At 42.4% G+C, this 144,179-nt stretch overlaps 1 protein-coding gene across 3 annotated transcripts; it reads left to right on the forward strand.

Annotated features, from left to right (window-relative positions):
- Nucleotides 1-10,731: 10,731 nt before the first annotated feature.
- Nucleotides 10,732-55,931, forward strand: CTTNBP2NL (CTTNBP2 N-terminal like). 3 transcript variants are annotated; one of them, XM_063143221.1, is made up of 5 exons: nucleotides 10,732-10,792; nucleotides 20,176-20,283; nucleotides 40,237-40,467; nucleotides 52,560-52,667; nucleotides 53,326-55,931. In XM_063143221.1, the coding sequence occupies exons 2-5, from the start codon at nucleotides 20,185-20,187 to the stop codon at nucleotides 54,790-54,792; spliced, it is 1,905 nt and encodes a 634-aa protein (XP_062999291.1). In that variant the 5' UTR covers nucleotides 10,732-10,792; nucleotides 20,176-20,184; the 3' UTR covers nucleotides 54,793-55,931. The 3 variants fall into 3 exon arrangements, with proteins under 3 accessions (XP_062999291.1, XP_062999301.1, XP_062999311.1); XM_063143231.1 differs by lacking the exon at nucleotides 10,732-10,792 and adding an exon at nucleotides 11,158-11,178; XM_063143241.1 differs by lacking the exon at nucleotides 10,732-10,792 and adding an exon at nucleotides 20,606-20,665 and having other exon boundaries at nucleotides 20,229-20,283.
- Nucleotides 55,932-144,179: the final 88,248 nt, after the last annotated feature.

The following is a 144,179-nucleotide window of genomic DNA, read 5'->3' on the forward strand; positions in this document are numbered from 1 at the left end:
GTAAAAGCCACTCTAGACAAGGATAGCTTAGCCACAGTGGTACAGGCGCTAGTAACCCTGAAACTGGATTACTGCAATGCACTCTATATGGGGCTGCCCTTACGGCTGGTCCAGAAGATGAATCTAGTGCAGAATGCAGCAGCTCAGCTGTTGTCAGGATCTGCCCAGTTTCTGCATGCAAGTCCTATGCTGAGGGAACTGCACTGACTGCCTATTCACTACCGGGCCAGGTTTAAGGTTTTGGTGCTAGTGTACAAAGCCATAAACAACTTGGGACCAGAATATCTGAGACAGAGCTTTCTCTATCAATCTGCTTGGTCACTGAGGTCAGCAGATGGCATGCTCCTGGTGGTTCCATATGGAGCTATGCCCCCATCTGGAACCCACTCAAGGAAGAGCCTTCAGTGTGGTGGCCCCCTTTTTAAGGAACTCCCTGCCTCTGGAAGTCAGTCAGGCACCAACATTTTGTTGTTTTCAGTACCTCATGAAAACATCTTTATTTGAAGAATCCTTCCTTGAGCAGCCACAGTTTTTATTGGTACTACATTTTAAAAACAAACATATTAATATAATGCATTGTTCTTTTTATCTTTTATTGTTCACTGCTCTGGAATCTGTCGAGATGTGGAGCAGTATTTAAATGTTGTAAATAAATGCATATTTCAGATGATACCTGAACAAATACCTGCTCAAAGCTACCACTTCTAATTTCATCTATATAGCCATTTTTTTAAGTCTAATTGTCCCTTGAGAGGCATAATTGTTTGCAAGGGAGGATGACAATGTGATGAAAGAACTGGTTTGGCACTCAGAGAATATGCCCAGCCCAACTAGATGTTCCTTGCATTATTAGGAAAGTCACTTACACTATGAGCTTAACTATGCTTACTTTGTAGCAAGTCACACCTATTTGTTTAGTGGCCCATTCTCCTGAGTTACAGTGCTTTGTCTGTAATGCACTAGTCTGACATAAAAACAGCAGTGTTACAGCAGCACTTTACCCGTAGCCATTGTGCCACCTTGTGAGAGCAGGGTCCACTCAACTCCTCTCCAACACACGCAAACACACACATGTGGCATCAGACAGGCCTTATAGTCATGGTGAGGCTAGCTCAAGTCATATTAGGCCATAAAGTGGCCACTTGGAATACCAGAATTCAAGGGGTGTCCACCTGAGTTTTATTTCATTTTTTTATTATTATTATTATTATTATTATTACATTTATATATCCCACCTTTTTTCCTTCTGAAAGGCAGCTGGTCAGCCTAGGATGGTGGCGGAAGATGAAGGGCAGACAGCATTCCCCAAAGACATCCACCGTGAGCATTTTTAATTCTGGTAAGCAGAAGCTGGTGTACAGACAGAGAGATCAAGAAGAGCAGAAGTTTTTAGCGGAAGCTCTTCCCTAATCTTGGCCTTAGCAAACTTGGGGCAAGGAGAGTGTTTCTTTTCTCTTTCTTTCGATGGAGAAGTGTCCTAGAAATATTTTCGCACAGAAATGCTTGCATCATTTATTATTATTATTATTATTATTATTATTATTATTATTATTATTATTATTATTATTGTAACTGGCTTTTACCAATGACATTAGACTGTTTATTATGCTGGCTCTCAACTGCATTGGGTCCTCCTCGCTTCTGATATTGGTTTGGATTGTGGCAGCAGCTGCTGTTGCTGGTGGTCTCTGCCACGACACAGGCTCTGAACAACAGGCCTGGCCGTGGACACTCCCTGCTCAAGCTAAGCCCTACCACTTGAGGAGCCTAAGGTGAGGGACAACCACCGCCTTTCTCCAAACTATGTGGAGAAAGGGGTTAAACTGGAAAGATTTCAGTAATAAATTAAAGCGCTGTGAATTATACGTACTGTGGTGAATTATTGTCAGAGTGGGTGTTAAATGTAAATAACTGCAGATGATAACTGCCTAACAGACACGTGGAATTTTTGTGGTAGTTAAAACAAACTGATTAAAATTTTATTTTAAAAGTTCACAAGCTGTGTTTCATAATAAAACAGTTCAAAAAAACCCTTTTTAAAACCTCTCATCCAATCCTTTCACTCTTCTCATACACACTTTCCTTTCTCTCACACATTCACTCTTGAACGTTATCAGTATTGATTAATATACACCAACTGACTACCAGCACACCGCCCTCAAAAGACACCACTCTCTACACTGAACCTCAAATTCTCCAGAACCCAAGGACTCTACACACCAAGAGCTAACATACAGAGAGCTCACAATCTCCTCAGACATTCTAACTCCACCCACTCAGGTCAACATTCTAAGCACCACAGACTTACCACAGACCTACAGACTTACCAATGCAGACAATGCTAAGATCATCTTCTTGGCCCGCCGCTCTGACCAGGTCACTCCACTTCTGAAATCTCTTCATTGGCTTCCAATTCACTCCAGAATCCAATATAAACTTCTCCTGTTGACCTTCAAAGCTTTTCACGGTCTAGCTCCTGCCTATCTCTCCTCTCTCATCTTACACTATTACCCCGCCCGTGCTCTCCGCTCCTCTGATGCCATGCTTCTCGCCTGCCCAAGGACCTCCACTTCCCTTACTCGGCTTCGTCCTTTTTCTTCTGCTGCCCCTTACGCCTGGAATGCTCTTCCAGAACACTTGAGAACTACAAACTCAATCACAGCTTTTAAAACTCAGCTAAAAACTTTTCTTTTCCCTATAGCTTTTAAATATTGAGTTTGTTCTGACTCTATACTGTTAGCTTCACCCCACCCGGTGCCTATTTACACTTCCCTGTGCCTGTTTGCATTCTCTTTCCCTCCTCATTGTTTACTACAACTTTATTAGATTGTAAGCCTATGCGGCAGGGTCTTGCTTTTTACTGTGTTATCTGTACAGCACCATGTACATTGATGGTGCTATATAAATAAATAATAATAATAATAATAATAACTGACTTGTGGGGTGTAACGCCAGTCTCCAGAAGTTAAAATTGTTTTGGAGAAGTCTATATCTGTGTGTGTATTTCCATTGTGCTATATAAATAATAATTTAAGTGTGACCTCTTCCCATCCACTGCCAACAAGAGCAGCAGTAAAGCAATAGTACAGGAAGACAGGGGTGAGCAAGAGAAAAGGCATTTTTCATTTTCTCTTGAACCTCAGTCTCAAAGCTCCATTATTTTTTACATTTTAAACTGCAATAGCTGAAGGCAAATCACAAGTTCTTTTTATTGAAAAAAGGGGGGAAGTTTGCCCAGTTCTCTTCTCTCCCTCTCCCCTCCCACTTTTCTTTTATGGGGAAGAACAATACATTGATGGCACCACTGTTTCATAGATGGACAAAGCTGTTCAGCTGTTCCTCTGCTTCAAATTCTTACTACCCCCCCTCCCAGTTCTCCTACTTTCCTTCCATACCCTCGCTCTACATTCCCAGCTGCCCCAAAACCTTGCCCTCCTTAAGCCCCCTACTATCATCATATTTAGAATGAGTGAAATGTGGATATTTCCCCCCCACACACACTCACCCCCCACCCTGTGTATAGCTAACTTTGAGCACAGGAGCAATTGCAGCTGACTCTATTCATTTACTCATGCACTAACATTTCAAGAAAATAGGCTATACGTTCCTATGCTGATCTCACAGCTGAAGTTGATGGCTGCTATTGAAGGGAAGTGGCATTTTAAATTAAACATCGATAATAGATAACTGCTATTTTAATAACGTTGAAATCCCAGTATTGATTATGATTTATAGGGCAGTGTTTTTGGTAGAGAGAGGGTGCAACCAAATAACTTTGTTTGGGGAAGCAAAATGTCTTGAACTGACCTATAAAAACAGATGAGAAAAGAATGACACTGTTTGTACTCTCAGATTTAGTGTGGGAAAACAGCTATATACATATACAAACACAGAAGCCCAAGTTCTTACCCTTACATACTTGTGGCATTACCCCACAGTTCTGTTCCCTTAAGTACATCTGCATTTGTATGTCTAGTGAGTGCAGAATGTTGGACTGTGTGGGTGTGGCTGATGATGCTGTGAAAGGTGGGGAGGAGTATAAATACGAGAGTCTAGTGCGGGGGTGAACTGGTTAGTTGGTTGGGAGTATCAGCTAGGATTGTCAGTGGTGTGGAGAGTGAAAGGAGATAAGATTTTAAGATACTTAAGATTACTGTTATTAAAACTAGTAGATTAAGCAGGTTAACTTGAACTTGAAGTAACTAAGATCTGTTAAACAAAAATAAACATTTTGTTTTGTTACCTCAAACCACGTGTCTGCTTGGCTTTATCACCTGCTCTACAGTTACAATCGTAAACACCTTATATATAACCTTCAGCTTATTACATACACAGTAAAAGCTTTTCAGATTCTAGCCTTTACCCTCTCATATGAGGGAAAGGTTGTGTTTTACCCTACCCTCAGGTTGTTCAAGTGGTGGCGCTTGGCTTGAGGAGGGTTTGTATGCGACAAGGCCTGTTGTGTGAGGCCTGTGTGTGACAAGACTCCTACACTTTTCCTCTCTCTCTCTCTCACGCACACCCTTACTTCATACCCCAGCTTGTTGTAACTGTAATTCACTTTTAAAGAAAATGCAGAAAGCTTTAACAGACACATATTTAAAACAAAGAGTGCTATGTCCATCTTAGTTTTGCCTTGACCTTTTGGGAGCATGACTGTCTCATATATGGACTTTGTGTGATTTACAATCCACAGTGGGCTGGATCCAGACTAAATTAGTTGCACATACTTCCCACTGAAATCAATGGGACATAAGTTAATCATGACTAACCTGTCCCACTGATTTCAGTGACACCTAAATTAAACTAACTTACAATGTAATCCTATACACATCTACTCAGACATAAGCCCCACTGAGTTCAATGGAAGTTACTCTCAGGTAAGTGTACATAGGAATGCAGCTTTGGTCTGGATCTAACCCAGTATATGCTGAGGAATGGCAGTAGTTTCATGGTAGACTACATGCTTTGCATACAGAGCTCCAACTTCAAGCACAGCAGAAAAGACTTCTTTCTGAAACCCTGGAGAACCACTGCGAGTCAGTGTAAACGATACTGAAGCAGCAATGGTTTGCTTTGGTATAAAGACATGATAGCACTCTTCAAATACTTGAAAGGTTGTCACACAGAGGAAGGCCAGGATCTCTTCTCAATCTTCCCAGAGTGCAGGACACAGAATAATGGGTTCAAGTTACAGGACATCAGGAAAAACTTCCTGAATGTTAGAGCAGTACAACAATGGAACCAGTTACCTAGGGAGGTTGTGAGCTCTCCCACACTAGAGGCATTCAAGCGGCAGCTGGATAACCATCTGTCAGGTATGCTTTAGGGTGGATTCCTGCATCGAGAGGGGGAGGGGGGTTGGACTCGATGGCCTTATAGGTCCCTTCCAACTCTACTATTCTATGATTCTATACGATTCTATGATTCTAAATCAGCTTCCTATATACAGCACAAAGATTATACACGCTGAGTTCTTTATTTTTGTTACTACAAAAACAATTTAGGGAATGTGTGATTTCTTCTTTACACATGTCTTATCAAAGACCAAAATCTCTCAAGATTTCCTTTTAGCTCAAAAACAAAATCACATGAGATCACTCCGTTTTCCTTCCGAGAGTTAATTAAACTGGAAGAAAGGAAGATTTGAACTGTGGTAAATATTGTTGGTTTTTCTCCAGGAAGAAAGCTGACTGATCTTACTAAGTTTGTTTTGCATTTGATAGTTATTTGATTATGAGCTTTTGGAATCCAAACAAAGGTTTGAGGTGAGGCCAGGAGGGGGTGGGGTGGGGGGAGAATTTAACTCTGTAGAGGAGACTATTTTATTCTGCTGTCCAATTAGAGAAATGGCATTTGCACACTCTATAGGGGGCAAAACAGCAAAAATGCTGCCAGGAGTAGTGTTAATTTCTAATGTCTATTGTTACTGTTATTAATTTTCATTGCTCTTCAGATGTTTCATTACTTCTAAGCAAAAAGGCACATTATAGCAGTTGGATGCTCCAATAATAAATGTTGGAACAATGTTTCAGTACTAAATAACTAATTAAATATGTGTGAAATGTTTTGAATATTAGACAGGCTGGGAAACAGAAATATTACTTTTAATTTTAACCAGTACCTTTTTTATAAATCAAGGATTTCCATACACTATTGAAGTTGCAATTAAACTTACAGCCACCCCTGTGGCTAAGGTTATGCACAACATGAAAACCAGGTCTCCTTGTTTGACAGAAAGGGTGAAAGGGGCATAGAAAGAATTACTTGCTAGCATCTGTAAGATCATATATTTATCATTATTAATGCATCCAGAAAATATTTCTATCAGAATGTACCATCAAAGTTCTACAGATCTTCACAGATAAAAGTGTCTAATTTCAGTACCTCCACTTTGTGGTCTGCAACTCATATGATGAGAACAGAAATTAGGGTTTACTCCAATTGCAAGAGCTTGCTGGGAAATTATTTCACTTCTGATTACCAGTTGTACTGTATATTGCTGGTAGATGTTGTAACTTTTATGTGTATTTGAAAATCACCCTGGAGACACTCCCTCATGCAGCCCAAACCAATGCATTGTTGTTTAGAAGTAGACCTACCCTATTTCTTCGATTCTAAGACCCACTTCTTGCCATATAAACATCTCTAAAAATGGGGTGCGTCTTAGAATCGCAGGTGTGTCTTAGGTTTTTTTTTTCTGTTGGTGGTAATGAAATTATTGTGCGTCTTACAATCGAAGAAATACGGTATTTCCAGGTACATATGATTATGGCATACATGTATAGTATTATGGATCAAAGCACCTTTAATATCTGCCTATTCACATGCTGCAGCTGCCCTACTTACCTTCAGACTATTTTTCAGACAAACAGAAAAAAGAACTCTTGGACAGCATGGATGCCCATTTGAAATCTCAATTCTGCTTTCAAAGAATGTTCAAACATCTCAACAGAATCCTTTGCATGTGCTTCAATTCACTGTTCACAGGGTTGTTACATCATCCCCAATAGTGGTGCAATTTATACAAGAGCATTTTATGCATCTTTTCTTTCAGAGGTCAGTGGTCCTTTACAACACATGAAAACATCAAGACATACACCATGGGAGTTGTAGTCCAACACATCATTAGGACACCAGGTTGGGGAAGAGTGGGTTAAACCAGCACTTGCTTTTCATCTCCAGTCACATGGATTCCAGACTAGAGGGTTGCTGGTCAGGCAGTTCTTTCAGATGTTGAATCACAAAGCAGCACTTTTGTTGAAAGATATCCCCCCCCCCCCCGCCCCTGTGGCTTGGTTCTTCTGTGTAGATTTGTCTACACAAATACACATTCATTGGCATGTCCTATGGCACTAGCAGGATGATGCACCAACACTATAAAATGCTGAATTAAAGGAAATGCAGGGCATACTATTGATGACATTGTTAGGGCTGGGACTGAGAAACAGTGGTTTACAAACTTAGCAACATAAGGAACTGCCACTTAATGAGTCAGTCCACTGGGCGATCCAGTAACATGCAGCCCTCCAGTATGATGGACTGCAACTCCCAAAAGCCTTAGATAGCATAGCCAATGGTAAGGGATAATGGGAGTTTTAGTCCAATAATATCTGGAGGGCCACGTTCCCCAGCCCCAATCTAGCCCAATTAGGTCTTTGGCCTAATGTCATGCAGCCATCAGCCTAATTTCAAAAGCCCTCTGCATGTGATAAATTCCGACCTCTGTTGGCAAGAGCAATCTATTGCTCTCCTGGCAGCCCACTTCATAGGAAGGAAGAGGGAGAAAGAAAAAAAGGGTGACCCAAAGGACCCCACTTATTGCCAACATACAGCCCCCAAAAGATTACCCCACAAGGCTCTTGACAGAAAAAAGGTTGCCAGACCTCTGATCTACAGCACTCTCTACTGTTTCAGACAGAAGTCCTTCCCAGCCCTACCTGGAGGCCATGAAACCTCAGACCTTTTGCAATCAAAGCATTTGCACTATCATTGAGCTGTGGTTCTAATCACTATGCTTCCATTTACACTATGCAAGTGTAGCCAGAATTGAAATAATTTGGGCTTACTGTGCACTAAAGCTCCTGCATCATGTATTGCAAATCCTTTCCTATCAGAATAATTCATGACACTGGCAACTTATCAGAAAAGAACAGCACGCATAGGAGGCTTCACAAATTTCTGGAGAAACCAACAGGCAGCAGCTGTTAAAAGGAAAGCTAGACAGCTTGCTGTATGTACCAGTTTAACTGTGACTTATTTGGAGACAAAGAACTGGCTTGAATCAGATGTCAGAGGCTGACTTGCACAAAAACACTGCTAATGCAAGAGGTCTACTGACTGGAAGAGTTATAACTTGTGAACTCATTGCCTCTTTCCATCAAATGGAAAATTAAAACTTGCAGTTTTTCATTTTACAGAAGCAATCTTATGCGACTTTGCTGCTCCCATTTCATGATGCACAAATAGACAACTTCCATGAGTAGTATTTTTGTCCAAGTCAGCCTCTAGCACCTCACTGGAGTTGACTCTAAATTGCCTAAGTATTTATCCAGTACTGAGCACAGCAGGTTTTACTCCAAAATAGTTTGCCTGTAGAGAACTGCTGTGACCAATCTACAGACATATGTTTTACTTGGCTTGGAGCATCAGCTGGCACATGATTGTCCCTTGTATGTTTATTCAAAAGTAAGTCCTGTTGAGCCTAATGGGATCGCTCCCTAGTACAAGAGATAGAATTGCATCTTGGGAATTCCAAACAGGCATTGTTTGCATCCCTTTCCCATATATTTGTGGGAGTATTTAAGGCCCTCCCAAGTCCATCACAAGTGGGAGTAGAAGAATGCCTAGGTTTATTTACTTTTTTTGGAGGGGGAGACATTTTTATACCACCCTTCAGAAAAAAAATGGGTTCCTGAATGGTTTCCAAACTAAACACACGCACAAATAAAAACAGTGCAATAAAACAGAATGTAACAATATCACAAAAAACCAGCAGAACAAAATGCAACACTTAAAACAAGTTTGAACTCAGAACTTTAAAGCTTAGGAACATAAAAAGCTTTGCCTAGGAGCATTAAAAACTTTGCCTCTGTGGGCCTGGAGACTACCTGGGGCTTGGGAGATGAATCCCTGTTATCTCCAATTACTAATGGGGAGGGAAGGTTGGGGAAGGTGCAGGCCTTAGCAAAGCAGCCCCCAGCTGAGGCTGGAGTGCTCCTTCAGCTGCTACCTTGGGAGAGCCCACTTTAGTTCCTCCTATAGCTGGACACAGCATGGGCAAAGCAGCAGCTGGCGGACTCTAACACCATGTGGCCAATAGAGGGCCAGGTCATTTGCACCCACCCATCCACCCCCAGCTCTGGGCTACAACCTTTCCATCATTGCTCAATAAAGAACTGAACATTCAACCCTGTACTTAGTACTGTTTCCTTTAGTTGCTGTTTGAGCCTAGTAAGGACTGTTTCCTTCAGAGTACCCTTCCCCAGATGGGCTACAACTCCTACTGGCTCTGGCCATTGGCTATGCTGATCAGAATTACAATCTAATCATTGAAAGGGGCACAGAGTGGGGAATGCTGCCCCAGCCCAGACATAGGACCAGGAGGTATGGATGCTGCTTGTGTGCCCAGGGGACCAACTTCCCATTCACCCTCATTAATCAAAAGGAACACATCGAATGGGGCTAGCACATGCATAATGGACATCTGGCACTTTGAAAGCCAATAGGAAGCCCACCTCCTATGTCTCCCCCTCCTATGCTTTTATCCTTGCTCTTAAATTGAACTGACATTGAACAATCACTAAAACTAGCCACCAAATGGGGAAATGGTGAGGCTGCCTTTAGGAGATGAAATACATTCTTTTAAGTCCCAGTCTCAAGTTCTGCTCCTCACGATGTGCATCACAAAGTGCAAAACAACTCTATAAGCCAGGAGTCAGAGGCCAAAGCAAGACAGAAGCACATACCCTGAGGGAGATGCGGAAGGAATTAAGAGTGGTTCTTTGGACAGAGCAGCAACTGTCTGTAGAGGGGAGGCAACAAAGATAACAGAGACGAGAAGAGAGGTTGCATTTGAGCGGCATACTTTGCATTCGTTTTATTACAATGGAGCAAGATTTTTTTAAAAAAAAAACCACCCAAAAAACTTATACATTGAACTCACGTCTTAGCAAATACGTGAGTCTTTCCCTGTATGCACTAGACTAGAGTTGCACCACACGCAGCTCCCCCATCCCGCACAAGCTCAGAAAGACTTCAATAATACAAATAAAATTTTAATCGCTTGGAAGACTAGCAAATATGTTGCAGAATGAGCTTTCGTAAATAACAAGCCACTTCATTAAAAAAAAAAAAGGGTAAGCGACACAAGCTTCCAAAACCGCTTATCCCGACGAGCGTCAGAAACCCGCATGTCGCGCTACTACGAAGCCTTTCCCCGGAAGTGACGTCCCAATCACAACTCCGCTCTGTCTACCTCAACCGCCGCGAACAAAAGGGATTTTCAATCCTTGCTCGAGACACACGCACACACCCTCCGCACCAGCTGCCGACCTCGGCCTCCGATTGGCTCACAGGACGCCCAGGGCCCCCGGCTCTCTCGCTCGACCCGCCCCTCGCGCGCCGATTGGCCCAGCGTCTTGGCTGGCGAGGGCGGCGGTTGGCGGCCGGGCGCGTCAATCTCGGGCTGCTTGAGGAGGCTGGATGGAGAGACATTGGTGGTGGCTACGACGAAGGCGGTGGCGGCGAGGACGACGGAGACGGGCGTTGAGCTGAGGAGAGCTTCGGCGAGGTCGGTGGCGAGCGAGAGCTGGCGCGGCGCCAGGGGCTTCGCTCGGCAGTGTGTGAGGGGGAGCCCCGGAGCGCGCACGCGTGCGGGCGGCGTTGGGAGCCGGCGAGGGGGAGTGGTGGGAGCCACCAGGAGGCCTGCCGGGTGGCGGCGTGGGAGGGGTCGGCGCTGGCAGGGCGGGAGGAAGGGAGGGAGGGAGGGAGAGCCGCGGGGCATGGAGGGGAGGGGACGTCCGAGATGCTTCTAAACTGGAGAGCCGGCCCGGGTTATTGTAGCTGCCGCTGCCATCACGACGCTGAGGGCTCGAAGTCCGTGAGAGAGGATGGAGTGTTAAGGAGTTGATGCGGAGGGACCTCGGTACCCTGACTCGGGTTTTAGAGCATCATCAGGTGCAAAACGAGGGGAAGGATTGAGCAGTGCGAAAAGAGTAGGGGGGATGGGTCCTTGCGCCCCTTCACACGTTACGATCGCTGCACAGCTTCGAATGTCACTTGTGCATGAGACGCACAAGTGTCTGCACGCATACCTGGGCCATGCAGAGAAAGTCACAAGTCCAGCGATACAGTGTGTGTGAAATGGCCCTGCGCGTCTGGGACTTGGAAGAAGAGGTGGTGGTAATAGTTTCTTAGGCGTTGCTGCCTAATTTCAATTCATGTTTTAATTTCCAAAACAATTAACTGTGGCTGATCAAGATTTCCTAGACTTGTTCTGTCCTGAGATTCCTCCCACCTAAAACCGGGGGAGTAAGGATGGCTATGGTATCTTGGTGATGCAGTGTGAAGCTCTTTGCAGGGCACAATGTGCGTTGAGGTTTGGTGTTCTTTTAGAGTTGAGCAAGTTCTGAAATCATGGAGGAAACTATGTATGTTTGGTTGCTATAGATGGTAGTGAGATGGTGGTATTATAGCAATGAAAAGTGGTCTAGAAAGGAAAAGTTTTGTGGGGGTTGATTAGTTTTGCCCCCAGAAAAGTGGTTTTGATGGGAGCAGTTGGAAGTTTGTGGTCATGAGGTCACAGGATTGATATATGAAGTTTGTATTATTTTGTGAAATGGCTGGATTTGGAGGAATTTAGAGCTGCTTGAGAGCAATGTAATGGGAATGAGAAATGGATAGGGAATAGGCTTTATTTTTTAAACAGCTACCAGAGTAGTTTTTGTTAAAGTCTTTTTTCTGGGAAACAGAATCTGAGGCTTGGGGGGGAAATGGTAACACACACATCCCAATTTATTTAAATTGTGATTGCTTGCCACAGGACTGACTATGAAGCCATTTGTACTATAAGACCAGTTGTTTAGTATATGCCAAACACTCTTCATGATTCATTAAGGGATGCTGTTGATTTATGTTTTTGATATATTCTCAGTGTTAAACAGTTTGTAGCGTGTCAGCAGCAATGAGAAGTGTATTGTGTGACATCCAAAAAATAAAGCACCACTGAAAAACACCAAAAGCAGTTTTTAGGACTCATCTAATTAGACATGTACCACACTGGTGATAAGATAAGCATATGTGTGATGTGGCCATATCCAAGAAAGTTGGTTGGCCATTTGTGATCAGAGTGCTGGACTAGATGGACGCATCTGATCCAGCATGGCTCTTCTTATGTTCTTATTAAGCAAGATCCTTAAATATATTAAATATCTTTCTAGCAAAGATGAAAGTAGTCTTCTAGTGTCTAATGTAAGCAGTTCTGCCAAGCCAGATATTTTAAAAAATCAAAGTACTATAGTTAGTAATTAAAATATGTCTGTTAGTCCTTTTACTGTTATCAGTTTTTTGCCACTGTAATTTAGTGTACCACTTCCTCCAATATCTCAACTTTTCAGTAAGTTGGAGCCTTTGCATATAGCTGCTATGCAGAATGTCTGTGTTTGTTGAAGGCGTGCTTAGTGGCCATAGTAGCACTGACAACACAAGTCAGCAGTTGCTATATGTTTACTCTGTGGTTATTGGAGGCATCTGGTGGTAGAAGTCTTATAAACAAAGAATGGAACTCTAAAAGCAAACACATCAACTTATTGAAATTAATGTTGTATGTTCTTTTAACTTTCTGTGAAACAAGATGTTACTCTAACATTGATTCACCAGATGTAGTACAGCGTTTCCTAAGCTGGTAACTGCTACTTGCATCAGACTACTACTCCCACCACCCCCAGCCAGCATGGTCATTGGGTATGCTTTCTGGATATGGTCAGAGTTGCAGTCCAACACATCTGGAGGGCACTATCTTGGGAAAATCTGTGTTATTTCTTTTTTTATTTTAACCTGAAATAAGTCCATTGACAGAAAGCCAGGTTCAACATTATGATCTAGATATTTAGGAAATTATATTTTAAAATTTGTAATCCATATACTGTATAGTTAATATAGTCTTGTAAATCTCTCAAACCCACCACTATCACCACCACTTTATTAATGCAGTCATACATTTTGTAAATGTGGATGTTTGTGGTTTTCGTTTTCCTTAGCTCTTGTGCTTCTAATGTTTAGTACAGTACAGGCAATAAATACCTGAAATGTTTCATTAACTGAAGTTTGTTCACAGTTTTCGTGATACAAGTGCATGTGACTTTAAAGTCGGAAATAGAGAAGAAGATCCTAAATATTTAAGGAGTCAAAAATGTTCTGGATTATGCAAGGAATTATTTTATATACCATAATGCAAGAGACTATTGCAGGGTCCACCATCAACAGAGCAATGTTTTTAATGTTATTTTAGGGTGCTGCTAGACAATCACGTACACTCTTCATTCTCAAATGCATTCTTCCAGTTTTCATTGTTGTTGCTGTCTCCAGCTGGATTACCTCAGACTGGCTGAGATGGGGATTTCCAAAAGGAGCAATGTCTGCCTTTTCTGGAAACATTGTTATGTCAGACTGATTTTTTTTTGGGGGGGGGGGTTATAGTTATTTGGACTAAGAAATCCAAGGTGTTAAAGAGGAGTGGGGATGAAATGATTATTCATGCTCTGGTAAATGGGGAGCTGCTACTGATACATACAGAAAGAGATGCATATTAAAAAAAAGTTCTTATTGCAAAGGAAGTTGCTTTCATTTCTAGATTTAACCATTTCCATGGTCTTTTGTGAATGAATTGAAGTCCTGTAATGTAGGAAATAGAGTGAAAAGTGCAGTTTGAACCCACTAGCCAAGGTTCAGTTCTAGGCAGGAAATCAGTTACCAACATAGATGTCACCTGTACCATCACTGTGGATGGGAGGAAACTTTACACGACTGCCTTCTGAAAGATGGGGATGAATCATGCTCCTCCTGAAGTTTAAGTGTAGTTCTTTTAATCCAGGTGTGAATTTCATCCCATGCCACCTAAAGATTGCATTGCATTTTTAATCGCTAGAGAATGCATGGGGGCAACTGGACAAATTCTCTACTACTGGTAAAAGCCCTGTTTAATTTGCTTTCAAATTCAACATAATATGTGTTCACAGTTGTACCTGAAATCCTTTGAAAAGCTGGCTTGAATCTCAGAATAAAAGATTCTCACATCTGGATTAGAATCCCCTGAACATGATATGATATGAACTAAAAAAGTTTTTTTAAAAAAAAGTTATCAAAAGCTTTCTATTGTGAGAGGTGAAATAGAGCTTAGCTCTGTTCTACCTCCAGTATCAGAAGCAGTAAGCCTATATACACCAGTTGCTGGGGAACATGGGTAGGAGGGTGCTGTTGCACCACATCCTGCTTGTGGGTTTCTGCTCAACAGTTGGTTGGCCTCTGTGTGAACAGAGTGCTGGACTAGATGGACCCTTGGTCTGATATAGCATGGCTCCTCTTGGATGACTGAAGAAGGTAAACCACTGGTGGGTTTTTTGTATTTTGCTGTAGGTTACGTGTAGAGCTTTGTATAAAAATGGGCATCCTGTCATATGGTCTAGTAAACTAGGGTGCTACCATTTTTTAGACAGATGCTCTGTAACTCTGATAACAGCAGGATAGTGAGAAACATAACGAAAGTTGCTTCTACCCATCACATAATGCTTGAAAATATTGTATTTACTCAAGATGGTTTTTAAATCTTAAAATTCCAAAATTCTTTGGTTATTCTGATTTCTGTTCTGCTTCCTTTGCTGAATTTAAATTTGACATCTGACATTACGAACCAGTTTTGGCAGATCCAAGCAATTCTTCGTTACAGCATCAATCACTTACTTCTGGTCTTTTTTTAGGTGCTTTCAAGTCACACAGTCTGGCCTGTGTGCATGATATTCATGAACCAGTATTTGGTTTCTTTGAGAACAGCCACCAACTCACAGGCCCCATAGATGTGAATGTTGCAACCCCTGTCTGTAATGGACAGAGTGCTGGCTTAGATTTACTACTTGGCATCACTGCTAGCTAATTCTCAGAACAGTGCTGGAAATTCACAGTAGAGCAAAGAGGCAAAGTGCCAGAGAATTGGTGACAATAAAAGAGCAGGCATACATTTAATTATGTCTAGAATACTTATCAAGTATCTCTCCTAGCTTTGGAGTTCTGCTTCTTAATAAAAGTTATGAAAACAGTTCCGGAAGGACACTGAAGATTATTGTTGTCTTGGAAGACGAAAGCGTCAAACAGTAGTAAAGCTGTCAGAATTTTTAGAAATACAAATATAAATTCATCTTTTGTAGTCTTAAGAGAAGCCTGCAAAAGTAGAGGAATCTGTGATTTTATCCTCTCTTAGAATGTGCTGCATGTCGTTGTTTAAGTACATACATGGGATTGAAGCAAAAAGAAAAATTCGCACCCAAATACTTGGTTTTCTATTATTGTCACTGCATGGGATCTCTATTTTGAAAAGCGTGAGACTTTTATTTCAGTGGTTATCAGTCAGAAATAAGAATAATTTGTGAAACAGAGTCATCATCAAAGGAATCTTATTTTTGTTTGGCATAAGGATATGTACTTGTCTTTCAGAACTTTCCTGGTTCATTTGTCTCTGTATAATTAGTATGGGACAGCAATTATGGGATAGTAAATGTGGAGAAAGTGCCTTTTTCACTTGGTTTTTTCTCAAGTTAAGCAGAGGAAAAAAATATTTAGACTTGCAGCTTTAGGTTTCTGTATAGAAAGAGTTGAAATATGAAGCTTTGTAGTCAACCATTAAAAACAATGGATTGTGATAATAGGGCAATTGTATATATGTATATTTTAAAAAACTGTCCCGTTGAGTTCATTGGTCTTACTGTCAGATAAGTGGGGATAGGATTGCAGCCTAAAGCTGACAATTTAATCTCAAAAGTGTGAATAAATTGAAATAATAGTACATCTGTAAATTTCTGTAGATCTAGGTATGATTGCTTCCATACCACAAGGAAGCAATACATTCAACATTATGTGAGCACAGCAACATAATCTCATCTAGCTTTTCAGAGAGTTTTAGTAGTGCTGAAAATTCCAGGGTTACTTAGATACAATGAATTTAAATGAAGCTTGTGCACAGAGGAGCCTTGTTTCAGTAACAGGTATGTGTTGTCATAGAATATAGAAGGACAGGAAATATCTCCAATAATTGCAGGAAAATGCTGGCCTCTTAGTATATTCCAAGAAAATAACACCAGGCATCTAAGGCAAAATCTTCAAATTAGGTTAAACCTATCTTCTGAGAAACTGTTGTTAGATATTGCTATATTGAGTTCAATTTTCAGGAGTGCAATTAAGTTTTTGTCTGATTGATCTCTTTATGGAATAGTATCCTTCAAAAATGCTGTTCTTACGAGATTATTATGTTGTCATGGTGTAATCCATTTCGTCCAGGTTTAATACAGAGCATCTGTGAGCACAGCATTGCTGACATAGCTGTTCTCGAGAACGGTTTACAAACTTTTTATAATAAAATGTGTTTCAGTTAATGTTTCTGATTTTACAAAATATGGCATCAACCTTTGTTAAATGTAATGTTCAGAATGTTGGAAAATGTAAGTTCTAGTGTTCAACATTTAAATATTGAATTTATACTGATAGTGAAAACTTTAAACCTAGAGCCAAACTACAATGTGTTATTGGAAACCGATTATAGGCTTTTCCCCTCAAGATTTTCTTCTCTTTAAAAGCAACTTGGGGCTGGGATGGGGGGCGCCAAATAGGATCAGGGTTGCAATACGCTGGGATGTGAATTTTAATCCTTTACCTCACACCACAAATTGCCCTCGTTTCTTTTAAGATGAGAAAATTACATGGGGAGATTCAGTCACAAATGCCCTATCAACAATCATGTGCTTTTACAATTATTAAAAACTTATTTACCTGGTCTTTTCCCAACCTTTAACTTAATATTGTTGTGCTTTTGTAATGATGTACTGTTTTATAATTGTTGAAAACTGTTTTGAGATTTTTTAGAACTGGTACATAAATATTTTCAGATAAATAAATGATATAGCTGACTTACTGCTTAGGAACACGTAAAAGCAACCAACCCAGCAGTATAGAGCCAGGCTTGAGGTTTGGTCCTGATCCTGCAAATCCACAAGGTGTTATAGGCATCTCCCCCTTTGGGGGGCACTTGAATTTTTTATCCTCTGGAGTAAGTGCAAAAGGATGTGATGGTGGATTGGGTACCTCCTGGCTAGGAGCTTGGGCAGGAGGACTGGGACAGGGGTTTTTTTTGTTGAAATGTGTGTTGGTTTATTTATTTATTTATTTCATTTCTATACTGCCCAATAGCTAAGCTCTCTGGGAAGTTTGTGAAAATGTAAACTGCTCACAAAAGTTAAAACGAACATTTTTTTTTAAAAAAAAAAAAGGTTGAAACATGAATTGTGTTGTCTGGATCCAGCTGGGATTAACCACAACAAGACTGGAGGTGAACCCATGATTTGTAGTTGGAGTGTGAACTGTGGTTGTTCGTGGTTAACAAACCATGGTTTGTTATAATAGCTGGGTTCAGACAACATGATAATCCATATTTCAACAACATACCATGGTTCAATGACAATCGACACTCAACCCATACTCAAACCATGAGTGTGGGTTATTGTGTTGCCTGAACTCAGCCAATGTCAGTCCTTCCCAGATTTAAAATGTCTGATGGACTTTAGACTTGCATATAAAAATTAGTGGACTATCTGGACATCAGGTTACAGCTTATGAACAACACAGGGTGGACTTCTGTTGCTAACTACTTTCCATTAAGATTTCAACACTTTTCTGTAGAGGTACTATTTATTTTAAAGGTCTAATCCTTTTTGAAAAACTTTCTACAACTCATCAAACACTAATTGTAGAAACTGAGACAAAGTATACTTTTTAGTCTACTGCAGTTAAGTTGTTACAAATTGCTTGTTTTTAATTAAATTAAGGTCTAGCCTCTAACTCCATCTTACTTTGCTTTATATAGCATTGACTTTAAAGCTTGTTGAAGTTGTCAGGAAGTTATAGTAACAGTGTAAAAGTGTGCATCAAGAAAGGGTTTCAGAACGGAGTGTGGGGAATGTATCTTATGTGGTTTTTAATTCAGGAGCAGCATACTTCCTCCAATGTTGTGGCGGCACCAATATAGCTCTGTCTGGTCTTGTTGGAACTTATGAAAGCAGACATTTATGCGTTTTCCAAACTGTTTAAACTTTCTCTAGATGTTCAACTTATTTAACTGCAGCACTGAGCATACTTGGTATCATGACAGTTGTAATGAGTCGTTACAGTGGATTTCAAATAGCCACAATACTGTAAAGAGTCATAGTCGTGCTTTCATTTCGAGGAGAATATGTGATGAGGCCAGTAATGTATTTTCTTTCCCATCCCTGCTTTTCAAATCTTTGATGTTCTGCTGTAGAATGTAATATTTTATCTTGAATTCCAGCATGGGAATAATCCAATTAATGCAGTGGGAAATCAGCAGAACTCTACTTTAAATTTCTCATAACTTATTGGCTCAGTTCAAATAATGCAGTGTGAAAACTCCACTCAATGGTTGAGTTTTTAGGAGGTACCCCCAACACAACATACTCTAACTCCACCATTGTGTGACTGTGGGCTACCGTGGAGTTGAGTAAAATTCATTGTGATGTTCGATTGACAGTTCCTCTACCCTCTCTCCTCCCCTGCTCTCTCCTCCCCTGGTCCTCTTGATGGTATCCCATCAGCCATTGCTAGAGAAAAACAATCCCGGTGGCTCTCCTAGAATGGCACTTGCTCCTTTCGCCACTATTGCTAGGGAACTCTGTAGCCAGTAGGAAAAGTCAACTCAATGCAACGGAAAACTCCACGGAGCCCTACGCACAATACAACGGTTGTTCAGGAACTCTCCTCTGCACAGCGTGGATATTCTGTGTGGATTGTTTTCCAAAAAACCTCCACCGTTACATGGAGTTTTCCCACCAGACAACACATTTCTCAACAGTGGTGTAAAAACTCCACCATGGAGTTCTAAAACCACCGTTGAGAAACGTGTTGTGTGAACTGAGCCATTGAGTATATTCAAACATCTTTGCAAGTAAAACAGCAGCTGGGAAAGTATTACACCTTAAACAAATGTGAATATGTTCTTATTTGTTTGGATATACTTGGAATAATGCAAACAGCATGCAAAGTGGTGGTGGTAGCCATTGAACACTTTGAAAGTAATAGAGACTCTCCTGGGTTAATGCATCCTAGTGAAGACTATTTCTCTAGTACCTAAAACAATCAGCTTACAAAAATGAAGGTGTGTGCTCACTGGAGGCTGGTGCTCACTGTAATCTTTCATATTTTAGACTAAGATGGGTTGGATTCAAAATGAGTGATACTGACTTCAGGCAATGTTGTTGTGGTGATTTACCTTTTAGTGACTTTGAATTTCTGGGATTTCAGACTTATTATGTAGGATGACTTCTAGTTATTGCAGCATGATTGCAAGATTATGTAGGATGACTTCTAGTTATTGCAGCATGATTTTTGTGAACCACCCAGAGAGCTTCAGCTATTGGGTGGTATAAAAATGTAATAAATAAATAATAAATAAATGCCTTGAAACTTTGTCAGAGAAATTTTTTAAGCATTGTATGTAACAAGAGCAGTTTTGCCATGCTTACAGTAGGTGAGCCATTTGTTCTGTGTAGTTATTGCCTTTCAAACATGCATTGAAATTGTTTGAATTATAATAAGAGTTCAAAATTCCTCTCAATGGGACATTTAGCTATATTGACTGGATGCCTAGTCCACTGTAGTATAGCTTTTAAAAACACACACTCTTTTTTTAGTTAAATTGGCTGCTGCCCTGTGACTATTTTACTGCTGTGTTAGGATTTGTGTTGTACCCAGTAACAGTGTTTGTTTGTACTTTTGCTAATAGAGCTTCTACTTTGAAAATGTAGAAACTTCAAACTTGCAGATCATATGTATTTATTGCATTATAAATGTAGGTTTGATGGTTGTTCAAAATCTAGTTAAACTTTCTCTTACTCTTCCCAGGTATTCAAGATGAATCTTGAAAAACTCAGCAAACCTGAATTACTGACACTATTTAGCATTCTTGAAGGGGAGCTAGAAGCCAGAGATCTTGTCATAGAAGCCTTAAAGGTAAGCTATAAATACCCAGAGAGCTGAAATGCAACATTGCTGCTACAGATGCTGTCCTCATGTTCTACCCAAAGATATATAGTTAAGAAGCAATGATTGACTTATTGTTTAACAATTCAGGTTTTTTTTTAGTAATATTAGCATTTGTGATCTATGAAATAGTCTGTGCCTTGCCATTTGATGTTCAAAGTTGATGACAGGTCCAAACAGTTCCACGATTAAAAAACCTTGATTATTACAAATGTAACAATATTGTCTTTAAATTAGAGCTGCTCTTCCTTCATCATAACAGAATGATGAGACTAGAACTTCTTGTTCTTAGTGTCATGTATCAGCATGTTTCTGTAAAAGAGGTGAACAGTAGCTATAGTAGTCTCAACAGGTAAGAAAAGCAACACAGATTCTTCCTCTAGATTCATAAGTAGCCGCATTGGCTTCTAACAATTCTTTCCTAATACCACCTCTGCAATGCAATTTATTGCAATTGTGTAATGTTGAAATCTGTTGCTAGGAGATGTAGTATTCGGTTTTCACTAGATCCTATCTTCATATTTTTGGTGTTTGCATGTCACTAATTTATTTTCATGCATTTTCTTTCGGTATCAATGCAATCGAGGCTTTTTTACTACATTTGTATGTTTGCTTAATCACCTAAAGAGTAAACTGGAATCTATTTAAATTAGAAATCTTTATTTTTAAAAAATCATGAAGTTGAGTGCAAGGATGAATAACAAAATATAATTTATCTCACCCACAGCAAGAGTAACAATGTCACTTGTGGCATTTTGTACAAATGCTTTTATTTTAAGTACAGGAAAATCAAGCAAATAAAATTTCCCATTATATCACTAGAGCACTAGCAACCTATCACAGTGTAGACAAGTCATGCCAGGCATGATTTACATATATATAAAATGAACTGAGTTAAACGCTAGTGCAGAGAAGTCCTAAGAATAATAATCCAGGTATCTGCAATTATTGTGTCAAGAACAAGTCATTTATCAGTATTAGATATATTACTTGCTGATGTTCTTGCATACTGCATTGCTTTTCTCTTGTTCTTATTGATCATGTAAGCTCTTTATTGATCATGTAAATGGCACAAGAGATGGAGAAGTGTGGGCCATCCCTGAATGTGTGAATGAGGAGACCTTTATTTCTCCTTTAGCCTAATAATTCTGTGCATAATAACTAGACGAGTGGTGGAAAGCATAGACACTGAAAATATAACTTAGATAAAATGGAATTGTTAAGAATAAAAGACTTCGTAAAATGCTATAGCTGTACACCATATGGTCATTAGTCTGTTGATTTTCTTTCTCTCTGAAGATACCTGTTAGGGTGAAACTATGTGTTTTGTCCTTTTAGTGAAGTTCTGTAGTGCTCTTAATATCATGAACATACTTGAAGTCGTTCAGACTTCAGCTAATCGTGTACGAAGTGCATCATGCCAAATCTCACTAATTTCCCTTTAATTTTGTTTTGAGGATATTATTAAAGTGCTGTTTAAAAAACAAACATAGTACTCATGTAGCCTATTTTGCATACTTAAGAGGCTTTAATTTCAATTATTAAAATTTCTCCTGGTATTACTGCATTAAGTAAGCATGTGCAAAGGTAAGTATAGCTCTGAGATTGGTAAGGAGATGGAATGGAGTAGTTTAATGAAGTAGGGTAAGAACATAAGAAGAGTTCTGCTGGATCAGACAAAGGCCTATCTAATCCAGCATTCTGTTCTCAGCCATATATAGGGAGAGGCGCTCCCTCAAGTATCGAGGTCCCAAGACATTTAGAGCTTTAAATGTCATTACCAACACCTTGAATTCAGACCAGAAGCATATAGGCAGCCAGTGCAATTCCTTAAAAACCAGTGTTATATGGTCTCTGTGAGATGTACCAGTTAGCAGCCTAGCTGCTGCATTTTGCACAAAATACAACTTCCAAGTCGTCTTCAAGAGCAGCCCCACGTAGAGTGCACTGCAATAGTCTAATTGGGAGGTTACGAGTGCATGCACTACTGTGGCTAGGTTATTCCTGTCCAGGAAAGGCATATTTCTAGCTCTATGATATTCGTTTTCAGTTGCAGTGGTAGAACCATACACAGTATTCCAAATATGGTTGTACCATAGGTTAGTATAAAGGCATTATGATATTGGCAGTTTTATTTTTTATTCCTTTCCTAATGATCCACAGCATCTTGTTTTCCTTTTTCAGAGCAACTATACACTGAATCAACACTTTCCTAAAGCTATTCAACATAACCTCAAGATCACTTCCTGGATTTTTTGACCCAGTGTGCATCTTGCGTACATTAAACCACATTTGCCTTTACAATGTCCAGTTAATGTCTGGAGAGATCCTTTTCAAACTCTTTGCTGTCTCTTTTTGTTTTAACTGTCCTAAATTATTTGGTGTCAAATAACTCCAGTTCATTTATGAACAAGTTAAAAACTGGGTTCACATTTCTCCATTGCAAGATCTGTCCACTTATTCCTAATTCCAATTTCCTGTTCTTTAACCAGTTTCTAATCTATCAGAGGACCTCTCCTGTTATCCCATGACTGCTAAGTTTGCTCGGGAGTCTTTGGTGATGAACTTTGTCAAAAGACTGTTGGCGCCAATGCTGATTTTATTCTGGCGCCAAGTGAAAACATGGCTTTTTAACAAAGCCTTTAATGGTTAAATTTACTAAGATGGCACATTGTTTTGTTTAATTGTTTTTACTGCTTTTAAATTATATATTGTTTTAACTTGGTTCATGGTTTAATTTGTTTTTAGCTGTGTATATTTATTGTTTTATAATGTATGCTTTTATCTGTACTCCGCCCTGAGATCGTAATGATATAGGGTGGGATACAAATGTTTTAAATAAATAAGTCCACGTAAACAATGTCTGTGGGATCACCCCTATCCACATGCTGACACTCTCAGTATAAAGGCCCTTTATGCTGAGAGGGAGTGCTCTGGCACATCTTCTCCCAGGCTCCCTTTCTGCCTTGCCTCCTTAACTTAGATCATTAGTTTGCTAATACTCACCATAGAGAATGGAGAAGGTTGAGGTCTCTGATCTGTACCTGCCTTTTACTCTGAGGAAAATTGAAAAGAGACAAGATGCTTCACTCCCATCTTGCACAAAAGCAAGGAAGATGAGGCATTTCCCCTCCCTCCTTCTATTCAGAATAGGAAAAGAAGTAGTAGGTACTTACTTACTTTTCTGTTCTGAACACACACACCCCAAACACAGATACACACACACAAATATCTTAAAACTAGATTATTTGACTGAAAAAAATGCTGCTTTAAATCTTTTCTTGGGAGAGATTCTGGTTTGGATTGCAGACATTAGGTTTTTTGTTGTATTGTCAACTGTAAAGTGGTTGCATTTCTGCAAAATATGTGCACTACTTCCTCAACTGACAATGATTTTGTGCTCTGAGTTGGATGTCTAAAAAATAATCTGTATTCCCGTCTTCTTCCCTTTTACAGTTTTTCCTCCATTCTTTTTGATTTACCACATTCTTAACACTTCTGAGGGATGACTCACATTATATCTAAGGAAGTTTATTAAAGCATTATCTAGTACATTTTAAGCAAAAGCCATAATCGTGTAGATTGCACATTCTTGAGTTTCCCATTTGTTAGCTATGGAAAATGAAGTGTAGGCCTCTTTCCACAGCCAACCATGGAAAGCACATTATTATTATTATTATTATTATTATTATTATTATTATTATTATTATTATTATTATTTCATACCCGCCTCTCCCTTTGGATCAACAACAACAACATGTGCACATAGTTTTCAGAATCCATGCCCAAGATACTTCTAATCACAAATGACACTGGCGTAAACCAGGGAAATGCCTGTGCAAGGACGCTCACTGATGGGGAATTTCCCACTTCTTACTGCAGTCCTCTATGCCCTTGCCTCCAAAAAGCCTCTCCTGAGGGTCAGCAAGCTGCCAGGGATTTGGGGTCATTAGCTGGCATGCGAAGGGGGATTTGGGTGGAGGAAGAAGATAGGTTGATTTTGTTGTTGTTGTTGACTTATTGGTCATTGTTACAAACAAAATAGGAACTGCCATTCTAACAGTGGTATAACATTGTCTCAGCTTGCATATAAAGGTGCATCATCAGAGCCAGATAAATGCAAAAGGATTTTCAACCAGCACATACTTTTCTGTCAAAGATCAGCTTGAGAAGTAGGCCTGACAAACTGATCTCTTGAGTGGCTTCCTGTTCACATGTTATGTTAGCCCATGATGGGTAACTAGCCATGCAGGGTTGATTTATTTTTCAAACAACCCACCCTGTATGGTTAGTGCACTCCCAAACAATCGGGCAAACAAACCACCAGGTGAGGCTTGTTTGCCCCCTCATTCCAAGGGGACCTGGCGGTAGACCCATCCTGTCTGCTGCCAAGTCCCCCTCCTTGTCTCCAGTCACAATCTTGATCACGGTCAGAGCAGTTTTTAAAAATTATTTTCCCAATCCCATTTTTGTACAAATATGGGACCAGAATTTCCCCCCACATAATTCTGTGACAAGGGAATCTGGGGGCATTTTTAAAAACATTTTTTTTTATTATTTGATTTTCCACAAGTGCAAACAATGGGAAACCAAAGGATACAGGCTTGCCCCTCCTGCACCCCTGTATGTTGCACTTGGCAAACATACAGGGGTGCAGGAAAAGCAAGCCTGTAATTGAGTCCCATATTCCTGGTTGTGTGAAAGATCATTCTCATGGCTTGACTGTCAAAGCAAACCTGTGAGAAAGATCTTTCCCCCGAACTTGGAAGAACACTTTTTTCTTTAATGGGACAGTGGGGGGATATGGCCCCAAGTGCCGGAACCCCGGAACCCTCTTCCCATAGCACAACTAAAACCTGCAGGTAAGTGGGAGATTTTAACTTTCTTTCTCCCACCCCACAAGGTAGTGGAAAAGTGATTAAAATCACCCACTTACCTGCAGGTTTCCTAGTTATGCCAGGGTGGAGCAACACCCCAAGCGTGCCAGCCACTTGGGCCATCCATTCCCTACCCCTTCTCATTAAAAAACAGGTTTGCCTCCATTTAACCCCAAAGATGTTTCTCAGGTTTTGTTTTGACAGCCAAGCTGTGAAAAAGATCTTTCCCGAAAACTTGGGAGAAACCTGTTGTTATTGTTTTATGGGAAGGAGAACAGGGGGCACTTGCCTCACATTCCTATCCCTGCCCCACCCCACCCCCTGGAGAGGGGATAGAAAGAAGAACAAAATCTTCCCAATTCATAATTTGCCTACATGCATGACTCAAGCCATCAATATTCAGTTTGTAAGCAATACAAACTGTCAGGTATAGGGTTCAGCAAGGCCTTGCAAATTGTAGGTAGATTTAATTAGAACTAGGTTGGAATGTCAGCATTTATCTCTATCAGAGTTCTCACTCACTCCCTGTCTCGGCCTTGAAGCTGTTAGACTTATCTGGGAAACTGACAGAGTGTTTAGAAAAGTAGGGGGGCGGGGGGCTTGTTGAAGGAGTCGCTCAGATCGTAAAGTCATCTTGGTGGGCTGAGCAGTGTTGCCATGTTCGGATGCGGGCATGGCTTACGTGCCAGAGCCCTGTCTGTTGGGTGGTTTGAGCCAGGCCTTTATAAACTGGAGCAAAGGTGAGGAGCCTTTGCTAGGATCATCTTTCAACTCATGGCCTGAAATCCCTCCCTGTTTGGATCCATCATCGTTTGGGATTTTGAAAGCACTTTGCACATGAACTGTCTTTTTTTGGGCTTTGCATTTCTAAGGGCTGTACCATGAAAAGTACTTTGAGGCTTTTCATATACTTGAACTCACATTTGCTGTGGATTGTGTGTGTTATCAACCTCTCAGTGTGACTGGGGTTGATTTTTATAGTTGGGCTTTTTCTCTGCAGACTCAGGTGGCACTGAGTTCTTGGTGCTAAAGTAGTTGTACAGGTTCTTGTGCCTGAGATTTTTACCCTCCCTGTGATCTTGTTTAGGGTGTGGCCATGTTCCTTGAGTTACCAACGAATGATCCATGTTTGGACCAGCTCCCTAGGCATGGTTGGTTAAGCCTTTTAAGAATGTCCCATTGTGATTGCCTGAAGGATTGTATCAGGAATCTTTCCCCTCCCTTGGTCAGGTTTGGAACCTGTTTTTGGGACCTTTGAGATGGCAATTGGGAAAGCAGGTTGTTATTGTAGTGAGTAGCATTTTGACTGTACGTTACCTTGGTGCCTAAAGCTTTCTGACCATCAATCAGCTTTAAGTATTTCTGAAGTGTGTAACCATTAAGCTTTTTACTGTGAGAGTTCCCCAAATAAAAGAAGTCTCACTGATTGGGTGTCCCATGTCAGCTTGCCAGTACGTGTGAATGCCAAAGGGAACGGGAAACATGACACAACTTTCCTGTGAAGTGTGCAGTGGCACCATTAGGACCAGTCTTTGGCACCAAACTGCAAAGCTCTAAAGCCTCCCCCCCCACACAACAAAAAAAAAACAACTGTCAGAGATGGCAGCAGATAATGGGTTCCAGCGGCAGAGCAGGAAACGGGCCCAGCAGCAGCACTCAGCATGGACACATCAGGGCAGATGCCAGTTGTCATACCTTTTTCCCCCCTTGTATTTTTTATTATTATTATTTGCTGCTGTGCTTGGATGTTCTGCTTAAAGCATTCCCCGAGACTCTAGCTGTGTCTGTCATCTCCATTTCCCAGATGTGACCAGAGGGGAAATGAAAATACTGGGCGTGCCTTGTGCTTCAGTCTCCACCTTGCTGACCAGTGTTAGCCAGCCAACCAATTCCATCTGTAAATGCTTTTTAAAAAAATATTTTGGTGGGTGGCATGGAGCCATTTCCGCCACCTTGTAAGTTTGAGAGAGCAGAGAAGTCGTGATGGAGTGGTGTAAGAAAGTGGCAGCATGGGGAGGGGAGTGTGGCCAGGGTGGCATGGAAGTCCTCACCCAGGGCAGTGCTCTCGAAAGAGTGGAAACGTTTTTTCTACACCTAGGTGTAGATTCATGTTAGTCTGAATGCAGTGCCAGTTTTCCTTCTAGAGAGGTGGCAGAGTCAAGACAAAGTGTCTTGCTAATTCTTGTGTATAAAGCTGCTATATCAGGTTTTGTTCAGTTGACTGAGATTGGTGTATGATTTATCAAATTAACCTTGTGTGTCTGTGTTTTCTTTTAATATAGTGGTAACTGCTTTTCTTTAGCATTATTATATAGAATATCATTTGGATCTGGAGCTCCTGTGGGCTAGAGATAAGAGGTTCAGTCTTTTATCATGTTTCTGGCGGATAAGATTAATGCAGCCTTATTCATTTTCTATCTACCCCCTTGTTATGACCTCAGCTTCTATTTATTTCCAAACATCTGTCTCTGGGGGGGGGGACAGGGGGGACTAGGAATAAGGAAGTTCAAGATTGCATGGTAAGCTATTTAAAGATGCAATTTTTCAGTGTTTTCAAAGAGGCACTTCTGTACAAATGAAAGCTGCTTGAGAATTGTGGGATCTAATAGTACAGTGAAGCCAGCAGTTTAAATAGTTTGCTTATGTGATGTCAACATAGGAAAATAAACACAGGGGATGGTAGAGCTCTACATTTTTGCTACAAAAACTCTAATTACAACTAAACCATTTTCATTTTTCAACAGATCTAGGGGATGTGTTGCAGGTCAGGAGGAAATATTTTCTTTAGCCCTTTGTAGAATGAGCATCCCAGAAACGTAAGAAAAGCTGGTGGGAAAAGTTCCTCCCAAGGCAGTATGCAAATAATCGGCCTGGGTTGGGGGGGGGGGTGTCTTTCTTGCAGGATGTAGCTTGCTTCATGCACTGAACATCTATTTAATTCCAAATTAGAAAAAGCCCTATACTCCTGGCATCTTCCCCTATCTGTGATCTTGCCCTTTCTTTCACTGCTCCAGTAGCCATATGTCTGCCCATATACCATTTTGTTGCCTGTTCACTCAGTTTGGAGAAATTCTCTTGCACTTCTTCACAATTACTTTTTGTTTTTACCACCCTGAATAATTTGATGTCATCCACATACTTGGCCACCTCACGACTCACCCTTAACTTCAGATAATTTATGAAAAGTTTAAAGTTAAAAGCACCATGTGCATTGATGCTGCTATATAAATAAATTATAATATAATAAAAATCACCATTCCCAGTATAAGTCTTTGGGAGAGCTCACACCCCTCCATGTTGAACACTTGTCTATTCCTACTTTCTGCTTCCAGTTCTTTAACGAATTGCTGATCCATAAGAGGACCTTTTATCCCATTGTTGCTGAATGTCTTCAGTTGCATGTAAACTTATGTGTGCATAAGAAACTCAGAAGTATAGGGATGTTTTGTAAATGTGTGATGTGCACACAGTAGATTTTACACTGTCCTTCAATAAAATGGGAAAATTAACTCACTGATAAAAGATCAAGAAAAACAATAGATTTTAACCGCAACATTTTAGAAGAGAAGATTTCTGGGTTAGTGTACTAATCCCTCTAGCACTGGAGTGGCAGGCTGTTCCTAATAATAATGATTAGGGAGAGAAGAGGTGGAGGTGGAGAGTTACTGTTAGCTAAATAAAGAGTCTGGGATATCCTAGGGAGGAGGTAAGGCATAGCAAGGAAGGCTAAGCTCAACAAGGGGAACTATGTGTTTCTGAGGTAAAGGCTGGCCTACATGGGTACATTGGAAAGAATAGATTTAGAGGTTTCAGGAAAAAGAGGAAGCAATGAAATCAAAATGGGTATATTTACCTTGTTTCAGAGGAAGGAAAACCCTGATACATCACTTCCTGTTTGGTCACATATACTTGTAAATGTGTAGTAGACACAAGACCACAACACTTTGTCAGTCACCTTAAGGCTCGATTGATGTAGGTGATGAGGAGGATACAGACAGCTGATTAGGCCATTATTAGGGATCCAGGACACTCAAAAAAGATGTATAATGCAATTCAAAAATAGAATATGGAATGGAGTGTGCTGGAACAAAGTTTCTCCTTGACTCTCAACTACTTTGAGAAAAATAAGCATGCAGAGAGAGAAGAAAGGGAGCTTAGTTAATAGTTTATTACATTTATGTATTGCTTCTCACAACCAAAAGGAGCCCCAAAGCAATTTATAAAAACAAAAACATTGAATATAATATATGAATTAAAATCATATAAATTTATCAAAGTATCCCTCCAAAAGCTCACCTAATGGAGAAACAACAATATCCATTATCCAGCCCAGAAGTGAACAACAAAAATAGCCACCAAAGACAGGGTATTAAACTATACAAATGTGTAGGAAAAGAGAAACATTCGCCTTGTGCATAGAAGACGACAAAGTTGGTGCCAGGTGAGTTTCCCTGGGAAGGGTATTCCATAAGAGACGGGGGCTACCACAGAAAAGGGCCATTCTCTTGTAGCCTGTCAAAGGGGGCATGGAGAGAAGATCCTGAGAGATTAAAGAGTATCAACAGGGACACATTTCCCCTATCTCCCAAAAAGGGTCATCATACAGAGTGACCGAGGCAGTCTCAGTCCCAAAACTTGGTTGGAACCTTGATTGAAATGTATCCAGACCATCCATGCCAGAACCTTGTCAGCAAGTGGAGATTTATGATCACACACTTCTGTGCATTGTCAAACAAGTTCATATTCATACCCTTGCTCTGTTGCTGGTAATGGGTTTTGCAGTTTGCTTACAGTGAATTTTGATAGCCAGTGATCCAATTTGCTGATAATTTAAGCAATGGTAACTGATTCAGGAAAATGCCAGACTCAGAATTTCTAAAGCAACGTGAAGAGATAGAGCAGAAATGTTCTGGGGAGAGAGAAAAACAAGTTAAAAGGAGCCTTTTTAAAGTAAGCTATCAAATTAATATACAATTAATGATAAAAAGTAGGTTTTCATATATTCCATGTACTCACATGGGGGATGACTTTGAATTTAATCATCATAGAAAATAATGCCTTCTGCCCAATTGTTTGACAAAGCAAACATGGCTGGAAGACTCCAGCTGTTCGTTTGTTTTCTTATTTGATCAGGGATAATCTTAATTCGTGCATTCTCAAATGTTCCAAGTGAGCATTCCCAAGTAAACAATCTTATTTCTGGGAAAAGATGCAGATAACTGTCATGCATTATACCTATTTTAAGTAGCTCTTTATTTTGTCAGTTTTGATGAGTTGTTAACTGTGTAACTGTCCTGAATCCTTAGAATGGGAAGATCGAAAATCAAAACAGTAGAGGAACATTTCTTGTCATTCCAGCTCGGGACAAATAGTAAGGAATGAACTACTTATTCTTAAAATCACAACTGAATCAACCTGTCAATCCAGGTGGCCATTACTATATGATGAGAGGGCTACTAAAGGATGTAATGTAAACCATAGTGTAACATTACAAGAACAAGCTACAGTGAACCTCCTTTCTCTTCTAGCTCAACTGGGAGATGGAGATTGGAAGCTTTCACTTCCATTTTAGATTAACCACAGCTTGCCGTGTTGACTGAATCCAAGCAAACTGCTTAATCTTAACTATGGCTAGTAGAAATGACCCAGATTCAAATCATAGTTTATGAAGCTGGTTTATTTCAACTAATCATTGTAAAGATTAATAATATTTAGGGTCGGGACAGCAGAACTGTGCTTCCTCTAAAGCAGTGGTTCTCAACCTGTGGGTCGGGACCCCTTTGGGGGTCGAATGACCCTTTCACAGGGGTCACCTAAGACCATCGGAAAACACATATTTCCGATGGTCTTAGGAAACTGTATTGACTGAACTATGTCATGTATCATCTTTTGTATTATTAAAGCTATTGTTATGTATTATTTTCATTAGCAAACCATCCCATGACAATGGATCGTGTAGAGAAGAACGAAAATAATTTTATGGTTGGGGGTCACCACAACATGAGGAACTGTATTAAAGAGTCGTGGCAATGGGAAGGTTGAGAACCACTGCTCTAAAGTGATCTCATATGAGAGGAGGGCACGCAGAAGGCTGAGGCACGTTCTTGTAATTCAGATTGTTTAGTGTTGCATCGTACTAGACTACTAGACTATTAAATGAAAATGTGCATAATCAGGATTGGTATTTGTTATTTAAGGTTAATCGTTGATTTTAAATAAGTTCACATTTTAGGATTGGGTCTGTTTCCTGTTTTCCTAGTCTCATCAGTCTCTAAAGATTTGGTATAAATCACTCCAGCAAACTGTAGTATTTCAGAATCACAGGAAGGTGAAAATCTCCCAGTCTTGTAGGATTTCCTGCTTCTTTTAAACTGGTGGCAACCCATGAATCAAATAGCTTTTTATGCTCAGAGTTCTTCCATTTCTAAATTAAAAAATTAGAATTGAATACACAGACTCCTTTCCTTTCCTCCCATCTGATAAGTGATCATAATTTCTACTTCTCACTGGTGCCAGAGATGTGTCTATTTTTGTGGGTTTGTGTTTTAGGATAGCTTCAAAGGCTTAAATGAAAACATATTTTCTGCTCTTGGGTTGCTTCAGAAAAATATATATTCTTAGCCGCATTCCACACTGCTAACAAGCTGAAAAGTCTTTGTTTCTTTAGAATCTCAAACTATTGCTACCTCTGAAACATTTCTGTTAAATAGTGACTCATTCTGTGCTCTGTCCCAGCTACCACTTTATTTATTTATTTTTTTATTTATTTTTAAGCAAAGTGAAATAGCTCTTGGAACAATATGTTACAGATTGTAGAGGGGATGTTATTTCCTTCTATAATACAAATGGTTAGCTTGCTTTTCCTGTAGTTTTGACAGCTGTATGTTGTTTAACAGGATCAGCAGCTAGTGCTTTATAGAGCTACTGTTTAAAATTAAAGTCTTTATTGATGCTGAAAGGGCTACTGTACTTAATTTGGTATGGCTTAAACATGTGTTTGTGTTCATAAAGATCCACAGATGTGTAGTGCACATGCAAGCACAGCAAGTAGTTAATACAACTATATTGCTAATCTTGCAAGAGACAAGATTGCTACAATTTTTAACCACATAGGTTACCTCCCTATGAATTCCAAAGCCCTTTGTGAACACAATAAACATTGCAATGCATTGATACTTTTTGCTTAAAAGAGCTCTATTTGCTCATGTGGTCGAAGAAAATTTCATCTTTGCCTCCATTCTTTTTTTCTTTTATTTTCTGTGGCCAAAATGACAAAAAGACTCTGAAACCAATACACATTTTTTTTAATATGCATCCTCTTCTGGGATTGCAGATTGCAATACTTCTGTGAAATACCCTGTTCTCTTAAGAAAATTGTTTTAAGGTTATTTCCTTTTCAAAAGTGGCCTAGTAGAAACCATTTGGGAAATTTTCTCAGCAGGAGATCTTTGTGAACTTCTGGTTGGAAAGGATAAAAGACAGTTACATTCTCAAGCCACAATTACTTCAATTCCAGATATTTATCCTCAAAATTTGAGAATAATGCTTTATGTTTTGCTATTTGGAGTAGAAACAGCACAAAGATTTTAAAAGCTTTTTTGAAAGCAAGTAAAGTAATAATACATTCCCTGTTGCCCTCAGTTGCCCTCGATTTTAATATAGCTGCCTTGTTCTGCAGTTGCCTCGATGTACTGGTTTTTTGAGCCCTGTGTATATATTTCAGTGTGTTGCTTACCCATTCTTGTTCCTATTTCCTTTGGTTATTTATGGTAGCTATTATAAGCAGCAGAAAAAACATGACAGTTTCCTAACGTGTCTTGCTGTCTTATTTCCCTGCCCTGCATTCTAAACTACTATTGCACAAAAGCCTGTGTATGTTTAATTGATCATATTTTCACAAATCCATTCACAAGGGGTGTGGATCCTTGCATAATACACCATGAGAAACCCACAATGAGAGGGGTATAGTGGAGACCAGAGGACTTTGGAGTGAAGAAGGTCAGTGGCGACGACAAAGTATGGATGGCTAGTTAGTTGTGAACTCCTGTTATCACAAAATATGGGATGGAGTTAATGGTCCACTGATGATACTAAATTAAGGCTGCAACCCTCGGACATAGGTCCCTTGAACTCAATGGAACTTTCTTCTTAGACATGTACAGGACTGTGCTGTGAGATAGCTCAAACCTCTCATACAATTTTAATTTACTGTCAGGTTCATGGGATTGTTGGCTTTGGGGCTGAAATCATTATGTTGTGCCTGTATGTTTTCCACTCTTCAATTCTAATGCGGGAGGGAGAGATATTTGCACTGGAGAATTGGCATGGGTGAATTGGCACGCCCCATGCAGCAGCCCTGATCTAAATGCCCCATCCCTCCACCAAGAAAATCATCAGAAGAACCAGTAATGGATCTCCCACATCACATATAGTTTTGCCTTCAGACATTATGCTTTGTATTGTTCTTGCTCTAATGACCTTGACATGCTATTCTTAGACTTTCAGCAATATTGTGAAGTAGAGGCTAAGAGATAATAACTTGCCAAAGACCACCCTACTCCAGTTTTATTGGTGTTGGGATTTTATGTCTAATGAGCATTTAGTCCTGGGTTTTCCACATCCCAAACCAGCAGTTTAGTCACTACACATCAGACCTGCCCCAAGAATTCATAAGGATGCATATAAATGCTTGTCTAATCAGGCCTTCACTAAATTATGCAGTGCATTTCCCTTGTCAACAAATCCCAGAATAGCAGTCATGACCGTTTTCACAGGGAACTATAATTCAGGGTTCTGGAGAATCCTAGCTTTTCACAAAGAAACTGGTGCATTCAGCCTATTTGCTGCTCCCCTCTAGCACAACCACAAAACAAATTAGGTTTTCTGTTTTTTAGTGTGTCATTCAAACCAAGGATCCTGACTTTTTGCTCTTGTTACAAGCCAGGATTTATAAACCAAAGTTTGTTTTGAGTTACAAGTCCTGGCTTGTAAGGGGAGCAACAAGTCAGGATCTCTAGTTCAAACAACATGTTTAAAAAATACTCTTTCTGGTTCAGTAGTCACGCTAGCAGAGAAAAGCAAAACATGGGCATATAGGCTGCCTGCATCAGCACATAATTTACACAGTAAGCCAGGATTCTATGGAATCCTGGCTTGTTGTTCTGTGAGAATGTGACCACTATCAGTTTTTGGCAGTTAGGACTAGAAGTGTCTTTACCATATAGAGCAGGGGTGAAGGCCCTGTAGCTTTTGAGTTTGTATTAACAATTGGTCATGCGGACTGGGGCTCATGGGAATGAGAGTCCAACAACATCTGGAGAACCCCATGTTCCCCATCACTGATCTAGAATGTATTTTGGCATAGATGAGATCTGCTTTAGAGAGATGTATATCCTTCTGTCTTTAAGGAAACAGTAGTGTGCCCACTCCTGTAGAAATACACTCTGGAACAATGTTATTTGACAGCTAATGCCCAGTTGTGATTACCCACTTCTTATGGAAGGTAGTTGAGAAGGTTGTGGCATAGCAATTGCAGGCAGTCTTGGAGGATATTGATTCTCTAGACCCATTCTACTATGGTTTTCAGCCTGGTTACAGGACTGAATCAGCCTGTGGATGAAAGGGAGTCTTGCTGTCCTTTGGCCTAATCCAATGGGAGGCCAAGCAGAGCCAGGCTTTTACAATACTTGCATTCCATAGCCTGAGTGTAGGCCCAAACCACCACCACCCCATCTCTCATCCTGCCATCAGATGCAAAACTAGACAGAACTAATCTCTTAGGCTTCCCACAATTTAACTGGGTTATAAACCGTTCTGGCCGACTTCTGAATCAGACTCTGTCTTCAAAGTTGTAGGGCCCATAGCAATGCTTGTGCAAGGCCCAACAATAACTTGCCATAGCGGTATAGGAGATAGTAACTTCAAAACTAGACTGTTGCAATACTCTCTGTGTGGGGCTGGCCGTAAGGCTGTTTGGAAGCTGGAGCTAATGTAGGATGCAGCAGCTCAGCTGTTGACAAGAGCTGCCCCTTTTCGCCATGTAACTTATTTTCAGAGGGAACTACATTGGTTGCCTATTCACTACCAAACTGAGTTTAAAATCTTGCTACTAGTGTATAAAACCCTAAAGAACATGGGAGCAGGATACTTGAGAGAGTACCTTATGTTTCCTGTACATTTCTGAGCCCGATTCAAAGTGCTGCTTTTAACCTATAAAGCCTTACACGGCTTGGGACCACAATACCTGATGGAACGTCTCTCCCAACATGAACCTACCCATACACTATGCTCAACATCTAAGGTTGCCTACTCTGAGGGAAGCTCGGAGAATGGCAGCTAGAGAAAGGCCTTCTCAATGGTGGCCCCCCAATTATGGAATGATCTCCCCAATGAGGCCCATCTGGTGCCAACATTGTTATCTTTCCAGCACCAGGTCAAGATTTTTCTTTTCTCCCAGGCATTTAACAGCATTTGCTTGAGTTTTTTTAATTGGCCCCAGATTTATACTTAGGCCTGGCTGAGAGTTCACTGTTGTTTTAAATTTATATTGTCCTTGTATGTTGTCTTGTCTGTTTTTACACTTTTATGGTTTTAAATTTTGTATATAATTTCTAATGTCCAACATTTTAATCTTGTAAACTGCCCAGAGAGCTGCAGCTATGGGCCAGTATATAAATGTACCATATTTCTTCGATTCTAAGACACACTTCTTTCCCCATATATAAACATCTCTAAAAACGGGGTGCATCTTAGAATCGCGGGTGTGTTTATTATTTCTTAGAATCAATTTTTTTTTCTGTTGGTGGTACTGAAATTAGTGTGCGTCTTACAATCGATAGCGTCTTACAATCGAAGAAATACGGTTATAAATAGTAATAAAATAATTATCAACCTGCCCTGTCACTGAGATATTAGATAAGACACTCCTTGGAGTTCTGCATAGACCTACAGCCTGGTTGGAATCCACATGAAGTAGAGCCTTCAGTGTGGTAGCATTCTCTGTAGAGCTCCAATGATAGGTAGGCACATTGTTTTGTTTCGGAGGACATTTTTATTTCAATGAGCCTTCCCCAATTGACTAGCCACAGTTTCTATTTTCTAAAAAAAAAGTTTAATATTGTGTTCTATTCATTCTATCTTTAATTGTTCACCACTCCAGAATCTGTTTAGATGTGGAACGGTATATGACTGTGTTGTAAGTAAGTACATACATTTCTGTCTGGTTGCTTCAATTATCTGTCTTGTGTAGGTGATTGCAGATTTGACCGGAGTTCAGAGTGGATTCTGATTATTTTTTCCCCACAGATTCCAGAAGCTCATCTTGAGGTTGCTTTGATGACCATTCTTTCTCAACAAATAGCTTTGTCCTGCTCATTAGATTTACAGTAGTCAAAATCTGATCGAGTTTATTTGAAACGACATTGTAAGCTCCATTGAGAGGAAGCAAGTCCTATTGGATGTATATTGCTGTCAAGCTAGTTAAGAAAAGATTTTGAAGAGACAAATAGTAACATGAGAGAATTATTTTGCTGCTTTTGTGCAAATTAATCTGTGGGATTCTATATGGGATTAATGTCCCTGCATACTTCAGTCCTCACAAAAATGAATATGCAGTAGATCAGCAGTCTAAATATCCAGACTGGCATTAAATTAACTGAACAATAGTTACGTGAAAATGCACCGTTCTTTTTATTTAGTATTTGTTAGGACAGATTAGGCAAGCACCATTCCACTCTTTTTTTAAAAAAATAAATAAATCCTGGGGTATTTTTCCTCTCCAGTTATAGAAGCCATTCATGAAACGCCTTGTTGTTCTGTTCTGAGTAATTCTGAATGAAAATCAGTGTTCTCTTCCCGGAGTGGGAAAGTGGTGTTGTCTGTGGTTCAGAACATGTGATTCAGTTGGTAAATTGGCACTTGTTTTGTGTGTGTGTGGAGAGAGCTTTTATGGGTATTAAACAAGGAAAGAAATTCTGGAATAGATTTCCCAAAACTGTCAAGAGAGTAAAGAATTTCCATTAGCCTCAAGATTGAGGGCTGTTTCACCATTATTTTTACCAGGTATTTTGCTAATGCATATTGTATGTATACTCCCGTATAACTGAAATGCTAGAAATGGAACTGTGTGTAACATATACCTGATGTGATTCTGAGCCCTCCTGCTGAGATGTGAGATAATAAAGAGGTCTGCCATGCAATCCACAAAGCTTTATTCTGTAAATAGATAGTCTTCACACTTGAAGGGAGTGTGAATGCTTGGAGCTATTCTCTAAACTTAATTGCCTAACAAAGCAAGACACTTGCCTATCAACTAAATGGACAGGGCTTTTACGGAATCCTTACTTTAGAGAGTGTCTGTCTCTGTCTCTCTCTCTCTCTCTCTCACACACACACACACACTTCCTGTCTTGGCTTGTCTACGTCTTCTTAAGGCTCTGAGTCTGATTCAGAATACACACCAAGGAGACTGGTCCTGATCCTGACAATACGCAATAAACAGAATATTTGAAGCATCTCTAAGCTTGGACAGTGCCATTGGTGTAGTATTGAGTTTGTCTCTTCATTTGCAGTCTATCATCTGATCTTTGTCTTGTATTTGGAAGAGGAGCACATGTTGACCTATCAACTGTACATTGAAGTCAAGAAATCTTTTTGTAAGAGGCCATTAGTCTTTGTTATTGCATTGTAATGTCATTGGATAGCAATAGCAGGAGTGAGCACCCCATGATCCCAAGCACAGCTGGAGTTAAGGTTGCCTTTTGCTCATGCCCCCTCATTTAGGAGCAGGCATCTTTTATGCTCTTCAGACATTTCAGCCCCCTTCCCTCCCAATTAAGTCATGTAGCCTACATTTTCCTACTGACCCTGTGCTGCAATTGCACACCTCTCTGAAAAGGCAGGGTTCAGGAGCAAACAGGCACAAATGCAGTTCTCTTAGCCGCACAGGACATAATAGCTCAGGGCTACTGCTAGCTCCATTGCATTTTTGGTATGGAACAGGGCTTTCTGAGTGATCTAGAACAGTAGTTTGAAAGGTTTGTAGGAGGCATTTAGTTTTAAAAGGCAGCACATTTTATAATTAGCACAAAAGTTAATGATCTAAATATTTGTATGATATGATAGTATAGGATCAATACGTATTTTATGCTTTTTTTTACAGGTGAATTACTAACTTTAATATTTAAATATACCATCTAGGTTGAATTTCTACTAAATGTAACTGAGGATCATATCTTGGAAGCTCATTGAATTAGTTGTTTCCAGGACCTTTCTCAGAGCCAGTTACCAGTCTCATCATGCTGCAGTGTTTTAGTCACAATTGAGATGGAATGTGAAATATATAGAGAACTGTGGCAGTGAGCAGACACGTCTGTGCACAACCACACAGAGCTGTTTGCTCTTCTCCCCTTGTCGCCTCTCACTGCCTGCGCTATGCTCAGAGTGCCTAGACCCAACTGCCTGCCCTGCCTTGCCAGCTCCCTCTCCCGGCCAGTCTTGCATGTGACTTTGAAAGAGAATGAGTCTAGAAGGGATCTCTTCTTCCTAAGGCACACTACAGCTTGTTTGTCAATTGCTAGGTCCTTGAAAGTCAAATGGTTTATTTCCTCCCAAAATAGAGAAAGGATAAAGACAAAATGTAGGCCTATACTCTGAGGCAAAAGTGGGCTTGACAGATAACCTGTCTCAGAAGCATAAGTTGTTGTAATCTTCCACTGGTTAATTGATTCACTCCTGGAATGCACATTGAGGAAACATTTCAAATGTTGTCATGAGGGAGTTACTTGCCCAAATTTGCATAACAGATCTAAAGCAAATCCTGGGGAAAATTATGAAAAAGAATCCCATCTGCTTTAATATACTTTACTTTTGTACAGGTCTCTCTATAAATATATTCATTATCAGTAGACCAGTTTGGCAACAATGGTGGAGGAAGCAGCTGTAAAATCTGCAACTGTCTAATCTTGATCTATTCATCAGTCATCATAAACAAACACAAGGGGTGACAGGGGTGTGTGTGCACTCTGGTTCCTTAGTTGAAAGGGTTCCTTGTGTGTTGATCTTGGAGTTTCTTCTTTGGCCATAATTAAAATACCACAGACCTCTGCATTTTGAAGCTGGACTTCCTTTTCCTGCAAATGGTTTCCTGTTTGGAAAAGTGAGGATGTAAATTGATAGCTGCAGTTAATGATGGTGGAGATCATGGTGAGGGGAAAGGATGCTTGTCAGTTTATGGTCTGCTCTGCGGTTTGTCGTAAGGTATTAATTTCAGTACCACATAGTGTATTGTGTTCGACTGGAATGTGTCCCTATGCATTGTAGTCTGTTAGAACTATACTTGCAACCCTAAAGTTTACACTGCAAGCAGTAAATCCCAGCAGTAATCCCCTTACCTCTTCATTAAACTAGTTTCAGGTTATACCTGGTGGATGGCAGTTTCATATAGCGAGGTGTGCCACCTTGTTCAACAAGTTAGATTAAATTTATAGGCAGTGGTAGATAGTGAAAATGGGTGTGGAATCGTGGCTGTAAAGAGAGGCTATAGTTGAGAAGGCAAGTGAGTGCTGCTCAGCTTCTCTTCCCTATTCCCAGGTGTCTTTGTTCTACCTCTCTTTCCCCCCAGACCTCTTCCCTTTGTTTGCTGTCTTCCTGCTTCCTACACACACACAAACACACACCAATTACAGCCACCACCACCACCACCACCCTTTCTAGGACCCTCCTTCTTTTATAATTCTTTGCTGTTCGGTCACTTCCTTTCCTTAGCTCTCTTCCTTCAGTCCTGCTCAGTCAATCATCACAGAAGGATTAACCTTTTCTTAAAACACGCTAAATACCTTGTTGTTAGATTCTCTCCCCCCACCCCCCATATTGTTTGGCAGCATTTCTAGAAAATGTCTAGGCCGCAGTTGTACTGGTTTTTTTGTTAATCTGTTTATCCAGTCTTTAATGGCTCCTGTATCCATCAGATGACAGGGTTTTGTCTTGAATTTTCTTTTTCCTTTTCTTTGGTAGCCAACTTTATGAAATACGTTATCATATGTTTCAGGCTCAGCACAGAGATACTTTCATTGAAGAACGCTATGGAAAATACAACATTAGTGATCCATTGATGGCTCTTCAGAGGGATTTTGAAGCATTGAAGGAAGAAAATTATGGTGATAAGCAGCCTGTTTGTGCCAATCCCTTGTCCATCCTGAAGGTAGTGATGAAACATTGCAAGAATATGCAAGAGAAAATGTTGTCCCAATTAGCTGCTGCAGAGAGCAGGCACAGAAAGGTGGGTTTCAAGTCCTTTAGACTTTGATCAAAGCAATAAGATGTTCCTGCTTAGAATATGGTATTGCAGAGCAGAATTTCATTTTGAATGAAATCGGGGGGTTTCTGACTTGAGGTACTGTTTTCATGCTTATAGAAATCTCAGTCCAAAAAATATTACTTTAGCTAATTAAAATGATGTTGCATTCCTAACTTTTTATAAAGCACAGATGTTTTGTGTTTCTGAAACAAATGTTGTTAGAATGTAGAGATGATACAACTTAAAATGGATAATGTTATCATCTACCTTCTCACAGTCATCGTCAAATTCTGGCTGCAGTCTGATCATGGGCAGCCTCACATTTGCAGGGATGTGTTTTTCTAATAATCACATATGTCCTAGAAAAACAGAGCTGCTGTTAATTCTAAAAGGAAGCAAGTGCTTCCTTTTCGGCCTTTACAAACTGGAATCTCTGCTGTTCATTTAAATTGCCGTGCACTTTATCTCCCAAGCTCATAATTTAGGAAGATTCTGTTCAATCTTTACCTAAGCAGATTACTCAATTCAGCCAGCTTCTCCCAAGCAGGCTGAATTGAGACTAATAACTCCTATGGTAGCTACTGCAATCCCATAGCTAGGATTGTACAAAGTAATTGAATGGTACCAGTTATACAGTTTGGCAAACTTCAGAGTAATCGTACACAACGAAAAGCAGATGCTTACTCATGTTGCCTATTTACTATGGACATAATTTCTAGAAAATTGAGGTACAATTGGTTAACTGTTCCTAATATATCTTTGTTCAAGGAGAACACAGATCTATGAATCTTCACATAGAAAAGCCTGTTGTGCTGAAAAACTAGAAAATAAGTGTATGGTTCTGATTTGGAAAGGCAGTGTTATTAGCAGCCATTGCACCTGGTAGAAGTAGAAGGGAGGTGAGACAGCATGGCCCACTCATTGGCTTGGCTGGGACCAACACTCATTTGGCTCCTCCTCTTCAGAACTGTCTCCCTCAGTAGCCATTCCACCTGTTCATTAAATATTTATGTAACTGAAAAATTAGTGCCTTATTTTGCTTGTTTTCCTGTTCCCCTCACACTCCTTTTTCCTTTTGTATCATGTTATCATGCCTGTAAGGGTGCAGGTAGGGTGTGAAAAAATTAGGCAGTTTATTTAGCTTTTATTAGAAGACCACTCCTTGATTATATTTTATACCACCTTTCTGATGTCAGCTATGGTGGTTTACAAAATGTTGAGAAAAATATATATATAGTCCAGGGATGGGGAATGTGTGGTCCTCTAGATGTTGTTAGATTGCAATTCCCATGATCCCTCACTGTTAGCTATGCTGGATGAGGCTGATGGGGGTTGCAGTCCAACAACATCTGAAGGGCCACTCATTCCCCCTCCCTGCCATAATCAGATAAAAACATTAAAATGTTATAAACAATCTTAAACACTATAACAATTTAAAAAGCCCAGTTAAAAAGATGTCTTGGCCCACTTCCTGAACACAGAGTGGGGGCCAGTCTTGGTTCCAGAGTTTAGAAGCAACAAAGGAGAAATCCCTTTCCTGCATGCCCAAAAAGCAGGCCTCTGCAAGCAAGGGTGTCTTCAAAAGGGCATCTCTTACTGATCTTAATAACCAAGCAAGTTCATACTGAGATAGGTGGTCCCTCAGATAGCTAGGGCCTAAGCTGTTTAGCATTTGAAAGATTAAAACCATCATGTTGAATTGGGCCCAGAAAACAAGTAACGACCAGTGTAGATCTTTCAGTATTGGGATGATGCGACAGTGATACTGTGCACCATAGCTGCGTAGCTGCCACATTTTGTACTACTTGAAGCTTCGAGGGTAGGCTTTCTTAGAACACATTGCCATAGTAGAGCCGTGATGTAACCAAAGCATGGGTAACTGCTGCCAGGCCAAACTGACTCCGGAATAGTCACAGCAGGTACATTAGATATAGTTGTGCAAATTCACTCATCGCCCTCACTGCCACCTGAAGATGCAAGGACAGAGTAGAATCCAGGAGCACTCTGAAACTACGTGCCCACAAATCAGGAGGAGTGCAACTCCGTCCAGAACAGGTTAAATCTCAGTACTGTCTTATAGACAGCACCTCTGTCCTTTCTGGATTTTAGCTTGTTCACTCTCATCCAGCCTATTATTGGACTCAAGCCACATTCAGGGATGTTGACTGCTTCCTTGGAGTCAGCTAACAAAGAACAATAGAGCTGAGTGTCATCAGCATTTTTATGACATCTCACTCCAAAGCTCCAGATGATGATGGTAAAATGCAAGTCTGGTACAGAATCAAACACTTGGTTACATTTTATAGTGCATGTGTTAAAATGAGGTGCACAGGTTTTTAAACCTGGATAACTTAAAAAACAAACTACTTAATACTAGATTTACAGTATCCTTCTCTCTTTCCATCCGAATAACTTTTTGTAATTTAAATCACTTCTCTTGTGCTAAGGATCTGATGTTCTTCTAAATAATAAGTGATGAATTTTGCCCTTGCTCCTACTTCAATTTTATTCACCCTGTTTGGACATAATGACAGCTGTTATGTACAAACCGGGTCATTCACACTTCAACAAAAAGCCCTTGGAGTTTAAGTAGGTGTCTGTTGAAAGTACTAGTCTAAATAAGAACATTAGTCTTGAATTACCTATATTAACGCAGAAAAACTAAGGAACAATCCTATGCATGGATGGCTAAGAATGCAGGGAGTTTCAGGACTTTTTTCTATCTACACATGCATAGGATTGTGCCCTAAGTTGCTTTTTTGTTAAGTTGCTGTTGAGGAATTCTTAATGCAATATCTTTTTATACTAACCCTAATTATGTCCTTAGAAGTAAGCTCTGTTGATTTCAGTAGATATGTGTTGTGTCTTTGGAGTTTGAGCCTAAACTGTTTTCACTTGAAGAAAGAGTTGTTGTTTAAAAACTCTCAAAGATGTGTGTTAGAAATATTTGCCAACTAGCAAATCTATTCATAAGTCAGTTTACTATATAAAATGAGATAGTATGCAAGAAGCTCAATTTCCAGCTGTCACCTGCTTTTGCCTTAAATTTTGAATGCTTTCTAACTGTTAAATTTACCCCAGGCTATCTTGATTACAGCTCTGTTCAAAACACAGATATCGAACTGAGTTTGCCAGACATTTTGATGTACTGGTACTTAATTTTGGTCATGAATCTGCACAGGATGACTCTGTAATGCTAGTTCAAAGCTCATGTTGCCGTGGTTGCTAGTAGTCCTCTCCTTTCCCGCTTTTTTGCCCCTCAGTTCTCTCACCACAGAGGAGCTCATGAATAATGCAAATATGTCTCATGCATAGTGAATCTCCCTTCTGAAATGTGCATGCAGCGCAGTCCCACCCTCTCTCTCATGTGCCCCAATTGGCTGCCTCCGTCCCCTTCTCCCTTCTTGCTGGTGGTGACAGCCTAACCGCATGGCTGTGCCCGAGGCCCGCCTTCAAGCCACCCTGGGTCTGTCCATCATCCCGCTGGCAGAGGGGCTGCCCTGCCTGCTTGGCGTGGAGGAATTTAATTGCTATTACAGCTTAAATTTTCTTTTTTTATTATGAATATCAACAAAGCAGAACAAAAAAATCGTTAAGACAGAAAGAAAATACATTACATATACAAAATATCCGCATTTTTCATCAGATATACCATTAATTAATTAAAAAAATAAGAGAGATTTATGCATAGGTTTCAAGAAAAGCAGACCAAATATCCATATATATCCAGTTGCAAGTTATGCCTATATTATACACGTTCAAATGTTGAGAGCGTTGTTAAGTCCTCCGTCCATTGCATTATTGGAGGTGAGCATTTATCCTTCTAACATAATAATGTAAGTCTTTTAGCTGTCATAAGGGCTCTGAACATTCATTTGCATTGACCATGTGTTAGCTTCCAAGAAACTGGTAGGTAGTTTAGGAGGACATGCACATCCTTCCACATTAAAGATAGGTTCAATACAAAGTGTATCCTTATTATAACCTCCTCCCCAAAGGGGGCAACTTCTGGGCATTGCCAAAACATGTGAATTAAAGAACATTTGGTGCATTACATCTCCAGCAATTGTGTAAGTTAGACAGGCCCTTATTGCAAAGGCGTTGTGGAGTCCAATAAACCCAAAACAAGATTTTTTGCTGAATGAGATGTAACCTAAGATCCATAGAAGCTTCAGATACAGATGCTAAGGCAGCAGTCCATTGATTAGGCAAAATAGGACATTCCAATTCTCTATTCCAATCCTGTCATAAACCATGGGTATCATATTTATTTACTACTATATATGTGTGTGTGTGTGTGTGTGTGTGTGTATGGGTCGTGGGTTGACGTGTCAGTTCAGCTGCTATAAGTGTTTCTAACAATAATGGAGGCTCTGAAATTGTAAAAGCAGTAAGTGTCGCAATTGCAAGTATTGCCATTCATCCATAGTAGGTAAATTATAGTTAGCATGTAAATCAGAAAATGACAAAAGTTCGTCATCTGGACCTATTAACTGATCCAAAGCAAAGGTCATCTTATCCGTCCATGTCCTCCACAAGAACATTTTCTTTCCAATTCTTAAATGCGGATTTCCCCATAAAGTCAAATTAGTGTGAGAGAATGGATCTATCTGTAATTGACGTGATACTGTATGTCATACCTCTCTAGCAGCTAAAACGGTAAAAGGGGGTTATTTATTCTAATATATCAAGAATCAAATGCGATCAATTTAGAGAGAGGTTCTAACCATAAGCATTCCAAAACTGACCACGGTGGCACATCAGAGTGAACTGGAAAAGACCAGAACTTAGTACAAGCCAATAGCTAGGCCCAATGATACAAAACAAGGTCTGGAGATCCAAACCTACCTACTTCTTTAATTGGAAATTGCATCCACTTCAAAGATATTTGAGGTGAGGAAGAACCCCAGAAGGATTTACAAAACAAAGCATTAAGTTCTTGAAAATATTTGCTAGGTATAAGTAAAGGAATCCCATGTATAACATAGAGAATTTGAGGTAAAATAATTGCTATTAAAGCTTGAGCTTTGAACTTTTTGAAGATTCAAAACATTCTGCACATTTACACTGCTCAAGCTTGCATTTAAAACAAAAATGAGCAAAATTGGTCCGTAGTCTGGGAAAGATTGGATGAATTTATGTCTGTTTCCCTTGCAATTGAGAAAGATTGGATGAATACATGTTCGCCTGTTCTTCTTCGTGGTCTCTATGCATCACACATATGGGCTTTGCGCCTGCGCAGAGACCAGACCGGAACCTTCTATAGCTGAGTGGAACGTTTTTGGCGGGAACCCCTCCCCCACGCTACCGCGCATGTCCATGGGGTTCCCGCCCTTACCTCAGTTCTTCGTCGTCCGCCATCGTGCATAGACCAGCTTAACCGAACCTCTAGCGTTTCTAGTTAACTTACTCATTTCTTTCTTCAATCTCTTCATTCTTCACTTTCTTCCTAATTCTTCTTTCTTATCTATATAAAAAAAAAAAAAAAAAAAAAAATTAATTGTAGATAGTTTTCTCTCAGCGACTTCGGTCACCTGAGGCCCGTATGGCAACGAAAGCCCCGTTTAGGAAGTGTGTACGGTGTGGAGCGAAACTTCCTCCGACGGACGGGCACTCCCTTTGTCTCGTTTGTTTGGGAGAAGGACACGTGGTGGAAGCCTGCCACCACTGTATGTCGTTCACAAAACAAACTAGGAAGCATAGAGCCGACAGACTTCGCTCTATATTGTGGGAAAAAGCTCTCAAGGCTACTGAGGCTCCCAGTATGGAAAAAACGGCAGTTGGTAAGTCCGTTACTGAAAAAACGGCAATCCGTAAGTCCGTTACCGACAAACCAGCAGACCGCAGCACTGAGGTGCAAGCCAGAGTTCATAGGGCACAGATACCCCTCACACCTGGCCGGTCTTTAACGAGTTCTATGGCAAAGAAGATTTCAAAGAAAGCCAGAACTCCTAAGCCTTCTTCTGAGCTGGAGAAGAAGAAGAAGAAGAAGAAAAAGAGGGACGCTGAGAGATCCACCCTAGCGTCTCCTCGAGCGCCTGAGGCGGTTAGGAGTCATTCTACTCCTCCCATTGCTCCGATCGCTTCGATGTCGAGGCCTCCCTCGGCATCGAGATCTCAGTCGGTGCCGATGGCCACGGTACCGACGCGCTCGCTCAGCCTTTCGGAGGGCGAAATAAGAGATTCTGCGTCAGCGGCTTCTTTCCAACAGCCTACAAGGCCTCAGACGTTGCAGGGATTAATCCCAATACAACCGTCCCCAAGACTTACACCTCGCCGTGAATGGGATGGAGCTTCCAGATACTCCGATCCTCACTTGGGATACGAAGACTACGAATGGGAGCGATACCGTCCACAGCACTACCTTCCGGATCGAGAGAGTCCCCGGGAAGGTTACTACGCGCAACCGCCACCTATGACAAGGATGTGCCGATTACCATTACCTGCATCGCCTGACCATCAGGCATCGAGGGTGTCTACTCCTCGACACCGTATGCAACCTTCGGCATCGACCGAGGCAGTTCCCACGGTACCAACAGACCAACTTCAGTTACAAGTGGTTACGATGTCTTCTCCTGAGCAAGACTACCCGTCAGACTCGGAATCGAGGGTGTCTGCAACTCCAACGATGCCCTCGCCGGAGGATGAGGTTCACGATAACGACCCTTCCTCTCCGTCGGACGATATGGTCAGGTTCTCTGACCATATGCTTAGGATGTCACAGGCATTAGGACTAGATATCCATCAAACGGATGAATCGGTTGTGGATCCCATTTATGATGTGTTCCAAACTACTACCAATCAAAGACTGGCTATCCCCATTCCACATGCATTGAAGCAAACTGCTCAAGAGTCTTGGAAGACACCTGCTGTGACTCAGGCTACATCTAAAAGATTAGAGACTCTTTATCGAGTCCAGGAGGAAGGCGCAAAATTTTTGGTTCAACATCCAAAGCCTAACTCCATAGTGGTTGAGTCAGCCCAAGGACAATCTCAAAAGGCACATTCGGCACCGGTGGATAGGGAAGGGAGGAAATTAGACCAGACTGGCAGAAGGATTTATTCCTCTTCTTTCCTAGGCATTAGAGCGTCATCATACGAAGCGACGATGGCGAGGTACCAGCTTTTCCTATGGGAAAAGATGGGTTCATTATGCGAACACCTCCCGGAGGACAAGAAGGAACTGGCGAGGGTATTTCAAAATGAGGCTTCAGCCATCGCCAGGCAGCAGTTATCCACGGCTCGACACCAAGTGGACTGCCATTCGAAGTCCATGATGGGCGCAATATCTCTAAGGAGACACGCGTGGCTCAGATCGGCTAATCTGAGCCATGAGACCAAGTGGAGGATAGAAAGTATGCCATTCGATGGCGAGGGACTTTTTCACTCTAACACCGATGAAACACTGGATTCCATCTACAAAGCCAGAACAACGGCTAAAAAGATGGGATTCACTGCTCCTCCACCGCAGTACAGGCCAAAGAGATGCATGAGACCGTCAATGCAACAGCACCAGCAATACCGGCCTCAGTACCAGCCTCAACTTCGGCAGCAGCAACAGCAGTTGCAAAGGAAGAGGCCATACCAGGGCCGATATCAACAAGACAAGAGGCTGACTTTTCTAAAAAGCAGCGTGTTTGACTCTTCGGCCCCAGATCCACCCCCTTTTGCGAACCGCCTAGCACCCCGTTACCATCTATGGGAGTCAATTACAACAGACTCCTGGGTGCTCACTATCATCAACTCGGGCTATGCCATCGAGCTCGATGCCCTTCCTCCTTTTTCCGGCGTGAAAGTAACGACTCCATCCTCTCCTCTGCTGCTCGAGGTACAGACCTTGCTATCGAAGGGAGCCATCTCTCCTGTACCCGCAAAGGAACTCAATCAAGGATTTTTCTCTCGTTACTTCACGGTCCCGAAAAAAGATGGAGGTCTTCGACCGATCATGGACTTAAGACAACTGAACAAGTTCATCACCCCGAGGAAGTTCCGTATGACAACGGTTGCTTCAATTCTACAGCTTCTACAAAAAGGCGTTTGGTTCGCAGTGGTGGATCTGAAGGATGCGTACTTCCATATCTCCATCAGGAAGTCGCATCAAGCTTACCTTCGGTTTTCGATCGGTACATCCCAGTACCAATTCACCGTTCTTCCGTTCGGGTTGGCCACGGCGCCGAGGGTCTTCACCAAAGTCATGGCGGTGGTATGCGCCCATCTAAGGCAGAAAGGCATTTACGTTTATCCATACCTGGACGATTGGCTCCTCGTAGCAGACAACAGCGAGACGCTTCAAACGGACATACTAACCACCCTCAACCTATTGGACTCGTTGGGGCTTTGGGTGAACCACAAAAAGTCCATTTTGACCCCACAGCAGAGATTGGACTTCATAGGAGTAACCCTATCCTCTCGAGACGGAAGAGCATACTTACCTTCAACCAGGGCGAACACTTTGCAGCAGTTAGCCATCGACATCGAAAGCCGCCGGAAAGTATCGGCTTGGACAGTCCAGAGACTATTAGGCCTGATGGCAGCCACTACGGCAGTCATCAGGTTTGCAAGACTCAGAATGAGGGTATTGCAGGCCTGGTTTTTAAGGACTTTCGATCTCAGGCTCAATGCTCGACGAACTTACCTTTCGTTACCGAAGCAAGTCAGGGCATCGCTGAAATGGTGGTTCTCGTTGTCGACTCTTCTCGAAGGCGTTCCATTCCAACAACAGGCGCCTTCGGTAACGATCACGACGGATGCATCCTTAGAAGGATGGGGAGCTCATTGCAACTCCCTTACTGCTCAAGGTCGTTGGCCTCGATCACAGAGAGAACAGCACATCAATCACCTCGAACTCATGGCTGTAGAAAATGCAATAAGAGCATTTGCACAGTTGATCGAGGGCAAGAATGTCTTGATCGCGACGGACAATACTACCGTGGTGGCATACATCAACAGGCAGGGTGGAACAAGATCACACCCTCTGAACCGGTCTGCACTCAGAATATGGAACTGGTGCATAAAGAGAAGGACTTACCTGACGGCGATCCATGTAGCCGGCAAGGACAACGTTATTGCGGACTCCCTCAGCAGGTCCTTCCCTGTCGACCACGAGTGGGAACTCGACGCCGAGGTGCGGGAAAGCCTTTTTCTATACTGGGGCCACCCTGCTGTCGATGTCTTCGCTACCGAAGACAACACAATTTGCGCCAAGTATTGCAGCAGGGCAGGAAGAGGAAAGCACTCTCTAGGAGACGCCTTCACCAGGACTTGGAGAAGAAATCTCCTGTACATGTTTCCTCCCTTCCCACTATTGACAAGGGTGCTAGCCAAGATTCAGATGGACAACTCCAACTGCATCCTGATCACGCCGTGGTGGCCTCGACAGACGTGGTTCTCTCACGCTCTTCGGTTATCGAAGGGGAATTACATCAGGCTCCCGTCGACACCGAAGCTCCTGTCTCGACACCAGGGCAAGGTTCGACACGCAGATCTGTCGACCCTCAAGATGACTGCATGGAGGATAACAGCCACTCCTCCTCTGGGACCAGAGTTTTGACTGTGGACCACATTATATTAGCAGCACTAAAGCCTTCCACAAGAAAGACTTATGCGGCAAAGTGGCAAAGATTTCAGAACTTTGCTTCAAAAGATGGTCAAATACCAGAATCTTGCCATTTGTCTTTCATCCTTAATTATTTATTGACACTCTTCCAGCAAGGACTTAAGCTCGCATCCATCAGGGTTCACCTTGCTGCGATTACATCTTTTCACCAGGGTATAGATGGTTTTACACCTTTTACCCATCCAACAACCAAGAAATTCTTGAAAGGTCTTAAGAACACGATACCGACTGTGCAGAGTATCGTGCCGCCATGGAGCCTGTCGGTTGTACTACAGGCATTGACACGCAAGCCTTTTGAGCCCATGGCTTCGACAGACCTTAGGTTGCTTACCTTAAAGACTGTCTTTTTAGTAGCCATTACATCGGCAAGACGGGCAAGTGAGCTTAAAGCTCTCAGGATAGATGTCCCATACACTATCTTTCACAAAGATAAGGTTGTGCTACGCACAGACCCAGCCTTTCTACCTAAGGTAGTGTCTACTTTTCATCTGTCCCAGCATATTACTTTGCCTGCTTTCTTTCCTAATCCAACTACACCTCTTGAGTCTTCCTTGCATACTCTCGATGTAAGAAGGGCTCTTGCTTTTTACAAAGACAGGACAGAGACTTTTAGAAAAACAAAGCAATTGTTTATTTGTTATGGTGAGCCTTCTAAGGGACTCCCTGTCTCTTGCCAGCGGTTGTCACGCTGGATAGTGGAGACAATAGAATTGGCCTACTCTATTTCTAAATTAGAGTTAGTGAAACCTGTGACGGCTCATTCCACCAGAGCTGTTTCAACATCGGTGGCCTTCACCAGAGGTGTTCCCTTGGCAGAAGTCTGTAGAGCCGCAACGTGGTCCAATCCATCCACGTTTGTCAAGCACTACAGTTTGGACACCCGTGCGAGGCAGGACTGCTCATTTGGGAGGACAGTGCTTTCAGAGATCTTCAGATGATGCACCAACCCACCTCCAAAGGTATGTCAGCTTGCTACTCGCCCATATGTGTGATGCATAGAGACCACGAAGAAGAAATGCAGGTTGCTTACCTGTAACTGTAGTTCTTCGAGTGGTCATCTATGCATTCACACAACCCACCCACCATCCCCACTTGGTGGTGTGAGACTTAAAAATAACACTGTTATATTATGGAATGTACTTTATTTTATTACACTCATGTTTATGGGGGCACAATGTCGGACTCCTGTAAACTGAGGTAAGGGCGGGAACCCCATGGACATGCGCGGTAGCGTGGGGGAGGGGTTCCCGCCAAAAACGTTCCACTCAGCTATAGAAGGTTCCGGTCTGGTCTCTGCGCAGGCGCAAAGCCCATATGTGTGAATGCATAGATGACCACTCGAAGAACTACAGTTACAGGTAAGCAACCTGCATTTTCCCTTGCAATTGTCTATCTGTTTTCATCTCTTGTTTTTCTCTCTCAACTCCCTTTAGTATTCTTTCAGCTCTTTCTCCTGAGCTTCTCTTCCTCTAACTATCACCAATACACTTTTCTTCAGCCCCTTTCCCAATATTCTGTGCCTGTCCTTTCATTGGCCCAGCACTTTAAGAATTCACAGGAGTAAGCATTATTACATACATATACACACACTATGTCCCATGTTACATTACACGCACACTGTGGGTTATATTAACCTCTCCTTTGCCTCATCCCTTTCCCTTTTCTCTTGCCGAGCTGCCCAAAGCTTGAGCTCTTAACTTTTTCAACGTTTCAAAATTTTCTGCATGTCTACACTGCTCAAGTTTCAGTTTAAAACAAAAATGAGCAAAATCTGTCTCTAAGATCTCAAGTAGTAAGCCTTACACTACTGTATTCTTATATAAGATGTTTTACTACCGTAAGTCATCTTATATAAGAATAAGTTACTATATTCTTATAGTAACCGTAAGTTACTATACAGTAAGTCACCTTGTGATGACTTACTGTATAGGCCTTTTATGGCTTAAAAGAATATCAGTTATTCTTATAATTCAGCACAAAATGTGAAGGATGTCCTTGGCTGAGTCCTCATTGCAAGTAGTTGCTTTAAGTTCTAATTTTGCTTTCAAGTGGAGAAATAAATTGGCTGGACCAATTTCCTATTTGTTATCAAATGCTGCTCAAATAAAGTTCTAGAAAATATATTTGATTTTTTTTTCTTTGCAGAAAATAGTAGTCTGCATCCTGAAGAGCTCATTAGTTGAAGCATTTGCTTCTGTGCATTAGGTCTTGTTGAGCTCAGAATCATGTAAGCAGGACCAAGGTTTTTAGATTTGTATAACAGACTGTAGAAACCAAGTGTCCTTATGAGTGTTGCGCTGAATCTTTTCATTAAGTAAAGGCCAAGGATTCTGAGAATCTCTATTGGAATGTTCTGCTTAATTTTTTTGCTTTGGACAGAAAGGGGCCTGGCCTGCCCATCTGGATACATTTGTAATTCTTACTGTTAAATGTGATAGTGTTCTTTTCTGTTGGAAAGGTAATCTTGGATCTCGAAGAAGAAAGGCAGCGGCACGCCCAAGATACTGCTGAAGGAGATGATGTCACATACATGCTGGAAAAGGAGCGAGAGCGGCTTACACAACAGGTATGCCTTCTCACTGGTTAGTCAGCTCTCGCAGAGCAATGATTAATTACTAACACAGAGAACACGCTTTCTGTGGGTGGGGAAGCTGGTGGTTAGTATCTGTATCTTGAAAGTTAATTCTCTGCCTACAAGCAGAGAACCCTAGACTTGGGATTTGTGTTCAGTTATCAAACTACAGATTTAGCTCAACGGACAATAAAATTCAGACTTTATAGAAATCTGTAAAGTGACTTAAAGCAAGCAATGTAATTTGAGAATATAAAGCAAGTAATACTTATGAAATTTAATGAATTTACCATGTGAATCTGCAGCGTGCGCTCTAACGGTAGACAAAATGTCTTCTCTGCCCTCTTCCTGCTCCCTGTGTTCATACCACATGGAGCGGTATGTCTCCCTTGGCTCATGAATTTTTAGTAATTGTAATTCACACACATTATTAGTTGCTTTACACTTTGTGGTTAACGTATGTGCTCCATAATCATGCATTTGTTTGGTAGTGTAGACTATTCATAAATCTTAGGGTTTGTTTCATTTGATTGATCCTTGCATTCACTCTCTCATTAACTGACATAACTGACTTTGAGCGCATTTGTGTTTGTGGAGTATGTGTTAAACTATTTTACTACTTTTTTGTAAGCTCTTTTACCTTCTCTTCTAGCTGGAATTTGAAAAGTCCCAGGTGAAGAAGTTTGAGAGAGAGCAGAAAAAGCTGGCTAGCCAGTTGGAAGAGGAACGCACACACCACAAGCAGCTTTCTTCCATGCTTGTGTTGGAGTGCAAGAAAGCCACAGCCAAAGCTGCAGAGGAGGGCCAGAAGCTTGGGGAACTAAACATGAAGCTGGAGAAGGAAAGAAGCAAAGTGATCCACCTGGAGGAGGAGCTAGCAGCCAAGAAGAAGAGGGGCTTGCAAATAGAGGCACAGGTAGAGAAGCAGCTATCTGAGTTTGACATTGAACGGGAGCAACTGAGAGCTAAACTGAACCGGGAAGAGAACCGCACCAAGGTCCTGAAAGAAGAAGTAGAGAATCTGAAGAAAACACTGAAAGAATTAGAGGCTTCTTACAAAGCTGGCAGCAACAAGGTTGAGAACACACCACCAAATGTCCCGATGGTGTCCACAGCTACTGTCACAGAGGGCTCTTCAGGCAGGTCAGTCGCTTGCCAGACAGGAAGTTCCTTGACAGAAAGCTCCAGCCAGGGAAATACTGTCAGAGTGGCACACATGTTAACCCCCAGCTCTGCTACAGCTCCCTATCTTTATGCCAAGGCAAATGGGCACTGTGATGCTGATGTACAAACAAGTGTGGAGTCAGGTCAGCCCAGTTTAGATAATCTGCAGAAGGGCAAGTCTGTTGGAACAACTACTGAGACTGCCATAGAAAATAGCAGCTCCCCAGTAAGAACAGAGTCACTTTCCCCTTCAGTCCCACCAATCCCTTCCAGTGGGATATCCTTATCTCCAAGCAACACAGCTTCTTCATCTCTGACATCCTCCCCATGCTCCTCTCCAGTCTTGACTAAACGTTTGGTTGGAACATCAGCCAGCAGCCCCAGCTACCAATCTTCCTACCAAGTGGGAATCAATCAGCGCTTCCATGCTGCTCGTCACAAGTTCCAGTCCCAAGCCGATCAAGATCACCAATCAAGTGGCCTCCAGAGTCCTCCGTCCAGGGATCTGTCACCCACCCTTGTTGATAATTCTGCCGCAAAGCAGCTCGCACGCAATACAGTTACTCAGGTTCTGTCCAGGTTCACCAGTCAGCAGGGTCCTATCAAGCCAGTCTCTCCTAACAGCTCACCCTTTGGCACAGACTACCGAAACCTTGCCAATGCCATGAGCCCCAAAAGTGAGTCTAGCCCCGGCAAAGTCTCTAGCCCGCTGAGTCCACTGTCACCTGGAATTAAGTCACCAACCATACCCAGAGCAGAAAGAGGGAATCCTCCACCGATTCCTCCAAAGAAACCTGGTCTGGCTCCGTCTCCAGCCACTCCCACTCCACCAGCTAAAACCTCTTCTCAGGCTTCCTCTCTAGGGTCTCCTGTGGACTTGGCAAGTAGCTGCTCAAGCAATGCTGTTGTAGCCAATGGGAAAGAAATTGAAATTTTATTGCCAACCAATAGCTAGTCTCTAGAGTAGAAAGTAACATTCCAAGTGTTTGTCATTCCTTGATCTGAAACCCTGTCTTATCCTCTCCATGTTATTTATTTGGGTAGGAACAACATCTGTTTGTATAACACATTTAGTGTATCTCCCTTTGTTTTATATTACGTAGAAAATAATGCGACTTGTGTACAACCTTTAAACACTAGAATCTTGAGGTGTCTCATGGCAGCAGGCACATCAAACAAAGAGAAGCAGTTGATTTCCCATGCTGGGAGCTGACCGGTGGACTATAACAACAAAACCCTTGTTTTTAAATTATACAAAAGAACACTCCATGCAAACCTCCATTCCAGACAGACATTTTCTAAGAAGTGCCTGAGCTTAAGCCTGCAGATATGAATGTGATTCTCTGCAAAACCAGAAGGGATCATCCAGCTGCAAAAAGCACTGTTTCTCTGAATCATGAATGTTGAAATCAACACTGTTCTTAATCCTTTCCAATATTTTTGTTAACAGTGTACTGTAAAAGGAAATGTTCCAAAGGTGATCGCTAGACTGGTCAATTGTTTCCTTGCTATGAACAAAGTCATTTAATGTAAATGTATTGTCAGGTGCACTTTGGCCCCGTTGCTGAGCTTTATGCAACCCAATCGTTTCCTATGATATACCAGTGGTTGGTTTTTTTAAAAAACACACACACACACACCTTTGGGTGCTTTAAAAAATCAGGGTGCCAATTTTTCCCCAGTCAAGTATCCATTCCTTACATATTTCTCTCAATAGAGATAAAATAGGTGAGACGAAATCTTGAAGTGTTGGGTTAGTTTTTTAAAAAAATATTCTTCACGCATTCTACTGTTGTGTGTAGAACTTCTGAGAGGATCTTTGCTTAAAGATCTTAATATTACTTGAAACAAGAAATGGCTAGAAATTCTATACAGGTTTTTACAATGGAAAGACAGGATCGATACTAGAGTGATCCAAAGCAATAACTTAAAAATTGCTCACTATGTAATAATACTGTTTGTCAAGCTGACATAGGTCTTGCTGACTAAATTGTGTTTGCTCATACAAGACCACTGTCCTCTTGGCAGTACTGGAAACCAAATCATTAACTTTTCCCATAGAGATGCACATAGGCATATGTACGTGTGTGTGTGTGTGTGTGTGTGTGTGGTGTGTGTGGGGGGAGAGAAAGAGAGATGTACATGTTATGCATTATGATGTGATTATATTACTGAGATGCTTATCTCATGAAGAAAATGAGGAAATATACTTATGAAGCTACTTTTTAGGCTTTACCTATTTCTGAAAAGCTGTTTTCCTAGGAAAGATGGTCAGTAACATGGGGCCAATACAGGACTGAAGCAGTTTTCTTTCTAATGAAATGTGCTGTGCATGTGTTACAGCTTTTAGGCAAAACTGTATTCTCTGACCCTCGCTACAAACCCACAGTTTATCCTATTGATGTCTGAAATTGCCTTTGCCCTAACATGGTCAAGGTTAAGAGTCAATTGTCTATAGTATGACCTTGAGTAAAAGCATTTAAATATCCCCCAAAAATCGATCTGCGCAAATACACATAGAGTTAGATCTGACTCTATTTTTCCACCGACTGAAGCAATTCTCTCCGTGGAACTAAGAGGAAGGCAATCCCACAGCATCCCACACACCCTCAAAATCTGCTCTGGAGGGCTAGGAAACCCTCTGGAGTAGGTTTTTGGAAAGCATGGAGGAAGGAGATAGCAAGAAAGTCTCATCATATTAGCAGATGCCCACTAGCATGACATTCCACCTGACCCCTACAAGGTCATATTTTTCATTCTTGCCAGATATGATCTACTGATACTATGGCCACTTGCTGCTTCATCATTTTGAGATGCTAGACCAAAGCTCTTGAATACATATTACAAAATAAAAAAAAATGTACTGGTGCTGCTTCAAGACACCACTATATATGGTCCAGATGTTAGACTTTCACTTCCTAATCTTTCCCTGTATGGAATTGCTAGATTGAAATATTTTAGTAGAGTGGCTGATATTTCTGAAGCTATGCTGTTCTCAAGCACACTGATATAGGAAGTCCTTCAGTCTTGACCATACCCCTCCTAAATTTTTGTCAGTGTACTATTATTGCCGTTGGATTGCATTAGCCCTTACACTAACAATACCTGAGCATCTTTTATAGATAGGAAACAATTCTGATAAGCACACAAACAGTTCAGTTGTGCAATACAGGTTTCTTTCAATAAGGGTTGCACAGCTGAATGGTTTCTTGTCAATATCACTTCTAATCTTAAAAGGAGGGTAATGTAGCAGCCCTTAAAGTATTTCCTTGTGTTTACACTAATTTGTATCCTTTCTTTATAATATGACTCTATAGAGATTTATATACAATAATGAATTTTATTAGGAAATGCACTGAGTACTGTATTCTACAATGGATTGTGGGAAGGGAGAATGCAAGAGGAGATGTGTATTTTTGCTAGTAGTCTATCTTCTGAGATTAAACTAAGCACAACTATTAAAGTGGTTCCAGCTAATCCAGTAAGACTTCTAGGGTTAGAATTTGTTTTCTGTAGACATTGGAAACAAAATGTTTAATCTTCTCTGAATCACTCATTGCTAGAGAGGTTTGTCACTGGCTAACAGGATTTTAATGAAGTTCAAACTGTATAATCTAGTATTAATTGTTCATTAACATCTGTATATTTGTAAAGTCAAATGTATGAAGCAGAAGTCTTTTTATCATTTTTATAGCTGGCAGCATTAAACACGTTAAACGTTCATACTATCAATAAAGGGTTTTATTTTTATGATGTGAATATTGTGCAAGGACATATTTTAAAGGTTTGGCTGCTTAAAGCATTTACTGCGTATTCATGAAGTGTTCACACTAGCAGTTCGTAGGCATTTCATTAGTACATAAATGCACTACATATAGGAAAATGTGCCTTCAACAGCTAACAATATAGGTAGGATAATGCTTCTAAAAGTAAAACAGGAAAGCTACTAGTACTTGGTACCATTGTGGTGAATACCAGTTATGTTTTAGTTTGAAAATGCTTACCTGGTAATTAATAATCCATTAGAGCATGGTATACCGATATCTATGACAACCATCACCACACAACATAACATTATGGCAACTCGTCAGCTGCCTTTGAATAGGAATCCACCACCTTTCATTTCTGCTGCACATTCTGACTTAATATATTACCTTGCATCATGCAGCAGTGAACCAGCTCCTTTCTTGGTTGGTTCTTTTTTCTAGACTTGGGAAATACTTGGTCATTAGTAAGGGTGTTCATTAGGTGTGTCTTCCAGTCTGCAGTTTATTCTCAACTTTGCTTGTTCTCAGATGTACATAGTATCCAGTTTCATTAATACAAGTCTACTGCTCAGGTTCCAAGACTTGGGCGGGTGGGAAAGGGACATTTGACCAGCTCAGGTTCATCAGTTGGATCACACTTCAGCAGCTAACCTGTTTTCCTTCCCTCTTGTGGGGGTGGAGACAGACTTGCCTTATGCAAAGTCCTCACCCCAGTCTGGAATGCTGCAAAACATTCTTTACAACATCAAAAGCTTGTTAAGGTTCCACCCATCACTTTCTAACATGCTGTGCTCAAATCAATGGAAAATATTAATCTCAACTACCAAGCTACTTAACACAGGCCATTTCTAGAGCTGTGATTCCTAATAACCCCAGAGCAACTCTGAACCAGCTTTGAAATTATGAGAAGAGCAGCAAAGAGACAGTTGCAGACACGGTTCCTATTAGTTTCTGTTCTACCTTAAGCCAAGGGAAGGGTTAGGGATTGTCTTTTGCAGAACACTAGAAGTTCTTTTTGCCTCTGGTAATTTCTCAGGTGACAAGAAGGTGGGGAAGCACATCTGGCTTAAAGTTGACTGTCCTTTCCAATGAAACAAAGAGTGGCTCCATTTTACAGAGCTAGATCAGAACTTTTCTATCATACAATGCAGAGCCTGGGATTTTGAAATAAAATTTTGTTTGGCACAAGTTAAAAATAGGTTTCTGACAAGGAAATAAAACCTAAGATAAGTTTAACCTTTTTTAAACATCTTGCACTATGACCCTTGGCTAAATGCCTAGACTTTTTAGACCCTTTTTCTCCAGGTTTGTTTACCTGCCTGAATATGTTAGCAGGGAGTTCCCTCATTCCTTCCTGTTGCATTTACTCTTGTGTTCAGAGTGCGCAGTGCAGGTTATTCCAATTGGATCAGGTCTCTGTCCCTGAAAGTCATAACTTTCCACTCCCAAGAATGTGCAAAATTAACACTCTTGTGCCACCTTGTGTTGGAAATACACCTGCATCTCTGTCTTGATTATGGCAGTTGTGTATTTGCCTTTTTTCCCCTCCACCCCCCCTTTTTTTTAAAAAAAAAGAAAAAATTACTTCTGAATTTTAGACTACAGTTCTGGAATGTTTTTTCTCCATCTAGATCTCCCCCCCCCCCCCCCTTAATTTGGGAGAATTTCCAACTCTGGGTAAGTCCTTTTTCCTGGAGAGCCACTATTGTGGAATATTACTGCATCTTTCCTATTAGGACATATGGCAAGGGGGTGGGGGGAGAACACCAAAGAGAATGTGCAGGTCATTTACTTCCATTCAAAAACTATGTCTGTGAAATGGCCTCAAGTAATCAGGGTATAAATATCAATGGGACTCCTACTTGCACAAGTTGCTAGCCGCTTTTGCATCAACACTCAGTGACTTGAGGGTGATGCAGAGTGGCAAGATATTAAGTGATAGCTTTTAAAAGATAGGTCCTTCCCATTTGTCGGGCAGAATGATGCAATCCTGCATTGGGTGAATGGTCTAAACTGGGATCCTAAAGTTCTCTGATAGAGTAAGTTGGTCCTTCCATAGTGCAACTTTCAGTCTCTGCAGTATAACAAGCTCCACCTCAAGTTACAGGAAGCCAGATTCTAGCTGGACATCAGGAAAAACTTCCTGACTGTTACAATAGAACCCATTGCCTAGGGAGGTCGTAGGCTCTCCCACACTAGAGACACTCATGAGGCAGCTGGACAACCATCTGTCCGGTATGCTTTGAGGTAGATTCCTGCATTGAGCAGGTGGTTGGATTCAATGGCCTTATAGGCCCCTTCTAACTCTACTATTCTATGATTCTAACTAATAAGCATACCCCCTGTACTTTGGGACTGTGCACAAAACACACTAACTGATAGCGGTTGGTTGAGTATGGGTGGTTTGTTGAATCATTGGTTAGCATGTTGTCTGAACCTTGGACATTTCCCACAGGATGGCTTGTTAACCACCCTGAATAGCCCAACATCAAACTATGAGTTCCCAAGGTAGCTTGTTCAGGGTGAAATAAGCCACTGCATGGTTAACAAACCACCCATTTGTTTTCCCCCCATAATTTGTTTCCCCCCATAATTTGTTTTTTCAAAATTCCTTTCTCAAAGGGAAAAAAGGAGATTGCCATTATCTTTTAAGGGACCAACCGACATCAAAAGCATATGCTTTTGTATTACAGCTCTTCTTCAGGCATAGATATTCAAAGCAACCATCTTTTGAATGCGAGAACACTATACTGCAGTACATGACCATGGAATGTTTTTTAAGAGTAGCGACAGGCCTGCTCGATTTGAAATTGGGTGAGCATCAAGTATCAGAGAATACACTAAAGAAGAAGCATGTGTGTACTGATGTTTCTTTGAATTCCCACTTCCACTTTAGAATTGTTGGGTAGTGGTGCAAAAAAAATGTGCCATGTTCATGAGACAATGGTTATATACAGTGGGCAGCCCTGTAATTGCTTTAAAGGTCCCAGGTTCATGCCGCATGCTGTTGATTGCTTGAAGCAGGGGTATTCTGTAGTTATACTCTCAGTTCAAGACAATTTAGGCTATCAACCACAGTTTCATTGAGAGCAAGGGGTTAAAGTAAATTTGAGTATGCACCAATAGTGGCTGCTGGCTTTGAACACCCAGTTAGTCTGCTAGGATCAGAGAACTGGAGAAGGGAAGGAAAGCACCATGCCTCTTCCCCCCCCCCCGCCAACCGATCATCCAAAATATGGTCACCTTATCATAGAATTCCAGGTATCTAACAAAGGCATCACTCGATCTCTTTCTCAGGGCCAGCCCTACCATTAGGCAGAGTGAAGCAACTGTCTCAAGTTGGAGATGCTGGGGAGGAACAGTGACCGCCTAATGGCTTTTCTGCTCTGTTGGAGGTCAGAGGTATATCTGCCATGCAGCCTATTCTGGGGGCCCTAAACTAGCTTTCTACCTCACCATGGACTCAAATGAGGCTGGATTCCAAAGAATCCAACCCACAGAGTTCGTAGCAAAGCAGCCTCACTCACCTCCAAATCCTTAAGAGTTCCTGCGGAGTGACTCTAGGGATTTCAAAAAGGAGCAATAGGCTAATGGTGATTTTACAATGCTTTAGTGCCACAAATGGTGTAAAATATGCTATTTACAGCTGCAATTTCCTGTGATAGGCTCATGGCAGCTGCCCATAAGTCTATCGTTCCTTTCTGAAAGTTGGAGAGCCACCCCACAAACTCCAGCAGCTGTGCTAGGGCTCCAGGGAAATCCGTGGGGGCCCAAGCAGCCTGAACTTCCCCATAGTGGACTCCCCGGATCAGATGTCAGGGGGGTTGCCCATCCCTACTTCGTTATGATGGTGGAAGCTACCCCACTGCCAGTTGTTGAAGGAAGGTTTTACTGCCAGTCCAATCAGCTTCTCCATGTGGACTGTGGAGGGGGTGCCATCTTGTCTTACGCCTCAAGCAGCAAAATGTCTTGGGCCAGCCATGCACTTTCCCTTCTGCATTCTTGAATTTGGGAGGCGGAGTGAAGCATGAGAATGGAAGGTGGAAGAATAGCATCAGCATACAATCTACAATCTGTGGGTGTCAGCTAATGATGATCAGTCTATCCAGAGTCTAAGGAGTCAATACTGGGAGGGAGTAGAGCAGCCACCTCAGCCTGGTGCCTTCCAGATGTTTTGAACTTCACCTCCCAGCCAGCATGGCCATTGGTCAGGAATGCTGGGAGTTGTAGTCCCCAAACCTATGGATGACAGAAGGTTGGAGAAGGCTGGAGTAGGAACTGTTGACAACAGGATATTGGGGAGATGGGAAGGGAGATGAAATGATGATGGGTTGAATGAGTGTCTTGTGATTCTTCATCATATGAAGTTCTTGGAGGGATTAAGAAGCTGGATAACCTAGTTTTGGACAGTCTCTTGTGTTTGTGACTCATGATTTTATCTGAAAATTACAACCCTTAAACCAGAATTATAGGATGTTTCACCTTGGAAGCCGTTACTGTGCTGAGCTGTTGGAGATTTTATGGGCAGCCCTCAGCCAAAGGAAGTAGAGGCTGCTGATTGGTATAGCTCAGCCCTGATGATTGTGGCCTAAGCCATTCTGCCAGTATATTAATATACTGAAATATATTGTGATGCTACTAATTAGCTCTCCAATGCAAACTTTTTCTGATGATATTTTCACAGCATATCCACTAGAGAGCAGCCTTTCTATAAATTATTTCTCCTTAACTGTAGTATCATCAAAAAAATCTGCTTGGAAAACAAAAATCACTGCTAAAAAAACAACCCAGTAACTAGAAATAGATTTCTATCAAATTTATTTCTATATCTTTTGGCAGTAAGCAGGATTTCAACTGCTTTTAAAATGCTCTAGAAGAAAGGGGATTTTCTTAAAAGTATTCCTTTGTAGTACTAGAAGCAGGAACAATATCAGAGATCTTGCATTTGTATCTGAGATGGCTGGTATTTTACTCTGCTGTAAAAGGACTCATGACATGCAGAGTATATATCAGGGAGCACTGGAGGCCAAAGTGATGGTTCAATACTTGCACAAAAAGAAAAGGAAATCAACACATAAAATAGTCAAAAGAAGGGAACCTCAAAATAGTTAGCTACAAAGTTCACTTGGGTCGCGATATTCATTCTGTTACATTAATTCTCAAGCTACCACTTTTCAAAACGACAGACACAGAAACATGGAAATGTGATAACTAATGCACTTTGAAAGCTCACACTTTGGTGGCAAACTATGTGTGTGTTGAGTTAAGCAACTCCAAAAGAACTATAGTGACCTTGTCCACTGACTTGGCTTTCAGATTTAAACAGTATTTTCCCCCAGATCCCTGCTGCTTAGATTATTTCATCACCAGAAAGTCAGGAGCTTATATTCAAAGTCAGAGGTGCAGCAAAGGCATATTTTTCCAAACACAATTCTAACTGTTCTTGTCCATGGAGGTATTCAGAGAGACCTCTTGTGGTGGAAAGGTCTGTCAAAGCATAGAGTGGTCAGGAGAGGGCAGTGTTGTTTGGTCAGATATTTGTTAATTCTGTTCAGCTGGCAAAAGGAGGTATTCTGCCCCCAACTCTGAGCAGAGAAACAAAGAAATTAGGCTAAGGAGAGGAGATGACAAGACAGGTTTTATTTAGGCCCCGAACCCATGAGAGTGCAAGCTTCCAGTTTCACAAGGCAGCTCTTGAAGACCCGTCCCATCTTTCACAAGCAACATCAGTCCCACAGAAGTTGTCTCCACACTATGTTCCTAGATAGTGAGGTAAATGTGTCCACTGTTCCAGTTAAGAATGTCAGTTGTTTTTGCTGCTGTGTGCAAAGGTGGTAGGATGTGATCCATTTCTTCACCACACATGGTAATGCTCTGAAATACATATTATTCTACTGAAGCATTGATTCTGAGGTAACTCAATCCACTCTTTCCCTTTCTTGTGTAAACTTGTGCATATGGATTCATAACCATTTCCATGTGCAACACACACACATTTTTTTTCCTTTCTAAAAATTGATCAGACACATTCTGCAGCTTGAATGGGTAGAATCCGTTCGCTAATTTTGAAGGTAACCTCAGGGTAGGAGTGCTGGAAAAATTCAAGATGGAGTAAAATGAGTTCAGATTCTAAGAATCGCCCTATGGAATCCACTGCAGACTGGCCTGCCCAGGCCATGTGGAATCCACAGACTTCCAGATTGATTGATTTTTACTCTCTTTTTAACTGAAATTTACACAAATTCATTCGCAGGCAAATACACGTGTTTCTCCTGAGACATATGCCATGCTAGAAAATATATGCAGGGAAAAGTGGAATGGAATGGGGGTTGATACTCTAAATGTTGCATACTAACATAAATTAGGTAAATTGTTACAAACTTACGGAATTATTTACATATTTTTCTGCAAAATGAGGAAAAATTGAATCTGCCTGTGAACAGACACTGCACAATCCACCAAAAGAAAAACAACAGGATGGATTTTACAAAATCAGGAGTCCCTACTTCAGGGATAATCTTCAGGAACAGAATGGTGACGAAAGGGTTACTGAAGGTTTATCTAAATGGCTTTTTCCCCTTTCTTGCTCCCAGATTAGCACTTTAGCACCTTCCCTGAAGTTTGAGAGGAGTTTGTCCAGACATAGCACAACACAGTACAGGCAAATTCTGCACCAAGCCGGTTTGCTGTGATTATTTTCTACCCTTGGATGGGTTCCATACCTATTCTAGACACTTGTGGCTTACAGGATTTGGATGAGGATTGGCCCTCCAGCAGATATTATGGTCTTCTTAAAAGAGAAAATTGCCTGTCCTTCCATTCCTACCTTTCATCCCAATAACAAAGAGTTTTGTGGCAATTTAAAGACTAATAAATTTATTCTGTCTTAATATGTCATGGATTATAGCCCACTTCATCAGAGATGGGCTAGAATCCTTGAAAGTTTATGCCAGAGTATTTTTTTTAATCTTTAAAGTGCCAAAAAAACACAAAAACTCTTCATTGATTTGTTGCAATAGCCTAGCGTGACTACTCCTGGAAATCAAATTATAGTAGCCAATACTTGCAAAACAGAGTTACCATTCCTTGTATGTAAAATGCCCTCTTTCCCTGATGCGCATGGCTTCCCTGTCAGCTCTTGAGTGTGTCCATGTTTTGTTCCTGTATTTGTCTAGAAAATCCTGCATTTATTTATTTATGTAATAAATAAATAAATAAAATCTCAGGAGGGACACTCTAGGTTGCCAATGTGTCGAGTTTGCACCTTGCAAAGGAGAAATTCCAAAATCAGCTGCTTCCATTGCTCTATGTCAGCCAAATAATTCCATCCTGAAGAGAATGTGTAACTGAATCCCCCCCAGCCTTGAACACTGACAGGGCAGAAGATGGGAGCTGGTCTAGAAATTCAGTTAAAGAAAAACCTAATTATGTGGCGATGGGGATGGACAGCCTTAAACTCACTTTGTTTTAGAATAATATTTGACATAGGAGGAGAACAGAAGAAAGAGGCATGTAACACCAGACAGCCCACCCCCACCAAGTGCAAAGTATATGGTCCATGTTGGTCCAGGCCAAGCATAAAACTGTCCAGCTGTTTTTTATGCCTCTCATCCCCAGTGTTATCATGAACTATGAGTGTTAAACATGGAAGAAATGCAACATGAGGGGGGAAATGAATTCTTTCGCTTAAGCAGTGCTCTGCAGAGGGCTTTGATGTGCTAGCAGTGGGGATCCTTGAAGATGAAGGATGGGGGCATAGAGAGGGAGGCCAGAATACAGGCAGAAGGGAGAGAGAAATGTCTGGGCTCAAAAACTCGGTCATCTGCAACCAGAACAAACCCCGTTTTTAAAATCATTATCTTCACATATGTATCATTTGGTAGAGAAGGTGATGGATGAGAGGGAAAGATGTGTAAAACCTAGGACACTATAGTGGCAGAAGGAGAACAGGTGGAGACGGAGGGGAAGGAAAAGGTGCCGTACGATTTTGAGAAATTTGACATGAGCCCTTATAGTTTTCAGATTGGTGAGGAGATGTAGAGGCTTGGTGAAAATTAGGGTGAAAACTGTTTCCCCCAAGTTTTCCAGAAATCCTTGGGGGGGGGGGGAACCAGGTTTTGCACTATTTTTTCTCCTTTACCCTTTTTTTTCTATCCCTCAACTCAGGCATTCACATCTCTAGGCTGGTGTGGGTTTTTATTTCACTCCAGTTCTTGGAAGGGGGTGGTTTTGCCCCGCCCACATTGGGGATGAAGAAATGGATGTTGGGGGGTGCCAGAGCATCCTGGGGGCTATCTATATGTGCCCAAAGCCCCATAGTGGCTGTGAATCTGCACTGTTCCAGTTATATGACACAGCTGCAGATTTGCAGCCACTGCAGGGCTTTCCCCTGAAACTCTGAAGAAAAAAAGTCGGGGACTTACCCTGACTTTTTCTCTCTGGAATGATGTGAGTACACTGTATCCTCCGTCTTGCCTGACTCCAGAGTCATGGTGGAGGCGTGGCTGGGCTGATGGTGCCCCCTGATTGGTTGCCGTCTGCCCAGGCAGAGGACAGGGCAGGCCCAGTGCCAGAAATGCCGCACTTTCGCTGCGGCATTGGGATTAGCCACACTGCCCCTCAGCAGCCCCCAATGTGCAGGGTGCATGGCCAATGAAGGGAGTGAGTTGCAGGCTTTATCACGTGGCTCCATCTTCCACTAAACCTCTTTCTGGACTGATATAGCACTCTTTCCACTCCTTGTAGTGCAACAGTCAGGGTCTAGATAGAAGCTTCATCCCATGTACCTGCTTCCCTTGGATTATCCCTGTAGCACTAAGCTTTCGCAGCTATCGTTTTTGCTACCGGGCGACAGCAATCCTTTGCATACCAGGAAGTGAGTTTAAGGAGGAAAATGTAAAAAATCATAAAAAATCAACAGATGACCCAATTCAATTCAAATTTGGTATGCTTAAAGCTCTCCCTAATATCTATTACTGTGCCAATTTTGGTGTCTTTATCTTTAAAGCTTATGCAGATGTAAGCATTTCTTTAAAATACTGCTCCTGCACCCCAGCGGCATCTCGGAAGATACGTTCAACAAGTAGGGGCTAAATACGGCAAATCTTTTTGCTTTATTGCACAATTAAGGCAGGATGCATGGGAGTATTTCACAATCAAAGCAGATTATAAGGTGGAAAACTTCTGAGTCCTTTGCATGCAATTCGCAGTGATTGCACAGTATAACGCTGGTGTGATAAAGCTCTTGGTCACCACCCTCTCAAGGCTGAGTAGGAATTTCTTCAGTGTTTCCTGAGCAGCATTAGATGATGCACTTTTGGGGCACTCCTTCCTATTCTGACACAAGCAGCATGTGCAGTGGGGAAATAAACCACCGTGGCTTATTTCCCCCTCCATGATCATGTGAACAAGCCCATCCTCTCTGTACTTGCAGATTCCATCATCAAATGGGTTTGGTTACTTAGTTTATGCAGTTCCATCAATGGCAAAGGCTCAGGAGCCCCACCATAAACACTAACTGATTAAGTCCCCAAATGCTGAGTGGTGTTTTGACAAGATTTCATGTGGGGGGTTAGTGCAAAGAGGTGCATGTGTGTGAGAAAGAAAAATGGAGCGAGAAGAGGGTTGGGAGGAATTTTAAAGGGATCCTGAATAAGAGTGCATGTGTGTTTTTGTGTGTGCTTGCAGTGTGTGCACGTATTCATGCATGATGGATACCTGGTGGGTATGTGGGTGGGTGTGGGTGTGTGGGTGTGGGTGGGTGTGAGAGAGAGAGAGAGAGGGAGAGAGAGAGACTATAGTTGGAGATCCAGAATGAGAGGGGAAAATAGGTGAAATAGGTTGTTGTCGGCATTGAAAACTATGAGTTTAAAGGAGTCATTTAGTGTGTTGGTGCCCAGACCCTACCTCTGCCTTGTACTCAGTCTTTGGGACAGATTACTTGTGGCTGGTCACAAGGAACACCAGCTGCCTTCAGGAAACTCATCAATCAGTTGCCTGCAGGAAACCCACAAGCAGCCATTTTGTGGTCATGCCCAGGCCAGTTCCTCAAATTGCCAAAATGTGCCTGCAGACCCAAAAAGAGGTTGTTTACCCCTGCCTCAGGGAAATATATTACTCTAAACTTGCAATTCTCTATGCTCATTCTTGGTGTTTAGCTCTGGAACTGTGGGATTTCTAAGCCTCCCAATGCATCTGCACTTCTTCTTTTTTGGCAGATGGTTGAAGATGTCATTGTCCCCATACCATTATGGAAACTTCAAAGCATGTGAGACAAGGCCTAACATAGCCTGGAAATATGTACAGGGTGATTTGGCTTTGCCTTGCACACTATTTCTAGATCGGAAATAATGAAAAATGGCAGGTATAGTAAAAAAAGGAAAAAAGGAAAAAAAGAAAGGTTTTAGCCTCACCTGAAGCTAGGAAGTCAGCCCCAAATCAGTTCATAATTCTATAAGAGCTGCCATCTCATCTTCACAGCAACCTATTATTGTTAGTCCCATTTTAAGATGAGAGCAACTTACCCAAAGTTACCCAGTAAGTTCATGGTTCAGAGGGGACTCAAACTAAAGGTGAGAGAACTCTGTCAGATCTTTCCCAGAAATAATCTGTAACTACTCTCTTTTCCCTGGGTTTGGAAACAACCCAGTAAGAAAAGCAAATTGAAGCAATGTGCCTGATTATTCCAATTCTTTTGGCATAATTCTGGCCCAGAGAAAGAGCACAGATCCATTCAAAGCACAGAATCCATGCCTGGTGGACGACATTGCTCTCAACGGTGCATCCCCAAGACAGGGGCTGTCTATATGCTCTGGAAGCCCCAGGGTAGCTTTGAATCCACAGTGTGTTGGTTAGATGATGCAGCTGCTGATTCAGAGCTGCCCTGGGGCAAAGAGCCGAAGATCTGCAGCAGAAAAATAGGAGACTTATCTCGACTTTTCCTGCCCAAGCGAGGCTCTTCCACTATCTGTCCTCGCTTGGGCACTGTTCCAGGGGCATTTCTGGGATGAAGGTGACCTCCCAATGGTCACCGAAAGCCAGGGTGGGGGAGGGTCCAGTGAGCCTAATGGCTGCCAGAAAGCCTTCTGCTGCCTGCCTTCATCTAGATTATTCGCCGCCACCCTGCTCCAGCGACACCTTCAATAAGGACCATTAGCAAGATAGATGGCTATTTTACTGCCTTGCCAGAGGATGTTCATGTTGATTTGTGAATGGAAAAGGATTGTTTTTCTGTGATCCAACTCTGTGCCCTCTCTCTCTCTCTCTCTCTCTCTCTCTCTCTCACACACACACACACACACACAAACAGAGAGAGAGAGAGAGAGACTCATAGAGCCCAGCTCTAGCTCTGTACTTCGAAAGATATCTCTTCTGGCTTGGGCAGACCTGTAAAAGCTGCTCTCCTCACAGCTGCCTCTTGTCTGCCTCACGGACACTGTGTGTGTTGCTGGGTGATTAATCTCTTGTGCTTGAATAATTGGCTAAGGCGGCGATTAATAACGCCCCCCCCCCCTTTAGACAGCGCCGCCCCGTAAACATTTCCCTTTTACTAACTGTGACTGGGGATGTTCCGACTGTCAGGATGTGAGGAGCAGTGCAAATGTTATTGTAAAGGCTGCAGGGCCCAAAGCCACCGAGGCAGCCCGGGTGTTAGGATCCAGGGTCAGATATGTTTGATGGGGAAGGGTCACTGTGGCGGGAGGTTTGTTTGCGGAGAGGCTGCCTAGGTATTGTGGCAGTGAGGGGTGTGTGCACGCAGGATGGGAATGTCTGCTGTCACTTGCGGGCTGAAGAGAAGGCTGCTGGCAGCCCGGGGATAAAATGCCTGACAAGTTTGGACTAGGAGGTGAGTTGATGAGCTGAGAGATGAAAATTCACAGCTCAGCACATGAGGTGGCTCCTGAAGAGGTGTTTATTCAAGGGGGAAATGGATAGATACAGCTACCCACAATGTGCATACACATACACACACACAGGCGGATAATATTCTGACGGGCACACACATGTAGGTACCATGATACATGCATACGTACAACCAAGCAACCATGAACACAGACAGGCACACAAAACAGCTACTTATACACCAAAAGCACCATGAATATTTGCAGAAACGTAAGGCATTCCCAAAAGTGACAATAAGAACAACTTCTATATCTGCAGTGTGAGTGGTTGGGTGGGTGGTGTAGTGGCTAGGGTGTTGGACTGGGAGTCGGGAGATCCAGGTTCTAGTCCCCACTCAGCCATGGTTGCTCACTGGGTGACTTTGGGCCAGTCACAGACTCTCAGCCCAACCTACCTCATAGGGTTGTTGTTGAAAGGCTAAAATGGAGAGGAGGAGGATTCTGTACCCCACCTTGGGTTCCTTGGAGGAAAGAAGGCGGGATATAAATGCAATAAAATAAATAAATAAAATAGCAGATAAAATGGGAAACAGATATTTGATATTCTAGTGACATCTCCTAAAAATGGCTATTTAATTGGATGGCTGGGGAACAGAAGCGACCATAAATAAATATATTACTTGAAGTTGAATTGACAGGTTTTGCCATAAAGAACCAAAATATGCACATACTTCTTTTGATGGCAGAGCCTTCCCATGAGTACAGGCAGAGCACAGAATGTGGCACTGTGTACAGATACCAGATTCCAAAGAGCAAGTTCCTTGCCCCTATGAACAAGAACTTAAAAGTGTGTGAGTATTGCCTGGTGAAATTTCAGATATTGGATTATATTTCCAGTCATTGAGGATGGGTCTTCCATGCCCTGCACAGCTTCTTGCATTTCCCCATGACCAGCAAATGTGAATAAATTATGGAACAATAACAAAATATGCAAATGTCCAAAATGCATAAATTGTACAGGTTTCTGACTTCAGATTTATTTGGCACAGAATTTGAACAGCTAGAGTCCAACATTTTAATCTTTTTTTTTACCCTAGAGTACCCAGAGCCTTGAATTCAAAGCATAATTTGAAGCATGAAATCATTAAGATTCACACATATATCATGAAGCAGACCAATATGATGTTGCACAGATGTGGGAAATCCAAAGCATTTATTGATGTTCCTCTTATGGAAATAACCTAAAAAAAGATATTGTTGAGATGGAAAAAGTGCAGAAAAGGGCAACTAAAATGATCAAGGTGCTGGAGTATCTCCCCTATGAGGAAATCTTACAACAGCTGGGATTGTTTAGCTTGGAAAAAACGAGGAATGATAGGTGTACAAGATTACGCATGGTGTGGAAAATGTGGATAGGGGGACATTTTTCTCCCTCTCCCAGAACCCAGAATCACCCCATGAAGCTGATTGGTGGGAGATTAAGGAACAAATAAAAGGAAGTATTTCTTTACATAGCGCACAGTTGAAATATGGAATTCACTACCCCAAGTCATGGTAATGGCCACCAATTTGGATGGCTTCAAAAGGGGGTTGGATAAGTTCCTAGAGGAGAAGGTTATCAAGAGCTACTAATCCTGATGGCTATGTTCTACCTACAGTGACAGAGGCAGTATGCCTACATACACCAGCTGCTGAGAAACATGGGTGAGAGGGTGCTATTGCACCATGTCCTGCTTATGGGTTCCTGGTCGACAGCTGGTTGGCCACTGTATGAACAGAGTCCTAGACTAGATGGACCCTTGGTCTGATCCAGCATGGCCCTGCTTACGTTCTTATGTCCTTAACCTCGCAAGCAACCTATGAGGTCAGATGTGTTGGACAGGGAAGGGACACAACTTTATATCAAGTAACCACATAAATGCCAGCCAGCAAAGTTCTGCTGTAGAAATAGAGTCCCATAACCAGTAAAGCAAAATCTGCATGCATAAATACATGTAGATACTGTTGCAGTCATGCAGATATGCAGAGACACACAGACACAGACAACCCATGGCATAGTGACAGAATCAGTGCAAGTGGATCTCCGATGGATACATAGCTATATATCAATGGTTTTTGGCCAAGTCTGCCTCCCAGAGTGGCTTGTAATTAAAGTAGGGATGTGCTCCGCTTCTAATCGGACCAGCGAATTAGAAGCGGAGCGGGGTGCTTCGTCTCCCCTTAAAGCGGAGGCGAAGAGGATTGGGGGGCCGGCGGAGCGTTGCGAAGAGGATCGAGGTGAAGGCAGATCCTTCGTCTCGATCCGGAGCTCCGCAAGAAAGGTAAGTGGGGTTTACCGGGCCCTGCCGCTAAGAAGCCGAGGGACTGCGGACGGACGCAGGTAAGGGAGAGGAGGGAGGGGGGCCTTACCTGGCGCCACTCCCCTCCACTGCGGAGCTCCGATTCGGAGCTGGAGCTCCGCGGTGAAGAGGAGCGGACTATGGGCGGAGTGGGCCGATCCGAAATTTTCGGATCGGCCAACGGGGTGGAGCGGGGGGTCCGTGCACACCCCTAAATTAAAGTCTTACAAAGGTACAATATATTTCAGGATATGTTGGTATTGTGCAGGGGTACGGGGAGAGAATCCAGCTCCAAAGTTCTCCCTCCAGAGGACATGGGACTGGAGGATGTTCAAGACACTGGCCACCCTTCTGTTAACCAAGGATAGACAGATCAACTGTTTTGAATTTTTATCTGAAAAGCAGCATATAAACAAACAAATGAACAAGGAAATAATGCACACTTACTTTGGAGTAAGCCTCACTGAACTAAGTTGGGCTTCCTTCTCAGTAAGCATGCATACATAGTTTTGTGCTGTCATGAATGAGAATTACACACCAGGTATATAATATGGATTAGAAGATATTATTCACAAATCTTATGCCACTGTACATTTGGGCAATCATGGAGTCAAACACGTAAGCTATAAATAGCCTCAACCACTTGGTGATATATGCAGAATTGTAAAATGACTTCCGCAAGCAAGCACTTTGTACCCGCCAATTGTACTTAACATCATTTTATATACCACTTTATTTCCTAAAAAGCCATCAAGGTGGTGAACAACAATTTAGATCACTAAAACCTTAACACAATAAAAAGAACATTAAAAACCATAAAACCTTAAAACAACTACATAATTAAACGGCTAAATTGAAAAGATGTGTCTTTACACCCTCTCCAAGATGGTTTGTGGGGGGAGGTGGAGCAATCGTAGTGCTTTTGGAAGAGCATTGCCAATACAAGAGAAAATTCTTTCACGCATGCCCGACAAACGGGCCTCTGTAGCTAATAGGGTCCTCAAGAGGGCCTCTCCTGCAGATTTTCATAATGAATACATGCTGCTGGTATTCATATCAAATTTATACTAATTTTGAAACTTGCTCAATTGTTGTGCAAGTCAACTCACACTACTTGACATGGGGTTCTCGTGACTCTGCTAGCGTGCATTGAACTTTGACATGGCAAAAATGTTAACATTTGGGGAGCGTAATGTTGTACGATGATACAAATATACAAAACGTATATGGCATCTTCTAAATGCGCTTCCCAGGTTGTTGAGAAATATACATTTTGAAGTTTATGTTTCAAATCTCTTTTGACAGGTCTTTCAAACAGCCCCCATGGAAGCAGCGGGGTTTGTTCATTTATTATGCTGTGAACTCCTTATACCCTTAATATAAGGCTATACTAATTTCTATGCCCCCCATCTAATATTGGTATGTGTACATGTGTGCCACTAGCAGAGATGGGGGCAAAACAGATCTCTCTGCAGTGTTTGCTATGCAGGCCTGAAATCACCAAACTACAAGGCCTCCTCCTCAAGAATATTCCAAGTCCCTTCTCTAAATATATTTCGGGAAGCTGTAGGACAGATATTGACAGAACACTAGCTCCACCTCTTCCTCACAGTTGGGCACAACTCTCCCCCATACACACCCACTACAGGGCTTGGAGGGAATGAGCAGTACTGCATTAAAGACAAGATGTATCCACAATCATCCTGTCAAAGATGTAACAATTGGGAGACACTGGAGAAGGAGCTGAACCCTTAGGAATGACAACGAGCTGAGCCAAAATCCCCAAGAAGGCATTTTTCTGAGAAACATCTTGAGATTTTTCTTTTTCTTATCCCTCCCCTCAGAAATAGAGGGCCATTTTGCAGAATTGTCTCTAAATTTTCTCACCATTTTTGGATGTGTTGGCTGCCCCTCTCCACCATCCATGCCCTGCGATCGTGCTGGGTATGGGGCATTGTGGACATTACAAAATCATGGTTAGGCTGCCAGTGCAGTTTGCTGCTGTTTCCACTTGCAATAGCAGCAGGAGCAGCCCAAGACATTTTGCTGCCTCAGGCAAAGGAGACGATGGCCCCCTCTCCTATTCCATCTACAGAATCCAACCGGACTGGCAGATGAACCTGTCTTCAACACGGGTGACTGGACAGCATCCTCTGCTGCACCTAAAGGCAGCAGGCAAAGTTAGGAGGCACAGAGCAGGCCTCATGATACACAGGTCCGTCCTCCAATGGTATGGTGCCACCACCAACACTCCCGGCATCTGCCGCCTGAGGCAACTGTTTCACTCTGACTAGTAGTAAGATTGGCCCTGAGTGGGAATGCAAAAACCAAAACTGAGGGTGGGGGGAGAAAGAATTGGTGCTACAATTGGTAAGACCCATCTCTGAGAGATTGCTGAAGAACTTCTCTTTCCCCTGGAGAAATTTGGTGGAAACACTCTGCACACCATTTCACTGCCCAAAAGAGCATGGAGAATTTTGAGAGACCATTTGCACATAGTCATAATGCAAGGACATGTCTACATCTTAGTGCCAAACCAGATGCTACTTTAATAGTGTAGCCACGTTGCTGTTGCTGTTGCTGTTGTTGTTTTTAAACCAGACTCATGGGAGGGAGGGGAGAGATTTTCATCAGCATACAAGGAGGTGAGGTTTAATCCTTCCCTCTCCAGCGAAAGTCCTGATAAAAATTCTTCCCCTTGCATGTATCAATGAGAAGCTTTTATTCAATGAAAATACACACCCTTAGACATAAGATACTTACTGGTTTAGAAATGAGTAAAAACGACTAAAAATTAGTCTTAGACTTGGCCCCTTTTTGACACCTACGTTTACTGTAATTGGATGCATGCGGTGATCCACTAATTATAAAACAATAGCTGTGGGCCCTGTACATGAGATTACGAGCTCATTTGAGCAGAGCAAAACATTCACAGCAAAGTCCATATCCGTTAACACTGGCAGAAGAGAACAAGATGAATATGTCAATTTGTTCCACCAGCCAAATTCTTGTGGACATTCGTCAACGCAGATGGCAGAAGCTTTAAGAAATTGTTTCTTTAATTATTATTTTTCATTCATAAAAAAACTACAATGAGCACTGCAATCCTATCCATATTTACTCAGAAGTAAGGCTTGCTAAATTCAATGGGATTTACTCACTGGTTAGTGTTTTCAGGATTGCAGCCTAAATCAAGGGCCATGATATATAATCAAAAAGCTATAAGAGACAAAAATCTTCATCCCACGTACCTGCTTCCCTCGGTTTATCCCCGTAGTGCTAAGCTTTCACGGTTGTTGTTTTTTGCTACCAGGCGACAGTGATCCTTTGCATACCAGGAAGTGAGTTTAAGGGGGGAAATGTAAAAAATCATAGAAAATCAACAGATGACCCAATTCAATTCAAATTTGGTATGCTTAAAGCTCTCCCTAATATCTATTACTGTGCCAATTTTGGTGTCTTTATCTTTAAAGCTTATGCAGATGTAAGCATTTCTTTAAAATTCTGCTCCTGCACCCCAGCGGCATCTCGGAAGATACGTTCAACAAGTAGGGGCTAAATATGGTGAATCTTTTTGCTTTATTGCACAATTAAGGCAGGATGCATGGGAGTACTTCACAATCAAAGCATATTATAAGGTGGAAAACTTCTGAGTCCTTTGCATGCAATTTGCAGTGTTTGCACAGTATAACGCTGGTGTGATAAAGCTCTAAGTTAAACATTCTGAGATTGAGGAAATGAGATCAACATGAGGTCAAGTCATGCAATATCTCATGGTACAATTGTTGGCAGGAGAGATTCAAATCTGAAGAGAGACACAAAAATCAGATTCTCAATGGAGTTAGATAAACAATTGACAATTATTTATTAACTATTTATCACATTTATATGCTGTCCAATAACAATGCTCTCTGGGTCGTTTACAGCATAAAATAATAATAATTAAAATACAGCAATCAACCAAAAAAGGGGGGAGGCAAATTTAAAAAGAGTTTATAAGATTAAAATATTTAAGAGATATTAAAAGGTCTTTCAGAATAAACAAAAGTAGTATTTGTGTGGCACTGAAAAGACCACGAAGTAGTGCCAAGTAAGTTTCTCTGGGGAGAAGAGCATTCCACAACCAGGATACCACCAGAAAAAAGGGCCTCTTCCTAGTTGCCACACATCACATTTTATTTGGCAGGGGCATTAGGAGAAGGGCCTCTGAAAATGAGCTGAAGATAATCACAAGGGCCAGGTAGACAGAGCTTTTGTTAAGGCTGTCAATCCACTGTATCTACTTTGGGTTTCATCACAAAATTGAGATTCAACAATACACAGAGTATTTCCTTTCCTGCTTTCCCACTACACAACCTGTAGGTGGCACCGTGGTATAGCTGAGCCACACCTGTGGAAAAAGCATTCTCTTTTGCTTTCACAAATAATGCTTCACTTTCTCTGCCCTAAAGCCAGAGAATTATGACATTGTCTAAACAGCCCATAAACAATCATGAATTGGAAATGATGAATGCACAATAAATGGCTCATATAGAAAAGTTTGTACACATGGGAGGAGCTGATCCTTCAGGTAACCTGGTCTCAAGCCATCAAGGGTTTTAAAGGTCAACACCAGCGGCCCATGAATGCAAAGGCAGCCCCACATACAATGAATTGCAATAACCCAGAAGGGAGTTTACCAGAGCATGGATAACTGAAGCTGGACTATCTCTATCCATAATCTTCTCCTGCATGAGTGCAGTATCAATACACAGAAGGATCTCTATAGGGCTTAATAGTATTGTTTCCTCCTTGGTGCATGTGCACAAACAATGCAGCAGGACTGTCCAAGGGATGGGGCAATTGTGCACATACCTGCTCTCCTTGTCTGTTTGCTCTTTGAGCTCCATAGTAGAGGGGGAGAACTGGATGGGGAATTGGGAGATGAGCACAAACCTCCTATCCCCTGTCATGTCACCTGCACAAGCATCTTAAGGGGAGGAATCCCCCTCCTTATGGGAATCCTTCTGCTGGTAGATGCTGCACAAATAAGGAAAGATCATTTATTTATTTATTTATTTATTTATTTATTTATTTATTTATGCATTTATATCCCACCTTTTTTTCTCCCAAGAAACCCAAGGTGGCCTGGGCACGGTAATGGACTGGATGAGGGCTAACAAACTGAGACTCAATCCAGACAAGACGGAGGTACTGTTAGCGGGTGGTTCATCTGTCCGGCGAGGTGATGTTTGTCCTGTTTAGGGAGAGTGATGTTGCACTCTCCCTAAAGGATCGGGTCCGTAGTTTGGGGGTGCTCTTGGATCCAGAACTGTCACTTGAGGCACAGAGCACCTTTTATCAGCTTAGGTTGATATACCAGCTGCGCCCTTATCTGGACAGAGATAGCCTAGCTACAGTTATCCATGCTCTGATAACCTCTCGTTTGGATTACTGCAATGCGTTATACGTGGGGCTGCCTTTGAAAACAGTCCGGAAACTTCAACTGGTACAAAACAGGGCAGCACAGTTACTAACAGGGACTGGCTGACGAGACCACATCACGCCAGTCCATTTCCAGCTACATTGGCTGCCAGACCAGGTCCGGGCCCAATTCAAAGTGCTGGTATTAACATTTAAAGCCCTAAATGGCTTGGGGCCAAGCTATCTGAAGGAACGCCTCCTCCCGTATGTACCTGCCCAGACCCTAAGGTCATCCTTAGGGGTCCTTCTCTGTGAGCCTCTGCCAAAGGAAGTGAGGCAGGTGGCTACCAGGAGGAGGGCCTTCTCTGCTGTGGCACCCCGGCTGTGGAATGAGCTCCCTAAGGAGGTTCGCTTGGCACCTACATTATATGCTTTTAGACGCCAGGTGAAGACCTTTTTATTCTCCCAGCATTTTAACAGTCTATAAATAAATTTTAACTTGGTGTTTTAAATTTGTAATTTTGCATTGCTGCTGTTTTTATCTGGTTGAGCTTTTATATTGTATTTTATATTATGGTTTTATACTGTTGTTTTATACTTTGAATGTTTTTATTTTTTGTGAACCGCCCAGAGAGCTCCAGCTATTGGACAGTGTAGAAATGTAATTAACTAATTAATACGTAATCATCATCCTCTCCATTTTATCCTCCCAACAACAACCCTGTGAGGTAGGTTGGGCTGAGAGCCTGTGACTGGCCCAAAGTCACCCAGTGGGTTTCCATGGCCAAGTGGGGACTAGAACCCAGATCTCCTGACTCCCAGTCCAACACTTTAGCCACTACACCAATGTGGTGTAGTGGCTAAAGATCATGACCTAGAACTCCTGTCATTCAGTAACTTTGTCTAGTAGATCTTAGTTTTGTAACAGATAATTGCTCAAAACATTAGAGCTTAACTTATGAAGGTTGTACTTGGACATTGAGAACTTTTCCTAATTCTACATAACAGAGGAGCACCAAAAAAAAAAAAAAGAGGGAGACCTACAAAGGGCCTTTGAATCAAACCTGGTCAGCTGATCTTCTGTAGTCATTGCAGATTAGCCCCAATAGGCAGAGATAAACTCATGCAGCTAGAGGCAGAATTAATTGATACAATAAGTTATGTAATTGCTTTGCAAAGTAGCTAATGATTTGGCACATGGAATGCTTTGATCTTGTCTGAAAGGCAAGAAAATACACTAATGCCTTTAATTAGATTTGTGTGACGAAATTAATATTATCTCTTGGGTGAGATCTTTTGTGCACTTTATCATAGGCTGTAGGTAATGTTTTCTTACATTTATGTTTATACTTATAAAAGTGGGTGGGTACTTTATCCAGGCATGGAAGTCTTGGGTCCCTGGTCTGGGCAGCAAGCCCATGAGGAAAAACGAGCCTAAATTGTAGATTGTGCTTGAGCACATTGGTGCAAAACATCAAGACACGATGTCCAGATCTTGTAAGTTCTTGTTACTAAAAGTTATACTGCAACATTCTGAATTGCTGGCCCAGGCTGAGAAGGAGGGAGGGGTGTTTGTAGAGAGAACTCTGGCACTGTTAATTTGAGATGCAAACAGATGTGAGCTACATTACGTGTTCTCTGAAAAACTTCACGTTCCAGAGTTCTGTAGGTTGCAGCATTTCCTGTGCATAAGCAGGAGGAAACCTCCAGCGGTTGTGGCAGCAGGAGGGAGGAACAAGCACCATAATCATGGGGGACCTTGAGATCCCATGGAGACTAGGAGCCAGGGCTATTAACAGGATGTATACATGTTAGGGTGACCATAGGAAAAGGAGGACAGGGCTCCTGTATCTTTAACAGTTGCATAGAAAAGGGGATTTCAGCAGGTGTCATTTGCATATATGGAGAACATGGTGAAATTCTCTCCTCATCACATGTGAGTGAGGCTTCTGGTCTCCAGAGTGCATGGAGAAACTGGGACTGGGGTGCAGTGCCATGGAATAGTGTCCAAGGGGGTAATCCAATGCATGTTTAGTCAGAAAAAACTCCTACCGCCCCCAGCATTTCCCATTCTGTTGGGGACCACAGTGGGACCAAAAGGTTACAACTCCATGCCATGGGGCCTCCACCCCAGGAATGTAGGTTTAAAAAAATCATGCATGCCAGGCCAAATGGATAATGTCACATGTAGTTTGGCCTTGACTTCAGACCCACAGATTTCACAGGGAACTAACAGTTCAATTTCTACACACAAGTAAGCACTATTGAGTTCAATGGGGTTTAGTCCCAGGTAAGTGTGCATAGGATTGAAGCCCAAGTATAACTAAGATTGCAATCCTGTGTCCACTTACTCAGGAACACATTACATTGAACACAGTATCAGACCCATTATGTTTCTTATTAACATACAGCTTCTACAAGGGTGGCCACACTACTTTTGCAGCAATAAAATACCTGTTTTACATCCAGTACAGTGGTAAATCAACATTATTATTATTATTATTATTATTATTATTATTTATTATTATTATTATTATTATTACATTTATATACAGCCCCATAGCCGAAGCTCTCTGGGCAGTTTACAAAAGTTAAAAACAGTGAACATTAAAAAGTATACAAAATTTTAAACCATCCAAAATATAAAAACAGTATAAAACAACAGTATCCATTTAAACAACAACAGTTCTGGGGTCCATTAAAAAAACTTAGCATATGTTGTTAACAAGATGAGAACTAAAGACAACAAGAATACAAGACACATCCTAATTGTAGACTTCTCATGCTTGTAATAACCAAAAATATCAAATGTATTTCCCTAAGCAACGATGCAGAGATTTTTGGGGCAGCCTATCATTTGCATAGTATGAAGCAGCATCTGGCACTTTGGGCTGGACATGGAGCTTCATACAGAAGGAACTCAAAAGAGCTGGGGTAGCAACTCAGTTCATCTCATCAGATTTTCCTTCCTGTAGGGTTGTTTGGTAACTGAAAATGCTAACTTGTCAAAAAAAATTCTGCTCAGTGTAACCCTTAGCCTTCAGCAAAGAACTTTTCTACACAATGCTATTAATCACTGTATCTACTTTCAGTTTCATTGCAGAATTGAGATCTGAGCTGCATTTCTGCTACATACGCTCTAGGGGGTGCTGTCCTATAGTGGAATAGTGAAAATACACAAGTAGTTCCTTCACTTTCAGAAATAATACTGCGTTTTCCCCACTCTACAAAAATGGGAAAGTTTTCTTAGAAAACAGAAGAGAAACTGGAGGATCATGACATAATCTAAAGAAACATTAAACAACCATGAGTAATGAATCACAAGTGCACAATACATGCCTCATGTTGAAAAGCTCAAAGACACTGTGTGTGGCTCATGGTTCTCTACTTGGCTATCTCTAAGGTAGCATGCCATCACCACCACCCTCCCAAGAACTACCATAAACCTGTTCCATCACCATCAGCAGAAGCCTAGTATCTAAGAGCTGGAAGTGTACATTCCATTGCAAGAATGAACAGCATTTTCCTTGGTCCTTGTGGGCCATCCCATTACGGTCTCTCTGTTTAAAAATCCTGTTTCATGCAGGAATTGCTAAGTGGAATTCTGGCTGGGGAGGATTGAGCCATCAGAAGAAATTATCTTAATGATCTTTCTCACCTTAATCTCATATCTCTATGTGAATACATCCCCAAAATGCATCAACTCTAGACTTCACAAGGGTAGACACATTTCATCTCCCATGTGGGTGGCCACATAGAAGGTAACTGTAATGAAATCATTTAACAGGAGGGACAAGAACTGGAGGACATTAGGCAGATCTGCATCACTGCAGTAAAAAAGATATAGTTGCAAAATGTTATGTCCATTTTAAAACTCAGATAAAGTGCAATTCTAATTCCAGGAAGTGATGTGAAAAAGCAAAATAAAAAAATAAAATAAAAAATGACATATTTATTGACACAAAGTAGTGTGTTAACTAAACATTGTGACCACTTAAGAGCTATGCAGAATCAGTCCAAAGGCCTATCTAGTCCAGCATTCTGTTCCCACAGTGGCCAACCAGCTGCCCCAATGCAAAACCCATGAGTAGGACAGGAATACAATAGCACCCTCCTGCTCATGTTCCCTAGCTATTAGCATTCAAAGGCATTCTGCCTCTGCTATTGGAGATACTATACAGCCATCATGACTAGTAGCCTTTTCCACAACTAATTTGTCTTTTTATCCCCCATGAATTTGTGGGCATATCTACACCCATGGTACACACAGTCACTCCACAGCCTGAATCAATGGCAAAGTCTCCCAGGGTTTAATGCTTGATCTGTGGTTGGTTGATCTGTGCAATGGAGAAATGGCCCATGGGATTGACAGGATCACTCCTGAGCGCCCTCTTCCATAGAGTAGAACCAAATGAGCCCCCTGATTTTCCAGGGCACTTCAGATGATGAAACAAGTGGGATGTCAACTAGAGCAACATTGGCAGAAAACGTGAAATGAATCCAATTGAACACAGGTTAGAGCTCATTTGTCTCCAATGCTCTGTTCTTGGATAAGGTCCTGGAACATGTGGTGGCTTCTGAGTTCCAGGGATTTCTGGATATGATGGATTATCTAGATCTATTTCAGTCTAGCTTCAGACCTGGTTATGGGATAGAGACTACATTGCTGGCCTTGATGGACGAGCTACGCTGGGAACTTGACAGGAGGAGTTTGTCCCTGATAGTTCTGCTTTAAAATCTATTTAAAATTGTTTCCATAAATTGCCATTGTTTTCGTAAGCGGACTGCATTTTTGGTGAATAAAATAAATAAATAAATAAAAGTTGCAGATTGTATCCTCAAGCCTTGATGGAGAACCCTGTGTAAGCTTAGATACATGAATGGAAGGAGCAAGACTCTGTGAATGCAGAAATGCAACACAGAGAGCCTGTTCACACCTAACAGTGGCAAACTGTGGGTTAATTAAACCACAATTTGCCATGGCACATGCGAGGTGCTTTCCGAGGCCATTTTGCGTATTCAACTTCCAATCAGGCAGATTGGAGTTTGCTTCATGGTGTTGGAACCTGGACACTATAGATTAACTGTGGGTCAAACAACCCACAGTTAACCTAATTAATTGTACGTTGAATATGCAAAATGATAATGGAATGTGCCCAGAACTTGCTGTGGCAAATTGTCAATTAATTAACCCATGATTTGCTGCCATTATGTAAGAACCAGATCAGTGAGATCTACTGGCTTTGTTAAAATGAATTAGACAGGTTGTGCAAGTCGGAGATCACCCAGTGTGTGCATCAAGTGTTCCCAATGCATAGCCTTCCCTACTCTGGTGTCCTACAGATGTTTTGAATGACAACGCCCCAAATTCCTGACCATTGGCCATGCTGGCAGGGGCTAATGAGAGCTGAAGTCCAAAACATCTGGAGGGCATCAGGTTGGGAAATACTGCCATGAACTTGAGAAAAATCATTGCATTGGCATCTTCTTAAATACAATGCTCAAATGGTAAAACAAAGTGGCAAAATGTGCATATGCATCATGTCTATGTGACTGTTAATGAGGAAAGGGAGAACAAAGTTCCCTGTGAGAAAGGTGCTGAGGAATACCTGTTTTCTTAGGAAATGTATAATTTCAGCATTACCTGCTGCATGGAACATGGATGCTTGCTGAGGGTACTTGTTCAGGCATACCACAAAGAAACCATATTGTGCTTTTGATAAGAAAAAATATTTGAGAGAAAACTTGTGTCTGAAAAGGATTCCAACAGCGTTCAATGCTTTGGTATCAGATTATTTCCAGAATCAATGTTGGAAACGCTGGAGTTCTGCATTAGGGTTTTCTCTTATGTATGTTGGTCTTTATAAAATAGAAACCTAAACCAGCCTCCCCCAAACCAGTGCCTTCCAGATGTGTTAGACTATAGCACCCATCATGCCAACCCAGCATTGACAGTGGCTGTGTTGGCTGGGAATGATGAGAGTTGTATTCCCACAAATGTGGAGAGTGCCAGGTTGGGGGAGGCTAACCTAATTTCATCTACCTTCTACAGGATTTTTCACATTGTTTGCACTATCAATATAAGTATTAAATGTTATCAGATACTGGGGCGGGGCGGGGGGGGGGGGATCAGGTTCGTATGCCTGGCACTGAGAAAGGCAAACATGTATCTGAATTTTGACTTGACACTCACAGAGGGAGTTAAACTGATGTCTGGGCTGAATCCCTTCAGATTGCTGGTGCAAGCTTACCTGATAAACTCTTATACGCAGGCTGATTAAATGTTCTTTTATGCACAGGGTGCATTTGGACATACCAGTAAAACATGGTTTACCATTACAAGATGAGCCTAGCTCTTCCTCTTCTTTCCCTCTCTGACGTGGTCATGAGAGAGAGAGAGAGAGAGATCAGAAACTTCAGATTCTGTTTTAGATTAAACTCAGTTTAATGAGTCATCTGAACCCTAAATTATGGCTGATCTTAACTATGGTTAATGAAAACAAGCCAGCTTCACAAACTGTGGTTTGAAGTTGGTTTTTTTCCACTAACCACTAAATCCTGAACAATGTGACTAGGGGTCATGAAACCTTTCTTCCATGATCTTCTTCAAATTACCTTAGGATCTAAGCCATTTTACAGAAGCTAAAAATTAAGAAACTTGCTGTTAAAGAGATTGCTATGATTAAACCAAAGAACAGTTTAACAGCTCATTGCCTCTGCCACTATAGCAATTTTAGGTAGGGGTGTGCACAGACCCCACCCCCGATCCGCTTCTCTTCCAGATCTGCAACTTCCGGATTGGGTCCGCTCCGCTCTGCCTATAGTCCACTCCGGTTCGCTGCGAAGCTCCGGATCCGGATCGGAGCTCCGCTTTCCCCCCCCCCCCCATAGGCTTGCATTGAAATCCAAAAAACCCTACAACTTTTTTGCTGTTAAAGTTAGAAATCTCACATTTGGCACCATGACACCTCATGCACGTATACACACGCATGCCAAGACTCAAGCCAATCCAAGCCTCCCCTGATTTTTGGGGAATTTTTGAAAATCAGACACCCCAGTATCTCAGGGATTTAAAGCTGCAGACAGCTCAGTGGGGCCATTTCAAAGGAAATCCCAACATGCCATGAATTGGGGAGTAGATAAACCTAAATATGAATCTTCTTCCGCACTTGAAAAATTGATTTGGAACTTCAAAAAGTCTAAGTGAACGCAGGAAGGACTTATCCCCTGAGTCAAAGCAAGACACACACAAACCATCCCTGCGAGGCGGGCAAGGGAGGAGGGAGGGAAGGCAGGCAGGCAGCAGACATTTCTGGGGGCACAAGGAAGTGCGGCAAGGATGGCTTGTTTCTTTCTAAGCCAGCAGTAACGCATTGCAAACCAACCCTGTGAGGTGGCCTCAAGGAGTGAGCAAAGGATGGCTTGTTTCTTTCTAAGCCAGCAGTAACGCATTGCAAACCAACCCTGCGAAGCGGGCGCAAGGAGTAAGCAAAGGATGGCTTGTTTCTTTCTAAGCCATCAGTAACAGATTGCAAACCAACCCTGCGAGGCGGGCACAAGGAGTGAGCAAAGGATGGCTTGTTTCTTTCTAAGCCAGCAGTAACACATTGCAAACCAACCCTGCGAGGCGGGCACAAGGAGTGAGCAAAGGATGGCTTGTTTCTTTCTAAGCCAGCAGTAATGCATTGCAAACCATCCCTGCGAGGCGGTCACAGAGGAGGAGGACAGGCGGGCAGAGAGCCAGGCAGAGATATACTATAGATCTAGTATGGGGGAGTCAGTCCCGGCAGATGCCCCACCACAGCAGCACCCTTGGGGGAAGGCAGGCAGGCAGCAGACATTTCTGGGGGCACAAGGAAGTGAGCCAAGGATAGTTTCAAAGCCAGTAATGCAAACCAGCCCTGTGAGGCGGGAGCAGCACAGAGAGATGCCTTTTCTTTTGCATCCCATAACTAGGAGGCTAGGAGGATAAGAGTAAAGCTTTGTGATCCTTGCTTCAGAGTTGATTGACTGCACTGTGATCACAGCCATTATTAAACAACAACAACAACAATAGTAACGTTAATAATAGCAGTACTAATTAATATTAATAACAACAACAACAACAACAATAAGGAGTTGAACCACAATGAAAGCCTGCCTGACTTCACTGAAGAGGAAAAGCCAGGAAAGCTTGGGCTATGGGGTGTAAATATAAAATGGAATAAATAAACAAACAAACCAACAAAGGAGGGGTGGAATTAAATGCAGCAGTGTTGCTGAATAAACAACAAGAAGAATTTTTTTAAAAAAGGCTATGTCTGTCTTTTACCAGTAAGAGGAAAGTGGACGTGCCCAGGGGGAGGGGGATATGCCAATTTTTGACTGGCCCTAAGTAAGTACCAGTCTTAAGAAGCTACCTGTCACTTCAACTCATGACAGGCATTAGCTTCAGTCTCTCCACTGGGTTACTCTTTGGAGGGCTCTGATGACCCTCCAGGGTGGGAGAGTGTGTGCACTGGGCACGTCCACATGCCCTAGGGGACCTCATCCCCTTGCACCACAGCTATTCAGTTGTTCACCAAGGTTAGGGTGGGTAGCAGAGCTGTGTTTCCTATCTGTTATTTATTTGCTTAGTATATGATTTCAGGTTGTGTTTGTGCATTTGGTGGGGCTACTGTTTTAAAAAACACTGGGAAAAGTCGGTTCAGACAAAGAAAGAGAAGTTTCCCAGTATCCCAAGTTACTAAGTATCCCATTTTGCCTATCCCCTCCTCCAACTGTGGGATCATGTGATCATGACTGGGAGTTGAATCTGCCTCTCAGCACTTCAAAAAGGTACCTCTCCCCCTTCTTTTACCCAATTTTTTAAAAAATTATAGCAAGCGAACCGCACCACACAGAGTGCTGAGAGTAGGCTCAAAATGACCCCAGCCACAACTCTCTAAGCACAAGACATTTCAGAAAGATAGCTTTAAAAACAACACAGTTATGCCTTAATCTTTTCCGCAATGCAATCCTATGGGCGAAATTATCCAAAATGGCGGGCGGATCGCTCCGCGAAAAGAGAAGCGCTTCTCCTATGGCCGCTTCTCTTTGCCATGCTTCTAAGGGTCCCCAGTTCACTTCTACTCCGCCTCTGGGCAAGGCGGAGCAGGCCAATTCGCTTCTGATTCTCCGATTCTAAGCGGAGCGGAGCACATCCCTAATTTTAGGACATGTTTAGAAGATTTCAGCAAATAAACAACTTCTCAAAGTAACTCTGTGCAAATTGTGGCTAATCCAAAAATCACTGAAATCAACAATATTTTGGCTTGTAATCCATTGGGGGGGGGAAGTGTTGTATGAAGTTCCCAAGACTTCTTCAAATGCTTTTCATGAACACCCCAAATTCATTGAAAATAAGAGAGAGAGAACCCAGGAAGAAAATAAGGAGAATAGGGAGGGGGATATAAATTTGGCTTAAGAAATGGATATTTGGGGAGGGGGGAATCTTGTAAAGGAGGATTATGTTGAAACCCCCTCCCAGCACTTATCACTTTGATATGATCTAGTCTTTTTTTTAATCACTACTGGCGTGGGGACGGGGACAAAGAACCTTGCAACTTTGTTTGAGACTAACTTTGCTTGCAACACAGTCATATCAACATTTAGTGGGAAAGCAGAACACTAAACTATAAAACAGTAGTATGTTTTTGTGCAACAGCAATCAAACAAGAAAGCAAGGAAAATATGGGATGGAAGATTTTGTGAGAAGTCTTTATAAAGAAAAACCTACAAGGGCTTTTCTATATAAAGCGAAGTGGTGGTAAAGAAGTGGTGTTTTATGTGTTTATTTAATGAAATCCATTTCTTTGCTCCCCTTCAAGTCCATAGTCTTCATGTGGTGGCTTACACTGCAAGCAATTAATAAGAACAATTTTAAGCAAAACTAGGTTCAATAAAATACCTTTTCAAAATGTCAATTAGCAGCAAATAACAGAAAAGTTTCCAATTAAAGGCCAAGGAGAACAGAGGAGTTTTTAAAACCCTCTTAAAAGCAACCACAGATGGGGTCAACCATATCTCTTTCAGGAGGTAATTCCATAGGGAAGGAGTCACCACTGAGAAGGTCCTATCTCAAGTGCCTATTGGTAATATAGGTGCAGGTGGTCCTTCAAATAACCTGGACAAAAACTGTTGTGAGCTTTAAAGCTCAAAAACAGGACTTTGCAACTTTAAACTGACCTCAGAGAAGTAGGGAAAAATATGAGGTGGAGGGCTGCCACTTTCCTTTTGATATCTTAATTTTGAGGACATCCAGATTTGTTGCAATAAGTAAAATAGTTTGCAGTATTGCAGTGATGAAAACATCTGCAGCTTTTCAATGATTCTAGTTGTTATCACCCCATTCGTTTAATCTATATGCAGAACATATATGGGAAGCAGTCTTAGATCAAGATGAAGGAGGGGTCAAAATCAGAGGGAGAAATATAAATAATTTAAGATATGCAGATGACACCATATTATTAGCAGAAGCTAGCAATAATTCCAAATGTATGTTGAGGAAGATTAAAGAAGAAAGTACAAAAGCAGGACTTCTTTGAGCATCAAGAAGACTAAAGTGATGACAACAGAGGACTTTCAAAGTTAATAATGAGGAAATCAAACTAGTCAAGGTTTATCAATACCTTGGCACTGTTATTAAACAAAATGCAGACAATAGTAAAGAAATCAGAAGAAGGTTAGGATTGGGAAGGGTGGCTATGAGAGATATAGGGAAAATCCTTAGAAGTAAATTTCTGGTCTCCATGTATGGATGGAAAAGTTGGACAATGAAAAACGTCAATAGGAAAAAGATCAACTCATTTAAAATGTGGTGTTGGAGGAGAGTTTTGAAGATACCATGGAACGAGGTAGAAATATGGAAGCCTCTTTCATGCAGGCAGAAAACCTTTGGGAAATTGGAGCACAGATTTTGGCACAGCACTAATTTGCACACATTTGGCAAAATTTCCAAATTCAGGTTTAAATTTGTTTTGTTTTTTTAAAAGAAAACCTCAGATGTTGCTTTGAACATTTAAATGCTAGATGTCACTGATGAATTTTAGGACAATGTAAGTCCTGTTCAAGCACACATTTGTCTAATACAAGGGTGCTCAAAGTGTATTGGAAGCAGAGACATCCAAGTAAGCCCCACCCCCAAAGTCCCGGCTACACGGACTTCTCTTTAAACTGTCACACATTGAGCATGAAGACCTGAAGCCATAGCAGTGATTGGGAACCCTGAATTTTAGGAGGGTTGAGGGTTTGCTTACCGTACTACTTCCCCTCCTTTCCTTTTCTACAGTTAAAAAATGTAACTCCTTATTGCATCCATTTGTACTGGACTTATTATTGTTGTTGTTGTTATTATTGTTATTGTAAAAGAAAAGAAGGGTACAAGGAAACCTTGACCATCTCCTCTAAGGCTAAGGTTAGCCAACCCCTAACCCCCCCTGAAATGCCCAATGGCCTCCTGAAAATTTCTAAGAAAACCCTCCATTTCTTTTTCACCCTGACCCCAAATTGCTGAAAATACTGCATTGAAAACAGGACCATAAATAAACTTTAAAAAGCAGCAGTCTCAAATACAGTACAAAAATTGTCAGCAGTAAAACTTTAAGCAGTACATGCCCATTGAATTTTTTTTTAGCTTGGAGTGGGAGAAAACAGCCAGGGAGGGCATCCAACAGATGACCACAGGGTAGTTATCCCAGGGCTAAGGTACCAGTACTTCACTCATACTCGCACAGGGAATGAGACTTCTAAGCTGATCTTAAAGCCTAGGCAGGTCTATGTAGGAAGAGATGGTCTATGTTAACCATGACCTAGCCCATTTAGGACTTTTAAGGCCCAAACTAGCACATTAAATTTAGCCTGGGAACAAAGAAACAGTGAACTTGATACCGAATTTGATTTCTATGCTACAATCTGGCGGCGGCTGCATTTTGGATCAACTGATCAACTGAAGTTTCTGAGTTCTTTTTAAAGGTGATTCCAGGGCATTGTGGTAGTCTAGTCTGGAAGTAACTAAAGCATGGTCTGGCAATATTGTAAGTCAAAATGAATTGGTGTGTAATACTAAGCACTGTAGCAGATCATGTTACTGGCCTTCTGTCTATCCCAGTTTCTTCTTTTCTGATTCTGTCAGCGTTGCAAGTATCTATTCTGAGCCAGGCTAGAAAAAGAGTCCAGGATAGTCATCTCCCCAGCCATCTATAAATCCTTTTGCTAAATCTTTGGAATTAGCAAAAGAAATACACCTATAGTTTGATTAAGAATCAAAATCAGCTTAATCTCAGGCCTATCTTTTTCACATAGCATTAAGTAGTGGTAAAATGAATGGATTAAACAAGTCTTTCTGAAGCTGTATCTACATCAGGGGTGGGCAGACATCAGGTTTTGTAGGATCTAATAGTTGTTTTTTACTAGAGGTCTGAGATCCACCAACGGAACTCAGGTGCAAAAGAGTGGCCAAGGAACAGGATACATCTGCACACATGCCGAGCCCAGGAATTCGTGATCAGTAGCAGAGCCAAAGTCCTTTTACACAAAAAAACCATCCTAGTGTCCCCCAAGCATTCTTTTTCAATAGCCTATTTATTTGTGCGTGGAAGGAGCTTTTTAGTTATTGCTACTGTTAGAAAATTGGGTGTCAAAAGCCCTTGCCCATGATGGAAATTATTTGGTATTGGTGCCTCCTGTTAAAAAGGCAGTTAGCAAAGAAAAACAAAAGGCAGAGCAAAATGAGCATTTATTAGTCCCACATGTACACAAAGGCTGAAAAATAATAACAAACAAACACACCCACAGATCATTCCTTTCTTTAGTGAAGGAAAGGTAGACTGGTTTAATCATAGTTTCTTGCATAAAATGCAGGTACAGCATATAGTTTCAGAGGAAGCTTGTTCAGTCCATTTCTTTGTTCGTTAACACTGGGGCAGGAGAGAGAGAGAGCAAACATGTATGCTCCCAGCAATGAAGAAGGTCAGAGAAAGAGTTGGGGGGGAGAGGAAGATGAGGAGCAGGAAACTACACTATGGGGTAGAGAGATCCTAAGGCTAGCTATGCCCAAAATTCTCATGCATTAACTAGCTAATTGCAACACTACCCCCTTTTTTAAAAAAAAAATATGTGCAGATGAGATTGCAATATTCCCAACAGCCAATCTACTGCAAATCACCCAGAGATCTACCAGTAGATCCTAATCTACCTTAACTATACATGTAGAAGAATGTGTTGAGGTGAGGTAATAAAATTGGACCGTACCACTTCAGACTGCAGATGGAGGAATACCATTTTTATTGCACCTCTTATTTCACTTTATTAAACCTAAACCTCCCTCAAAGTAGTTAACTAGCAAAGGTATAGACTTTCTTCCTGATGTACTAGTTTTCTGCTTACAGGAAGTATTTAAATTGAGAAGCATTCAATAAGGAAGGAAGTGCCTCACAGGAAGTTCCAAAGGAAGTGAGGCAGGTGGCTACTAGGAGGAGGGCTTTCTCCGCTGTGGCACCCCAGTTGTGGAATGAGCTCCCCAGAGAGGTCTGCCTGGCGCCTACACTGTACTGCTTTCGTCACCCGCTGAAGACCTTTTTATTCTCTCAGTATTTTAACACTTAATTTTAACTTACATTTAATTTTTATTGTTCTAACTCTGTATTTTAATCTTATATCAATTTCTGCTGCGTGGTTTTATCCTGGTTGTGCTTTTTATACTGTATTTTGTAATTGTGCTTTTAACCTGTTGGTTGTTTTATTGTGGTTTTAATTTTTGTGAACCGCCCAGAGAGCTTCGGCTATTGGGCGGTATAAAAATGTAATAAATAAATAAATAAATAAATAAATAAATTATATCAGCCCCCACAGCTGCTTTTTGCAAAATAAATCAACATTAGAGATACGTTCAGAAATTTCCAGTGTCACATCTAGTTTGGCTATAAACCAAACATGGATCACTCGTCCTGTTGGGTGGTGCATCAGGAGTCCAATGTTCCTTCAGTGTTGCTACTTGCCTGGGGTTCCAAAGATGGAAAGGATTGTGTGGATGCACTTGAGAGTCCATAGCTCTGGGTTGTATCAGCTTGGTAACTAACAAGCAGTGTGCAGATAAACCTGGTGTAGATGAACAGCCAAGGCAACAACAGGCCAAAGTCTGCCATGTGTCCCATGCAGTTCCCACCTGGGTGCTCCAGGAATTACCTTTCACATTCACAAAGCAAAGATGCTCATATCTGTCAGGTTCCTATGTGACAAGAATTTTAATACTAAGATTACACACACACACACACACACACACACACACACACCCCGCTACTGCCACTTTGCAATAAAGAACTTTATTCCCACTTTGACATACACCAGACCCACCTAAGAAGACCTGCCTGCCAAGAGACGAAATGGCACATGAGGAAATACATCTTAAAGACAGGACAGACTTTGGAATCCGAAACAGTAAACACAGTTTCTGAGCTTCACCGATCAGGTGGTGCTCTGGAAAATGTAAAAGATGCATATATATATATATATATATATATATATATATATATATATATATCAAGTAAATAATTAAAAAAGGAAGACTGTTTGTTTGTCCTTGTTTGACCAGATGCGGAGGTTTCTGGGTGTTTGGCACTATCTGGCAGGAAAACATATGTGCAGGCTAGGAGAGGTCGAGAAGTGTCTGTTATGCCAAAAGGACTCTTGCAGGGTTCAGAAAGCTATTCAGCATATCAGTGTTGACAGCACATTGAAATGAATCCATGATGCTGAAATTCCAGCTAGATGTGAACCATTCCTTCTGCAGCCCACCCCTGCCTCAGCAATTCTGAAAGGTAGAAAGGGTGGGAGCTGAGGCTGAGTCTGCTCTGCCACTCCATGGGCATTGCGTAATGCCGGTTGTTCCCCTCCATATCAAGGACAGAGCTCTGTGTGCCATGTGGCTAGCCCTGCATCCCCTGAGCTAGCCAGCTCCTCGTAGATGGGGCAGAGGACAAGATATGTAATGTCTATTGCTGGAAGGGAAGTCACAAAATAGGGACATAGACACTGCAGGATCTATGTCTTCAAGGGGCCTTAGGAAAGATGTCATGAGAAGACTTCCCTCCCTTCTTACCTGCATTTTTACCAGCTGCTGCCCCCTTCTTTCTCATTATTTCCACTCTCTGCTTACTTTCCAGGCAGAGAATCAATGAGAAAATAGGCAGGGACATCTACTGCTTAACTGGGTCCGGCAGCAACTGCAATCCTGGAGCCACATGGGAGGTCTGCCTCTGGGAACCTCAGGTTGAACTGGAGGCAGAACAAAGGAGAGACTGCTAGGACTGCCTCTTTGATGCTATCCCCTCAAAGCACTGATTGACTCGGTGGTCCCTTCCTGGGGAGAAGGAGATGATGATGATGATGATGCAGCTGTGCAACTGCTCCTCGCCAGCCTTTCACCCTTCACTGCTGGCCTTTGCACCTCCACAAATCACTGTTCCTCATTAAGAGGTGAATTTGGCTTCCATTTCTCACCACCACTGTTGTCTGTGACAGAGTGAGAGGCAGGTGAACCAGCAGATTTCAATGGGAAAGAGGAAACCAACTTCAGGGGGCTCTTGTTTTGTGGGCCTCTGCTGAGGTGTAGGCCCTTGGCAGGTACCTGGCCATGCCTACCTTTGATGTTGGTCCTGGTGGACACATGAGTATACTGGTGAAGTATAATGGGCAGACGTAGGACATGGATCCCATAGATCCTCAGTCAGTGTGGAAGATGGAACAAGGTCCATTACTGTCACACAAGACTCTGATCAGTCGATTGCTAGCAGCTGTCAAATAAACTTTTCAATCTCCGGGAACTGGTGATTGCCAATAATGCCTACTTTGACACAAAGACAGGATGCAACTCAGCTGTAGTCTTATTTTTAAGAAAATAGAACTGTTATGAAAATATTACACGTATTAGTGGTATTGTCAGAAGCAACGATAACTATGTAGGCAGAAACTGAATGAAGAAAAACGGTATGTTTCCAGCATCATTGGTCAACTCAAGAACAAATAGTAATGTCCCTAAGCTCTACCTCCTGGCCTAGTCAAGAAAAGAGCCAAAGAAGGCTGTGACAGAAGTGTATGCAGAGAAGCTCATACTGCATGTCTCTGACCAGCTTTGTACTTTGAGATTCTGTATTTTAGTGCTGTGGTTCATTCAGAGGTTAGGCAAATAACATAGACAGGTGGCTGTTAACACAAATGCAATGCAGGATTTCACACTGTTGTGCTTATGTGACAGATACTTGCATTTCATTTTATTCTATTACCCCACCCAGTGTCACTGAATGATACATGAATACAAGTGGGAACCTGAAACAAAGTGCTGCAGTCTCACTGGGAATGCACACTTTTCGTTTTAAAATTTAAAGGGTTTTCTTTTTTTAATTTCTCAGCAGAATTAAATTTGCAAGGATAGTTTCCCCTTCTAAGGAGATCAAGCCTGCCAAGTTTCAGATGAATTTGCTCAGGAGTTTAATGGCTTTAACATTTTGAGGGTAACCCAAAGAAGTTGTGCTCACCCTTCTTATGATTCTTGTGGACCATTCTTCTGAACAGGACATCCTAGAGGTGTCCAAAGTAAGAAACCTGCACAGTTTCAGAAGAAGAGGTACAGTGGTTCAGGTGGAAAGGGAATCCCCAAATTTGGGAGGGGTGATTTGCTTTTTCCCCCCCCACCCCCCCACCCCTTTTTGACCAATTTGTACGAAAATGGAACACATCATAGAGATATCTCCAGGCTAGAGACCTGCAAAGTTTCAGAAGGATATGTGCAGGGGCTAGGGGGTTATGATGATGACTGAACGCCAGTTTAAGACTTCTTTCATAGTGAAGCCTAGTGGCGTTGGAGGAATGGCCATCTCACAGTCCCACCCTTGCGCTCTTCCAAGACACAGTGATTGGACCCCCTGGTAAAATGTGCTCTAGTATTAGGTGGACCTGTCAGTCACTCAGCCACACTCCCCTCTGCCCCCACTCATAAGTGCTTTAGAGAAAGAAAAGCCAAGGTTGCTATCTGGAGAGGAGGCAATGGGGTTGTCTCAATACTCGGAAAGCCCCAGGCTGGGTGTGAGGTGGTGCAGCGTCGATTATACGATGAAGCTGCGAAGAAAAAACATCAGGGACTTTCCCCAACTTTTTTCTCCGGAGTGATGCAAGTATGGTGCATCCACCATCTAAGCCTCACTCCAGAGTTGCAGCGGAGGTATGTCCGGATAGTGACCCCTGACTGGTCACCATCTGCCCAGGCAGAGGACAGGGGTCATGACTGACATCAGAAACTCCACACTTTCGCTGCGGCATCAAGATTAGCTGCTACCGCCCTGCAGCAGCGAAAGCGTGGGTTTTGGATCATTGTGGCGGCAACCCACCACCATAAAGACAGCCCCAATGTCGGCATCTCTAAGTACAAATCAGTAATGAAGCTTCGTTCTGGCCCAGCTTTCGTTCTGGTGGCTTCTAAGGGAAGTCTCCTTTGCCTCACAAAGCACCAAAAATGGCTTCAAAGGTGGCTGATTCTGCTCAGGCTTTGGGTTTCATCTGAAGCTGGTGCACATCCCTACTCTGGTTCCAACCCATTGTATGTGAATATACTCGATACCGTATTAGATGTTATGGGAGATTAGGCCCTACCTTCAATAGCCTTTTCATGTATTACTCCCATAAAGGGCAGTCCTGTGGTGAAGCAAGAGCTGGGTTGCCCTTCCTGCCCTGTCCCCAACATCATATTCCCTCATTAAACTCATCCTCTGATGCCCACGCATTGCACACAATAGTCTGCAAAGGAGCACCTTCACTTGAGCAGCTACATTCCTGAAGGGGCTCCAAGCAAACTGGATACCTGGTGTTTCCCCCATATATAAAGAAGGTCCATAGAACTGTGCTCAATGCACTGACTTTGGAAGGTGAGGTGAGCATGGGGACACAACATCTGGAGAGAGGCAAGAAGTGCAACCCTGCTCCTGCCTCGGGGCTTCATCTTTGTAACAGACAAATGAACACACAACATTCTGTTCTACACTCAGCGGCTGAGTATGGGCTGTTGTTGAACCATGGGTTGTTCGTTGAACCTTGGGTAAGCACATTGTCTGAACTCAGGTCATTTCCCTTTGGCTGGCTTGTTAATCACCCTGAACAACCCAACAACAAACCATGGGTTCTCAAGGTGGCTTGATCGAGAAAAATAAGCCACCCTGCATGGTTGACAATCCACTCTGTGGGAAATGTCCAAGGTTCAGACAACACACTAACCCACAGTTCAACAAACAACCCACAGTTCTATGACAACCCACACAATCTCTGAGTGTGGCTTTGCATGTTGTGCGAAGCCAATCACTAATGCTATTGTCCAGTATAAGACTGGACCATTAAAGCCCTCATGCAAGGAGGATAGAGTGGGGCACACTCACTGACCATGCCCCTTCTGTCACATCCTTGGCACCAGGGGGCTTCATTCCCCTCCATGCACTTGAAGTCAGATATCTGCAGCTGGGAGTCTGCTATACTCCCATCATGATTTAGAACACGGCTCATGCAGCGTGCAAATCAATTTTAGAAACAGCCCTATATGCAAGATATGGTCCTCCTAATTATTTTTCCCCCTGAGTTTCCATTCTGCATGAGATAATCAAGATTGCCTCCCCTGGCCGTCAAAATCAATGAAATATTCACAGCAGTTTTACACAATTTTCTGCCATGGCAAAGTGAAAAATTAAATTAGAGCGAACGCGCACTGGCAGCTGTCATCAATGTAGAATGCTGTTGTGTATATTTCCTATTTCTGTATGGAAATCCAACAGAGACTTCAGCAGCATTTTCTAGTTCCAGTCACTCCTTTGCCCAGCAGGAAATGTTAAATGTGTATACTGGGAGAAGTCTGCACTTCCAAGTAAACATACAGAAAAATAAATAAGAAAGACAAACTGCAGGAGTGAATGGGTTGGACACAGATGCTGAGGATTAAAAAAGAAACCTTGGAGATTTCTGGTCCAGAGTCAGGCTATTTTTCTGGTCACAAAAACCAAGGAATATATCCTTTTTTTCCCTTGAAACAATAAAAACTGTTTTTTTGTTTTTGTTTTTTTAAAAAAAGAAGTTTCATTTTGATCTATTGTCCAAATGATCCAAATTTTATTGCCAAATGCCTACATTTTTATGTGCTTAAACACAATGAGTTATGGAAATCTTAAAACAATGGAATGGTCCTTTTTATTGCTTTCAATTTGTTCAAAGTAACCACTCCTTTTTTTGCTAAGTTGAAGCCTTTTCTCCCCCTCTCCCTGCCTCCCGCTTTATGGATCTGCAAAAGAAAAGGCTCTGTTTTCTTCCCTGTACATATGCATGTCATAAATACCAGGGCAGGATCCAATACTTGCGGATAGACCCCCTCTCACCCAACCCCTTCTTTTCTTTCTCAAGGAACATTTTTATGGTTAGTGAGATTTGGCAACCTCTTCCTCAGAACCTGCTCCGACAAGATAGGCTCCACATTCCTTGAATCAGATCCAAATGTGCGGATTCACAGTCCCTGCACTCTGTGGGAGACCCTGATCTGTCAGTCACGCACTAGAGTTTATAAATCTGCTGGCACTATAGGTAATAGAAATGAAGGGTGCGTCACCAGTGGCCTATTGGTCATGTTCCTCTCTCCCAATTGCGCTGCACCTTCAAAATTGTAAACATCTTGAAGGGTCCAGTTTGGAAGAGATGTCTACTGACCTGAAATCTGCAAATGATGAAGTTCCAAGGACCAGAGACTTTCAGGCATCTTTTTTTAAAATGTATATTGGTGGCAATCCAAAATGGAGAGAGTTAAACTGCCTCTTGATACTGAGAAATAAAAAGGCATTAGTATGCAGCACTCTCAAATTAATTCTTTTCATAAGTCCCTAAAGGCTGTGGATTATCTGGATCACTTCTGGGTCATCTTGGAGGCAACAGGATCCTAGCTGGGTTTGCCTTAGGGCTGACCTCAAAATGTCCTGGGACTGCTAGATTGAGGGCAAAACCATGGTTACATATCAAGACTTCTGGGTTGTACTTTTTACCAGGGTTGTTCTGTTGTAGTCCTATCCTTGGTTGTGTATGGGTCAAGGGTTATAGGAATACAGCAAGCTACCTTATACCAGGTCAGACTATTTGTCCACCTGGCTCAGTACTGCCTACTATAACTGGCAGCAGCTCTCCATGGGAGATGTCATAGCTCAGTGGTAGGATACAGGCTTTACATGCAGAGGGTCCCAAGTTTAGACCCTGGCAGGTGGCAGAGCATGGAAAAGGCCTCTCTCTGTCTGAAACCCTGGACAGCCTCTGCCAGTCAGTATAGAATACAGTGGACTAAATGGACAAAGAGACTGACTTGATATAAGACTATTCAGGTAGCGCTCTCTACCAATGAAGTACACTCCCTCCTTTCAGCTAAGCTCAACACAAGAGAGGTATCTGTGTACTTCCCTGATACTGGTGGAAGGTGCTCAATATCCAGCCAGTATAAATGCCACATTTATGAGCAGAATTTGGAGCAGAATTTAAAAATTAGGGCTGTGCTCCGCTCCATTTCGGATCCCCAAATCCAGAGCGGAGCGACCCAATCCAGACCTGCTAAATTCAGATCCGGATCAGGTTGAGGGATCTCCAGATCAAAGCGAAGTGGTTTGCCTTGCTTTGGATCGCTTCGCCTCAATCCGGTGCTCCAGACGCCATTTTGGCTGTTTTTTTTTTCCTTTTGAATTGTATTGGGTGAAAAAATGCCTATAACTTCTTTATTTTAAAAAATAGAGCCCTGAATTTTACTGAGGATAGAGATTGCTCATTGGGGGTCATTTGTGTTGATTTTCAGAAATATCCATTCAGCAGTTGGGTTGCAATGAATTTTTATTTAATGGGTAAAAGCGGAAGGGGGAAATAAGCTTTTTTCAGTGCTGATAGACAGCTTCATCTCCCAATCATGCTGATAAGTGATCACCCTATGTGAAGCATCCTCCAATCCCAATATTGGAGGGGGGGGGACTAAGCCAGAGGCATACAGAGAAACTTTTCTTTCTCTGTCTTTGTGGGGTAGGTCTTTGGTCAGTGAGGAGTGGATTTTTCTGGAGCTGTGTTTGGAGGAGTTAGTAGGAGATATATGACTTTTTTTTGGGGGGGGGGTGATCTGATTTCCTTCAAATTGTCCATGCCTAAGGTCCTATGTGGAAGCTATCATGGTGACCAGTTACATGTGTGTAGCTGACCAAATAACAGAGATAACTGCATTTCTGTAAATGGGGGGGGGGAGATATTTTTTTTAAAAAAACCAAAATTAGGGTATGATCTGACTTCCTTCAAAGTGGCCATGCCTAAGGTCCTACGTGGAAGCTATCATGGTGCTCAACTACATGTGTGTATCTTGAAAAACGACAGAGATAACTGCATTTCTGTAAAGGGGGGGGATCTTTTAAAATTTCCCCAAAAATCAGGGGATGATCCCATTTCCTTCAAAGTGGTCATGACTAAGGATCTATTTAGAAGCTATCACGGTGCCCATTTTCATGTTTCTAACTTGAAAACTAAAAAAGTGATAGGTGTTTTACATTTACAATGGAAGTCTATGGGGGGAAATGGAGCTCCGGATCCAGATCCGGAGTGGAGTGGAGTGGATCCAGATCAATCTGAAGCAGTTTGGACCTGATCCAGAATGTCCAGATTGGGATCCAAAGTAGATTGGGGGGGTCCGTGCACAGCCCTATTAAAAACTCTCTTACAGGGTGATATCCAATTGTGTCCGTCTGCTGATGGAATGGGGTCCACCAGTAGAGCAGATTCCCTTTCCTGCCCCCACATTTTCTCTGGAAGGTGATGAACAGCAAATTTTGGGGGTGCAAGAGAACTACCATGGAAAGAAGAGAATGGGAAAGTCCCATTGTTCACACAACATTGCAAATAGTCCATTGTGGCCACATTTCATTATCTCACAAGTCACAAATGCAAAAGAATTCCATGTGTCTATCAGGGTTTGAGTCATTGTTTTCTTTTGTTTGTCTCGTATTTTCTCAAGGAGATCAGTGTTCTCACCACAGGTCCAAATAACAGTATGTTGGGCATGTGCAAGTGATTGCATAACCCAACTAAACTGAGAAATGATGCTCCTTAGGACAAAATGAGGAGACGAAAGACTGCAAGCTGACACAAAATGTGCCCTCCATAATGTGCAGTGCTGCTTGCACATCCAAAATACAGAACACATAAGACTGGATTTGAGTAATGGAAGTGCTCCTATTCTGGATCGAGTTTTAAAATTGCAGAAAATCCAGTACCTTTACTGTGACTGAAGTGCACTTAAGAAATATGAACTATGCACAACTCTTGGATTACGAAGTCACTTCCTGGACTTAGAAAAAAATAACATGTGGATGAGCCTGTAGGAATATATTCCAGTTGAAGTAGGTGTTCTTTATGTACTCAAAAACTCTCTTGATTACTTCTCAAACTCAGAAAGATGCCCTGAATTCTGAGACTAGAATAGAGATCATTCCGTTTAGACTATTCAGTTGTATTATGTCTCTGTAAGTAGAGCTATCTAGTGTCCTGGGTGAGCTATGTGGACATAATTAGTGGGCAAAGCTCATGGATAATAGCCACCTTCTACAAAAGCCAAAATGTTCACTCTGTCATAGAGAAATAATCAAACATGGGATATCCCTAAAACACACAATCAGCATCAAATCAAATTAATCAGGTGACACACTGGACTGATTGTAACTGTACATATTCAGAGCTAGAGGAAAATATATCAAAACAATTTCCCCCCTGAACTCTTTTCCTAGCAGATCTTTCCAGCATGTTCCATGAGTTCATGGAGGTACAGTAATGTCCTTGTTGATATTAGCGTAATTAATAAATGACTCCCAGATACCATAGAAATTATCGATATATATCTCAGATCTATACTGCTTAACCTGTCTTCCAAGTTTAAAACTCAATCCACAATGCTACACTGGCTTTAGAAATACTGTGGAGAACGGTGACTGTTCTTCCAAATGGTTAAACCTATGTTTCCAAAAGGTTGGCAGTCTCCGTGTAAACATTCTACTGTGAAAATGCTAGAAACAACTAATTAAAAAAAAAAAGACTTTTGTGTTCCTGGAGAAGTGACTCAGAGATCAGAACCTTCCAAGATTCCATTACTCTGCAACCTGGACACAACAGAAGAATATCCCATTGTGCTAAGAAGCCATTCAGAGGGAAAATGCTGCTCTGCACTGCTGCCAAACTCCCATCTTTCATAACTGGCTGGTGGGAAGAATAAACTTTGTGTGGGAAGGGGGTGGGAGCCTACGAGGCACCTCTTAAGCCTTATAAACTAACACGACTGTTTATAATATTCCTAAGTGCCTTTGCATGATGAAAAGAGCTCTCGGGTGGTGAATTTTTTGTTTGGTTTTGGTTTCGGACGTTTAGCTTACAAGAGGAGGCTCTCGAAAGGACTTTTTCCCCTTGCACATTATTTAATGCCCATGTGCTGATAACATTGATGGAATAGCTAGCCACTGATTCCTTGGCAGTTGTGTCTTGTGCATGGCCGGCCCTACCATTAGGGAGAGTGAGACTGCAGCCTCTGACAAATGACTTTGGCTATCATGATAGGGCAGCAAATTGTTCGCAATTTCATTTATTATTGTTGTATCTTTACTGTCAGGGAGGGAGGGAGGCACTTGTGAGATGTTCTGCCTCAGTTGTCAAAATTTCTTCACCAGCTTTCCTACTGTATATTTTGACATGGGGCAAGTAGGGCTGCCAGGGGCTACTCCACCTCAAGCAGCAAAATGTCTTGGAAAGGCCCTTGTCCAACAGCTTCCTAAATTATAGATGATTCCCCCATCATTTTTTCCTTTCTTGATGGGTTTTGGATCTAGTAACTTTTATTACAAGATTCACTTCAGAATCCTCTTAACTAGGTTGTATTATTATTATTATTATTATTATTATTATTATTATTATTATTACAACTGCATTATTATTAGTAGTAGTAGTAGTAAAAGTAGTAGAGGAGCCATGTTAGATCAGACCAAGGGTCCTTCTAGTTCAGCATTCTGTTCAAACAGTGGCCAACCAGCTTCCAAGGGGAAACCCACAAGTAGGACATACGTGCAATAGCACCCTCCTGCCCATGTTCCCCAGCAACAAGTAACCATAGGCATACTGCCTCTGATCCTGGAGATAGCATATTGCCATCAGGACTAATAACCATTGATAGCCCTTCTCCTCCATGAATTTGTCTAACCCTTTTTCAAAGCCATCCAAATTGGTGGCCATCATTGCATATTACGATTATTATCAAATAGATTTATGTTAGGTCTAAACTGTTCACGAAATACATTATAATATACATTAAAATACAATTAAAATACATTAAAATTAATAAAACATTTCTATAAAGCATTAATAAAAACATTAAAAGCAATTGAAACCAAGACAATACCACAATTACAAACAGACTAGCGTAAAGAGAATGTTAGGCATAGGCACAGAGCAGAGCCCAGCAATGATACATGAGTTCTTCTTTTACAGAATACCTAGAAGCACAGACAGAAGACGCATAAATGACATCACTTTCTGTATGAAGTGGCTTAGAGCAAGCAGACCAGTGTCAGGTGGAGATGGGAGAAGACAAGATGAATAGTATTGGGCAAAGAGAGTGTGAAGGAAAAATTAGCCAAGGAAGATCATAAGGTATGCATACTCTCTGGACTGGAGATCTCTGAAATGAAATGCTTTCAAAGTAAGTATTTGAAGATCATCCCTATTTATTTATTCATTTATTTATTTATTTTTATAGTATTTTTCCCTCTCCTCCTCAGCCAGAAAAATGCTTACATACGGTATAATCCCTTCCCACTGGCTTACGATCTAAGAAGTTATGACAGACAAGGAAAAAAGAATGAGGAGAGAAGATCAGGCGGAAGGGAGGGATCAAGTCTTTCAGCAGGGCTGGTGGAATGGCCCTGCTCCACCTTTCATCTCCTTCAGCTCGGCCTGCTGGAATAGCTGCAGGTGGTGACAGTGGAGGGAGGAGGATCCTTCATGGGGGTGCTTTTTTAGCGTGATTTCCTTTCTCTCATGAGCTCTTGGCCTGAATCAGATGAACGAGGAGCAATGGACACTGCATCTACCCAGGATGTTTGAGTATATGCCCTCAGGACACACCAAGACTTTGGCCTGCTCCGCCTACAAGTTACAAACTGGAAAATGCATTTAAGGCAATGAAGGAATGATAAAGCAAGACTTCTGAGTTGCTGGGGAGCATGGGTGGGAGGGTGCTGTTGCACCATTTCCTGCTTTGTTGGTCCCTGGTCAACAGTTGGATGGTCACTGTGTGAACAGAGTGCTGGACTAGATGGACCCTCAGTCTGATCCAGCATCAGGGCACGTCTTATGTTCTTGTGAACAATTGGAGTGGGGGAGAAAACCTGGCCTGATGTAGTTACAAGTAGCAAATAGAGTGGGACAGCTGAGGTTATGATATCTGTTTTCCAGTACGTCGTTGTGACAAATGATAAATTGTGTTAATCTTTATATGTGGTTATTCAGGCTTGGATTTGCTGTGGCCAATTCTTTTATTTTCAGGAAATGGTAAGTAAGTGAGAGGGGGGAGTTAGAATGGTGAGCCGTGTGAAAAGTATCATCTGATTGGTTGGATGATTTGAATGGAGAGAGAGGAGGGGGAGTGAGAGGACAGTTTGGCAGTTAGTTAAAGGGGGAGTTGGAAGAGGCAGGGTTGAGGAGTTAGTGAGGGTAGGGGTGAGTAAGGTTTAGTAGAGGCTTGTTTCAAGATAGTATTAGGAAAGTGGGATTATAGGATTTGGAGGTGGGTACTATTCCCTGGGAGGTTGGGGGAGGTAGATGTATGTGGATAAAGTAAAATAATCCTGAAGTGTCATTTAAAATCTTTTTCTATATAAATAAACGTTCTTATTGTGTTTAACAACCACGTCTGCTCGGTCATTTGCATTACTTCAGGTAGACAATACATATGCACACTCACACACAAAAGTTTTATTATTCCCTCATCTAGACAATAAAGAATAGGGTGGTGGCAGCAAAAGAGAGGTTTGATAATCGGCGTCACTGAGGTTGGTGATGCCACCACAGTCGTCGTCAAACATTGTTACATGCCAATAGTTTGCGGCCTCTGAGACTATTTCAAGGGACAATTAAATTAAATGTTAGGCGGGAATAATTAAAGTGAACATTCTGAAATAAGCTTTGCAAATGTAAGAAAAATTAGACCATGGAACAGATTACTGAAGATGTGGGAACGCCTGTTTGACTAGGATTTAAAACAAAATCCTAGAGAAATATATCTGGGGAATAATTTAGGGCAGAGGTTTGCCAAATTGCATGTGCATGTGTTGGTGTTGTTTTTCCAAGCTCTGCCTTAGAGATATTGGTCCCATTGAATCCTCTCTTTTAGAGAGGTGATGGAATAGAATATCACACTTCGCATGGTGCTTTGCCTACCCAGTCAGAATCTAACAATAGGGCCAGCTGGGACTATATCTTTAACTGTCCTGTCTTCTGTCCCTATGTTTTCACTGTCGCATGCAGACACACACACACACACACACACACACACTTTCAGCTAGATTTGTTGGGATGCACAATCCTCCTGGCTGATTCCTCATCCTATTTTGCAGAGGTTTGCTCTCCTTTGCTGACATGGAGCATGCCCGGGGTATACTTCAAAGGCACATGGGGCAGCTGAGCAAGCTTAGTTCTAGCCCAGGGGTGGAGGACTTCATTCTGGTGGAGAGCCAGGTGACCTCCATTGACTCCTCTGCAAACCAGATGACATCAGGGGGTGGGGCCACACACCCTGATGTTATCTGGCCCCCAGCCAAAGCACTGGCTAGCATTCCTACAATTAGTGCTTCAACTGGGGACTCAGATTTGCTGTATGCAGGGCCCATGCGCAGCAAAGTCATCCCAGGTATGGTGCCAGGTGAAGGAGCACTTCTCCACCAAGCACCTCAGTTGGGGCAGCTTCATGTCCTCTTCATTGGGGCGGGGGGACATGGAGCAGGCACAGCATTTCTCACACCATGTGTTCCTCCAGTGCTTCCATCTAATGCATTGTGCATCTATTTTGACATTTTCTCCTTAACAGATTTCCTGTGGTAAGGAATAAGATGGAAGCACTGGTGGGAAAGCACAGAAGGTTTATGAGGGCAAGACAACGACATTCACAAATTTTGTGAATGAGGCAGGGCAGTCATCATTTGTGAATGAGGCAGGGCAGTCATCATTTGTGAATGAGGCAGGGCAGTCATCATTTGTGAATGAGGCAGGGCAGCCTTATCTGGAAGCAGCCATGGGCTCTGACAGTAGTGGTGGTGCTATGATTCCCCAATCTGTGGTACCAGCTACCTTGGAAGATGAATACATACTGTATAAAGATGCAATGTGACTTGCAAGGAACCTGCACATTGAGGCCTATTTCTCTGCAAACCACACCTGCAACAGCCACATCTTTTCCTTTCTTGGAGTCTAATCCAAAATTTCATCCCCCACTTGGGACAGGAATGAAGCCCTAGTATATAAGCATCCAGCCTGCTCCCTAAGGACTAAAATGGGGTGAGGTCAGGGGCACATATGCAACATCTCCCTCAACATCTCTGCATGCCCACCTCCTCTAAAAAAATTTTGGGGGGCATTTAGCACTATGGTCTAAAGGGAGTTTTAAACATGCTCAGCTGAATATACTTACAACCCCCTTCAGACCTTCACACGAGGTCTTTAGAAAAAGACGCATACCAGGACACTGGAAGCAAGACTTCAATTTGCCTTCCCACCAGCCACACAGTTCTAATCCTCATGCATGCAGGCAAATACCTGCATAGGGGTTGTTATTTCCTTAAAATGCATTACTTCAAGCTCTTTTCGATATGCATGTTCAATATCTGATGGTTGCAAATTGGTATGACTGAAAGAGCCATCATAGATCAAACAGCACGGGATACTTCATGCTATCCAGTATCTGAAGCAGTAAGCCTATATACACCAGTTGTTTGGGAACATGAGTGGGAGGGTGCTGTTGCACCCATGTCCTGCTTGTAGGTTGTTGGTCGACAGCTGGTTGGTGACTGTGCGAACAGAGTGCTAGAGGAGAAGGACCCTTGGTCAGATCCAACATGACTCTTCATAAGTTCTTATGTTCTTTTTTCAAACAGTACATTTTCAGCATCACTCAAAATTCACCTATTGAGTAATCAAGTAATGAGAGATAAAGTAATGAGTATGAACATGCATGTAATTCTTAAGTATTCACTGTCATGAGCCTCTAACCATAAAAAACACGACAAGGTTTTGCAAACGTTAGCTTCTGGAAGAAGCCAGAGCTCCGTTCATCCTGATGTCTTTATCCACCTGCTGAAGGACATTTGTTCCTTAAGGGCTTAGAGTCCTGTTTCTCAGAGCCTTTGGTTAGTGGAAAGACCCCTTTCTCCATAGTTTCATTAGAACAGAAAATCCGATGCCTCAGTCAGAGCTAAAACAATTTCTGCTTAGCAAGGATTAACACAAGGTCTTCTGCTGGAGATTATTCAGCGTCTTCTGCATATGAGAAAGTGTTGTACATTACTCCAGATGTGGTAGTGCCATAATGAAGGACAAGATATTAATGTCAAGATTGCAAATGGCTTTTGTCACCCCCCAGTTTCTTAGTCAATAATATTAGCACTTTTAAAAAGAGGGGGGGACATTGTTACATGCGTTACACAACGTTCAGAAGGAAGAAGCTGACAAGAAGTGGCATGGCGACTTAGGATGGTTTGGCCGATTGCCTTGGTAATTTAGGCTGTATTGGAAAGGATGAATTGATTACTGTTTCATGAGTAACAGCCTATTGTCTGGTCTCATAAAACCCTGGATCTTTATGGAAGCTTTAATGACTCTTAAATGACAGAAAATAGAACTTTCTGGGAAAGTTGCACATATTGCAAGCTAAAAAAATTCTTGACCTGCTGTAGGAAACCACACATCTATCTCTCTATTCAAGTTCCCAACAGTATAATAAGTTTTCAAAAGTGGAAACAGCACACACATCAGGCAGAGAAGACTTCATGATCTTTGACTTGCTTTGACTTTAAAATAAAAACCCAACCCAGTGAAGCAACTGGAAATTATTTTCCATGGCTGCTATCCAATGGACCCTTACTTGGGACAGGAGTAAGTCCCATTGAGATCAGTGATTTCTACTTCCACATAAACATGCATAGCCTTGGGCTGTAGGGGTACATTCATACAAATAAGACAAAGTAGGAGAAGGATATTATCTAAGGAACAACATGTTGTGAGCCACGTAGCCAAATTAATTCCTCCAAATATTTATTCTAAGGTCCTCCAAACTGCTTAGTAAGTGAAAAAATGAAGGCAGAGCACTCACACGCTTCATACTAAGGGCATGAACATCAATTAGATTCCTTATATTTGGATGAGTGAATTCTCTGATTTGTAATACTTAGTCTGTTCAAGTCAATGGATGTTTGTATATTAACTGAGCAGATTCCTACCTCAGGTCAATTGCTAGGTATTCCAGAAGTTTCTCCTCCATTAATGACTTTGTGAAAGCAGAGATTTTCCCTGTGACATAAGAAATGAAGAGGAATTTGTAAGAAGTTTATAAACATGCCATGGACAATTTATAGAAAGAGGTTATGAAATATAATTAAAGAAAGAAGAATCATGATTGCATAGTCTGATTCTCATCATCATTCAGACAAGGAACTAGGCCAATCAAAGACAGAGGAAAATGAGTCAGAGCATATTTGCTACTGGGCCAGGTTTAAGGTTTGCTACTAGTGTACAAAGCCCTAACAATTTGGGACCTGAATACCTGAGAGAGTGTCTTCTCCCCTACCAACCTGCCCCATAACTGAGGTTGTCAGAGGGCATGCTCCTGCTGGTTCCACATGGACCTGTGGCCCGATTGCAGTCCACCAGGAGAAGAGCCTTTGGCGTGGTGGGCCCCTTTCTGTGGAACTCCCTGCCCCTGGAGGTCATGAAGGTGACAACACTGTGTTGCTTCTGGTGCCTCCTGAAAACAGCTTTATTCCAGGAAGCATTCCTTGACTGACAGCCATAGTTTGTATTGGCATTCTGTTGTTGTTTTTAAAGTAAAATTTTAATGGTGTTTTAATTTTTGTATCTTTTATTGTTTTAATTCTTAAGTTCACCACTCTGGAATCTGTTACAGATATGGAGCAGTATACAAATTTTGTAAATAAATAAATAAAAATAAATGGCAAAGGGAAGAAAATATGACGGCTTTCTTACCCATAGCCTGACTCAGTCATAAACAGTCATAAACCCTTCTCAGACCCTTACTATATTCACCAATATTACCATCTAATTCAGTGATTCCAAAAGATATTTCCCATCTGACAGAATTCAGAAGCCCTCAGTCAGAAAGAGCGATTAGCAGGGATAGCCACAGAATCAGATGGTACATTTTTATTTTATTTATTTATTTATTTATTTATTTATTATTAACAGCCTGGACTATCTGGGCAGTTTACAACTAAAACCATAATGTAATAATCCAGATTAAAACTTAAAACTTTAAAATCACATAAAACCAGAATAAGCTACAGTCCAGGGAAGGCTTGTCTAAAAAGATATGTTTTTAAGAGGTGTTTAAAAGATATTACATTTTCTGCCTCCCGAACTGCACGAGGGAAGGTTTTCCAGAGGGTGGGTGTTGCTACAGAGAAGGCCTGCTGTTGAGGTTCTTCATGACGACATTCTCGTTGGCCTTAGCTAGACGTAAGGTTTATCCCGGGGTCGTCCCGGGGTCGTCCCTGCCTGCTCCCGGGATCCCCTGTGTGTCATTTACATGAACAGGGATGACCCCGGGAGGATCCTGGGATAAACCTTAGGTCTAGCTAAGGCCTTTGTCTCAGAATGACAAGAAGGGCCTCCTCTGAAGATCGTAAATATCGCCTGGGTGTATATATTGCTCAGAAGCATCTATATATAGCACATGTTCTTAGGCAACCCACAATCACGAGGCACAAACCAAGTCATTGGCACTGGGATAGTTACTTCAGCAACTGGACCCAAACAGTCTTCATTCTTGGTCCAAGAATCCAGGTGACTGTCCCAAATAAAATGAAGTCCCACCCTCAATCCACCTCACACACACATCACTTGTTGTAAGAGAAAGAGAGAATGGTATAAAGAACCCTATTCAGGTGTTCAGTGCCTGAAGGTACTGAAAGTGTGAAGCGTAGTGAGAATGTGCATGATCCTGGAGGCCTCCTGTTGCCATATGTTCAGCATCAGTCTGAATGGAGCCAAGGAGAGTACAGATGTACGTGCATAAGGATCCCTCAACAGGGACAGATGCCCTGGCCAATCAAGGCTTACCATCCCCTGGCCAATCAAAGCTTACCATCCCCTATGCACGTACATCGGTACTTACATTAACCCCCTTTAGATAGATGCTGAACATATGGCAGCAGGGACTTGTGGTACATACAGCAGCATCTGGGGGACTTGTCCTTGCAGTCTTCTCACTGTCCCCTTCATATGTTTGTCCCCTTCACAGATACCAAAAGCCTGGGAGAAGAGAGACCACTGCAGAAAGAAAAAGAGAGAGAAATACACTGACACAATACCAAGAAAGAATTGTGGATAAATACCACCAAGAAAAAAAGAAAAAGAAAGGAGCAGTTTGGAGTTATATAAGCACAGGGATCTTAAACAGAGTGAAAGCCACATTTGCAAGTTTAGTTTTCTACAATTGTGTGGGTTTAAATCAATGAACTTATTGCTTTAAACTTGTTCTTAAAAAGTGAAAGCAACAATCCTCAGGATTCCAACAAGAGTCTTGAGTGACTCCATAAATTGATAGCGAAATCCCATCCAGACTCACAATTTAATAGTTTAGGAAGCCCTGTTTTAATCTATTTTTTCCACATAACACTCCTATCAGGAATATTATTATCTACATTTTACAAATTGAGAACATCTTTTACAGATGGTAAGACCTGAAGTGATTTATAGCCTAATCTACAGACTTCAATAGGACGGAAACAGCTTATTTCAATTTAAGTGGGTTGCAGATTGGACTGTTAATTGATAGCTCCAATCTCTTTGAAAGCCAATTTGGTAGTAAAGTGTAGGCACTGTAAGCATTTTTTTTATTTTTATTTTTTGTGCTCCAGGAGGAACCAACAAATTCAATAGCCCTTTATTAGTTAGAGCCCCCTTAGGCTGGAAAAGTACTTTCAGTATCAGATTCAGAGGGTCCCATTCCAGTGAACTCTTGCCATTTTGAATAACTTTGTACTGCAAGTACCACATACTGAGAGAACCATGTGTATCCCAACAGAACTAGCAAGGCTCAACACAGGAAGGTGGTTAAATGTTGCTGAAAGCACTCAAAAAAACTACTCTCACTCAGGCATTAGGGTGGCCAGCTGTCTTACATTACAGAGGGCAGTCCTCTGTTTGATGGGTTGTCCAGCCCAAGTTTGGTTAAATCAAGGAATGATAAGAATGGAGAGAAGCAGGTGCTTTGAAGGTGACCATCAACAGGTAGCATGTGGATGGCAGACTGAGCAAGCCAACAGATCACCTCATCAGTCTTACCCATTACGGCGAGATGTATTGCATTTCTATTTAAATTATGGTGATTATTTCTAAATTTATATCTACATTTGTAAAACAGCATATGCAAATGTTATGCAAAGCAGTGTCCTCCTTTGTCCTTTACTTTGATGATGCGTTTCCTCTTTTTGGGCAATGAGTAAGTAAAAACGTAAGAACATAAGAATGTAAGCAGGGCCACGCTGGATCAGAACCAGGGTCCATCTAGTCCAGCACTTTGTTCACACAGTGGCCAACCAGCTGTTGACCAGGGACCAACAAAGCAGGGCATGGTGCAACAGCATCCTACCACCCATGTTCCCCAGCAACTGGTGCACACAGGCTTACTGCCTCAAATACTAGAGGCAGAACATAACCATCAGGGCTAGTAGCCTTTGGCCATAGCTAAACCTAAGGTTTATCCCTGGATCGTCCAGGGGTCAAACCTGCTCATCTAGGTGACACACAGGGGATCCAGTGCTCAGGCGAACCCTGGATGATCCCAGGATAAATCTTAGGTCTAGCTGTGGCCTTTGATAGCCTTCTCCTCCAGGAATTTATCCAATCCCCCTTTGAAGCAATCCAAATTGGTGGCCATCACTACATCTTGTGGTAGTGAATTCCATACTTTAACTATGCACTATGTGAAAAAGTACTCCTTTTTATTTGTCCTGAACCTCTCACCAATCAGCTTCATGGGATGACCCTGAGTTCTAGTATTTCGAGATAGGGAGAAAATGTCTCCCTATCCACATTCTCCACACTATGCACTATTTTGTACACCTCTATCATGTCTCCTCTTAGCCTCCTTTTTTCCAAGCTAAAAAATCCCAGCTGTTGTAACCCTCATAAGGGAGATGCTCCAGCCCCTTAATAATTTTAGTTGCACTTTTCTGCACTGTTTCCAGCTCTATAATATATATATATATATATATATATATATATATTAGGTGTGGTGATAGGAACTGTACACAGTATTCTAAGTCTGTATACCATAGATTTGTATACTGGTAGTTTTATTCTCAATTCCTTTTCTTATAATGCCTAACATGGAGTTTGCCTTCTTTACACTGGGTTGACATTTTCATTGAGCTGTCCACCACAACCCCAAGAACTCTTTCTTGTTCGGTCACTGCCAGCTCAGTTCCCATCAGGTTATACTTGAAGTTGGATTTTTTTTTTTTTTGCCCCAACATGCATCATCTTACACTTGCTTACACTGAACCACATCTGTCATTTGGATGCCCACTCTCCCAGCTTGGAGAGATCCCTTTGGAGCTCCTCAAAATCCCTTTGTGTTTTAACGACCTTAAAAAATTTGGTGTCATTGGCAAATTTGGCCACTTCACTACTCACTCCTAATTCCAGATCATTTATGAACAAGTTGAAAAGAATTGGTCCCAGTACTGATCCCTGAGGGATCCCACTATTTATTTCCCTCCATCAGGAGAATTTACCATTTATTCCTACTCTCTGCTTTCTGTTCTTCAACAAGTTACTGATCCATAAGTGGACCTCTCCTCTTATTCCATGACTGCTAAGTTTGTTCAAGAGTCTTTGGTGAGGAACTTTATCAAAATCCTTTTGGAAATTAAAGTAATCAGTGTCCACCAAATCACCCCTGTCTACACATTTGTTGACACTCTCAAACAACTCTGGAAGATTAGTGAGACAGGACTTGCCTTTGCGGAAGCCATGTTGATTCTTCTTCAGCTGGACATGCCCTTCTACATGCTTACTAATTTTGTCTTTAATAATGCTTTCAACCAATTTACCTGGAACAGATGTCAAATGACCACTCTAATCACCATTCACTCAACTGGCTCAGTGTACGGCATTCGTGATGGATTCAAAATTGCTACTGCCATGTGCAGATGCCATAGTAGGCCCACAATGACAGGACCAAAGTTATAACAGGGATTCTGAAAAATATTATGTTCAGATGTCTTGAATTCAACCATTCCCATGAAGCAGGGATAGTAAGTTGCCTTTCTGAACAAATTATTCAACTGCAGTTCAGTCACAGTATCAATATACACATTTCTATTCCCCTCTTTCACAAACAGGGCAGTGTAGAGTCAGTAGTCCTGTTTAGACCCCCACTGTTTCAGTTAGCCAGCCACACCTTCTTTCTGGATATTCCCTTTTATATACCCCCCCCCCAAAAAAACAAGAATTAATTGATATGGGTTGTGTTCCTTGAATCCCCTCTCAAGCCAAATAATTCAAAGAGGTACCATAAAATAAAGATGTATTGCTCAAACAGTATTAGAGAATAACAAAACTTTTAAATGATGAAACAAGCAAAATGCATTACTATTTGTAATGCAATTAAGATGATTTACAGCATAATAGAAATAGTGGCTAGCATATTCATTTATAAAATCAAAGTTCTACTCGTCTCAACCCACAAAGCAGTCATCATTGGGATCTTATAGTTACTAGGGATGTGCTCCGCTCCGATTAGAAGCGGAGAATCAGAAGCTAATTGGCCTGCTCCGCCTTGCCCAGAGGTGGAGTAGAAGCGAACCGCGGACCCCTAGAAGCAAGGTGAAGAGAAGCGGAAATGGCTCCGATCGCCATTTTGAAAAATTTCGCCCATGGGATTGCATTGCGGAAAAGAATAGGGGATAACTGTGTTGTTTTTTAAGCTATCTTTCTGAAACTTCTTGTGCTTAGAGAGTCATGGCTGGGGGTCATTTTGAGCCTACTCTCAGCTCTCTGCGTGCTGCGGTTCGCTTGCTATAATTTTTGGAAAAATCGGGTAAACAAACTGGGACAGCGGGTAAACCGGCGGTTTGTTTGGTTGTGGTTTTTTTTTTGGTAGCGATGACAGGCACATTAAACTCCCAATCCTAATGAGAATTGATCACCTCATGAAGCATCCTCCAATCCCAGCGTTTTTTATCTGTCAAAACGTCGGAGAACAGTCCATGTCTGCAAATGGGGTGTCCGGTTTTCATAAATTCCCCAAAAATCAGGGGATTATGGAATTGGCTTGAAACTTGGTGTCCATGTGGACACATTGATAAGCTGTCATGGGACCGAACGTGAGGTTTCTGACATGCAAATTGACGTAGTTGTAGCATGGGACTTGATTTGGGGTGAGTTAAAAGGTTAGAGCCCCGCCAAAAATCAGGGAATGATGAGATTGGCTTGAGTCTTGCCATGAATGTGGCTCTAGATGGCATCTGTGAGGGTGCCCACTTCAATTTTTTTTATCTGTCAAAACGTCGGAGAACAGTCCATGTCTGCAAATGGGTTGCCCGATTTTCATAAATTCCCCAAAAATCAGGGGATGATGGGATTGGCTTGAAACTTGGCGTCCATGTGGACATATGGATAAGCTGTCATGGGACCGAACGTGAGGTTTCTGACATGCAAATTGATGTAGTTGTAGCATGGGACTTGATTTGGGGTGAGTTAAAAGGTTAGAGCCCCGCCAAAAATCAGGGGATGATGGGATTGGCTTGAGTCTTGCCATGAATGTGTCTCTAGATGGCATCTGGGGGGTGCCCACTTCAATTTTTTTTATCTGTCAAAATGTTGGAGAAAAGCCCATGCGGTGGCTTTTCTCCGATTTTCATAAATTCCCCAAAAATCAGGGGATGATGGGATTGGCTTGAGTCTTGGCATGCGTGTGTATACATCCATGCGGTGTCATGGTGCCAAACATGAGGTTTCTAACTTTAACAGAAAAAAAGTTGTATACTTTTTTGGATTTCAATGCAAGCCTATGGGGGGGGGAAGCGGAGCTCAGATCCGGATTCGGAGCTCCGCAGCGGAGCGGAGCGGACTATAGGTGGAGCGGGGCGGAGCGAAGTGGCCCGATCTGCAAATTGCAGATCTGGAAGAGAAGCGGATCGGGGGGTCCGTGCACACCCCTAATAGTTACCTATCTGGCAAGCATGGCTGGCAGAGCCTAGGTAATCATATTTATTTATTTATTTATTGCATTTCAATACCATCCAATAGCTGAAGCTCTCTGGGCAGTTCACAAAAATTAAACAATCAATTACAATTCACAGTAAAAACAAACCACAGTACAATATAAAAGCACAACTAGGATAAAATGGAACAGCAATGCAAAAATGTGGTAGCTTCACGTTCTCCCAGGATCTGTCTGGGCAATCAGATCAAACCTTTGCCTTTTATATCCTTTATCTTGATGACTTCATCCAAAGTTTCATGCATGGTCATACTGCTACTCCTAATTCTACCATCTAACCCTAATAGTCTCTAGTTCATTTCTTAAGCACATCTCTGTGCATCTATACATTTTGGGCTTAGACATATCCTTTTCTCAGGCCCTCAGGAGTACTCACAGTTATCTCACAGCATACACAGAACTAAATGCACACATTTGAACGTGCTTACAGAGCTCTTGTGATCAGAAACCCTGCCTTTTAAGGTTTCCCGATCAAAAGATCTCAATGAGCATGTTTAGCTGAATGCACTCACAAGCCCATATGCCAGGGGTAGGTAACACACTCACCTTTGCCCTCACAACTGCCTTGCTACTGAATTTGCTACCAAAATCTGGCGGTGCAGCAGCAACAACAAAAAGGCGATTTGTCTTTAAAACAAGGTGTGAGGTGAGTGTGTGACATGTTTTAAAGCAAAATTGCCCTCTGCATTTTGGTGGCACAGCAGTGGCAATTTCAGTGGTGGGTGGCAAAGATTGGTTCCTGGACCCCTAGAAGTTGCCCACCCTTGGCCAATGCAGACCTTTGCACTCAGTGCGTGAAGTTCTTTGACATAGCTGCGGGCCAGTGCAGGCTGGTGGCTATTATTATTATTATTATTATTATTATTATTATTATTATTATTATTATTATTATCCCGCCTTTTGCCCAATGCTGGGCCTCAAGGTGGCCTTACAAAGTTTAAAACATACATTGGGGTGGGGGAAAACATAGTTTAAAATACACAACAAAATTATAAGACATTAACATAGATAGAGGGCCAGATTATTCTCCAGAGGCCTGCTGGAACAAAAAAGTTTTAGCCTGCTTCCGAAAGCCCATCAAGGAGGGAGCCAGCCTAGCTTCCCCAGGAAGAGAGTTCCAGAGCACTGGAGCAGCCACCGAGAAGGCCCTCTCCCATGTTCCCACCATGTGAAGATGGTGGGACTGAAAGAAGGGCTTCTCCAGAAGATCTCAAAGTATGGGCAGGCTCATAAGGGAGAATACGTTCTTTCAAGTAACCTGGACCCGAGCCATATAGGGCTTTATAGGTCATAACCAGCACTTTGAATTGTGCCTAGAAACAGACTGGAAGCCAGTGGAGCTGTTTTAACAGGGGAGTTGTGTGCTCAGTTGTGTGATATCAGTGGGGTGGTGAATCTGCTCCGGGTTTCAGAAGGAGCTGCCTTCTGGGAATTCTGCTGACTCCCCTGATCTAGGAATTAGCATTTCCACTCATTTCCAGGGTTCCTGTAAAAAGTACTAACTCCCCATAGCACTAGCAGTGGGTTCTGCTGGCACAATGGAATAAATGGGAGCACAGGGGCAGTATAGGATATTGCCCAATAGGAAGGAACTCATGAGGATCATGTCCCTAGGGAGGAAGTTCCACCATATTGGTACCACACATTGCTACTCTCCATACTTCAGACAGAATGGGCATGTGAAGAACGGCCTGGAACAAAGATCTTAATGTGTAGGTAGGCTCATATGGGAAAAGACAGTCTTTCAAGTATCCAGGATGCAGACTGGTCCCAGAACAAAGGCAAGAGGTACATGTTTTAAATACATAAATAAATCCCTGTCCCTGCTACAATCTGTAGGCCACTTATTATGGCTTTATTGCCCATAGTTGTGGAAACAGTGTCCTGGGGATGGGAAAAGCAGTGATTTTCGATCTCACCAAAATTCTCCAAAAATCACTTCAAATCTTGTTTTGGTTCATTCCCATTCTCATTTTGATGTCTTCTTTTGCCTTGTTTGAATGAGGAAGTGCACATTTCTTTGTGCATTTTTCGAAAGTGCGCACTTTACCACCATTGAGGAACACATGAAAATGTGTGTGTGTGTATATTTCAAAGTGCTCCCTTTTGTTTAAAAAAACAGCTCATTTTTCAAACATGATTGCAAATTCAGGAATTGCTAATATTTCTCCAAAGAAAAAAAGGCACCCCTGGGATTATGAATGGAACATGTTCACATGATGAACAGAAACAAAATTCTTACAATGTCCGATCAGTTCCAGTGTGCTAGAGTGGGTCAGAATGTCAGACTAGCATCAGACTCAATCTTGAAGCTTAATGAGGGCATGTCTACACCTCCCAGCGTTCTGGGAGGGAGGGGGGAGGATCTCACATTTTTCTGATCACGAGTTCCTCCCCTTTGTGCAGTCGGTGCCCACGACACCCCAGGAGGAACAAGGGATGTCGCACCTGCTATTTTTTCTTTTCTTTTCTTTTTTACAGAAGATGAGCGCTCATGTGCTCCATCGGAAATGTGTGTTTTTTTAAAAAGAAATGAACCCTCTCCCCCCCACCCCACCCCCGATGGACAATTAGCACCTGAAGAGTTCCATGCCCCGTGCCTGCTTCCCACTTCCTCTGTTTACTCGCAAGGAGCCGAGACAAAGCTGGGCCAGCTGCTCACACCTCCCGCAGTCTCTGGACGATCCCGAGACCACAGGAAAAATCAGACTAAAAGCCATCCCAGTTATCCCGGGGAAATGGAGGGACCACATATGCCATCCCTCTTGTGGATGCGCAGAGATGATCCCCGGGATAAGGCATTGTGTAGACATGCCCTGAGATACTGCAGGTTCCTCACAGTTCCTCACAGGGCTGTTGTGAGGATAAATTAAGTGGGGAGAACCTTGAGTGCTGCTCTGAGCTCCTTGGACGAAATGCAGGATAAAACCATCATTCATAAATAATATGAATTATTGTTATCAGTGTTTGATTTATTTAGCTTTTAAGCCAGCCCTATTCTTTTGGGTCATGCTGGGTTACAGGTAATACACATTTCCAGAGGGGTAGCCGTGTTAGTCTCTTGCAAGGGGGAAAAAAACTTTAGTCTTTACAGTGCCACAAGACTCTTTAACCATTAAAAATGTACAAACACCTTTTTTAAAAAAGCCATCACATGAAAAATGCATATAAAACATATCTGTATCTACCCCAAGCTCAAGAAATGGCAGCTTCAAATCCTTCTTCCAATCTTTTGAAGCTGAAAAACAATGGGGAAAATTCTTTTCTTATCCTAAGTAGCAAAGACCTCACATTGGGAGTAACTAGAAAGGTGGTTGGTTAACTTAATACCTCTCTCCTCCATTCCAATAATTCAAAGGGGTTTTGATTCTATCCAAAAACATGGAAATGATGAGATAGATGTAGATCAAAAAGGGAACTGAAGAGCTTAACCTCTGCCCTGTGAGCTGTTAGGCCAGGAGAAGCTAAATGGCAGGCACATGATGCGCTCACTACAACTTTCACTCGTTGTAATTGTTGCATTTGAACGTCTTTATAGCTAGCCCTTGAAATTATCCTCCAGTTATCTTGTTCTCTGGAGCAGCATATCTCCATAGCAAACATGATTTAAAATGACCCCCTTAACGACAACAACAACAACATGGCAAAAATGCAAACAGAGACAGAATTTCACAGCAATATGCTCTATGTTCTATTATTGTTATATAGCAATAGGCTATGCAGGTACATACCTGCAACATGGATATGATTAAAGTGGAGATGGGACCAATGTACACATACATGCCTGACTCCCAAATGTCCCTGTGCCCCCAGCAGTGGAAGCTGATGGCTCCAACGTCAGTGGGGCAGTGAATCAGCTCTGGGTTTCAGTCAGAACCAGTCAGAACTCTAAAGGAGCTAACTTTTCCACTCAATTCTTTTTTGAAGCACCAACTTCCTATTGTGCTAACAGTGGGTCCTACTGCCATACTGGCAACATAGGATACTGTGAATTGTCTCTTAAGCATCTGGCTAAGTTTGTGTTGTTCTGCCAGGCTTTGGGAAGGGTGTGATTGCTCTATTGTGGATGTGTATTTAATTATATATATAAACAAAAATGTATATCCTACCATTCCAATGCATATGAACCACTCAGAGCAGCTAACAACAATTGAAACTGATCTTAAAATACAATAAAATCTCAAAAGACAAAACAAAATAGAACAATTGTATCCAGATTTAGTCATGCTTACATTGAAATCATTGGGACTTAAACTAGCCATGACTCTTTAACCCATTGATTCCAATATTTCTCCACCAAGCATGACTGAGTTTGGATCTAATCCTGTAGAATAAAAGCAGACAGATGCAGCATATAAAATAGAGACCTTGGATAAAACTCCATTCAATCAAACCAACTGCCTAAGGGGCTGTCTGTACATAAGGAAAGCCCTGGGGTGGGTGCGCGGTGGTGGCGCTACATTGATTATACGATGCAGCACCCATCCGCACCCACCCCGGGCTTTCCAGCGAAACTGTGAAGAATAAAAGTTGGGGATTTAGCCTGACTTTTTCCTCCAGAGTGCTGCAGCATTGAGATTATCTGCCACCACCCGGAAGCAGCAAAAGCATGGGATTTTGCTTATCATGGCAGCAACCCACCGCCGTCTAGGCAGCCCCTTCATGTGGGCTTGCCATGCAGCAAAATGCCATGTGAAAGGGTGCCAAATAAACTCCTGGGGCAAAGAAGTTCACGATTTAGGTGCAGCCATAGAAAAGGTCTTTTCTCGTGTCACCTCCATCATAACTGGGACACAGAGAAGGGCCTTCATGGCAGATTTCATGATGCCGGGGAGGCTGGTATGGGAGGAGGTTGTCCTTAAGGTATCCTGGATCTAAGCCATTTAGGCCTTTAAAGGTCATCACCAACACTTTGAATGGTGCCCAGAAACAAATTTGTAGCAGGGCAAGGGTCAATCAGGCATGCAGTTGATCTCACACTGCAAAGGACCTTGTCTTCATCATCAGGCTGTTTAGATTGAAATGCAAACCTATTACTACAGGAGAAGCAGGTGCCAAAGGTATTTGCTGCAGTTCTGGGCTTTTTAATAGGGATGTGCTCCGCTTCTAATCGGACTGGCGAATTAGAAGCAGAGCGGGGTGCTTCGCCTCCCCTTAAGGCGGAGGCGAAGAGGATTGGGGGGCCGGCGGAGCATGGCGAAGAGGATCGAGGTGAAGGCGGATCCTTCGCCTTGATCCGGAGCTCCGCCAGAAAGGTAAGTGGGGTTTACCGGGCCCTGCCGCTGTCGCTGTCGCCCATGCGGCGACAGCGGCAGGGCCCGGTAAACCCCCCCTCCTCTCCCTTACCTGCCTCCGTCCGCAGTCCCTCGGCTTCTTCAATTGAGCCCGTGGTTCAACCAGGAAGTCTAGGCCGCACTTGCGGCTCAGACTTCCTGGTTGAACCGCGAGCTCAATTGAAGAAGCCGATGGACCGCGGACGGAGGCAGGTAAGGCCCCCCTCCCCCTTGGTCCCTTACCGGGCTCTGCCGCCGTCGCCACACGGGCGGCGACGGCAGCAGGGCCCGGTAAACCCCCCCGCCCTCCTCTCCCGGCCTTACCTGGCACCACTCCCCTCCACTGCGGAGCTCTGATTCGGAGCCGGAGCTACGCGGCGAAGAGGAGCGGAGTATGGGCGAAGCGGAGCGGGCCAATCCAAAATGTTCGGATCGGCCCGCAAGGCGGAGCGGGGGGTCCGTGCACACCCCTGCTTTTTAAGGTTTTGATGGATTGCTACTAATTTTTAGCATTGTTTCGGTTGTGGTATTTTATTTATTGTATGTATTGGATTTTAATTATTGCTAGCTACTTTCTGGATTCTATAAAATAGTTAGGTGGAATATATACAGATAAATATATAAATAATAAATAAATAAACAATTTCCAAGGCAACTAAAGACAATAATCAACATTTTCAATTTAAGTATCCAATAAAATTATAAAAACAATTAAACAGAAGCAATGCAAAGTAAGGCAGGTGAGCTTTTCAGGCTTTGCTTAGAGGACATTTTATCTCTGCAGCTAGTGCTTTGTTTTGTTTTTAAATCATAGAGTTGCCTGAGAGGCTTTCTGGAAGTAAAATGCCATTTCCAACTGACGACTGCCATTTTCATGACAAAGCACCATCGACTTTTTCAAGATGTACTAGTGTACAAGGAGTATTGGAAATTTGGGGCCTTACTAGTACTTAACATTAAAATAGCAGTAGCCAGTGCAGGCCTCCATTTTCCCCCAGAATACCACTTTCAACAACACTTCAAAATGATGTACCAGTGTTAAAAAGGGTGGACAATGGGAAATTAAAAATGGTGGACAGTAGCAATAAAGAGTGGAAAGGAACACTGGTTAGTTTCATGCTGCCATCTTTAAAACCACTGTCCAACACTCAAAATAGCTGCAATGTCCCCTTGCTTTGGACAATGAATGTAGGGATACCAGTTTTGTTTAGCACTAAACCAGTACCAACATCATAGAACTTTCAGTGCTGAACATCACTCCTGCTCCCCAATTTGAAATGAACCTATTGAAAGTTTGACCCAGCATTAATTAGAATTGACCCCAAATAATGGGTCCATGCAAGTGGAAGATAAGAGTATAGGGACATAGGAAGCCGCTTTATACTGACTCACACCCTTGATCCATCTAGCCCAGTATTGTTGACACTGACTGGCAGCGGCTTTCCAGGGTTTCAACAGGAGCTTTTCCTGCTCTGCCTGGAGATGCCTGAGATTGAATTTGGGACCTTCTGAATGCAAAGCATGTGTTCTACCACTAAGCCATGCCACTCCCAATATATATACGTAGACCATGGAGATACAGAGACCAGGGTTACCTTTGACTGCTCACCCAAAATACCATATCATAGGCCATAGCTAGATGGGGCGAAATCCTGGGGCGATCCCTGGGATCATCCCTGTACATTCACATGATGTGCAGGGGATCCTGGGAACAGGGAGGGATGATCCCTCCCTTGCCCCGGGATCTCGCCCTGTCCTTTGAGCCCGTTTTTTCCCTGGTCTCAGGTTGATCCCCGAGACCACAGAATGTGTGTGCAGGCGTCGAGGTTTATCCCGGTTCCTCGCAGTTCCTTGCGAGGAGTCGGGCCCTGAGCCCATCGGGGGTGGGGTGGGGGGAGCAGGATTTTTTTTAAAAAAAAAGACTTATCTTCTGCGCACAAGCACTCGTGTGCTCCTTCTTTAAAACAAAAAAATGGCAGCCACAATGTCACACACCACATGTAGACCAGTGCGACGATCTCGTGATCATAAAATCGCGAGATCATCGGGGTACAACCCCCTGGTCTAGCTGAGGCCATAAACTCCTCTCAGGCACAAATGAGGAGTCTATATACCCTCTCTTAGTTATTTGGATCTTGACCCAGTCAGGATCCAAATACTTGAATGCCCATGCCTTTGTTAAAAAAACATAGAAGAAGAAGAAGAAGAAACACCCATAGCCTCAGCCACTATCTCTGCATAATCTATCCTTCCTCAACACTTATCCTCATATTTCTAACCCAAATGTTAAGATTCTTGGATCTCATCTGCCAAAGCTTTGGGAAAGCGGCCAAAAAAACCTAGGTGATCCTTTGATGTGTCTCAAGCGGCGGAAGCTTTTGAAGCCAGTACAGGAGCACCAGCTTGAGAAAACCAGAACCTTCCTTGCTGCAAACCCTTACTGGCTGCAGTGTCAGTTCAAAGTCTGTGTTACTCTTGGCCACACACAAGTCACTCATTTGGGACTGCAAATTATCCGCTCCAGTCACGACTCATGCAGGAGATTCAATGGCACTTGGTAACTTTGTGCACAGCTAAATAAGGGCATTTCAACAGGTGCTCCTAGAGTTGCTTCTAAGGATGTTCTTGCATCCCTCTTCTGTTAATGGGCATCAGGGAAATAGCACATATTTGTTCCCAGACAGCTATCTGATGTGTTTCTGTGTATGTATAGGAACTTGGCGAATGTATTTATATCCATTACCAACTAATGAAATGTAACTGGCTGACAACATGCTAGACCACTGCCAAAATCAAACATGAGGCCTGCAGATGTCCCTGGGAACAGAAAGCAAAGCCCCCTTTGGAGGGGTTAGTGCAGCACAAAAGGTTAGCCTTAAATTTGGTACAGATGCTAAACTTGCCATTTGAAATCCATTTTGTTAGTGGATGGGGGTCCTTTTGGAGAGAGAAAGCATAAATTCAGATTCGAAACCCAGGCACTTAACATTTTCTGCTGCCTCAAATTATGTGACTCAGGTTGTTTTGATACATTGCAATTTGTCTGTTACCCAAGGGCATGGAGGGAAAAGGGAAAAAACAACACTCGACTTTGACACAAGGAGAGCTCGGGCTCTCTAAGTCTATAATTAGTCGAACTAACATCACTTTCTACTTGCATGGTTAAAACCGGCATTAAATAAAGAGAAAAATGTGCTAATTTCTTCACTAGAGTTTGGGGACAGGGTGGAAAAAGTTAATCATTTCCAAGGGTGGCTAGTCAGCAACATAGTTCTTGGGGCAGAAGGAAGTTGATTCTCAGAAAATAAAACGAAGGAAGGATTATTTTTTAAAAAATGCTGCTTAAGATACTAGCTGGAAGAAACAATAGAATTCAAGTCTAAGCCCTTGAAGTGCCCTCCAAACCCAGCAGCCATGGCTGGCCTTACCATGAGACCTTAGCTAGACGGGGCTTTATCCCGGGGCAATCCCCAGGATCATCCCTGTGCATCCACATGATGTACAGGGGATCCTGGGATCAGGGAGGGATGATCCCTCCCTTGCCCCGGGATCTCTCCATCCACTTTAGGCCCAGTTTTTCCATGGTCTCGGGCTGAGCCTGAGACCCCGGAACATGTGGCTGGGCATCGCAAGGAGCTGGGCCCTGTGCATGGGGCGCAGAACTCCTCAGGAGCTCTGCACCCATCGGGGGTGGGGTGGGGTGGGGTGGAGGGAGTGGGTTTTTTTTTTGTTTTTTTTTAAAAAAAAGGACTTACCTGTTGCCCACAACCACTTGTGCGCTCCTGTCTCTTTAAAAACAAAAACAAAATGGCGGACGTGACGCCTCTCCCTCTGTGGTCATCACACGCTGCATGTGAACAGAGGGAGGATCTTCACCCCCTAGGTCTAGCTGAGGCCAGAGTGAAGGGGCCACCTCAGGCAGCAGGTTTTGAGTGGCCTGAAAAGGCAGCAAATTGTCGATTATTACTTTTTTACTGGCAGGGATGGAGAGAGGGGTTTGTGGATGTTATGCCTCAGGTACCAAAATAACTTGGCTGGCTTTGGGGACAATGCACTTGACTTGGGTGGGTGGTGGAGCGTTATTTGCCAGCCTTGCCAGCAGCTCATCACACATTAAATTCCAGTTTGGTGCTTTTGGGATGCTCTCGGGCTCAGCTGGCATCCCAAAGAGAATCAAACTGGAAGACATTTTAAGCTTCCACACTAGTTGTCCTGGATGGCTCTTAGAGCCTTGCTAGACCTGCCGGATAAGCCGGCAGGGAGGAGGGGTGACGGCGCGCTAGAGGTAGCGCGCGCCGTCGCCGGCTTCTAGACGCACGATGCGACGGGGCAACGGGAAGCCCCGTAGCGTTGGCCATTTTTTTTGTTTAAAGGGGCCATGTGCGCCGGAGAAGGTAAGTGCTTTTTTAAAAAACAATAAAGGCCCCCCCGCCCCTGATTCCCCCCAATGCCCGATGACCCCCTCCCCCCTTGCTCGCCCGTCCTCCCCCCATTCCCAATGGCCGATGCCCGGCCTTTCCCCCCCCCCGTGCCATCACCGATGCCCAGCTTCCCCCCCCGCGCCATCCCTGATGCCCTATCCCCAGCTCTCCGTCCCTCACCCCGATGCCCGCTCTCCGTCCCTCGCCCCCGATGCCCACTCTCCTTTCCTCACCCCCATCCCCGATGCCCGGCCTTCTCCCCCCCCTCTCCTGCCGGGTCTGGCCTTCCCCCGACCCTCTCTCCTCCCCCCAGGATCCCCCCCCGGCCCGATGGGCACAGTACTCGTATGAGCGCTGTGCCCAGTCTGTGGCTTTTCCCGGCTACTCGCAATTAAGCGAGCAGCCACAAAAAGCCACGGACCCTGCTAGACGTTCCGCAGCCCCGGCCTGAGGACAGGGCTGCAGAAAAGCCGGGCCATAAGCGAATTCGCTTATGCCAGCTTAAGGCAGGTTTTAGCGCGGCCTGACCCCGGATTCCCCTGTGCGTCATCTGGATGCACAGGAGGGAAACCGGGCCTCACACTGTGCTAGCGCCTGGTCTAGCAAGGCCCTTAGTCTCTTTTCATGGGAAGCCTATTAGGAGCAAGCAAAGATGTGAGCTTAAAAAGTCCTTTTGCCCACTTCATTCTGTTCTACAGCCCAGATGTTGGAGTCAATCAGATCCTGTGTCAAAAAAAGGAAAAGGAAAAGGAAAAAAGAAAAAGCCACCACATAGTCTCTGTCCTTGCAGATAAATATTTCTTAGTACTTTCACATAAACCAATTCTGCAAATAGCAACACAGCTTTCAATCCAATGCCTCAGAAGTCAGAGGGGCAATATAAGCCCTACTGATGGTATCCAGCCTGCTAGATAGAGCTTAGACTTCAGAAAAGCTCCCGTCTTGTTTTCTCCAGAATGACTAAACAACATGTCAATATAGACCCCAGGCAGAAGAGGGGGCTTATGCCTATGGGACAGTTAACCCTCGAGAATGCTGTCCACCATTATAAGTATGCAACTCCCAACCTGCGGTTGCTGTGGCTTGTTATGCTATGTGAACCTGGTACGGGAGGGCTATCCAAGGGTTTAACAACCCTTGGATATTTGAGGGTTAAACAAATAACCCTCAAATAACCCTCTCCAGCCCATTGGGGACTTGCTTATTCATAATTCATTCCTGTACTTTTTGGAGAAGGGGCAGTCTAGATACGTGATCTAGACCAATTTATTTATTTATTGCGGGGGACATAGTTAATAATGCTGTTGGAATTTAGGATTTTAGAAAAAAGCCAAGACGTAAAAATACAGAATTTAATAAGTTGATGATTGACATTATAACACTCTTCCTTGAGGCTTAACAGAAATGGCTTGCCTCAGCTACTTAATGGGTTCATGATAAGCTAACATTTGAATTGGGGACTCCCAGGTCATGCTCTTCACCCATATGTTACAATGTCAAAGGAAATGTGAGGATGCATTTGTTTATAATAAATATGCTATTAATGTTTTATTGAAAAAATATTAATCCTACAAAAAAGTGCAAGGTGAGCCTGTTTTTTTGTGATGATTCGGCTATCACTATTTTATTTCCCCCCACAACTGGGAATCTGGCTACTGCTTTCCTCTCATGAAATGAGAGAACCGCCACCATGATCCGAGCGATGAAGAATTTGGAAAGATCACAGTACCATCAAAAAAGACAACATAGGCCTACACCTTGTGTCAAATCATTACTATCCCATCGTGGTAATTCTGTATCCCCTTGCACATGTAAACCTTGTAGGACACACAATAACATTTGTTGCAGTATTTTGGATAATGTGGAATAAAATGCAGGAAATAATGGGCTCTAGCACACTTTCCCCCACCCCCCTGGTTTCCCTCTGAGTTTTTTACCTCCGTTTCATAAGCGCATCAAAGGCTCCCTCACACATGGTCCCTTTCATGTGGGTTTTCACTTGTTAGCTCTTCCACTCCACCCTGTCATTTCTCCTTTCTCCTCCAGTTCATTGGTTGTGGTACTCTGATGGGTGTGAGCTTCCCCCCACCCCTTTCGCTCTGGCTTTGTTATCTAGCAATTGCTGATTTAAGGTTTGGGCTCCATTTCTGCAGGAATTGGGGGGGGGTTGGAGCACTAAAAAGTCCATTCAACTGACTAACAAGTCTCTATGATGATCGTGCTGGAGGAGGAGAATCGCCCCGCCCTCCCCTTTCATCAGCAAGACTCCATTAGCAAGTGCCCCAACAAAGGAAAAAGTGAGAGGGGAAAATAATCCAGACTCCCTGCACCAAAATAAAATGTAACAAGGGGGGAAAGGGGTGAGATGAGTGCCAGACAGGGACAACGTCATGTGAGTACCGCACTGCAAGTCCACATCCCAGGCATGGTGAGTGTGCGATCAATCACTGGTGTGATGAAGCTCAACAGTATGAAAGGATACCTGAGCGAGCGCCTTCTCCCCTACCAACGTGCCTAGTCACTGAGGTCATCTGAGGGCATGCTCCACATAGACACATCCTCCAATTGGAGTCCACCAGAAGAAGATCTTTCATTGTGGCGGCCCCCATCCTATGGAATTCCCTGCCTCTGGAAGTCAGGCAGGAGCCAACATTGTTTTCTTTTTAGTGCCTCCTGAAAACATCATTGCTCCAGGAAGTCTTTCCTTAATGACCAGCCATGGGTCACAGGTCACTTTTCATTTTGCTTCTTTTAAAAATCTAATTGAAGGTGTTTTATTCTGTTTTTATTTTATTTTATCTTGTACACCGCTCTGAAATTTTGAATGGGGAGCAGTATATAAACATTGTAAATAAGTAAATAAATAAGTAAATAAAGCAGTTTATTGAATGTGCGATGTGCCCTAACAGTTATCAGTGCACTTCAATACTGCTATAAAACAGCAGTGTGGATCTAGCCATTGTGAATATAAATATTATATACTTACAGTGGCTCACTCTCCACAGAGAAGGGGCCTGGACCCTGCCCTATAACTTACTCAGCCTGATGGTTAATCAAGACCTGATGGGGAAAGAACTTCTCGGTTGCTGTCATCCATTGTTTGATGCCAATTCATCCCCAACCTTGGCTTTTCCAAATGTTGATGTCTTTAGCGATGAATGCTGCCAGCATGCCTCACTCTGCAAAAAACGTCAACTCATTCTCCATGCAGTCCTGCTTTTAATTGCCTTTTAAAAACAAAAGACAAATAGCAATTGCGTGAGGGCTGAAGCAAATGAATGCTGCCAAGATGGCAGTAGCCAAAATTTGTAGAAAAACGCCCCGGAAAATCAAAGTAACCTCGGTGGCTGGGAATATCTGTTACTTCTAGAAAATCTAATTTAGAAACATTTTAAAGGTAGATGGTTTTAAAAAAATTACCTATTTCTTTGCAGTATCAGCTGCACAGGGCAGTCAGGGCCATTGCTAGGCTTGGACCTGTTGGACTTTCATCCTGAATCTTTTCTACAGAGCCCTGAGTGTCCATTGCTGCCAATGGAAGTTTTTCAGCTCAGATTAATTGCCCTGCATGGAGTAATTTTGAAGGGGGGGTTGCAGCTGGGGAGGGAATGGCTGGTTCTCCCCCTTCTCACATATGCCAACACCCCTCAAAAATGTTTCCCTGTATTTTTATTATTTATTATTGCATTTATATCCTACCTTTTCCCCTCCAAGGAACCCAAGGCAGCCTACATAACCCTCCTCCTCTCCATTTTATCCTCACAACAACAACCCAGGGAGGTAGTCTGGGCTGAGAGCCTGTAACTGGCCCAAAGTCACCCCGTGGGCTTCCATGGCTGAGTGGGGACTAGAACCCAGATCTCCCAACTCCCAGTCCAACACTTTAGCCACTACACCACATATGGCAAAAAAAATTCCAGTGGTTTAGGTTGATCTAGAACAGGGTGCAAATTAATTGAAGAATTTATTTTCTTTGAGATTATTTGGATGAGAAATTAATTGGCTGCCTTTGCCTATTGTGAAATTTAAATAAATCCTAGTAATTATTTCTAAATTTAAGATATAAATTATATTATATTTAAGATATAGATATAAACTAGCATATGCATTTTATGCAAATTTGTGTTATTGCCTCCAAAACTTCTAAGGGCTTAGCAGCAGCCCTGCAGCACATTGCTATTAGTGTTGTGTGTGCTTGTTCTTTGCTTTCTTTTTTAGATATAAATTGGCTTCAGAGATCACTTTGCCAAAAAGTATTTAAGCTAAATTTGTTATTTGTTTGGCTTAAATGTTCAGAGCAAAGCACTGCTGGAAACTTCAGATCACTACTGGCAATGATAGTAGTGAGAACCACAAAAAAAGTTCTCCTAACAGGCTGTAGTCATGCTACCATTCTACAGCAGATTTTTCTTTCATGTGTTATTTAATATTACTAGCTCTGTAGGATTGTAGTAGTAACTGCTGTGTTACCATTACAATCCTATAGATGTCTTCGCAGACATCTATTGAGTACAATGGGTCTTGCTCCCAAGGCTGTAATCCTATTAAAACTTACCTGTTGAATGTACTGGGCCTTATTTATGAGTAAACATGCATAGAATTGCAGTGTAATTGAAGTAATTTTAGGCTGCAATCCTATACACACTTACAGTAGGGTGTCCATATGGAAAGGAGGACAGGGCTCCAGCATATTTAAGAGTAGTTTAGAAAAGGGAATTTTACCAGATGCTGCATGCATTCAAATCATCCCTGCTGAAATTCCCTATTCTTTTCAACTTTTAAAGATACTGGAGCCCTGTCCTCCTTTCCATATGGTCACCCTACTTACAGCATAATCCTATGAATATCTACTCAGAATATAAGCTACATGTGGAGCATAGCACTGACTCATTTAAAAGCACAATCCTATGCATGTTTAGACAGAAAAAAAATCCTATAGCTCCCAGTATTCCCTAGCCACCATGCTCACTCTAAACATGCATAGGATTGTGCCCTATATCACCTACATGGTGGATTGTTAACCAACAACTCACCAACAACTCTTCGTACCAGTTAAGGAGCAAGGAATTTTGAAGAGAAACAGAAAATCAGAGCATAGACAAGGTTTGAATGCTGGAGGAACTGGACTCCTTGAGGTCAGGGTTAGAGGGAAAAGTTTGAAGTCAATCTTCCTTCCTTACAACCCTTGTAACATTCTTAGCATGTTTTGTGTCTTCTTTGGAAATGAGGATCAGATGTGATTGGAAGAAGCGCACATCATATTGGCTTGCCATTTGTCAATGTCCTTCTGATGAAACAAACAACAGGCAGGGATTAAGGCAAAGAGATTTATTTCTTCTGACAGGCTCGATGTGCTCCTCTATTTTTCTTCATTATTCTTGACACATCTCCTGTCATCCTCTGAACTTCTAGAAGGGTCGGCTGAATCGCTGATGTCAAAGCAGGCAAAAGAAATAAGTAGTGGAGCTGCTCTCAGACGTTTGAATAATAACATCGACAAAGAATCTGGAAACGGACAGAGGTGATGCTCAAAGTTAGGCTCGGTCCATCCTGGATTATCTCATCAGCCACTTAGTTTTATGTCTTCCCTGAAATGTTCTGTGAAAATGTTTAGGACAATAAATAAACATGTTTCCACAAAGAACACGAATAGTTCTGCTCAGGTAGATGGTGAACATCTCAACTTCGTGCCATAGTCACAAAGGAGTCCTCGCTTAATTGGCCCATGCCTGTAAATACCAATATTTACAGGCATGGACTGACTACCTTCAAGACTGTTCAGGATGTTAGTTGTGGTGGAATGATGTTTAAGTGATGAAGAATCTGTACGGCCAAAGACACCCTGTGAAGAGCAAAACCTTAATATGGTTTAATGTGGAATGTGATATTCTGAATGGTTCAACTTCCTTTTTTTCTATATATATTTTTAAAGTCCTTGTTTAGTAAACAAGGATATACACTAAACAAAATATACTTAAATTAGGGCACAATCCTATTGGTTCTGTCTTGGGTACCCATAAGCCTCCGAACTCAGAGGCTTACAAGTATCCAAAGCAGAGTGGGAACATTTTAGCTGGGCAGGTGTTTTTGCCCATCTAACAGAGCCTTCAGGGAGGGGAAGGGAAGGAGGCTGCTGGGGATGGCTGGGAATAGGTCGGGTCCCCATGCTCCCAATCTCCTCCCCTCCTTGCCCACCAGCATGCCCCCTTTCTCCCTTCTACGAGCTTGCATTTATGAGTGTGTAGAAGCAGCCAGCATGGTTCTCTGCATGCCAGCAGCAAGGGGGCGGAGCACATGGAGGCTATCTACTCCAATGCCATGGCCCCTTTGGAGGACTGATCTCCAGGAGGTTGACCAGAAGCTCGCTGAGCCAAGCATCACAGAGGAATGACCTATAACTGGGGAATTTGAGGTTGATCATGGGACCATGGGGAAACAGCCATTGATCCTAACCCTCATGACATAGTTAGAATCAGAGGCAGGAGCCAATGTCTGAGTATCAGCTCCCTGGCTCCTGGTGTGTACATTCCCACTATTCAGCTCTTCCCTGGATCGCCTTGTACTTTGGACTGCATGCTGACCGTGCTTTTGGGTTTGGCTCTGCCTGTCTCCTTGGAGCTCCCAGAACTGCTGTAAGCAGGACACCCAATGTCTTGCTTGATGCAGACAAGCCAGAGCTAAAACAACTTTGATAGATGATGATCCAGCATTGCATCACCATTTTCTTATGGTTTGGATGGACCAGTTCACATCCATGGCCTATCTGTCTGCTAATAACTTTGCCTCTTTTTTCAATGCTAAAATCCAAACTATTCGCTCTAATCTGGCCAGCTCTGCTCCTCTTCCAGTTCCTGTTCCTCATCTGTCAGTCCCTCCTGCAAATTTCTCTGCGTTTCCTTTGGTCTCAGCTGATGAACTGTCTACAATACTGCGCTCTTCGAAGCCTTCCACTTGTTCTCGTGATCCGATCCCTTCTCGCGTCTTTATAAATCTTATTCCCGCTATCCTCCCTTCCTTGCTTCATATTATTAATTTTTCTCTGTCCTCTGGTTCACTTCCTTCTGCTTTTAAACATGCTACAGTCTCTCCCATTCTCAAGAAACCTACTCTTGATAGGCTATCTCTGTCTAACTACCGACCTGTCTCTTTGTTGCCTTTTGTTTCAAAGATCCTGGAGCGTGTGGTCTATTCTCGTTGTCTTGACTTTCTGTCTAGTAACTCTGCTCTGGATCCTTTTCAATCTGGATTCCGTCCTTTACATTCCACTGAAACAGCCCTTACTAAGATCACCAATGATCTTCTTACTGCCAAGTCTAAAGGCCTTTATTCCATTCTTATTCTCCTTGATCTAACTGCAGCCTTTGACACGGTTGATCATGATCTTCTCTTAGACTCCCTTCATGACCTTGAACTTTGTGGCTCTGTCTTTAACTGGTTTGCCTCCTATCTAGCGGGTCGCTCTTTCAGCGTGTTGGCTAATGGCAGCTCGTCTTCCTCTTTTCCCCTTTCAGTAGGGGTCCCACAAGGCTTGGTGCTTGGCCCGTTGTTATTTTCCTTATACATGTTGCCCTTGGGTAAGCTTATTCAATCTCACGGCCTCCAATATCATCTGTATGCCGATGATACACAATTATATCTCTCATCTCCAGAACTTTCTCCTGATGTTCACGATCGTATCTCGGCATGTCTTTCAGATATATCAGCTTGGCTGCTTCATCGTCGTTTGAAACTTAATATGGCAAAGACTGAATTGCTTGTTTTTCCTCCTAAACTTTCCCCTCATCTCTCATTCTCTCTTACTGTCAATGATGTTACGCTTACTCCGGTCAAGGAAGCTCGTAGTCTTGGCTTTATATTTGATTCTTCACTCTCCTTTATTCCTCATATTGAGGCAGTAGCTAAATCCTGTTGTTTTTTCCTGTATAATATTGCCAGGATTCGATAATTTCTGTCTGTCTCTTCTGCCAAGACGCTTGTTCATGCACTAGTTATTTCTTGGTTGGACTACTGCAACCTTCTTCTCTCTGGCCTTCCTTCTTCTCACATCAGTCCGTTGGTCTCGGTCCACCACTCTGCCGCTAAGATCATCTTCTTGGCTCGCTGCTCTGATCATGTTACTCCACTTCTGAACTCTCTTCATTGGCTTCCAATTCACTTCAGAATCCAATATAAACTTCTCCTGTTGACTTTCAAAGCTTTTCACGGTCTAGCTCCTTCCTATCTCTCCTCTCTCATCTCACACTATTGCCCCGCTCGTGCTCTTCGTTCCTCTGATGCCATGTTTCTCACCTGCCCAAGGGTCTCTACTTCCCTTGCTCAGCTTCGTCCATTTTCTTCTGCTGCCCCTTACGCCTGGAACGCTCTTCCAGAACATCTGAGATCCACAAGTTCAATCGCAGCTTTTAAAGCTCAGCTAAAAACTTTTCTTTTTCCTAAAGCTTTTAAAACTTGATGTTGTTTGGACTCTATACTGTTAGTTTTACCCTACCCTGTGCCTGTTTACCCTACCCAGTGCCTGTTTGCATTCTCTTCCCCTCCTTATTGCTTTACTATGATTTTAGTAGAATGTAAGCCTATGCGGCAGGGTCTTGCTATTTACTGTTTTACTCTGTACAGCACCATGTACATTGATGGTGCTATATAAATAATATTAATAATAATAATAATAATAATAATAATAATAATAATAATAATAATGGCCTAGGTGTATATAGGTTAAAAGCAAGCCTTAAGTTCACACAGGCTCCCTCACCATACGCATATGTTAATGAGAACTGGTGGTTTTGTACACAAACACCTATGTAAGTGGAACCCACAAAAGTGAACTATCCAATGGTGATAATATAAAACAACTTATCAATCTTTTGCTTTTCCCATTGGTTCTGATACTTGTCGGAAAGTAAGGGAGCAATGCTGTGGACCCTAGACAGTGTCTGGGGAGGGACAGGGACATAGGATTTTTGGGATTCCAGGATCCAAGGTTAGAGTCAGGAGTCCAAATTTCCTCCGACTCCCCCTAGCAATGGGCAACTGTGCTGGCTGCCTCTACCAGGTTGCAAAAGTGATCTCAAAGAGGAGGGAAAGGAGGTGGTTCTGTGGGGGGAAGGGGAGGGGACCAGGGAGGCTAGTTTACAAGGAATTCTCCACCCTCCCCAGCATCCTTCCTTCCTGCTCTGCAGAGCTCCAGTTTGATGGGCAAAAAAGCTCATCTAGCAAAAATGCAGAGTGGGAGGAGCGCACAGGCAAAGATCACCTCCAAGCTCCTCCCAGTCCATGGCTAGACCAGGCCTATATCCCGGGACTGTCCCATGATTATCCCTATGCATCCAAATGCCACACAGGGGATCCCAAGAGCAAGCAGGGATGACCCCTCCATTTGCCTGGGATAATCCTTAGGTCTAGCTAAGGCCCCACTCTCCATAGGATGCCCATCAGCTGCTGAGTTCAGAGGCTGATGGGCATCTCAATATGGTTCGGGTTGAGTCACCATACAAGGTAAGCTTCAAACGCCATACAAATGAAGCTTTGGTTTATCATTTGATAAGTGCAATCATCATGTGAATATGATTCTGTGAAACCACTGATGGGAAAGAAAATGTGGCTGATTTTTTTTACCAGGCAAATTGTAGTGCAATGAACAATGGGCTCAGACATCAGCCATGCTTTACATTTCAGTAAAAAAAAGAAAAGAATAAAAATAGGAAATGAAAGAGGCTCCTCACCACTTGTAAGAAAATATTGGAATGCACAGCTCCATAGAGAACATCTTTCATGCTGGAGGTGATGGAGTTCTAGAGAAACATAAGCAAGACTGAAGTGTCTATGGATGACTCTAAACACTGTCTTCTATTTATCCTGTGTGTCCTTCATGAATGTAAACTATGGTTGAGCCTTGAGACCCTTCCCTTTCCACAGCCTGTCACTGCAGCACCTTTCACCATCCTTAAATTCCCTATTCTAAAAGGAGGCAAAGGTTTGGAAAAACAAACATAGTGCATACCTGCTCTTGGGCAATGGCTAAATGTCACTGCATGGGTATGCAAGATCCCCAGCCACCCTACAGAGGATAAGCCTGTTTCTGCCTGAACCAGAGGAGGGAAACTGCACAATGGTCTCGGTAGACAAGTTTGGGGAGCAAAGAAGCTCACTGCTTTGGAAGCTATATGGTGGTGATACATTTCTCTGCAATATGAGTAGTTTTGGTGCTAATTAAAAACTCATTAATTTTCATTAATTTAAATGCATCTTCAGCCACTTGGAGGGAAATTTTGACAGGAAATTTGGAGATTCTCCTGAGCTGGTGAACCATGAGAGGAATTCTGAGGGAAGCAAAAAATAATTTTGATAAAACAAATGAAGTTTCTTGTTGTGTCTGTGTTCTCAAATCCCTAAAGTGTTACTGAGGTTCATTTTTACCAGAGTAAAAGACACCCCCATTGTTCTACCAGAAAATCTGAGCATGTGACAGGATGTTGCTCCCCAGGCAATGCTAGATCACTGCCTCACATGTTCATAGAATCATAGAATCATAGAATAGTAGAGTTGGAAGGGACCTATAAGGCCATCAAGTCCAACCCCCTGAGCCTCCATCATGGCAAGAAAAAAGAGTGCTTCACCACATTGGAGGCTTCTCTTTATTTTCTAAAATAGTGAAAGGACTCAGCTTTGCCTGCATTGGAATAGCCTTTAGTTGGATACAACAAAGCCTTCAAGCAATTTATTTAAGTTCCAGCATATTTCAGAACAATTGGAGTTATTGATGTTTGTTTTTTAAAGAAAAAACAAGAAAAGGAGCTGGAGATGCATAGGAAACTCATGGCATCGCCAAAATGACCTGCAACCATCCATGAGTCATGAGCGTGCTATAAATCACATGTTTAAAGAGGCCCCATGTTTTTAAACTGTATGGACTAAAAGTTATGTGCTAGTTAAGGAAGTCTGCTCCAAGTGGCTGAAGCTTTTACTGCAGGTTTCAATGACATGGATGCATTTAAATTAATGAAAATTAATGAGTTTCAAAAAATCAGAACAACCCAAATTGCATGCCCCTAAGGTCCCACTATTTAAAGAGTAAACCAAGTGCTCACCAAATTGTGATGGAAGTGCTGTGAGCTTGGACAGATGGAAATTCAAAATAGAAATAAGACCCTTTTCAGCAAGAAAGTTCTGGTGTGACAGCAGACTGTAAGGAAATCAGACTTTCTATTATGCAAGAGTGTTTCGGGTTCATTTCCCATCTACTTTCCTCCATCCTACAGCCAACAAGAGGATCATATTCCTTTTAATGAACAAGTTTGATATTGGTTTAACCACAGTGAGAGAAAAGGAACTCCTGTATATGTAGGATATGGTGGGGGCGCCAGTTCCAATAGCACATACCAACCAATTCATTAGGGAGAAAGGGTTAATTTTAAATTGCAAAACAGTGCAAACTAGTTTCTGTCAGTCAGAGGATATCAAGTGACCAGGAGATTAATGGAACCATTGCCCAGAAGGCATGCTATAATGTGATGTTTACACTAGAAACAGAATCAAAAAGGCTTCGAGTCTGAATTTTAATTACAATATCTCATTTTCTTAAGCTTGGTGAAGACATGAAACTTCCTGAGTGTTCAGAGAGGCATTGTGAAGAGAGTCACAACTAAGGAACCATGCAGACACTGTATCAGCAGGCACAAAGAGCTTTTTTGTTTGTTTGTTTAGTCCAAGGATTTAAAAAAAACACTGGTGGGAAAGACAGACTTGCTTTGGACGTTACACTACTAGAACATTCTCAGAGGAATTCACTCAAGTGCTCTGGACATAAAATCATTTTGTTTTTTCTGTGTACATAAGTTATGGGTAAAGGATGCATAGGTTGCCTATTTGCTATGAATCCAGGGCAGGATCTACACTACTGCTTATAACGGTTTATAATGGTTATGACAACTGTTCAGGCCCAGGACACATTACATAATGTTCATAATGTTTTTAAAGTGTTATATCTTGCTTGGTGTAGATTAGGCCCAGGTTTCAAGTTCTGGTACTAGTATACAAAGATCTAAACAGCTTGGGACCAGAATATCTGAGGGAGCACCTTCTCATTTAACAACCTGTCCAGTCACTGAGGTCATTAGAAGGCATGCCCCTGGTAGTTCCACATGGACTGATGGTCCAAATGAAGTCTACCCAAAGAGTCTTCAGTGTGGTGCCTCCCTTTCTTTGGAATGCCCTTCCTCTGAAGTTCAGGCAGGTGTAGGGTGACCATATTTTGGAAACCAAAAAAAGGACAACAAGGCATGCCCAACCCCCGAAAGAGGTGTGTCCCACACTGACATGACCAGCCCCCGAAGGGGCATGGCCATCTCAACATGGCGTGCAGATATCCTCCCAGCCATGCTAATGGTGTAGCTGATCTGTGCACTTTCTGGAGGCCTGGAAAACTAAAGATAAATAACCATAAGATGGGAAAGAGGAGGCAGATAGGTCACAGCCTTCCCCAATAAAATGAGATGTGTTGTATTTACATTTAATTATAGTAATTGTTTCTAAATATGAACATAAGAACTTAAGAAGAGCCATGTTGGATCAGACCAAGTGTCCATCTTGTCCAGCATTCTCTTCACACAGTGGCCAAGATGCTGCCCACAGAAAACCCACAAGCAGGACATGAGTGCAACAGCACTCTCCTACCCATTTTCCCCAGCAACTGGTGTAGATAGGTGTACATCAACATAATGCCTCTGATAGTGGAGGTAGTGTATAGCCATGAGGAATAATCACCATTGATAACCTTTTCTTCCAGGAATTTGTATAACCCCCTTTTAAAGCCATTCAAATTGGTAGCCATCACTGCATCTTGTGGTAGTGAATTCCATAGCTTAACTATGCATGGTGTGAAGAAGTACTTCCTTTTATCTGCACTAAGTCTCCCACCAATCAGCTTCATGAGATGACTATGGGTTCTAGTATTATGAGAGAGGAATAAAAATGTCTCCTATTCACATTCTCCAACCATGCATAATTTTATGAACTTCTATCATATCTCCCCTTACACGCCTTGTTTCCAAGCAAAATAATCCCAGCTATTGTAACCTTCCCTCATAGGAGGGTTGTTCCAGCCCCTTGATCATTTTAGTTACCAGTTTCTTCACTTTTTTCCAGCTCTACAACACCTTTTTTAGGCATGGTGATCAGAACTGTACACAGTATTCTGTGGTTACACTTAGATGTGCATCTGTACAGACAAATTAGCTAGTGCAAATTTTATGCAACTCCATGCCATTTTTGGTGATGCATTTCCTCATTTGGGTGATGCATATGTGGCTGCCCCAATCCTAACATGTCTACCATGAGCATGGATCAGCTTGTCTACTTGGGCCTCCATTGGGTTCCTACCCCCACATGCACTGCTGCTTCCCTGCCATGAGCCCCAGCCCAGCTACTGTTATTCCTGGAACAGCCTCACTCTCCTTTCCCACAGCAAAATTGCTCCACTGCACCATTCTGTCCGTGATGTGCCCAAGGCATGGGAAACATTTCAGCCAGTTTGGAGTTAAAAATTATTATTATTATTATTATTATTATTATTATTATTATTATTATTATTATATACCATCTTTCCAATTAGAACACCCCCAAGACAGTTTATTATATGTTAAATTGCAACAATAAAATGCAAGTAATATACAAATGAAACATTCCATTTCAACATTAAAATAGCAGCAACCATTACAATTTTTCAAGAGCGGAGTTAATAGCAGTTTCAATTGAAAGTGGATTCAGATACCCAGGTCTTAAGGCCCCATTGGAGTCAATGGCCTTAAAGACCCCCTCTAACTCTACTATTCTATGATGCTACAGCAGTACGACAATGGAACCAGTTACCCAGGGAGGTTGTGGGCTCTCCCACATTAGAGGCATTCATGAAGCAGCTGGACAACCATCTTTCAGGGATGCTTTAAGGTGGATTCCTGCATTGAGCAGGGGTTTTAAAGACTCAATGGCCTTAAAGACCCCTTCCAACTCTACTATTCTAATGCAGTCAGTGAAGGAGCCATCCACACTTGCTATGTGAGGAGGTTTTACAAGGATGGGCCCCCTTCAGAAAAGACCCTGCCTCTTGTGACTGCCAGCCTTGATGAATTATTCCATTAGGCACATCAGCAGGATTTCCATGGCCAATTGTAAGGCTCAGGAAGATAGATACAGATGCAGATGGTCCTTTACATAACCTGGTCACAAGCCATTAGGGCTTTAAATGTAATGACCAGCGCTTTAAACTGGGCTCAGAAATGCACTGGCAACCAATGTAGCTGGTTCAGAATCTGTGCTATATGCTCCTTATTGCCTGAACACCACAAGCAACCGGGAGCTGTATTCTGCACCAGCTGAAGCATCCAAATTCATGTTGCACACTCCCATCTTACCTGAGAAGCAGGAGGTTCCAAGGGCTGCACTCCGAAGGGGTGTGTTTCCTTTGGAGAAGAGAGCACCAGAGACTTAAAGGTGTCTTTGAAATATCAGCATTATCTACATGTATAAAAACAGAGCATAAATAAAGTAGAAACAAACAACAGATACTCCAACCATGCAACAGATCAGGGCAAGCATCCAGGTGAGGCATCATTGGGCACCTGCCCAGGGTCTACATCCCAGTAGGGGCCCAATGTCAAGAGTCTCCTTGATTTGCTCCTCTTTACCATTACAAGACAGCAGAAGACTGGCTGTAGCAGGATCTACACTACTACTTTATAATGGTATTGACAACTGTTGGGGCCCAGGACACTTCCCTATACCGTTTTCAAACTGCTTTCAAAGTGTTATATCCTGCTTGGTGTAGATCTGGCCTGAGTCTTCTAATGGAATCAATGGAAAAATGAAAAGAAATGGGGGGGGGGGATTAAACACATGCAATGCAAATGAAGGGGAAACAGATGAATGCAACATACAATAAAATGGCGCAAGCAAGCAAAAGGGCAGGGGGGGTATTGCACATCGCTGTATGCTATAACATGTTACTGCTGTGAAGGCTGTGTATGGATGAACAGATAAATAAACTTCAGATCCTCTCCTTCTCTGAGAACACAGGTCATTTCTATACCCCACCATCCTCCCACTACAAACAGCAAAATGCATATCGCTGCCTGGCTGAGCTTCAAACAGCTGATCCCTGTAGCATCACACCAGCGGCTTTTCCCATGTGCAAGCAGCTAATGCAAGCTGCCCACACCCTGATATCTGGCCCCATTAACGGTCCTCGGTTTGTTTTTGTTGAAGAGCGGCTGTAGTGAAAGAGCCGTACCAGCTAAAGCTGGCAGGAAAGTCAAGGGGGATGAGTCTGGAGCAAAGGGCACGATAACGCTGTGTTTACACTAGGAATGTAGGTGGTGGATAATTTAAGGGAGGGGGGAGGAAGCAGCTGATGGGGGTAAAGAATTGGGAGACATTACAATAAACAATAGTAACAACAGAAACCTCATTACAGCAGGTCCAGAGCATGTATAATGTGCCTACAGGATGGGGAGGGACTTTAAAAACAATCGTGGCTGAATCGGTAGAGGCTGGTGGCTCCAATTTCAGTGGGGCTGTGAATCCATTCTGGGTTTCAGCCGGAACTCTCAAGCAGCTGTCCAGGATGCTGATCCCTATCCCCTGAATAGGTCCAGCACCTTGAATAGCTCCCTTAACATTCAGGCTAGTTCTGACAGAAACCCATAATGGATTCACTGCGCCACTGAAATAAAAAAAAACCCAACCTCTACTGCTTTGATTTTCTCTAGTGGTGCTAACAAGGTCACACAGAGGCAAAAGAATGTGTTGCTCAAAAGTGCTTGAGTTCAGATGAAAAGTCTTCCAACAACCATAGCACCAACACCAAAAGTGTTGATGCTCCAGGGAGGGTGAGGAAGATTGCTGATGCAACACATTCTAGTTAGATGCTACATCTTCTGTGTCATCAGTGCTGAGTCTAATGGTTTCTTTGGCCCAGTGGCACCAGAAGAGAACACAGACTTCCTGAGTTCCATCTAGCCCATTGGCCGTGATGGTTGGGAATTATGTGAGCTGCAGTCCAACACATCTAGAGGGCGTTAGGTTGGGGGAAGTCTGGACACTACTCTCCATGCTTTCAGCTCCAAGTCTCTTCCAGTCCTACGTAGTTTCGATACAACTTCACTATGTCTACACATAGTGACATGAATGCATGTGTGATCATCACCTGTGCCAGTTCACAGTCTGCATGCTTTTCCCAATGAGGAAGTACCCTCCAGTGTAGAAATGCATCATGTCCAAAGTGGCAGTTGAGCAACAGACCATTGAGCAAATCCAATGATGATAATGATGATGATGATGATGATGATGATGATGATGATGAAGATGAAGATGATGAAGATGAAGATGATATATTTATTTCTTACCCATCAAGGCAGGGGACAACAATAAATACAATAACAGGGTATAAATCAAATGCATAAAACTGATTAAAAGAGCATATAAAACTAATACAATATTAAAATAACCATCAGAACAGGCAGAGAAGCTCTTTCTTTCTTTATCCTTTGGCAACCCTCTCTCCTTATGTAATGACATCAGAGCCCATCATGTGGAATCCACACAATTACGCAATGTGAAGTGCTGCTGTTGTAGGGAGTCCAGCCATTTTATCCCGTTTCCACATGCCTCCCCACCAGTTTTCTGTTCTCTCCCCATCCAACCCTAGTCAGTCAGCATTTTGTGGCCACTGAGCACAGTGCGCTGTTTTGGGAGCCTCCCCGTTTCTCTAGCTTCCCTTTTTTTCCCTTCTGCAAACATTGGAGTTCCCCAACATGTCCTGATGCCTCCCTCGTGGGTGTGTGGCTGCTTTGGCCACATAAGCAACAGCCCTCCCGCCCTGCATGCCAGAAATAGAGAGAAACAGAGGCTCTGTAATGCCTCTGCAGAATTTGCATTCTGTAAATTTAAAAAAAGAAAAGAAAAAGAGTAGTGGGTTTTTAAAAGGCACTCTGCCATTTATTCTCCCCCATTTTAGAGCAAAATGGGACCCATCACTCTTCCTCCCATTTCTCTATTATCATGTAGTCAGTTGAATTAACCAAAAGGGTTTGGCCATCTGCCCACAGAGTAGTTTAGGCAAGTATGTTTCATCAAAGTCATTTGGCATTTGTAGCCTGCCAGTCATTTCTCATAATTTGAAGTTTACGATGTAGATTATCGTGTGAGCTGTTGGCAGCTGACATTTATTCCGAAGAGATGTCATCAGAGGGGTTAACGTTATCTTCTCAGCAATCAATACGTTCTTGTTTGACAATGTGGATTTGAGCTTAAAAACCCTAAGGGCCAGTTGTGATGTAATGTATACATGTGGTTTCCCTTTATTTCTTGTAACAAAGTATACATCATTCTTGGGTTTTGAGTGCCATCATATATCCTGAACATAAACACTACATTGAACTAAAGGCCATTAAAATCAATTGGACTTTCCCCCCTCTGCTTATTGCTCCAATGCAAAGCCCCATGTATGCTCTCATGCTCATATGAAGCTCCTTTGACCACAGGGGTTTCCCCATTCATTTCATTTTAGGGGGCAACTGCACACATAGGCAAAGCAGCTTCTTCCATAAAATTATATAAACAAGTCCAGGCAGTCAAAGGATGCTCTTAGGCTGGAATCATCACAGGATTGGTGGATCACAGTTCCAAGGATAACTGGATCTCAGTGAACCTAGTTGGTACATTTGTCATTAAACGTGTGGTAGTAAGAAAGCAACATAGTTTTTCACTGTTGTGAAAACAATTGTGTGAACACACTTTTAAATTTGATTGATCTGAGGGCAATTTGCATTACCTTTATGTTTGTGGACCCCACCCCACCCCCACACCCCTACTGAGTTCAAGATTGAATTCAAGTGCACTCCAACCAAAGTGGTTAGTGACCAGCCGCACAATTTCTGCCCTATAATTCTTTGCTGGAAATGCCTGGCTGAAACCTCACTAAGATATGACAAGGATGGAGTTGAAAACATTTGCCAGGCCCTTCATAACAGGCATGATATATAGCTTTATAATCTATTAATAACACACCGCACAGGTGCGGGAAATATGTGTATAAATGTGTGCATCATTTAGGGAGATTTTGCTATGGAAGCCCAAGAAGTGTGAAATACAAAGTACAGCTGGCAAGTTAAAACCAGAGATGAGGGAACGACACTTTGATCAAATCAGAACCTGAAGGGAAATATCCTGCAAAACGCAAGATCTGGAGGAATTAAGCCGTACTGGGGGGGGGGGGGGGCAGTAGAGACAAGGCAGAGATGAGGTTTGCTATTTTATATCCAATCAAGGATCAAAGCCCCATAGTAAATGGGAAGCAGGAATAGAAAGCTCCTAGAAGATTTCAGGGAAGCCTTGTGGGATATGAGGGTAGTTGTTTGGGAGATTTTTTGAAGCATGTGAAACTCCAGCTCTCCAATGCTCCTTCTGATACAATTTCGAAAAATAAAACTGCCCACAACTCAACCACTTTGCTTTAATTTATTGATCTCATTTTTATCTTGCCCTTCTTCCAATAAGATCAGGACAGCATGTATGTCCTCCTTGTACGTCTACAAAAAACTTGGGAGGTAGGTGAGAGACAGCGATTGGCCTAAAGTCACCCAGTAGGCATTGTGTAAGTCTTCACTGTATTTTATTGTGTTGTGCTATAAGCCAGCCAGAGGCCAAGGTCATTGGGAAGTTTTATACAAATGCGTTGATAACATAAGGATGAAATTAGTGGCCAAGCAGTGATTTGAACTTGGATGTTCCCAGTCTAAATCCTCTGGACACTGCACCATGCAGGGTCGCACTGGGCATGCAAACCAAAGAAGCAAAGGTGATATCTGCGAGAGATTAAGCATGCACATTACCATACTGTGCGAACAAACTGGAGTAGCATTGATAATGGCAAACATTATCTAACAAATCAATTGACCATTCAGTTTGAGCCAACCACATTCCTGAAAGCCCAATTGTCCAGCCTTTGGTCCTGCAGATGGCGCCAGGCAGCCACTTCCAGATGTGTCTCTCTCTTCTTTCTGCCCTAGACAGAAACACAGCTAGGAGCTGCAGGTAGGAGCAAGTAAGGCACATGAGAGAGTAAGGTGGAGGCAGGAGTGGCGCCCAGGCCCAGGTCCTGAGAAGGAGGTGCCCAGGAGAGCACTAAACTCCAGAAAGAGACTGCAGATTTGGAAATAAGTAATAATGCTAAACTGAAGTAATACTGAGTCAACCAGAAAGCCAGAGTGGTGTAGCGAATGCTACATCTGATTTGGAATGAGGAGAGTCAGGTTCAAATTCCTGCGTAGCCACAAGCTCACTTTGGGCCAGTCTTTCTGCCTTTCAGCCTAACCTACCTTGCAGAGTAATTGTGAGGCCAGAATGGGAGGAAACCCATGTATGCCTCCCTTATCTCCTTGAAGGCAGTGTGGAATACCAACGTGATGTTGAGACTAGGGCATGGTGAAGGCCATCCTGAGGTCACCCAAACCCCAGCAGCTAGCCATGCTGTCATCCCGCCAACCTGTCTCCATCACCCCAGCCTGTCAAGAGTCTCCTTTGCCGCTGTGTAGCTTTGCTGCGGGACCAGATGGGACCTGTTAGCTGGGAGCACATAAAACTCTGAGCTGTGTTTGCCACAAGTCCCGTTGTGTTTGCCCCACCATCAGGAGACACCACTTTAGCAGCAGGGGATGACAACTGCTTGTGTTTCCACTGTCAGCTCCAATAAACAAGAGTCTATTTAATACAGCAGGAGACAGGGGTGGTCAGGAGCACTATCCAGAAATAACACCTTTGGAGCTTAAGGCCTCTGCCAATGTAATGGCCAATAAGATGCATAACACTTTAGGGAGGTTAGTCAGTGGGATATAAACTGGCACCAATAAATCACAGACCGGTTCCTTAGGTGCCCTTTTAACAGTCTCCCTACAAGAAGCCGCCGCACTGCCGCACATTTTTCAACATCCAAGGCCCTGGAATCATGCACTATTAACATTCTCAGAGTGACATTTTGGGGGATAAATTGGTTGCCGGATGATTTTCTCAGATGATTAGGATTCATTCTTAGGAGGTGTGCGGGCATTGAGCCAAAGCCTCCTTCAGGCAGGCTGGTCCCCCTTGCTGTAGGCTGGCTTGATTCTCTCAGCCAGCAGTCAGACCATCCAGAATTAGAGGCCAATGCCGTGTGTGTGTGTGTGTGTGTGTGTGTGTGTGTGTGTGTGTGTGTGTGTGTGTTGGAGATAGCATCCCTATTAGAAACCAATAAACAGGCAGTAATTGTGAAGGCTCATAAAAGGCTTAAGTACTTTGGAGATGTAAGGTAAACAGAACTGAGCTGAAGGTACACAATGGCTAGGAAGCCAGCAGCTTATTTAGACTAGTACTTGCTGCACTGAGGGAATCGTCCCTTGGATGATTCCCTTAGTGTTACAGTTTAAAGACACACACACAAGCCCTGCTACAACACGTCATTCTCGTGGCCACATCTTGGAAAAGTTAATAAAAGGCTACACAAAAAAATACAAAGTGCAGATTCCCCGCAAGAGTCTTGGAGTTCACATACACTGTATCTACACAAGAATTTTCCTGTACTCAAGCACCATGGCTGGGTGCCTTGTTAAGGTGGGTAAAAGATGCCATCATATGTTGTTCCTGTATCTGCAGAGAAATCCACAAGTGTAAA

Source organism: Elgaria multicarinata, chromosome 1 (genome assembly GCF_023053635.1).
Source record: "Elgaria multicarinata webbii isolate HBS135686 ecotype San Diego chromosome 1, rElgMul1.1.pri, whole genome shotgun sequence".
Lineage (NCBI taxonomy): Eukaryota > Metazoa > Chordata > Lepidosauria > Squamata > Anguidae > Elgaria > Elgaria multicarinata.

What these genes read in the sequence shown, in the direction of transcription:
- CTTNBP2NL (XM_063143221.1), top strand. Translation starts at nt 20,185, where the DNA reads ATGAATCTTGAAAAACTCAGCAAACCTGAATTACTGACACTATTTAGC. An exon ending in TTGTCATAGAAGCCTTAAAG is followed by an intron (nt 20,284 to 40,236) that starts GTAAGCTATAAA and finishes CATATGTTTCAG; the next exon opens with GCTCAGCACAGAGATACTTT. An exon ending in CAGAGAGCAGGCACAGAAAG is followed by an intron (nt 40,468 to 52,559) that starts GTGGGTTTCAAG and finishes TCTGTTGGAAAG; the next exon opens with GTAATCTTGGATCTCGAAGA.